At 30.0% G+C, this 144,179-nt stretch overlaps 13 protein-coding genes and 1 non-coding gene across 17 annotated transcripts; 8 read left to right on the plus strand and 6 right to left on the minus strand.

The window, feature by feature from the left end:
* The first annotated feature begins 226 nt into the window (after window positions 1–226).
* Window positions 227–4,239, plus strand: LOC137806205 (uncharacterized protein At1g66480-like). Its single transcript, XM_068606198.1, has 2 exons — window positions 227–859; window positions 3,918–4,239. Exons 1-2 carry the CDS (start codon window positions 350–352, stop codon window positions 3,975–3,977), a joined length of 570 nt encoding a protein of 189 aa, XP_068462299.1. The 5' UTR covers window positions 227–349; the 3' UTR covers window positions 3,978–4,239.
* Window positions 4,240–6,466: 2,227 nt separating this feature from the next.
* On the minus strand, window positions 6,467–14,603 carry LOC137806206 (quinolinate phosphoribosyltransferase [decarboxylating] 1a). 2 transcript variants are annotated; one of them, XM_068606199.1, is made up of 11 exons: window positions 14,241–14,603; window positions 14,086–14,127; window positions 12,603–12,745; window positions 12,247–12,380; window positions 12,098–12,161; window positions 11,902–11,984; window positions 9,478–9,561; window positions 9,228–9,380; window positions 8,318–8,494; window positions 7,788–7,855; window positions 6,467–6,820 (listed from the first exon to the last, which is right to left on the minus strand). In XM_068606199.1, exons 1-11 carry the CDS (start codon window positions 14,315–14,317, stop codon window positions 6,724–6,726), a joined length of 1,122 nt encoding a protein of 373 aa, XP_068462300.1. In that variant the 5' UTR covers window positions 14,318–14,603; the 3' UTR covers window positions 6,467–6,723. The 2 variants fall into 2 exon arrangements, with proteins under 2 accessions (XP_068462300.1, XP_068462301.1); XM_068606200.1 differs by lacking the exons at window positions 14,086–14,127; window positions 14,241–14,603 and adding an exon at window positions 13,509–13,529.
* A 2,802-nt stretch (window positions 14,604–17,405) lies between these two features.
* On the plus strand, window positions 17,406–19,462 carry LOC137806207 (MLP-like protein 43). Its single transcript, XM_068606201.1, has 2 exons — window positions 17,406–17,701; window positions 18,938–19,462. The coding sequence occupies exons 1-2, from the start codon at window positions 17,515–17,517 to the stop codon at window positions 19,213–19,215; spliced, it is 465 nt and encodes a 154-aa protein (XP_068462302.1). The 5' UTR covers window positions 17,406–17,514; the 3' UTR covers window positions 19,216–19,462.
* Window positions 19,463–24,686: 5,224 nt separating this feature from the next.
* Window positions 24,687–25,007, plus strand: LOC137808823 (glycine-rich protein 3-like). Its single transcript, XM_068610103.1, has one exon. It carries the CDS (start codon window positions 24,687–24,689, stop codon window positions 25,005–25,007), a length of 321 nt encoding a protein of 106 aa, XP_068466204.1.
* Window positions 25,008–29,991: 4,984 nt separating this feature from the next.
* LOC137806208 (uncharacterized) lies at window positions 29,992–33,216 on the minus strand. 2 transcript variants are annotated; one of them, XM_068606202.1, is made up of 4 exons: window positions 33,066–33,216; window positions 31,961–32,248; window positions 31,015–31,281; window positions 29,992–30,638 (listed from the first exon to the last, which is right to left on the minus strand). In XM_068606202.1, exons 2-4 carry the CDS (start codon window positions 32,201–32,203, stop codon window positions 30,231–30,233), a joined length of 918 nt encoding a protein of 305 aa, XP_068462303.1. In that variant the 5' UTR covers window positions 32,204–32,248; window positions 33,066–33,216; the 3' UTR covers window positions 29,992–30,230. The 2 variants fall into 2 exon arrangements, with proteins under 2 accessions (XP_068462303.1, XP_068462304.1); XM_068606203.1 differs by having other exon boundaries at window positions 31,961–32,269; window positions 33,066–33,118.
* A 1,801-nt stretch (window positions 33,217–35,017) lies between these two features.
* Window positions 35,018–42,303, plus strand: LOC137806209 (uncharacterized). The gene is made up of 8 exons (XM_068606204.1): window positions 35,018–35,491; window positions 36,980–37,104; window positions 39,749–39,786; window positions 40,257–40,367; window positions 40,457–40,536; window positions 41,449–41,485; window positions 41,713–41,754; window positions 41,843–42,303. Exons 1-8 carry the CDS (start codon window positions 35,246–35,248, stop codon window positions 41,932–41,934), a joined length of 771 nt encoding a protein of 256 aa, XP_068462305.1. The 5' UTR covers window positions 35,018–35,245; the 3' UTR covers window positions 41,935–42,303.
* An 8,595-nt stretch (window positions 42,304–50,898) lies between these two features.
* LOC137806210 (proline-rich receptor-like protein kinase PERK9) lies at window positions 50,899–56,069 on the plus strand. Of its 2 annotated transcripts, XM_068606206.1 has the most exons (9): window positions 51,076–51,930; window positions 51,964–52,656; window positions 52,876–53,286; window positions 53,371–53,457; window positions 54,300–54,370; window positions 54,455–54,531; window positions 54,648–54,795; window positions 55,324–55,485; window positions 55,592–56,069. In XM_068606206.1, the coding sequence occupies exons 1-9, from the start codon at window positions 51,582–51,584 to the stop codon at window positions 55,769–55,771; spliced, it is 2,178 nt and encodes a 725-aa protein (XP_068462307.1). In that variant the 5' UTR covers window positions 51,076–51,581; the 3' UTR covers window positions 55,772–56,069. The 2 variants fall into 2 exon arrangements, with proteins under 2 accessions (XP_068462306.1, XP_068462307.1); XM_068606205.1 differs by having other exon boundaries at window positions 50,899–52,656.
* Window positions 56,070–57,959: 1,890 nt separating this feature from the next.
* On the minus strand, window positions 57,960–60,585 carry LOC137806211 (CRS2-associated factor 2, mitochondrial). The gene is made up of 5 exons (XM_068606207.1): window positions 60,023–60,585; window positions 58,905–59,032; window positions 58,590–58,815; window positions 58,353–58,480; window positions 57,960–58,237 (listed from the first exon to the last, which is right to left on the minus strand). Exons 1-5 carry the CDS (start codon window positions 60,513–60,515, stop codon window positions 58,121–58,123), a joined length of 1,092 nt encoding a protein of 363 aa, XP_068462308.1. The 5' UTR covers window positions 60,516–60,585; the 3' UTR covers window positions 57,960–58,120.
* Window positions 60,586–60,635: 50 nt separating this feature from the next.
* TRNAM-CAU (transfer RNA methionine (anticodon CAU)) lies at window positions 60,636–60,707 on the plus strand. The gene has a single exon. It is a non-coding gene; the product is annotated as a tRNA-Met (tRNA).
* A 1,599-nt stretch (window positions 60,708–62,306) lies between these two features.
* LOC137806212 (putative phospholipid-transporting ATPase 9) lies at window positions 62,307–70,486 on the minus strand. Its single transcript, XM_068606208.1, has 11 exons — window positions 68,888–70,486; window positions 66,878–68,202; window positions 66,142–66,252; window positions 65,771–66,047; window positions 65,596–65,684; window positions 65,402–65,510; window positions 64,742–64,954; window positions 64,486–64,611; window positions 64,289–64,387; window positions 63,702–63,893; window positions 62,307–63,274 (listed from the first exon to the last, which is right to left on the minus strand). Exons 1-11 carry the CDS (start codon window positions 69,278–69,280, stop codon window positions 62,642–62,644), a joined length of 3,567 nt encoding a protein of 1,188 aa, XP_068462309.1. The 5' UTR covers window positions 69,281–70,486; the 3' UTR covers window positions 62,307–62,641.
* A 22,032-nt stretch (window positions 70,487–92,518) lies between these two features.
* On the plus strand, window positions 92,519–101,684 carry LOC137806213 (tRNA(adenine(34)) deaminase, chloroplastic). The gene is made up of 5 exons (XM_068606209.1): window positions 92,519–92,791; window positions 93,854–97,555; window positions 97,636–97,723; window positions 99,677–99,804; window positions 101,175–101,684. Exons 2-5 carry the CDS (start codon window positions 94,083–94,085, stop codon window positions 101,440–101,442), a joined length of 3,957 nt encoding a protein of 1,318 aa, XP_068462310.1. The 5' UTR covers window positions 92,519–92,791; window positions 93,854–94,082; the 3' UTR covers window positions 101,443–101,684.
* A 54-nt stretch (window positions 101,685–101,738) lies between these two features.
* LOC137806214 (lysine-rich arabinogalactan protein 19) lies at window positions 101,739–103,330 on the plus strand. The gene is made up of 2 exons (XM_068606210.1): window positions 101,739–102,938; window positions 103,055–103,330. Exons 1-2 carry the CDS (start codon window positions 102,252–102,254, stop codon window positions 103,151–103,153), a joined length of 786 nt encoding a protein of 261 aa, XP_068462311.1. The 5' UTR covers window positions 101,739–102,251; the 3' UTR covers window positions 103,154–103,330.
* Window positions 103,331–105,272: 1,942 nt separating this feature from the next.
* Window positions 105,273–108,757, minus strand: LOC137806216 (uncharacterized). The gene is made up of 4 exons (XM_068606211.1): window positions 108,575–108,757; window positions 108,390–108,510; window positions 107,508–107,636; window positions 105,273–105,513 (listed from the first exon to the last, which is right to left on the minus strand). The coding sequence occupies exons 1-4, from the start codon at window positions 108,682–108,684 to the stop codon at window positions 105,406–105,408; spliced, it is 468 nt and encodes a 155-aa protein (XP_068462312.1). The 5' UTR covers window positions 108,685–108,757; the 3' UTR covers window positions 105,273–105,405.
* A 3,213-nt stretch (window positions 108,758–111,970) lies between these two features.
* LOC137806217 (phosphate transporter PHO1 homolog 1) lies at window positions 111,971–118,442 on the minus strand. The gene is made up of 14 exons (XM_068606212.1): window positions 117,683–118,442; window positions 117,276–117,576; window positions 116,267–116,678; window positions 116,106–116,154; window positions 115,935–116,006; window positions 115,505–115,634; window positions 114,728–114,848; window positions 114,391–114,640; window positions 114,199–114,303; window positions 113,996–114,040; window positions 113,752–113,904; window positions 113,141–113,419; window positions 112,596–112,732; window positions 111,971–112,277 (listed from the first exon to the last, which is right to left on the minus strand). Exons 1-14 carry the CDS (start codon window positions 117,902–117,904, stop codon window positions 112,187–112,189), a joined length of 2,367 nt encoding a protein of 788 aa, XP_068462313.1. The 5' UTR covers window positions 117,905–118,442; the 3' UTR covers window positions 111,971–112,186.
* Between the last annotated feature and the right edge of the window lie 25,737 nt (window positions 118,443–144,179).

The following is a 144,179-nucleotide window of genomic DNA, read 5'->3' on the forward strand; positions in this document are numbered from 1 at the left end:
TATATAAATTAATAATATTTTTGTTTTTAAAATTAATTTTTATTTAATGATTTTGTAGTATTGTGTCTCATGAATAATATATATTGTTTATTGATAATTTTTTTAAAAATATTTAATATGAAAGATGTAGATAATTGAGTGTAAAATTACAGTGTAACAACCATATATTATTATTAATTTATGGATTATGATAAGATTTTCAAAGAGTGCCTTATTTTATTGACCAAACATGGCATAAATCCACAACCACCCACAAACACAACCACCACCTCCCACATCTGTGACTCTTCTTCCACTACCCCCATTGTTATCATCTTCACCACCATCAACCTCATTTCATAACATTCCAATGGGGAATGCCTTGGGTGGAAAGAAGACCACCAAGGTCATGAAGATCGACGGCCAAACCTTCAAGTTCAAGACTCCGATCAGAGTCGCCGACGTCCTCAAGGACCACCCGGGGCTGGTGCTGCTGGAATCCGAGGCGGTCAAGCACTACGGCGTGAGGGCCAAGCCGCTGGAGGTCCACAGGGAGTTGGCGCCCAAGAGGCTCTACTTTCTGGTGGAGCTGCCGCGCGAGGCGACGGTGGCGCCGCGGAGGGTGCGGTCGGTGATCAACATGAGCGCCAAGGACAGGCTGGAGAGCCTGGTGCTGGCGCGGAGGTCTGCGTCCGACCTCACCATCATGAAGGGCCAGGGGATGGAAGGGGCGGAGAAGGGCGGAGTGCGGCTGAGGATGAGGGTGGCGAAGGCGGAGGTGGAGAGGGTGATGCGCGGCTGCGAAACGGAGGCCGAGGCGGCGGAGAAGATCGTTGGACTCTGCATGGCCAAAACCGGCGGGGCTTCAAAACCACGTCAGGTATCTTCATGCAAGTAAAATGTAATTTTTATTTTTTTTAACTTAATATCAACGAAATTCAAATAATAATAATAATTTATTATTATATAAAAAATATAAGGATTAAATCAAAACCAAATATTATACCACCAATTTATTCATTCTGATAAAAAAATTACCACCAAACTATTTGGATTTTTAATGATAGACTTTACCATGCAAGAATATATTTTTAAATGCATTAATTCTTGATTCTCTTTTATACTGCATATTTTCTGTAAACTTTTATTTGTGTATTATTAATTAATATTAATATTAATATAAGCCTTGTGGAAAAAAAATAACCCCTTAAAATATGTGTAGCATCATTACCACTGCTTAATCATTCAATTCTATCTGTATTCTTGAACAAATTAATTTTTTAATGAACTTAAATTGGTTTTTTTTTTATCATAACCCAATTTTGTATTTGATTTCTGATTAAAGAAATTGATAAATTTTTATTTTGTTTTTCTCATTAAAGCATGCTCAAATTTCCCTCATTTTTAATGGTTAAAATTTTGTCTGAACAAAATATATATAAGCACTTTTTATATTATTTAAATTTATATGATATACATAAGTATTTATTAGGATAATGTGTTTACGAACTGTTTTCAATAATTTTTTTACTAGATAACTTATAATTTACATCGAAAGAATACAAAAAAGTTTTAGAGAAATAAATTTTTGCATTTATTTTAGAAAATGGAGTTGAATAACAGAATTCGACCTAATGACGTTTTAGTCAATAGTTGTAGTAGAATTGATTATGTGAACAAGTTGACGTAGCTATATTATTATAAACGGAAAATTTGTTGTTTTTATTTGTTTTATAAATCATTATTGGTGGTCAAATGGTCAATGATTTATAGAAAATTTGTAAAAGGGACAAACTATAAGACGTTTTGTTAATCATTTATGTATGTTTTGCACAAAACAAAATTTATTAATATTTAATCATTTTTAATTATTTTAAACAGTAGTGTTTTTATATTCGAATTTGACCATGAATTGATGCAGTAGTTAGATGTATTAAAGTGATACAAGTTGTATATGGTAATGACTATAGTACTTACTTACAAAGTATTGACCACATTTTCTTATCAATTTCTCACACCACCATTCATTTTATAAACATACAATGCTTAACATTATATACGACTTTTGAACATTTTTAGCTATTCAAATAATATTTTCATTAATATTTTTTTAGTATTAAATTTTTTCATCCATCTCCCCCTCATGTCTAACGTTATTTTATTATCAATAGTTAAATTTATAATAATAAAAAATTATGAAATAGAAACCAATTTTAAAAAAATAAATTAAAAATAAAAGATCATATAATTTGAAAAATCTAAATATCCATTATATTATCAATTGTTGAATTTACACTAAAAATTTAGACATAAAAGATCATATAACATGAAAAATCTAAATATCTAATAGTGACGCGATAAATTTAAATTTTGATCATGTATATTTTTAGAAACTTTAATATAATATTAAAATAATAAAATTTAATCTTAATTCAATATTATAAAATTAATTTATTAAAGTGAAGTTTATATTAAAATTATTAATAAACAAAAAATAATAATTAATTATTATATTAATTAAATATATACTATTTTAGAGACTAAAAAATTTATTAGTATTTAAATTAGAACCTAAATAATTGGTAGATAAAACATTGAAAACTAATTAGATATAAATTTAGAAACTATTTATCAATAATAAAAATTAATTTAGATATCAATAATTGTTTAAATAATTTTTTTTAGTATTATCCTTATTACATTATAAGAAAATAAACTATTTTAGATATAGTAATTTTTTAATCTTTTAAATAATATTTAATTGGGAGATTCTTAAAACTTTTTTAAACTATTTGATAAATTTCAATCTTCACCTCCTATATGTGTAATATATTGAATTTACATCATAAATCAAAGAGCAATGACATAGATACTAAACAAACATTGAACAATTGTAAGAGAAGAGAAGAACCATATTCCTTTGCATTCGCATTCATATAGTTGACGACAAGCAAAACAGAATGGATAAGGAAAGAACAGCATTTGAGGCATAGAAAAACTCATATCAAAATGGTTAAGTGCCATGTCCTTTTCAAGTTGTTGGGTCTGCACAAAATAAAGATTCTTCCACACATATTATACATAATCTTTGCTTTAATAAACACAAACTTGCATGGTGATCATCATTGTTTATGCATTCATCATTGGTTGCCAAAATCAAACTATTCTCTACACCTTTCTATTCTATGCATTCATCAATATGTTTAATGTCCTCTAAATAATGCAAAGAGGTTTTTTTAAAAAGTTACACTCCATATTACGATCATGCGACTTACAAGTAGTAAATATAGAGTCAAATAATTTGTATTACAGATGATGTTTAATGTTTGAATTATGAAGAAGATGATTTTCTTGTTCTTTCATTGAGTCTTTCTCTGTTGTGTCAATCAAAAGGATCTAATTTTGATTGACTTTATTTTTACCTTATATGTTTGTTGTTACCATTACAAGAAAATCATTAAATAGAAATTTATTTTAGAGACAAAAAATAATTAGATGTTATAGTGACTAAATTAGAGATCATTTTAAAGACAACAAATTATTGATTTCTAAACTAGTTTCTAAATTGGTATCTAATTAGTTAATAGAAACTAATTTAGAAACCAATAATTTTTTTAGTCTTTAAAATGGACTCTAATTTAGTCACTATAGCAACTAATTATTTTTGTCTCTAAAATTGATTTCTATTTAATGATTTTCTTGTAGTGTAGACAAATAAAATGTGTGAAAGAAGTTGATAGGTTTATGATTATTTTGGATGGACAATTCTATAGTCACATTTTTATACAGATGACTATTTGTAGATAAATTAGGGTATCTTGAATACCCTTTTATTTATTTATATATTTTTTTTACTAATATTTTTTATTTTTAATATCAACATGATTAGAAGAGTTTGTACCCATAAATTAATGGGTTTGGATTATGAATTGTTGCAGAAAAGGGTGAGTTTTATGCCAATAAGTGAAGGAGGGAGTTCCATAGCAGTGGCTTCTTGACCAGTAATTTTACAAGAACTAGCCTTCAAATTTATCTCACCAGATGAATGAATGAGCTTCATGGTGCTTTATTAGTTAAATATAATTAATTAAGAGTGATGTTTTTTTACATTTTCTTGCTATATATTTTTATCACAAACTGTTGCAATAATTATATATGGGTGTTTTCTTATATTAGTTTCATTGAACAGTAAATTAAAATGCTGTTCATACCTTTCTAGTTGTGAATATATATGTGCTTTCAATAACATTTCTTCTTAAATTATTGTGTGTATTGTTCAAGTGTATAAAGAAAGAGACATCATCAATAACTCTAACTTTTTATGTTATATATATGTGAAAATTAAATTATTCTAATATTTGATCATGTTATTATAAATTTAATAGAATTAATTTTTATTACAAAGTGGACTTTAAGCTAAGACTCTAATCTCTAGTGTGTGACTATATATTTTGGATGGTCCGATAACGGCCCGATAGCGGGTGGCACGATAGGCCCAACACAAACACTCGCTAGGATAGACTCGAAATGACTCTGATACCATATTACGAAGTGGACTTTAAGCCTAACTCAACCCCATAAAACCGGCTCAATGGGGTGAGGTTTGCACCCACTTATATACAATAAAAGGCTCTAATCTCTAGTCGATGTAGGATCTCCAACAGTTTTGAAGATAGAAAAAAAATTATGTAATAATTTTTGTACAAATTTTTTATATTTTCCTTCAATTAATTACTGTTTACTACGAGAAATATAAAAGAAGAATAAATATATCATGTAAGAATTTGTTTAAGAGATAAACCATTAAAAATTCTTGTTGTATATTTCAAGTAAATGAACTAGAGCACTCCAAATATTTATTTATATAGGTTTATAATAATTTTTACTAATAAAAAATAAAGTTAAAACAACTATTATAACTTTTTTTTTAAATGATAAATGAAACTTTATGCATTAATCGGAACATATAAAAATACACATTAACTTTAACTGTAAGAATACATATTAGTCAAACAACAATAAAATGTCATTTTTTTTTCACGTGCTCACAAACTATATATTAATTCCAATTTGAATAAGAATAATTAATTTTTTTTAAATGATTTTAATATAATATATTATAAGATTATGATATTAAAACCGTGTATTGTAGGAGTGTTGACTTAGTTTTTCTTGGTTGTTTTTGTTCTTTTAACTTTGACTGATACAAATATTTATTAAAAGTGTATTTAAAATATTGTTAATACAGACAAACTTTAAATCATTTTTTTATTTACTTTAAAATTTTCAAGTTAAATATACGTTAATATTTGTTTTTAAAATTCCCAATACCAAATCTATTTAATACTGGGAAATATTAATTTGACTTGATAATAAAAATACAAAAAAGTTCACCTAACTATTATCATATATGAATTAATATCAACTTGTCACATTTAAAAAAATTATACTTTATCTATATAACCAAGCACAAGAAATTTACAAAATCCTTAATCCACTCATCCAAATTAAAAACATAGCTTATTATTTGTCATGCTATTGCTTATAAATACATGCTAAACCTAAAGCCTAATACTCAAAACACTTAAAATTTTTAATTACATAGTTCATGTCATTCATAATATTTATTTCTTCTTTTATTATAACAACTATAGTTGAAGTATTTTCAAAGTATTCCATAAAACTAATCTTCCTTTGCAATTTAATTACATTTAGAAAATTTTCACTTTTCTTTCACTTCTCTCACAAACTCAATATAACTTATTAAGTGAAGCAATAGATTAGATTGCAAAACTTTTTTAACTGTAATTATTGTATTTACTCATTTTACTTTGTTTGTGTTAAAAATTCAAAACAGAATCGAAATCCTACACTAAATAAAGATGGACAAAATAAATGATATATAAGAAAATATACACAAACCTTTTATCTTAAGTTTAAGGTTATAAATAATATAATAATCTCTTATATGGTTAATTTATGATCCATTAATACTGATTTTCTCTCTAGTGTCTCTTTCTAAAAAATTCAATAAAATTTGAGTTTGCATTTACTTATATACTATGAAATGTCCTTATCTCTAAAAGAGTTGGAATCTCCAACACACACCACGCCGAGAATCTCCAACTCGTGTGTAAGACTATATATTTATGGATGATCTGATAGTCACTCGCTAGCGGATGACGATCAACAAACTCTCGCTAGAATAAATTCTAAATGACTCTGATACCATATTAAGAAGTTCAACTCAACCTTACACAAACGACTTATAAAATAGGGTTTGTATCTACTTCTATATTATAAAATGTTTTTATCTCTAATTGATGTGAGATCTCCAACAATATATACTAGGTATATGATCTTTTATTCGAGTAGATAATATTTATTGAAAATACAAGTACAATGATGCTTTGTCATTTCTAATATATTTAGATTTAAGTATAAGGCATAGGAATGACATGGTTGGAGATTTCAGGTCATGATACGATTTGATCATGCAGTAAATACGAAAATTACTCTATTTTTCTGTATTAGTCTTCTGAAACATGTTTCTATGGTATAAGCTAAGCTATCTTCAATTAACACAAATGTTTTCAGGACAAAAACCACTGATATGTTGTTTATTTGAGAAGCAATTAAAAAGTCAGAAAATAGGTAAGAAAAACTGATAAAGTAGATAGATGCAGCAGAGTGAGAAACAGCTAAAAGAAAGCATACATGTATTAAGAGATAGATAACATATAATCAAGCTCGTCCAGTGCGCCTTCCAACTTTGAGTGCTAATTCGGTATCTATTTTGAGAGAGATGTCTAGTGCTTTCACTGAATGAGTCAACGAACCACTGCCACAAAACATGTCATCAAGCATGGTAATATTGTTCAAGATTGTAATTTATAAAAACAGGATATTTTTTGAGGCATTGGATAAGATTCACTACAAAAAAATTATGAAATAGAAACCAAAATAATTAGTTGCAATAGTAACTAAATTAGAGACCATTTTAGAAACTAAACAAAATTTTGGTATCTAATTAGCAAACAAGGTTTTAGAGACCAAATTTAGAAACTAAATAATTGGTAATTAAGACATTGGTTGCTAATTAGATACCAATTTAGAAACTACTTAACAATAATAGAAACTAATTTAGAAACCAATTTTTTTGTTTAGTTTCTAAAATGGTCTCTAATTTAGTTACTATTGCAACTAATTATTTTGGTCTCTAAAAATTAGTTTCTATTTCATGATTTTCTTGTAGTAATTGCTGAAGAGTTGAACACCATGTATTATTTATATGGAAAATGATGTTTTGACCACTCAGGAAGTTGTATACAACTCTCGATGGGATGAGTTTAGAAATAAATATATATAATAAAGGATAAATTTATAATTAAATGATATGAAAAAATATTAAAATAATAGTATTGAGAGTTTGAATGTGGTTGTATAAAAATTGTGAGTTGTCAATGTATTATTACCTTATTTATATTAAGCTTAGATATCATGATCTTCAAGTATAAATTTTTTTCAGTCTGGATAAATGGGTCAATCTTGTTTTGATCTAAGGCTAACCTGCTTACTAGAAAATAATAGTTCAGATGTGAAGTAAAAAAACTCATTAACAGAATCAATTAATTTAGATTGGTTTAGACAGTCTTGTTCATCAGATCAACTTGTGAACATTTCAATCTGAAACATCACTACTTGATTGAGACACAACTTCCAAAAACAGAATACATCTAAATGAGGTAAATGGGTTATAATACCAGATACTATGAAATGATGTGGAACTACCAAACTTAGAAGTTTACCTAGAAATGTAGGTCACTCCACTTTGCCCGATTCTATGTACAGTGTCTAGTGTGACATTTCCTGATGCCTGACATCACAAAAATGAAACTAGAAATTAGCAACTAAAGTTATCCTCGTTCAAATTTATGGTATCCACAAAATACCTGAGATTCTGAAATTATTAAGTAGCCCAAATTAATAACGATCCCAATAATGCAAGAAAAGCTAATTGGTCCAAGTAAAAATGGAGTATGACTTAGCAGGCACAACATCTTTTCACTGTGTGAATCCATAAAAAAATTGCCTCAAAGTGTAAACACATAATTTTGTATTTACATATCACTTAGCATATTTCGATATACCTCTTTAAATTATTAGACAATTGAGTAAACATGCTTGTTTATAAAGAAATTGACAGAAGCAAAAAGAAAATGGTAGTAATAAAAAAGTATATAAAATCAGTATCAAAATATTGTGCATCGTTAATTGTAAGAAATAACCCAAAATATACTACTGTAAAGATTAACTGAGAACATTTAGTCGTGAATACCTCAGTCTCATATCTCCCATTGATCAACTGCACAGCTTCTTTAAGCATAGATATGTCCACATCCCCATTGGGTAGAGGTACAACCATATTGTCCAACATTATTCGAGTCAAAGAAGTCTTTGTTTGGGATGAATAATGTAACACTTCTTCCACTTCCTCAAGAGTCCTGGTCTCAACCTGGAAAAAACACAAAAACCTTGAAACACAAATGGGAAACCACCGAAGTTACTTCATCTGTTACAACCTTCACATTGATTTCGACATCTCTTTTTTTTTCTTTCACAAACCCTCAAAGTGTTAACAATGGAAGAGATTATCAGAGTAAATGCAGAATAAATTTGGATAAGAGAAGGTATGGTATATTATCATAAGAGAATGTTTAACAATCAAACAAATTCACTCTATACAAAATGAACCCCGAGAATTGTTTTTGTAGGCTACAAAAAGTGCTCACACTTACTCAACATGTACCAAATTATTCATCGTCTCATGTTTTCAGAACCAATTTATTTTAATTTAAAAAAGCAATAAATGATAATAAGGAACCCATCAGAAGGTAACCCATCAAATAGAAACTTCTTAAATTCTAATAAATCCCCATGTATTTCCTTTTATCCGTGTTTTTTTGTTTTCAGTGTAATAAAGAGGGATTTTTCCTTTCGTAATGAATTATCTCCATTATTACTTATCAGTAATGTATGTTCCCATCATCTTGTTTCTGCATCAACAAATAATTTGTTACAGAAATAGTTATTAATTTGTCCTATAGCACATCACAACAACTGCTAATAAGTCAGTTGGAACCTGGCAGGCAAAACAATTTTCAAGAACTTTCTAAGTTGAGATAAGAACAATAGACTCAGAAATGGAAAAGGAAAAGAAATGAGTAAAACAATGAAGAGAACACTACCTCAACCTCCATTTGAAGACTATTTTGCTCCAGATACAGGTCAACGGCTTTAAGGGCACCTGTAACACCTCCAGCTGCTGATATATGATTATCCTTTATCATCACCATATCAAACAAACCCATCCTATGATTCCGACCTCCACCTATTAATACCTATAAAAGCAAATGTTTCTAGCTTACTGAGTAAACTTCATGCTTAAAAGTATAAATTATTAATAATAATTGTAAGGAAGTGATCCAAAGTCCAGACCGCCCACTTATCCACTAAACGTAAAGCTGGAGCAGTTTTTCTAGTCTCCAGCATATATGCAGGGTATGCTGCATTTGCCATTGCCTGTGGAAAAACACAAAATCTGTAATGTATTACTGGGCCAGTAAGATGTAACATATTAACATATTTTATATTCAATATGAATTCATAAGTCAACTTATTTTCCATAGTTGTGACAATAATGTTTTCAATACATTTACAAAAAAACAGCCATATTATCAACAATATGTGGAATTGTTAGCCTTCATTCAGACAATATGAGTAACTAGATACAGAATATAGGGTGCAAAGGCAAACATGGCAAGGAGCGTGGAAGAAAGGAATGAGGCTGGGACAAGAGGATAAAAGGAAAGTATGGGAGTGGAGAGTGCATACAAAAAATTGTGCAAAGGGATGTGTTGAGTGTGATTGACCATTTGTAAGGCTGGAATTCCCTCAGGGAGTCTCTTTTCTTAAGGATGGAATTACAAGCCATCCAACATTCCCTTCTGATGTTAAGAGAACTCCAAATCGGTGATAGGAAGGCTTCAACTACACTAAGAATTCTAGGCTAAACTAGAGAAACATAAATGAATTAAAAGAGGTGGCTTTATTTCTTCTTACCTAGAGTCCAATGAGGTTTGCTAGGTGACTTTGCCTTCACAATGTAAGAATGCCCAATAATTTTAGTATTTCCCTTGTCTTTGTAAATGAGGCCTTTGTAAAGAACATTCTTAATATACTTTAGGACCCGTACAACTGCATCTACATCCCAATGATCTTGACAAGGAGAGTTTAAAAACTGATTAACTACATTCACTGCAAATGCAATGTTAGGACAAGTCGTAATAAGGTAATTCAGCTCACCAACTAACCATTTGTATCCCCCAGGGTCAAAATATGGTTTTCCTTGGTCCAATACAAGTTTGACACTCGAATCCATTGGTGTCAAACATCCTTGTTTCTTCTAGAATGTCCAAAGCATAATTTCTATAAGATATGACCAAGTCATCCTTGGACTGTGCAACTTCTATATTAAGGAAATACCTCAATGTCCAAGGTCTTTTGTCTAGAATTGTTGATCCAGAAATTGTTTTAGTTGGACAATACCCTCCTTATCACTACCTGTAACAACAATGTTGTCCACACATACAATGAGATAGATACCCTTGGTGAGAATAATGGTAAAATAGAGAATGATCAATATTATTTGTATCATTCTAAACTACTGAATGAAAATTTGAAACTGCCAAAACAACGCAAGAGGTGATTGTTTGAGGCTACACAGACACTGAACAACAAATCAAGGAGATTGCTCCGTGAAGACTTCCTCATCAAGATCACATTATAGAAATGCATTCTTGATGTCACTAAAACAAAGTCCAATGACAAGTAATTGTAATTGACAAGAGAAGAAAAATAGATGTAATTTTAGCAATAGGAGAGAAAATGTCAATATAATCTTGTTCATATATTTGTGTGTATCCTTTGGCAATCAAATGAACTTTATAGCAATCAATTTCACCATCGGAACCTATTTTAAGAGCATATAACTACCGACACCCAACAACTTATTTGTCAGCTAGAAGAGGAACTAACTCCCAAGTACCACTATTTTGGAGGGAACACATCTCATTAATCATTATTTGTCACCATTTTAACAGGTTTTTCGTGAATAGGGAGTGAGACACTGGGATTGAATGGCATGCAGTCCCACCTCCATCTCTCAAAGCCTTGCCACATGCTGAAACCAAGACAACCATTGTGCCCACAATAGCCGTTTTCATGGAAAGCAACAGAGTCACAATCACGGATCCAAGGATTTAAACAATGCAATAGCTCCATAGTGCCACTATAGTGGTTATGTAATAGGTTTGAAATAATATATTAATAAAAAATATATATTTGCAATACCATTCAAGATAACTATGCTCCCAAAACAGCTAATCAAATTTTCTGAGTAATTATTCCTATGCGTTTATGTTCCCAGAATGGGTAGGACTCATCTCCAACAAGTGAAAGGCTTGTTTCATCTCATAAGGTTCTGGACTATTAGTTTTAATTAAGCTACAATCAACCAAGTGCCACACTATACATGCAGCATTGTGCAAGAACCTATTCCATTGAACACTAGCAGTAGCAGTGGCATGGTATTAACAAATATGCTCTAAACAGAATAGCGACAAACCCAAGTAAATCATCTTCAGAAATATATCCAATTCAGCCATTTTGTAATTAAGATGCAATATTATCTACACTTCCAATGATTGATATCAAATATTTTCATTTCAATAGCCTACAGACCTTTAACAGAATATAGTGTTAGCTAACTAAGTTCAATATTTATCTTAATCAGTTAGGTAGTAGCAAGCACAATACAGAATAGTTAACAAAAGAAAAAGGATAAAGTAAACAACAGATTACCTTAGTTAGAGTTGCAATACCACTCATCCTCTGCATAAAGTTTAGTACTACTCTTTCAGCTACAACAATGTTGTGTGCCCGTCCTGTCCACAACATACTGAGAATCAATAGAAGCCGTTCATGAATTAATTAGAAATGAATAATGTTTTTTATTCCACTTGCTTTTGCAATTTTGATTTCCTAATAATTATCTCACCGTGAACTTTTCCAAACTGTAGCCCTTTATGGACAAAATCTCCATCATTTCTACACCACTCCACCTGATATTTGCAAGTAATCCTCAATGATTCAGCCAAGAACCAACCATGCATATAATGACTGACGTTCTGTGTAATGCTTCCATACCTTCAAAGAAGGGTCAACCTCATGAAATATCATCTCTGCAAGTGCTATTCCAGCAATGATGCCATCCTCCTTTGCCAAAAAATAAGCTTCCACTTCCATGTCAAATGGAATGGTAGCCTTGCATGTTACATCACCTACAATTGAAACAATACAGAAACCATGAGTGCATTATATCTACCAAATAAAAGTTTGCATATCAGTATCATTTATTTGCACAAGCCCAACAGCATGGAAGAATTTACATTTGCTTATAATAATCAGTGAACATTAACAATTCAACTGGTGATTTATAGATTTAAAACTCAGTAAGAAACATGGCACCTAGTGAAAGAAAAGAAACATGAACAGGAATAAACCTCGATCCCCAGCATCTTCTGCAAGTGCTAACTTGATAATGCCCTTCAAATCGTAAGTTGGGTGCTCAGGAGGCTTTATGGCAAAGGACTCGTATGATATCCTAGAGCTTGTGACTTCAGTTGCAGACATTTTAACAACCGTCCTGTAATTGTACATGATTTAAAACAAATTGATCAGAAAATACATAATGTGTATAAAGTGGCACATGAAAATACTACCATCCACGATGATCAACAAACACACTCTTTAGTGAGTTTTCATGAATTTAAGAACTGTTTGGTTTAGATAAATAGTTTCATTAATGTCTTATTGAACAAGTACTTCTTATCTAACCACTTAGGTATAAGTTGTTTTTATCATCAAACGGGGAATAGGGCTAAACTATGTTTATATTAGTTGTAAGCTGTTTTCATAAGCTAACAATTGGGGTTAAGGGCTTATTAAAATAAGTTGAAAACAACTTATTAACATATCATAAGTTATCCCACACTTACATAAGTACTTGTGTCAAGTCAAAATAAGTCCTTATAAGTTGTAAATAAGCTGTTTCAAATGGAGCCTTAATCAATTACATATGAAACTGATTATTTAATTCCAATTGTCAGAACTTATGCTCAAACAGAGCCAATTAAGCCATACTAACCATGCGTATGTTGCCATTCACAAACTAAAAATAGAAGCAAAGTCAAGCATGAACCATATATATCACCAAATAACACGAGCAAGATAATCGTTTGACTTTAATTTGAAAAGTGTCATTGTTATCCTTACTTTTTGGAATTCTCGAGCAATCATAAACCCACAAACACTTATAATCACAAACAAATCAAGTCTGAGCAATGTGAAAAAAAACTATCTATATGATCAACGTGATGAATACATCCTCCAAGATATAAGAGACTCACCCAAAAAATGGTCGGGGCAACAAAACTAGTCAAGCCCTTTAGTGAGAATGAATAACCCAGAAACTCAGAGAAAAGGGAGAAAAAATTATACCAGAGATAGCTCTTAAAAACACAAGCAACAGATATTTATAATGAAAAACATAGATTCTAAAACCACCAAAGACGAGTCAAGAACAACAAGTAAACTAAAATATCTACGTTTTTTAGGATAAAATCTAAATAAAATTACAAAGAATTTTTAAATATAATCAAATAGACATATCAACATTTTGAAATATCAACAACATACCCAACACTTCTCTCTATATACCCTATTCCAGAATTATAACCACTATCACAAGTGCCTTTTCACAAAGGACAAACAATATTCAATAATAAAGAGGGTATGGCTGTTTGAAAAAAAATAGGAAAAAAATTAAAATTAGCTTAATTTATAAAAGTTCTTACCTCTAGTTTCTATAAAATTTACTTTTAATTTATTCATAAGCTATTTTCAGTCAAAGGAGAATTTTATTTTTCTTATTTATTCTAGGAAAAGTCCTTATGTATATTTCCAAAAAAAAAAAAAGCACTTTACCTGAGTTTTGAATTTGATTGCGGTGGAAGTTTAAGTGGGAGGCTGCAACAAATAACCAAAATACGTAAAAAATGTGAGAATTTCTTACAAAAATTCGGAAGCAATGAAATGAAACGGCGGCGTTTTGTTGCGGGACAAGGAAGAAGAAGAAAGACCTTAGTGCAGGTGCAAACGCTGCGGTGTGAAACGCGATTTGTAGTGGAAACCCTTGAACGCCGCAGCTTACAGCCATGTGAAAACGCGATTCGAGGGTATTTTTCTCTCTTCAACTTCAATTACTCATCATGAATTGCGAAAATTGAGTAGTGTTTGTTGCACCATTATACACAAAAGTGTGTGCATTTTAGCATCAACTTTTCTATTGGGACCTCTTTTCCACAAAGACCATGAAAGCAAGTTGAAATTTTATTCCGATTCTGAAATGGAAAAGATCATTCTTTGCGTGACTAAGCTACTCTTCTGTGAAGGGGTTTATGCATACTCTGTTCTGGGATGCTGGCGATTTTTTTTTTCTTTTACTTTGCTGATAAAAAAATAAAATAAATTTTATGATATTATATTAATAATAAAATATAAATAATTGGTAGGTAAATTCTTAATAGTTAAATAGATATTAATATAAAAATTATTTATTAATAATAAAAATTAATAACTTTTTTAATATTTAAAATAATATTTAATTTAATTGATATATTAATTAATTTTATTTTTTAAAAAATTGTTTTTATTTAATAATTCTATTAAATAAGGTATTTATTTTTTCATCTTTTTGTCGAACTTTTTTTTCCTTTTGTTCTATTAATATTTGAGTTTGAGCATTTTTTTTTTTTTTGTGGGTCTTGTTTTTAAATGTTTTCCTTCATTTTAGCATGATGGGAAAGAAAGCTTGAGTGTGTGAGAGAGGTATTAATTACATAAGAGAGCGGTAAGAAAATAGAGCTATATGCTTTAACATATTATTCCAAAACTAAGAAAGTTTTACATTGTTTAAGTCTTTATAAACACATTCTCCTTTTATTTCATAGAAAATAAATCAAAATAAAATTATTAGACCGAGTGTGAAAATAATTTGAATGTATTGATTTCATTCTAACTATTATCTTTCAAAACAGCTATATCATGAGAAGAAGAAGAAAAATCTATAATGTATAAGTACGAAGATATGAAGTGTGTGCAAAATTATTAATAATAAATTCATTTAGAATTAGGGTTTTATTGGTTGTACATTTTTGTTTAACACAAACAAAATTTGTGTTAGCATGTGTAAAGGTTCATATATCTCTTTATAAAGAATCTCAATGTAATGAATTTTTTATCAAATTAATGTACAAGAGTGATTAAGAAATGAACTTTAAGTATAACTCAATTTCATAAAATCAATTTATGAGATAAAATTTGTATCCACTTATAACGAATGAAATGTTTTAATCTTTAATTGATGTGAGATCTCTAACATCTCCTCACTCCAAGAGTGACAGCTCGTACGTGAGACAATATATTATTGGTGGTCTGATAACGACTCACGAATGACACAATAAACCCAACAAACTCTTGTTATGATAGATTTTAAATGACTCTAATACCATAACTTTGAACATATTATTTAGATAGGAATAGGAATGAAAAAATACTGGAGGACTATTATAGTTTTAGATATATAGAGAAATTATATATGGGAAGAAAATAAGTTAGAATCAATTAGTTGTTATTTATTAGTACACTAAAATTTAAGCACTTTGATTAATATAATTTTACATAGGATAATAAGAACTAGTATTTTTAACCGTGAAACGTGCGTGATTTATTTTTAAAATATAATATTTTTATAATATAAATTTAATTTGATAAAAAAATATTTTAAAAATTAAATAAATTATTTTCACCTCGTCATAAAAATAAATATTCTTATAAGAACTAAAATGTCCTTGTAAGATCAATAATATTTTATCAACATTAATCAAAAATTTATCTATCAATATTACTTTATAGTGTTGATGTCAGTTATTTTTTTATTATTAAAATTAATGAGACTAATTTTCAGAAGTATAGTAAAAAATATTTAGTTAGCTATATAGATCAAAACTATTTTTCAGTAAATATTTATTAAAATTTTCTTAATCAATATTAATAAAATTATTTTTCGGTCGATGTCAATCCGATTTTTTTAGTAAAGATTTGTATTAGTTATTTTTTTTCATGTATATTGCTTTGAAGCAGTAATTTTTGTATCTGATTTTTTTATACTTGTTAGTCATTAAAATACTCTATTTAAATAAAAATAAATAAAAAATAATTAAATTTAAATTTCAATATCTAAACAAAAAAATTAAAAGTTAAATAAATTTAATTCAAATTCAATATGTTTAGGCCAATATTTTCATTATAATTTTAATCATTTATCATCTTATCAAATTTCTTTACTTGTATAGGTTTATTTCCTTATAAAAGTCATTTGAGTGTCGTAGAAGAACACATCAAATTGTTGGGTCAGTGAGCTATAATAGTACTCTCTGAAATTTTTTTTTTTTTTCTGGTTGAATAATTGATGCATATAGCTATTATTATTTATTATTTCCCCCTATTGTGCTACATCTATCAATAAATCTTCAGCTCAAAATATGAAAAAAAAAAACTAAAATTCATATCTCATGATACAAGAAAAACGTTTTGTAATCAATAAATAGTATGAAAGAAAAAAAAATTATCACCAAAAAAATAAATAAAATAAAATAAAATGAGACATTTTAGAAATGTTGTAACCCTTATAGAGACACTTCAGGAGTGTCCAAACACTTATACAGAAAGTAGTCATCAAGATCAATCTGTCTCATACCTAATCTCCAAACATACTTCAGACCTTGCAAACCACCAAACCAATCCTCAAATGAAAGACATGATAACCCACATTAACCGAAATCATCATCTACTTTATCCAGATCCTTATAACCAGTCTTTAGTCAAAACAATACCCACAAATCATTCCCTAATACAACCAAATCCAAAAACCTATGTAAGCAAAAAAACCTATGTAAGCAAATATTTGGTCCAAGAACAGTTCTCACATTTTGAGGCCAGTTTTCTGTATATGTTTCAATCAACCATTTTGACCTTTTATAATCAGTTTTATTAGTCGTTTTCAATGCCAAAATGTTGAGCAATCAAAAGTAAAAATATCAAGAAATATTAATAATATATCTCCACCATAATTTCATGGTTATTTTATTTATCAATTTCTTAAGGTAAGACAATAATGGTTAATAAAATTATTGCTCTGTATAAGATGCACGCAATCTGCATAATTCATTTTAGTCAAACAAACATTCTATTTAAGCAAAGTGTTTTCCTTCTTAGGATTTAGGTTATAATTTGAGTTATTGTTTTTGTTTTAAACCCTAAATTTTAAATCCTAAATTTAGAACGTGTAGAAAGATGAGTCTAAGTGGGAAAGTAGAAGGTGAAGTAGAGATTCAAGCATCTGCAGATAAGTTTTTCCACATCTTTCGAAAGAAACTTCACCATGTTCCTAATATCTCCTCTGAAAGGATACATGCAGCTAAAGTTCATGAAGGTGACTGGGAAAATGTTGGTTCTGTAAAACATTGGGATATTACCATAGGTAAGGTTCTTGTTACGTTTCAACTTCTGTTTAAAAATTCAATTAACTAAAGTCAATACTACAAGAAAATTAGTAAATAGCAACTAAAGTTAGAAACAAAAAATAATTAGTCACTATATTAACTAGATTAAATATTATTTTAGAGACTAAAAAGTTACTAGTATCTAAAGTAATTTTTATTATTAGTAAAGATTTATAAATTGATATCTAAATAAGTCACCAAAATTTTAGCTACTAATATTTTAGATTATAAATTAGTCTCTAAAAGATGAATATAGACTAATTTATAATACAAAGAAGTAAGTAGCTAAAATTTAGTAGTTAATGATTAGATATTAATTTAAAAACTATTTTATAAATTTTATTAATACTAGAAACTATTTTAAATAACAATATTTTTATTTAATGATTTTCTTGTACTACATACAAATTATTTTAAATTTATTTTAAGGAGTTGATTCTATATTTAAATATTTTAAAATCAATCCAATTAATAACTTGATATTTATGACATACTTGTATGGATTTTTAAAAATCTAAAATTTGTGTTCACACTAAGATTTTGACATAGAAATCTTTCTATTGGTTTTTATGAGTTTTTTTTTTCATTGAAATAACTTATAGTGTGTTCGAACAGGAAATTTTGAAAGGATAATTCATTTATGTTGTTTTTTGTAATCGTATTGCTTAAAATTAGATAATTTTAAATTCTACTTAGAAAGTTAGAATTTGAAATTTTTTATAATCTCAAATTCCTGTTTTGATCTTGGTAGTACTTTGTTTGATTTTGGTTAAGGTGTGTACATCACTATTATTTTGGTTAAGATATCTAATCATTAGTTACAAAGGTTTTAGTTACTTACTACTTTATATTTTAAATTAGTCTCTATTAGTCTTTTAGAGACCAATTTAAAATTTAAATATTAGTTGTTAAAACTTAGGTAACTAATTTAGATACAAATTTAGAAACCATTTTATAAATTTTTATTAATAATAGAAATCACTTTAGATATGAATAATTTTTTATTTTCTAAATTAATATCTGATTTAGTTAATACGGTGACTAATTATTTTTTGTCTCTAAATTTAATTACTATTTAATGATTTTATCATTAGTCAAGTTAATTAATTAATTAATTGAAACACTCATCTTTTGCTGCAATGGCTTTTACATACATGTGTATAACTTCATTTGCATTTTTTGTGATAAAAAAAAAAATTTATGGAACGATGTAGAAGGGAAGAAGACAAGTGTGAAGGAGAAAATTGAAGCTATAGACGATGATAACAGGATCCTAACATACAGCCTCTTTGATGGGGAAATCAGTGAGAGTTACAAGAGTTTTAAGGGCACACTGCAAGTAATTGACAAGGAGAATAATGGGGGAATTGTGAAATGGACCTTTGAATATGAAAAACTCTCAGAGAATATCACTGCTGCATCTCCTGAATCATACTTGGAGTTTGCTTCTGTGGTCACCAAAGATATTGATGATCATCTTCTCAAGGAATAACACCAGAAAGAAGAAGGCACATGTGGTGATGAAGTGGCTTTGGCTTGCTAGTTTTAATGCTTATTAAGTATTAATAAGTTGGGTATGTGATAATGCTATATATGCTTCTCATTGTGGATGCTTGCACTATTTTATGCATGTCAACTTAATGATTGTATGCATAGTTCATTTGTGGTACTTTTAGGGTTTGGTTGTTGTTCTTGTAAAATATATGTTTTAAATATAAATATGAGAATAATTGAGTGAAGATATTGAATATTGTATTTTTATTATTTCAAAGGTCAACTTTTCCTTTACTTTCTTTCCAAAAAAAATTATTGGTCAAGATCTGTCCACAAATATACGAAACAAGTATTGATTCTTCATAACAAATCCTTTTAATGTCAAGTTGGCATCTTATATCTTAAGTTACATTTGGATTTTGGATTTATAAATGTCAGAGATGTTCAAGAAATGAATCAAACTTAAGTTTGGATTCTAGGAAAAATTTGCATCATATAATCTTAAAAAAAAAAACAAAGTATTTGAAGGCACTAGAAAGAAGAGAGTTTAAGGACATAAAGAGATTTTATTTTGCATGATAACATGATCAAATGTACAACACAAAAAAATTCCAAGAACCAACATTATAACTCAATATAAGAGCAAAATGAAAAATTCACCAATAAAAGGAGGGAAAAAGTCTAAGAGATAAAAGAGAAATAGTAGATACATCCCTATTGACCACCTATGTTAATCATGTTATCAAGATTTTGTGAGGGACAACTAAGAAATGAAATTTAAGTATAACTAAATCTCACAAAATTGGCCTAGTAAAGTGAGGTTTGCACTCACTTTTATAATATAATTTGACCTTATCTAAGACATGACATCTCTAATATATTCTCTCATGTCGAGGAGTGGACATCTTGAATGTAGGACTAAGGGGAACCCGATAGTGGATGAAACAATAGGCCCAACAAACATGACTAGGTAAGCTCTGATACCAGCTTATTAAGAAAGTGACTTTAACCCTAGTTCAACTTTATAAAATCAACTTATAAGGTGAGGTTTGCACCCACTTATATATTGTAATTTAGCCTTACCTCTAGTCAATGTTGGTTGCTCAACATTATTAAGAAAGTGAAATTTAAGTCTAACTCAATCCTACAAAATAACTAATAAGTGGAAATATTGTCACATGTTGCTTCAATGATAAAGATACCAACATAACATTATATGTTCTTGCAATAACCTATCTCATATCATGTATAGTCATCCACTTGTCTACACTAACCTAAAAAGATAATTGATTGTAATCATATCATTGTAAAAACAAAAAACATAAAGTTAAACACTTACACAATACTTACCATTAATATATCATCAACGAGTAATAATATTTTTAGTTGGCTTACCCATTTGTAATCTCCCAACATCGCTTGCAACTCAAATACACACACAATTCCTGGTTACACCTAGTATACAAACCACGTCTTATCATCCCTTCTTAACATCTTTCTATGATAAAGAACACATGTATTATTTAGTTGACACTTTTGACTACAAACACATAATATGACTTTATGTGATGAAGGTAACTCCAAGAGAGGATATAATCTCACAAGGTTATTTTGCAACATGAAGAATACAAATGTTAAGCACAACCCAAAAAAAATAATAACACTGGGCCATTGTGCGTTTCTAAGATTTACAAACTTTGATGATTTGAACTCTTGATCTTGAGTCTTTATATAATCTTTGACATATATAATGCTCTATGTAATCTTTAGATACAGTCTTCTTCTTCTTGATAACATAATCTCTTTTCTCTTGCACGATATTTGTTCCATTTTTCCTTAAAAGACTGGTTCAAAGCTAAGAAATGAAGGTTACACTTCCTTATGAATGTTGCAAGGCTAAACATAAAAACAATGCACGAATATATTCTCAAATAAAGCAGAATAAATAATTTAAGAAATATTCTTGCGCATTTTCTCACAACTAATTGTTTCTTAATGTGAAAAATTGAATGCTGATGAAATTCTTAGTTTCCTTATATAAAAACTTAGCACTTTTATGTTCAGTGCAAATATGATGATCTTAAATTCTTTATAAATATTTATGCATAAAATCATTTATGCTCTTAACAACCTCTTGCGACTTTTTATTACAATTATACTTATAAGAACTTAGATCGTTAGCTTAGAACTTATGTCCTTTTTTTATAGTTTGATGAAATTTTAACTTACATAGAACACACATTAGAAGGTCCATAACTTAAAAGTATAGTATGTATAAGGCATGGTCATATTTGTTGTCATAAAAAAAATCACAAAGAAATGGTCTAGTAGTTTTAGATAAGTGTAGATTGTCCGAATCTTAATAGTATCTGGATAAGTAATTTCACATAGCTTATTTGTGCACGCCTTAACAAATGTTTCCTTATATGCAATTACCCTTACATCTTTGATCATCAATTAAGAAAGTTTGTTCTTCATCTTCTCTACCTTAATCCATATTTTGTTTTGAACTTTACCTTGTTAATGTTTACTTTATGTTTGTCCAAGACATATTATTGATCATTCATAAAATTTGATTCCTCAAATAATAAGTTGAAACATCTGATTTATAAGAGACATATATTAAGAATGATTCTACTAGATAGAATTAATGAAAGTCGTGTTGCCTACTAAGATGGTTGAATATTAAGAAAGTCGTATTTTAAGATGGTTAAATATTATGATAATTACAAAATTTTAACTTTACATTTAAACCTACATTCTAAGCTTCTAAGTATATAGGAGTCACCTAACTTTTTCAATATATTCATGAATTTCATCAACATAAAATAATATTTTCCCCAACCCCAAAACCATTTGGTTAAAAATCAGAATATTGTAGAGGAAAAGATTCAGTTTGAACCTTTCCCTTAAAAAAAATTAAAAGTTTGATGTATTGGAATTTTATAAGTGTTTTTTATGAATAAACTTATTTTGTAAGTACTAGTTTTTATTTTTAATTATGCAATATGTGTATTTTTAATATTAATGTTTATCAACTGGTACTTTTAATAGTTTGTGTACTTTATATGATTGTTATCATCTTACACTCATTCACAACTATTCTATGTGGTCGAGACCATCTCAGCCTCATACATAATCTAGAACAACTCCAAATCAAATATCAGATTAACGCTTATTAAAGTAATAACCTTAAATCAAATCAATCATGATAAACAATCATACATCTCTATTAACACAAGATTAAGGATCATGTCCATACTGATCTAGGCTCATCCATAAAAAATATCATTCTAACTCTATAAATAGGTTGAAGTTGGGACATGTAAGATTACATTTAGTAACTTTTTTCTCTCAACTACCCTAAGACTGACTTTAATATCGAAGTATCTTTTGCAAGTACGTACTCTCATACCCGAAACATTCATCATACCTTGGACAACAAAACTCCATGAACTACTTAGTTGTGCACGAGAAGAAGATCTACTTAGTCTTTGTAAGAATAGTTTTTTGTTCTTTACGTTTAGAATTTACATTGCATTTGTTACCTCTCACATTGAGTTTATAACTAATTAATTTGTTCAATGATTATTTAAAAATCGACTTCAATGATATCATTTAAGTTTTTCTATTTGGAATTGTGTTAGGTTTAATTGCAATAGTTTTGGTTGGACTACTTGTAATTGTATATTTACAATAGCGATAAGATGATGAGTTAGATATAATTAATTAATGTCTTTTCTTTGTTTTCTATCCCTTGTTCTTTTTATAAAAGGAATGAAACAAATTTTTCAAAATAATTGAATTAGAGATGTAAAATCAAAATAAAAATGAATCAATGTCTACTATATTTAATAATGGGGTTCGATTCTTGCTACCTGCTTATATTCTCTATTTATTCTATTTAATTAAATTTCTCTTTTTACTTCTAAAATAATGTAGAATTCTTAATGAATTTGGCAATTGTTTATTTTCGTTTTCTAATTTAATTTTAGTTATATATTGATTAATTTGGATATTTTGTTTAATTATATATATATATGTAATATTTCTATCTTTTATTACAAACAAATGGATACCAATTCTCACTCACCCATTTTTTATCTTCTATATACGTGTGCGTGGAGCCACACATAACCGGTTAGCCGGTTTAACCGGTACAGAACCGGTCTAAAGGGGTGGACCAGATTGTATCCGTTTTCTGTTTCAAATGATCAGACCGGAAAGTCCGCTCCGGTTTAATCGTTAAAACTCGGTTCTAAACCAGAACCCAAACTTAATTCAGGGTGAGGAATATTTGTTTCAGAGAGATAAAAAATATATATTATTATAAGTTTATGAATTATTAAGATTATGACTTTTTAAATAATTCTATATATATATATACATGATATATATAGTCTTTAAAAATATAAATTGGTATGAATTTAATATATAAAATTATTTTGGTACGTTTAACAATATCACGTAACTTAATAATTTAGGTCAAGAGTAATTTAAGTATATTTTTTATTATTATTATGTGTCTTTTAAATTTAATTAATATTTTTGATGCGGTGATTGATTTAATAATATTATTTTAAAAAAATTTAAGATAGAAGCATGGACACCTTGAAAAGTAGAATTTTTTTCTAAAGACAAATTATATCGAAAGAAAGAAAGTCATTACTTAAAATTCAAAGTCAAAAACAATTTAAATACATCATTCTTCTTTACTCATCCTATGCGTTCATATCTTAATAGACTTAAGATCAATATAAAAAAAATCATGAAATAGAAACCAATTTTAAAGATAAAAAATAATTAGTTGCTATACTGACTAAATTAAAGATTATTTTAGAGACTAAAAAAATTTTGGTTTCTAAAATAGTTTCTATTATTGTTAAATGGTTTCTAAATTGATATCTAATTAGCAACTAAGGTTTTTGCTACCAATTATTTAGATTCTAAATTTGGTAGCCAAAACCTTTGTTGTTAATTAGACACCATCTTAGAAACAATTTAACAATTATTTTTGTCTCTGAAAATTGATTTCTATTTCATGATTTTCTTGTAGTGGATTACAACATAATTTCTGAATTTTTTATTTATATTAAAATTAAATATTATTTTTAGTGTTTCCAAAAATTAAATTGCGACTGATATACCATTTCCAAAAAATACGAGCATTAATAAATAAATAAAATACCAATCTCGTGCAAACATATCAGAAAACCCAGTAAGGTAAGAAAAGAGAGGAAAAATTTAACAGAGAAGAACAGTTTTCAGAATTCTGGGAAATTAGAAAAGGATGATTGGTATTATTATTGTACAAATTGGGATGAGAAATTAAAGGAAGAAGAAGGAAGCATTAATTTGAAACAATAAAATAAAATTATTTGAGCATTAATTATTATTACCTTAATCCATCAATAATTGTTGTACACATATGAATCTGAACTAATTTCTTGACCTAATCACCAAAACACCATGATGCTGCACAAAATCACCAAAAGTGGGAAGAACACAGCCAAATTTTTTGGACTAGCTCCATTGAAATCCTCATCCACTGGATACAAGTTCCCTGGTGGACCAGTCATGTACAAGTATGCTGATGATGGTGGTGGAGGGCAATATGTTGAGGGAGGTTTCTTGGGTGAAGGTGGTGGTGGAGATGGATACAAGATCGGTGGCGGCGACGATGGCGGCGGCGGCGATAAATACTCTATTATTGGTGGTGGTGGTGATAAATACTCTATTATTGGTGGTGGTGGTGATAAATACTCTACTATTGGTGGTGGTGGAGTGTAACCACCCTCACATGGTGAGCACTTCTCATTATTACCATTATCATCAAGCTTCCTTGATTCCTCACCCTTGATGGGAGTGGTGAGAAAAGCAAGCACAAGGATGAAAGTGAAGATCTTTGATGGTTTAGTTTGATGGGTTTTTGTGGCCATAGTGTGGGTTGGTTTTGATTGGAATTGGGGTGGTGGCTTTGAATTATGGGGTTTTTTGTGTGGGATTGTTGTAGGGCATTGGATTTTGAAGAGAGGAATGTGCATGGGAAGTGTAAAACTATGGGTGAAGGAGGTTTTTAGGTTATGGGAATGATAATTAATTTGGTTTTCCAAGGATGGAAAAGTTGGGTGGCACTTGCTATTATGGTCCTTTGGAGTAGGAGGGACTCTTATCATGTGGAATCTAATCTCCCACTAGCATGTGGAAATTAATGTATGCAATGGGTTCCACCATGGATACAAGTCCACAAAACCTCTATAATTAATTAACAATAATCAAATCCACTTTGGGTGGTTGAGTTTTGCCACATGAGTTGGGTTTAATCTTTATATTTTCATCCATTAATTCATATCTCCCCTTTACATAATTTTATTTGTAAAGACACCTCAATGGCATTTATAATTTAAAAACAAAGTATGTGTGATATAATCACTACCAGAAAATCATTAAATAAAAATTAATTTTAAAAACCAAAAATAATTAGTTATTATTTGAGTAAATTAGAAACCATTTTATAAACTAAAAGAGTTATTGATATCTAAATTAGTTTCTATTATTAATAAAAAAATTATAAAATAATTTCTAAATTAGTACTTAACATTTAGTTACCAATGTTTTAGCTACTTACTATTTTATATTATACATTAGTCTCTATTAGTCTTTTAAAGATCAATTTAGAATATAAAATATTAGGAACTAAAAGTTAAGTAGCTAATTTAGATACAAATTTATAGACTATTTTATAAATTTTTATCAATAATATAAACCACTTTAGATACTAATAATTTTTTAGTCTTTAAATTAATCTTTCATTTAGTTAATATAGTGACTAATTATTTTTTGTCTCTAAATTTAGTTACTATTTATTGATTTTCTCGTAGTGAATAGAAAATTATAAAAAAAAATTAACTGGGTAAAAAAAAAAGTTGTGCAAAATCAAAACTTTGCTTATTAAATATTATAACTTTTTTTGCTATCTAGATGCAAACTTTTGAATCAAAGTAGACATAGGAAGAGGTATCTCTAAAGTGTGAGGCTTGAGAAGATGATAAAGTAACTCTTTTTTTTTCTTTTTTCTGTTTATTCTATTTTGTGAAGCTTCTTTAGCTTCACATGGCAAATCTTCTTTGATAGGTATTCGATATGCATGTGGCCACATGATTTTGGGATCAAATGATATTAGACTATCATTGACCATTCTATATATTATATATAAAATTCAAGAACTTTCCATTTCATTCCAAAATTCGTTGCATATTCAATGGCACAAGTGATGATTATTCAAGTTTATTTTCAAAATTCAATAAATGTTGAAATAAAAAGAGAAAATTCATAAAATGGTATAACTTCAAATTATATATGGTTAATAAATGAACTTAAAGAGAATTGTGGTAAGATAATGATAAGTTTTGTTTATGGAAATTGAACTCTCTTCATGTTTCAAAGGTGTTTCAACTTTTGAATTGTATTTAAAATAACATTATTAGGAATAATTAGTAAATTATTTCATTGACCTTAACAATATTATTTATGTATTTGATGTTGAAATTTAATTTGTCTATAGAAATGGAAAATATGTTTAAAAACAAATTTTTCTTATATTGTAGTTCTTGACTTGACTTGTGTTTGAGTGGGACTAAAAGTTTCACTTTCTAAGAAATTGAGACAAAAAAATTATTTATATATATCTTTCTTTCTTAATTATAAATATATCTTTTAAAAATAAATTTGTCTTCAAATTAATATAGTCTACATATGTATCGTTTTTGTTAACATATGAGTTTTGGTCTAGCTCTCCCATATTTTTGTATTTTTTTTTAATAATACTTTTTTCATGTGATGACAAATGATTGTTGTTACTTTAGGTGTCAGTCTAGCCTAGCTGAGATGTCAAGTAGCATAGTGATGCCTAACATGAAAGTTTTTTATAAAAAAAAAATTAAATGATTCTTCACACATAATAATTCACTCCATCTAAATGACTTCTAATAAAAAAGTTTATAAATTTCATAAATTATAAACTATTAATAATGGGAGGTTTTATGTAAAAGACTTATTCAATCGCTAAAAATAAATAAAAACAAGTTAGAAAAAAAGAAGAAGTTAGTTTCACTAAAATTGTTCGACCAAACTTTTAAAGCAAGATTGAATTAAATACTTGGTATGAATAAAATTAAAATAATTTTGAATTTAATAAAAAAATATAAAATTTGATGTTGTAATTTTGAGCTAGGATAAGTTTTTAGCAAAGACATGATATGTGGTCCACATGCATGCATTTGGTTCATGTCGACATAATTGACCTTATTATTGTTTTTATATTTGAAGAAAGAGAGATTGTAGGACTCATCCTTTGCTATGTCTATTTTTGCTACCCCAATCAATAAGGGCATTATGTCCTTATTATATACTCTTAAAGCTTTATGACTCATCAAATTCCACTTGCGTATTACGTTTTCCAATTCTCATTATCTTTACCACTTCATGGGATCTACTTATAATTATAACCCTTCTTTATCCTTCTATATTATAAATGAAATTTTATAGAATATTCATATTATTTCTTAATGTTTTTCTGTCATTTAGTTTATGACACTACAATAGAATTTTAGAATGATATGATTATTCATCTACCCTTAAGATTTTTTTTAAAACTACCATAAAAAAAATTATGCACTATCTTTACATACTATCTTATTATCATTCTATTGTTATTTTTTTAAAAATTTAGCACACAAAGATAAGATACTATGTGTTCTTACAAAGTACTATTGTAGGGATGGAGTGTTCCTCACTTGTTATGTGTTTTAGTTTTCAGTCTTATCGTTCTTTCAGTCTTCTCTGTAAGAGTATTTGCGATGAAACTTTGACGCTTAAGTCAATTTTAAGGATAAGAGTGTCAAAGATTTTATAGGATTAGAGTTTCATTACCTTTTTTTGGAGGCTAACCTCTTATTTATAAATATGATTTTAGTTTTAGGACGTTATGTACTAATACAACCCAACTGAGTTTAATTTACCTATTAATCATAATTTGAATGATTGTGTGATACCTACTTAATGACATTGCTGATTAATCTTAAATGTAAACGGGATGGCTAAGAAGTTAGTTGGTGGAGTGTTTACGTGTATGTGAGTGTTCAACCTCCAGTAGTATACTATGTAATTATAGTTTGAGAGTTATATTTGTAAAAGCAAAATACATTTTTATAGAAAACTATTGAATGTTTATAGTTCTATGTAACTTACAATTGTATCATTTGGAGTTTCTCTAAATATATTATTTTTTCAGATTTAAAATTGATTTTCTTAAAATATTTAGATAGGGTAAATTAAGACAAGAAGACTAAAAATATTAATTAAGATTATTATGAAAGTTTGAGAAGATGAGAGGAATATGCTTGGCAGAGAAGCAAACAGAAGGGAACAAAGTTGATACAATAAAAGAGTAATTTGAAAGGGAAACACCACCGTCCCATTTTTTTTAGCATCTTCATGGACTCCACTTTTTGTCTCATCTTCTGCTACAAACTTTAAGAAATACCAATGGAAGCTTCATTTGATTTTGCTCCTTCTTCTATCCTAAAAGTTAACACTAAAACTCATAAAATAATATCACCTACATATTAATATAGTAAAGAACTTTATCGTGTAGTAATACTTCTTTCCTTATATGATCAATATTTTTCTCTATAAATATGTTAGTGCCTTACCATATTAAAGGCCACAACTTTTTTGATAAAATAAGTAGGTTTAATTTTTTTTTTAATAAAACTTTTTTGATAAATATGTTAGTGCCTTAACATATAACATTTAATCAAAATATATGATGTTGGTCTTTTGTTTTATCAGATAATTATATAAACCTCTAATAAAGTAGATGAGAAAGAATCTTTTAAGAGGAACGACATAACCTTGAACTTATCGAGACCTTGAATAATTTGGATGATTTGTCCAGATGGTCTGTTAAGTCCCTAGGAGGTCTATTGAGACACTAGATAGTTTGTTTATCAAAAAATCATGTGTGGAGTTTATGTTTTTATGTTTTGATGATAACAAAAGCTGATTGAATGGTTTACTTGTATCTTGATTGTTCTAACAATGTTTTATACTGCTACAATTTTTAATATACTCTCTAAACATCTATAACATACATGTGTTTATAATAGACGTTCTAATAAAAATGATTGATTGGATAACAAAATTTAGATTAAATATCTTATTGAATAATATGTTTTATCTTTGATTTAAATTATCTAACAATGTTTAGTGAAAATTACAATATATAATACCATATGTGATTATCAATTTCATATGTGATTGGATTGTAGGATGGTCTTTGAGTAACGAATCCAAAATAGGAGCATGTCAATCTCAACACCTACAACAATCATCTTCGAATATACATAAGCATTATCTTGGAAAGCCTTACCTACAAACGGATTGTGTTATCATGATCAATTTGTATGATGGATTGAAGATTTTAGGGATCAATCTGGGTGCTAATTAAAGTTAGTTAATGACACTTAATAATTTTTGACAACTTTCTTTATAGAAGATGCTAAGAATTTTTAGCAATTTCTAAAGAAAATATTTGCTTTAGAAAAATAATTTAAAATATTTTTTGAAATATTCTAAAAAGTCACTCAAAAGAAATATTTAATTTCAACCCATTTTTTTAAAAAAATCTTTTACAAATACTATTTCTATTCTGCATAACAAAAATGGGAAGAAGAATGAACCCAACAACTCCGTAACAGAGAATAATCACGAATAACCAAATTAGATGTTAATTAGATGATGAAAATATCTAAATTCAATTATTAAACAAAAGCATGAATAGAACAAATACATACACAGCACATAAACTTCAGTTCATATAAACCCTAAATGCAGGAAAGGGTAATCCACTAAAACCAGGATGATACAACGCATACAGAGATCCATTAAACTTGAGAGAAGATAGCTGAAAGAGAGCAAAACTGGATGCTCTGGAGTCTAGGGAAAAATTATTTAATAGTCATCTGCATCATTGTCATCTTCATAATCTCCATAATCTTCGTCTTCATCATCTTCGTCTTCATCTTCTGATTCCAAGTAATACCTAACATGTTCATCTGATTCTAGTCCCAAGTAATTCCTCATCTCCATGGCCTCATCTGATCCTGATAGAAAGTAATTTTTAAGGACTTCCCGGTAATCAGCAGGGTCGTGCCACCATGTTGGGGTATTCAGAATGGTCTCCTCCAACCAAAACTCGCAGTCATCTTCCTCTTCTTTCGGTGCCGTCAGGGTATTGTAGACCAGACCACATTGATACATGGCATTCTTCAGTCGAACACTCTGACTTCCACCGAATATATACCTGATATAGTCTCTAGCTAGCTTTGTGAGTTCCTCCCCAGTGATAATATAAATGTACTGCAAAAAGTATGTGTAAGAAATGAGGAATGGCGTATGTCCTATTAACTTCTAATCATTTTTCATGTCCAATGTGACTCTATACCATCAAAAGTTTGCATATGGACATCTTTTACAAACTTAAAAGCCTCCTACACTCTCATGTACTTCTGCAATTAGCTACTTCTATCATTATTTTACATCATACACTAGTACAACTCGGAAGACTTCTTTCATTAATAATACACACAATTATTATGTTACTTCCACCTAAACGTCACCTTCCCGTTTTCATAATCTTAATTTTCACACACAATAAAAACAAATACTTCAGAATTGAGCTAAATGAAAAAAAAAACTTATTTGTGCACACATGACACATCAAAAGAGAGAGTACCAGAAATATAAAGCCAAGGGTAGCTAGAAACACTTGGAGATTTTCTTTCCACATCTCAGCAAGGCTTTCATCCTCTGAATCACCAGAGCCATCAGGACTACCACCACCCCTACCACTGTTGCCGCCTCCTCCTCCTGGTGGTTTCACTTCCCCGCCACCACCACCACTGTATTCACCCTTTTCAATTTGCCGCCGTAACACATCCTCTATTGAATTTTGCCCCTTAAATTTTCCTATAGCTTTCTCAATAGATTTCCATGGGGAATTCTGATTACATTTATAATGTCAGTAAAATGTAGGAATATCCCAACACACACACATATATATAACTAAAAGAGTAGTTCTCTTTCCTTTCACACAGATTCATGATAGACAAAATTAATGACAATTCTTGTGCTTCAGAGGCATTGAAAAGAAAAGAGTTGCTTCTAGTCTATTTTTATTCTAAATGTTTGGTCTACTGCTAAAATATTACTGCGAAAACACAGCCTTCTGCAGCTTAGCTTCATCATTTCCTAACACAATTCTTTAACTAAAATAGAAAATATGTATATATAACTAAAAGAGTAGTTCTCTCCCATTTCCCACAGATTCACCATGATAGACAAAATTAATGACAATTTTGTACTTCAGAGGCATTGAAAAGAAAAGGGTTACTTCTCGTCTATTCTATTTAACTGTTTGGTCTACTGCTAAAAATATTTCTTAAAAAACACAGCTTCCTGCAGCTTAGCTTCGTCATTTCCTAACATAATTCTTTAACTAAAATAGCAACTTGCAGTAACTTGATCGGAGATTTTTCTTCGTCAAAAAGATCACATACCCCAAATCATTGATTACACTCCATTTCATTAGGGTACTATATGCATGTTTACATTAAACCTTAACATGTTATGACATTCTAACAACAACAAACTAAAGCAAAAGTCAAAATAATATGCAATACCTCATCATCATTTCCCATCATCCCTTTTTCACCAGCTAAGCAAATATGGAGAGGTTTCCGAGATTGTGAAATAGGCCAACATTTCAAGCCAAACGATTGTCTTGCTCTTACGGTGAGTAGAGCACAAGAGCAAGGACCAAAACTGTTTGGTAAACCATATGGTTTTGAATGAAGCTTGTGCAACCGAGATATATTTTTCCCAGAAATCCCAGGCTGGCATGCAGTAACTTGTGCAATGTTCATTTTTGTCAAACAGCTCAGCTACCCCCGAGTTTCAAACATTACACTCTAGCATTTCACATAATCAAGCTTCAATTCAAATTGGTTAAGTCGAAACTTTTTAAACAGTAGCTACCACACTACTAAAAATGCAACAAGAGACATAATGACACGTCTCCAGCATAATTTTCTTCAAAAATTTGCAAAACAAAACACTGCCACCTTCAACAACAACTTAACCAAAACCTCACAGAAAAAAGAGAGAGAAAATAGTCATTACATAACAGCCCCTTCCCCCCAAATAAGACCCAGAAAACAATTAACATCAAATAGGTTTGAAATGAGTTTAGAATGCATATAAAATCAAGCCAAAATTGAAAAATAAATCCCTTCCACCAACACGTTTGCTTTTCATGACGTGAATATTGAAACAAAATCCCCAAGTGTAAGCTCATAGACACTAGCATTTCACATAATCAGACTTCAATTCAAATTGCTTCTGTCAGTTTTTAGAAAACTAGCTACCACGCCACTAAACATGCAACAAGAGACACAATGACATATCTCCAGCATCATTTTCTTCAATAATTTATAAAAAATGAGTTCAAATCGAAAAAAATAAGTCCCTTCCACTAACATTTTCTTTTCATGATGTGATTATTAAAACGAAACAAAATCCCGAAGTGAAACATGTGGAGCTAGTTCTCTGAGAAATGAATAAGATATGCAACATTGAAACAAGCGTGTTTAGCACCAACAATCAAAATTCTTAAACCCCAAAAACAACATCAACTCAACACAACTATTTCCCTACAAAAAGCACATAAATGGAAGAACAGAGGATTTCGAAGGAAACGTGTGTTGAAGGAACGAAAGAAACCGTTACCTCTGTAGCGAATTATCCGATGGCGCTCACTGCTCGCTTTGTTCTTCTCGTCTCATCCACTGATACTAGAGAACGCAGTGTCGTTTGGAGAAGGTGAGTGACGTCGTTTTTCAATGGGCCAAAGGAAAAAAATATTACCCATTTAGATCATAGGTATTTCTTCCTGCACCCCTACATTTTACTTCCTGCACCTCTACATTCTTTGAAATACCAGAATTATTCTTGATAATTTTGGGTGATTCCAGAATGGAAAATGCTCCCTGCACCATGTCAATTCCAAGATGCACCCAACTTCTTATTGAAAAATGACAAAAATATCCCTTCAAAATGACAGAAATAACCTTAAATAAAAGAAGGTGTAAATAAAAATTACTTCAAAAACCTTTTATCTGAAAATATTTTGGATTTAGATATCCATAACACATTTTTGAATTCTGGATATTTTTATCCAGATTTTTTTTTAATTATTTTCCAGATTTTTTTATCCATAATGTATTTTTTATTTTTGAATTATATTTACTATTCTGGATTTTTAAATTTGGAATAAGGGTAATTTTGAAAATTTAGAAAAATGATAAGGTGGAGTTTAGAATTGATATGGTGCAAGAAAAAATTGTCTTCTAGAATAGGACTTATGTAAGTAAAAGGTGTTTAAGTAAAGTGTGTTTCTGAAATAGAAAATTCGAAAAACAAAAGATTATTATGAAATATTTTTTTTGGAATATATTTTTTTAATTTTTAGAATGATAAATCCGTAATTCATAATATGTTTTGGAAAGTATATTATGAAAATATTCCAGAAAAAGTAATTTGGAAATCATTTTTAAGAAGGATAAAATGATATTTTCCAAATAATTGAGGTGCAGGCAGCCATTTGTTGGGGTGCAGGCTTTGTGGAAGTTACCTTTTGAAACCCCGAAAGTTCTTCTTGCAACCCCTACAAGTATGTAAAAGATGAAATTGCCCCTCCGCTCTCTCTCTTGCTGTTCTTGTTCCTTGTGCTCACTCCAAACAGTTAAATAAAATGAAATAAAATAAATTTAAAAAACATAAAAAAGATAAAAGTTTAAAAGGGATTAAATTAAAAAAATGTTTTATTTAGTTTAATTTAAAACATATAAAAATATTTTATTAAATATATATTAAAATATTAGTAAAAGTAATTTGATTAAATAAAAAATGCTTTTAACTAATTTAAAAATCTTCAAAAAATTAAATAAAAACATTTATCTTAAATATTTACAATAAATAATAAATAATTTTATAAATATTATTTTTTAATAAAAAATAAAAAGTCATTATGTAACCACTCTCTTCTACTCCTCCTAATTTTCTCTCCCTCAGACCCATCTTTTCCCCACCTGAGTCAACATAAAGATAAATATTATTATAGATAAACATAAATATATTCATTAATATATTTTAAATCGTATTAATTTTTTAAATTGTAAATTATATGTAAATTGATTAATTTTTTAGTTTTTAATTATTTATTTGTAAAATTAATAAATTTATATATGTTTTCATATAATAAAAAATAATAAAGATGCGCGCCCAGCGAGGATCAATATAAAGAAATTTTCTGTTTGGTGTATATATTAATGTAGAGTATATATAGTTATGAATATAATAGATCAAGTTACATAAAATAATAATAAATATATTTGATTTAATATATCTAAAATTTAAATACATCGAAATATAAAGTATTAATTTATTGAAATAAAATAATATCATCAAAAATTGTAAATTGTGTTTTAAATGGTACAAGTTAGGTAACATAAACTCTAATATGCACACGAATAAAAAATACAGAAAAAAATTATATTTTATATATATATAAATAAATTGATAATAAAGATTTATATATAAATATATTTTAATTTTTTTTATAACATAATTATTTTTATAACAAGTTTAAAATGATTTATTTTTTATTTTTATAATAATATGGTGAAGTCATGTTCAAACAATTTCCACCATTCACGACTTAACCCCAATACATAGCTTCATCGTTAACCAACCATCGCAAACCAACATCACACGACTCGGCCACCAAACCAAACACACTCAAAAAACATTGTCCCACAAAGATCAAAACGCTTCATTTCCTCTCTCTCACTTCATTCGACAACATCAAATTTTACAAAACATTTTTTTCCTTAAAAACAACGAAACAAATGGCGATTCATTATTCACCCACTCCCCGTTGTTGCGTTCCAGCGCTGCATCGCGCTTCGCTCTCTCGCTCGCTTCTCGCGCCATCGATCTTCTTCCGCACTCCCACCCTCAGGCTCGTCTCGGTTCGGTCCCAGGCCTCAGGCTCGGATGCCGTCGGTTCGGCCAAGAAACACTCTCATGCTGCAGTTGGGTTATCATCTTCTTCGTCGGTGATTGATTTTCTCACTCTCTGTCACCGCCTTAAGGTACCTTACAAATGCCACAAGAACAATCACTTAATTTTTCCTGTGGAATTTGTGTTTCATTGGTTCTATCTTCTGTTGCATGTGTGATCTTGGACTTCCCGTTTTACCCCCTTTTATGGAAAAGAATAAAAAAACTATGGTTTTTGTGATCTTATGTATGATGTCATTTCTTTATGTTGCGTCGGTTGGGTAGGTTTGTGAGTGTCACCTGCCCTTTTGTTTTCTGTTAACATTGTTTTATAATGTCGAATGAACACTTTCAAATGGCCCCTTGTACTGGAAATGGTGAAAGTAAGAAAGTGTTCCCTTTTTGTGTTGGTTAAGGAAACGCATGCTTGTGTGGTTGAAGGTGTGTGCATCTTTTATTGGTAGTACCATTGCATGAGAAGGGTTCTTGGGGAATTGGCTGTTTTCTTTGTTGTTGATAGTTTGTGGCTACTTTCAAATTATACTATTGGGTTGGTTTGTAACAGTGAGGGTTGAAAAGGCTGATGGTAAAGAAGCCTTAGAAATTGAATGTATTTCTAATAGATATTCAGTTCGATCTTATTAACGTTAAAATGAAATTTACTTAGGGGAAGAACACTAGATGCATTTGTAGTAAAGCTGACAAGGATTTAACTCTTCTAATGGATGTGTAAAGTGAGAAAGTAAGAATGTGTTTATCATTGATATAAAGTGAGTTTAGTTGAGATACTTCAATTTAAATCAAGAATATATTCACTTTGTTAGGACTCACTCTCTGAGATTGCCAAACTGTAGTGAGAATAACAATTACTCCTCCTTCTCTCAAGAATAGGTCACTGGAATATCTATTTCTCCGAGTATCAAGAATTTCAAAGACCAATGTAAACACGTTCATCCCCAAAAGGAGCACTCTCTTTTTCTACATTGGAATTTCCAGTTTACACAGTCAAAAACTTCCTACCCTGTTCATGTTGAAACCAGGGCACCTATATGAAGGGAAATACATTTCTTTAACAAATGTAACAGAAGCATAAAAAAACTCCAACTAATAATAACAGGTATAAAAAAATGTTTCTGTCCTTTATTTAATCCTTTCTTTCTCCTATAATAAACCTTTAAACTGTAAAGGTTTATTATGTACCAGGGATCCAGCACTCTTACTCTCGTATTTTCAGTTACCAGTTTTTTTTATTTCTCTGTTAGTAGCCACTAAGATTTACTCCACCGCTGTCATTCTTATTCTTCTAAGCATAGACCCTCTTATTGGAGGTTTACTATCGGTACATTTTTTTATGAAAACACATAAACTAAAATAGAGTCATTATCGTCAGTAACATATTCTTTCCCATGTCATTTTCATATGCTGAAACAATATACCTGTCATAAATGTGCACACTTTGACTTAGGAAGCTTAAGATTTTTCTTTTTTGTACTATACATTTGTATCCTAGTATTTTTTAGATTTTTTATACTGAAAAAAAGTAATATGGTCTCTCTCTGTCATATATATATGCCTTGTAGACCACAAAAAGGAAAGGATGGGTTAATCATGGGATAAAAGGTGCTGAATCGATTGCTGATCATATGTACCGCATGGCTTTAATGGCGTTGATTGCTGGTGATGTTCCAGGATTGAATAGAGAAAGGTTTACATTGAAATTCTCAATATATACATACTTGTGTGATGCTCATTTCTGTTTTGTTGTTGGTTTGTTGTTTTGTTTTATTATGAGATGCATGCTTAGATTCCATGGTTGAAGCTGTGAAAGTAGGGTACATTGCTTTAGTATTGTCTTTGGTTGGATATTGAAATCACTTAGCTTGGAACATGTGTTCCATTTGATGAATGTTGAAAGGTTTCAATGAATTGTGTCTTCTATTAAGTAGTCGTGGCCTTTATGTTTTACATTATTTCCTTTCTATCCCATGCTTTGTTATATTCGGTTTGGTTTACTTTATTGGCCTTTTTGATAAATCTTTAGAATGTCCTTGAAGACTAAAGGGTAAATTATATGGGTTCTTGCATTCATTCAATGTTTGGAACAATGTTGTGAAACTCAAGGATCCTGGGAGGATTGGAAAGGGGATACAGAATAATACTATTGTGTCATGATTCTCTAAATCTTCCAACATTAAATCAATGCAGTGGGCTGCACAAGGTGTCCAAAATAACTTTCGTCTCTTTTGCATTAACAATTCTCCACTGCCTTGTAATTTGCTGCATTATCGGTTACAATTTGGATGACATTCTGTTATCCAACCTCCTCAACAACATCATCCATCATCCTGCATTTTTTTTTTCAGTTGTTTTGCATATGTTAGAAATGTCAATATACTTCAAAAAGACATCCCCATTTGGACTATTTACCACAAAATATTATAGTCCTCCTATCAGTTCATCCATATGTCATTATTGTGCACCCATTTTTCTTCCAAAATAGGTTATGTACTTCCAAGATCAGATTGGTCTTTTCAACTTGTTGCTTCAAATATTTCACCCTAATTTCATGGTATGATGGTGGCTTAAATACGACACCATGTTTTGCAACCAACTCAAGCATCCTCTTGAACTCTTCTACATTAAATGGAATAACATTGTTTAAAAAAATAGAGCAATTTCTTGACACGCATCCTTCCTATCACTTTTTTTGAAAATGACATTGGTAGTAGTATGAACACCCCTTTTCTTGAAAATACTTGACAACTCCTCACTCTCTTCTTGACTTAGTCTTTTTCTAACTCACCTATGCTACTATACTATCCCATAAAGCCTTCTCTAGCTATTGATTTTTTTAATCAAATTTTGTTGTGCACAGAAACCACATCCAACATTAATTTTTTAACATCTTTAAGAACGGCTATACATGCTCCAACATCCTTTGAAGTCCTTGCTAGATGATGCTTAAATCCCACCGGTTAATACTATCTCACAATAGTTATATTTCACATTTCTTGCTTTCCCGTCAATAGAAACATAATGACTCCATGCTAGATCAGTCCTTGCTCCAATTCCACTTCCTCTTCTAGGAGCATAACCTAAACCACTTGACACCACTTTTTTTCCCTTCAAATTCTAAATAAATTGAGCAACCAGCAAAACAACCAAAGGAACCGACCGACAAACACTACAACAAAAGGAATAGAGCGGCAAGCAAAACAGAAGCAAGAAGGATAATAGAAGTGATCGCCTCGGACTGCGAAGGCAACAAGCTTCAGGAACTGCAAAGGCAACAAGCTTCGGGAACTGCAAAGGCAGCGAGCGTCGGGGACTACGAAGGTGGTGACCATCGATGAGTGCTGCAGTGTCGACGATGGTCGTGACTCATGAAGGCTCTACGTATGCCTCGTGGGTCTTCTTCGTTTTTTATTTGCAATTGCAACCCTAGCAGAAAAAAGGTAATGAGTGTTGAACCTTTTCTAGGTTGAGTCGGATTTTTTTAATCAATAATGGGCCATCAAATCCTAGCATCAGAAGACGAGAAGGATCGACACAACCCACAATCCCCCGATTCAGCAAGCGTCATCGCATACTCGCTCCGATTCAGCGCAGCATGGGATCCACCCTCCATATTAGCTTGGTTCCTCTTCCATACTCGCAGAATCATGCGAGTTTGCAATTTTAACGACATTGGTTTTGAACAATGTACTAACTATTAAGTTTTCAGTGTTAGCTTGTTTTATGGCTTAAGTTGCAAATCCTGCAATAGATCATTTTTACCACTTTGAACCAGCCTTTCTTAGAAAGAATAACCTAAAATAAGAAACAATTTGTGCTGCTAGAGATATTGACTTAAGCTAGGGCCATACCATTCTACTGTTTTGCTGTTTTATTTCTCCTCTTTTAAAAAAAATAAAATCTCGCGTTAAATCATGGCTGGACAATGAATTTCCCTTTTCAAAGTTCCTGTTCAAGCTTGACCCCTCTAATCCATTTGCAAAGCTGCTAGGTAATTTGTTGTTGTCACAGATTAGTGAGATATTTCTCTTTCTATGAGATCTGTAATTTGTACTCAGTTCAGTCTAGACAGCTTACGCAAATGTAAGCTATACACTCTCGTTATAACCCAAAATAATAGATTGTTTTTCCCTTGTGAATATTATCTGTCTAATTGTGTAATAGTATGAGCAAGTATATTTTTTTCTCACCTCACTGATTTTGGTCCAAAACTTTCTTATCTTTGTAGATTTATTTTTGTTGTAGTAAGATTCCTTTTATTTATATTTATTATTAGATTTGCTTTAGGTTATCCCCTTGAGTTTCTCTTTAAACTCTTTTTTCCTGCTGTACAGATGTATTAAAATAGCACTCGTGCATGATATTGCAGAAGGTATCTTTCTCGTTTCCTCTGATTGAAATGTTGCTGTATTTCCTTATGTTAAATCTTAGTGGAAAATTTTACATTGGATGAATTGCTCAAGAAGTGAAAACTGTCAAAACAACTTCTACTTTATTTTTAAAAGCTCTTATTTTGAGCTTTAATTTTAAAGTAATTTTTAAGCTGGAAAAGAAAGTGGACCAAACATAGCCTGATAAACATTTGAAAAAAGGTATTGCATTTCATTTTCAGCTGTATTACATATTTCATTATAATATGTAAAATAAAAAGGATTCAATTAAAGTACGTTGGATTATTTGACTTTGTTATATGAACTTTTAATTAGTTGTATGTGATTGTGATTACTGAACACATTGTTTTTCTTCAAGTATACATAGGAATTCGTTAAGGTATCAAGTCTTCTTTGATACATTGGTGATTTATAATTTATTGAAGTTTGACTTTGGTTTTGCATTCAACAGCTATTGTAGGAGATATAACACCTTCTGATGGTGTGCCCAAGGCTGAAAAGAGCAGAAGGGAGCAGGAAGCTTTGAACAAAATGTGTGAACTTCTTGGTGGAGGGATGAGAGGTTTCATAAATTATTTTTCTTGAATTTTTTTACTGAGATTCCAAATTTGACCTCAAATTTACTGAAGGTCACTTTTTGTCTTATTGCAGCTGAAGAGATTAAAGAACTTTGGGCAGAGTATGAAAACAATTCTTCTTTAGAGGCCAATCTTGTGAAGGATTTTGACAAGGTACAAATGTGCTCCCTAGTATGAAAACTGTTTTTATCAGTTTTCTCATAATGGCATGTCCTTTATATCAAATCATCAGAAACTGCCTTCAATATACAAGTGCACACCACCCAATGCTCACCTAGGATCCCAATAATATTTTTCCATAGGAATTTAGCTGTCTTACTCTTCCACTGCAAGAATAAGTGGCTTAATGTTTGTTTCTGTGCTATATCAGATAAGGCTGAGAGAAAGGAATATGAGGCCTATAAATTCAATTTAGTCGAAGTAAAAGACTAACACTTAGATTCAAAGTACAATGTAATGAATCCCATGTATTGTTAGAGTATGTTAGTGTATAGTTAGTTAATCTTTTAGTAATAAATTTTCATGTTCCATTTTTCCTCCTCCTCTGGGCATCAACAATCCATATCAACTCTAATGCACCACCAAGTTCAAATCCTATGATGTACACCCATCAAGTTTCCAAAGCTTACATTATAACAATCAGTTGTTTTTTTTCTTAAATCCAACAGAATTTACCAAATAAATAACATTTAGATTTGTCTATGGTTGGAGACTAGGACAGATAGTATGTTCCACACATAAAGAAAAGATCTTGATTCTCTGAATACCGGCTATACAAAATTAATTGCAGAGAATTAAAAAACTATATATATTCAGTTGGTACAGTTTTGGCAAAAAATATTGCACAGACATGACATGGCACATGACCTCTACATGCCAATTTTTTTTTTTATAATTAAGGGAAACGTGAAAGTTGTTATATATAAGGAGTTTAAAACTTTTAGTAACAAATTTAGGCAAAAAAATATCATAGTTAAAGTATAAATTGCATTGCCTTTTATGCTTTCATGACACTGCAGTTCATTTCTAATTGTATTTTTGTCCTTTTCCTAACATTCTGATCAGGTTGAACTGATTCTACAAGCATTGGAGTATGAAATAGGTACGTTATAAATAGATATATTGCATGTGGCCGTTGAATTCCTACTGTGACACCACTTTAAGTTTGGAATTCTTGAGACAGTTGAATTCCTCCAGCTCTTTTATGTTGAATGAGTTGATAATTGATAGTTCTTCCCAAAGTGAATGGTACTTTAGCTTTTGGTACATACTCTTCATCATGATACGCCTTGGAATGCCAGTATCTCAAATTTTATATATCTTGTGCAGAACATGGAAAAGTGTTGGATGAATTTTTCCTTTCAACTGCAGGTAGAGTTGAAACTCTAGCTATAAATGAAATGCTCATAAATTTTATTTGAACCTTTGTCAATCACTTCATCTTTTACCTGGTCTTCAGGGAAGTTTCAAACTGAAATAGGAAAAAGTTGGGCTGCTGAGATCATCTCAAGAAGAAAATCAATATCAGCAAAAAGGGCTAAGTTGATATAGAGCTGAGTGATTATGGTTGGCCAGATTAACAGAAAAGGTAAGTTAAACCAGAACCAATAAGCATAATTTTTTGCAGAACCGGTTCTGGAATTTTAACATAATTTATGGTGACATCTATCTGTTGTCCCTGCCTGATAAGTTCTTTTTTTTGAACTTGGAATCATTTTATCTTTCTTGGTGACACATTTAATCTTAGTTTTTCTCTTCATTCTTTCTTTTTGTCAACATTGGTAGTGTAAATTAATATCAAATATTTAGGCAAGTATTGAACACTTTTTGTAATTTGTCTAAAGTAGTTGGAAGTTGTATGTAATGATTATTAGTGATGTTTTAGAAGTCAAATTGAATATGAATCTTTTCTTAATCAAATAGTCAGGCACTGAATAATTAATTAAATTTTAGTTTGAGCAAATAATGACAACAATGTTTTCTATGGAAGCTAAAATAATTATGTTTTAATTACACACATTGATGTAATTTACACAGTTTTTTTAGTGAAGGTGAGAAAAAGGGATTCATTAAAATTTGTTATTACTATAGATTAAAGATTACAAATTAGTGAGTTTTAACTATTAGTAGAAAGAAATTTAGAAAAAAGGTCTATTTTACTAAAAGCTTATTTTGTAATATAATTTCAGGTTGTTTCATATTTTTAAAATAATTGGAAATTGGAAATTCTCGAGTCGATTGGGCCCTAACCAATGTCGAGCCGAGCGGGCTCGAGCCGTGGTCGAGTCATCTGGACCCAAGCCATTGTCGAGTCGTTCGGGCCCAGACCAATGTCGAGTCTCCCGGGCAAGCGTCGATGTCAAGCCGAACGAGCCCGAGCCGATGTCGAGTGGAGCAAGCCTGGGTCTATGTTGAGTCGATTGGGCCTTGGCCAATGTCGAGCCGAGCGGGCCCGGGTCGATGTCAAGACGAGCGGGTTCGGGTCGATGTCGAGTAGAGCGGGTCCGAGTTGATGTCAAGTCGATTGGGTCTTGGCCGATGTCGAGCCGAACGAGCCCGAACCGATGTCGAGCGAAGTGGGCCTTGATCTATGTCGAGTCGTGTGGGCCCTGACCAATGTCGAGTCATCTGGGCCCAAGTCATTGTCGAGTCGTCCGGGCCTAGATCGATGTCGAGTCGTTCGGGTTCAGGTTAATGTCGAGTCGTTCGGGCCTGGGCTGATGTCGAGTCGATTGGGTCTGGACCGATGTCGAGTTGAGCAAGCATGGGTCTATGTCGAGTCGATTGGGCCCTGGCTATTGTCGAGTCATCTGGGCCTAGGCCATTGTCGAGTCGTCCGAGCCCAGACCAAATGTCAAATCGATCGGGCCTGAGCCAATGTCGAGTCTCCCGGCCAAGGGCCGATGTCGAGTGGAGCAAGCCTGGGTCTATGTCGAGTCGAGCGGGCTCAAGCCGATGTCGAGTCATCCGGGCCCAGGCCATTATCGAGTCGTCCGGGCCCGGGTCGATGTCGTGCCGACCTTGAGTTGATTGGGCTTGGACCGATGTCGAGTCGATTGGCCCGGACCGATGTCAAGTCGTCCAGGCTCGAGCAGATGTCGAGTAGAGCGAGCCCGGGTCGATGTTGAGTCGATTGGACCCTAGCTAATGTCGAGTTAAGTGGGTCCTGGCTAATGTAGAGTTGAGTGGGCTGTTAAGTCGAGCGGGCTCGAGTCGATGTCGAGTTGTCCGGGTTCAATCGACTCGACATCTGCCCGGGCTCAATCGACTCGATATCGGCCCGGGCTTGGGAAACTCGACATTGACCCGAGCCCGTTTGGCTTGACATCAACCCGGGCTTTCTCACCTCGACATTGGCCTGGCCTGTTTGGCTCAACTCGAAATCAGCCCGGGCTTGCTCGACTCGAGTTCGGCTCGGGAATGCTCGGTTCGGGCGCGCTCGGCTTGAAATCAGCCCGGGCCCGATATGGGTCCGGGACTGCTCGATTAGACATCGACCTGGGCCCGCTCGGCTGGATTGTCTTGGCTTAACTTGGATCGGGTCAAGTCAAAATTCATCCCAAAAGCAATTTAGATAATCCAAAACTGTATCTAATCCATATCCAATTAAATGGATTGAATTTGAATTTTAAAAATATGGATTTGGATTTGAAATAAATCCGTTTAAATAAATTAAAACTAATATGGATAATTATGAATTTGATTTTTCAATTTGGATTTTTTTTTCACCTTAAGCACAATCATGTCCAAAACACATTAAGAAAATGGGGTCCCAGAATTATTTGATTGGTTCTCTTTAAGTAAAATTTTGAATTTATAAAAAATATTATTAAATTAGGAGAAGAGGTTCACTAAAAATAATCAATTTATTTTCTCAATGAACATTAGTTATTATTATTAAGAGAGTCAAATAAAAAATACTAAATATCAATAATATGGTTAAAAAAATTAATTAATGACAGTGGAAAATGATTACCATCTTTGCTTGAATCATACTGCCCAATCCAATTTGTATTTAGAATGTGATGTTGCTTTTCATAAAACTTTATTTACTTTTTGTCCCATTATATCACTTTGGTGACTTATGATTAATAGAAACAAATATGTTATAATCATATGCCCAAATAGTATTTTATGCATAACCATGACCCATCAAATCTTCAGTACTGCAAAAGACATGAAAAGAAATATGTCATTTCTAATATAGTCAAAAGAAAATTTAGTCAATAATTTAAAAAATAAAAAATAAAGTAACCAATGAGAAATTTGCATTTGGCAGAAAATTTAGTCAATAAGAGCATTACTTTTTAAAAATAAAGGAACCAATGAAAATTTTGAGTAGTTGCAAAGATTTTAGAGTGAAATATAGTAAATGCTGATTTATGTAGTTGCTTTTTGTAAAAGTTTATTTAGACTACAATATAATTTAATTGTATATAATTAATTTTTTTACTACAATATAACTTTAATATATTTAATTATTTTAATTTTATATAATAAAAAATCATATATATGTATATATATATATATATATATATATAAACATTGATATTGATGTTATTGACATTTCAGAGTTGAGAAAATTAATTGAAAAAGGTTTGTACATAATTAATTTTTTTACTACAGTATAATCTTAATACAATATATAATAAATCATATATTTAAATATTTTAGTTTTATAATATATATATATATATATATATATATATATATAAATTAATATTGATGTTATTGACATTTCAAGATTGAAGAAATTAATTGAAAAAGGTTTTACTGAAAGTTATAAAAATATATAACCTTTTATAATTAATTTCTTCAACCTCAACAATTAATAGCATCAATATCAATGTTATTAACTCTTTTATTCTTTTACATAATTTTATCATATTTTTCATCTAATTTTGTAATCATATATACTGATGTAAAAGTAAAAGGAATAAAAGAAAGAATCTTATAATTATTTTATCAAAGAACAAATATAACATTTAAAAAAAAAACCTTCAATAACCTTAGGAGACAATAATAAATAAGATTTTTCATGAATCACCGACACTTAGATGAAGAAGGAAAATGGCATCTAAAACTCTCACTCTAAAGGTTAATGAAGAGAACTTTAATTGCAGAGAACAATGGCTTTCTCAGGTGTCCATTGAAAAAGGAAAAAGAAGATGAAAAGATAAGAGAATAATTTGTATTTTTAATTTAGAACTATGAATCATCTTCAACAAACAAAATCACCTTCAACTGGATTTTGTTTTTCCAATAAATATTATCATACAATGGAAACAGATATTAGTGTTCATTTTTTATAATTCTTATAGTGAAATATAGGATCAATTTTAGTTAAACTTAAAAGAAATAAATAAATTTTTAAATAATCACTTATTTAAGAAATAGATAAAGTTTACTTAAAAAATAAAAATAAGCAGACTAGACATATATATAAAATGAAATGAACTTTTTTTTATTTAAAAGAGAAAAAAATCATCGGTTGTAGGTAGGCACAAGTTGTTGTATTCTTATTATATATATATATATATATATATATATATATATATATGTATATATATTTATTTATTTTTTTTTTTTTTTTTTTTTTTTTTTAAAGCTTTTATTTTTAAAACCTTTATTACAAAGTTGTTTTCTTATTATATAATTTGCATTTTTAATGATTAGTGGAAAACTAGATTGATACACAGTTAATCTATTTAATTAGAACAAATTTAATGTTATTTACTAAAATGATTAATTTCCTTAATTTTACAAGTGAATTAATTAATTACTGCTAAGCAAGTAGAGTGACTCGTAAGCTGACTTTGCCAGATAATTAACTTAATTTAAAAATTGTAAAAATAGAAAATATTAAAAAACAAAATATGAAATTAAATTCCAACAAAATATTAATTTATAATAAAATAAATAATTTAAGAACAAAATGAAAATAAAAATTTCAAAAGAAATTATAAAAAAAATTAAAATAATTTTTTTTGTGTATTCATCCACTATTCGATTGAATATGGTATTTCATGTTAAAAATACAATCAAACACATAAAAATAGAGATGAAAAAAAAATCAAACAAACATTTTATACTATTAAGGCATGTAATTTATGAATGACATTTTAATATATATTGCATTTTATTTTTTTATTTGGATATAGTATTTTAATGACCATCAAATAGAATAATTATCATTAAGTAATACCAAATAAAAAAAATCATCAAATAATTACTAACGAAGAAAATGTAGTTGACATCCATAAAAAATAGTGTCATCAATATTGGTCAAAAAACTACCTAAGAAATAATCTTGACTTATATCAACAAAAAAATAATTTCAATGTGTCAACTGAAATATAAACATCTACTGAAAAATTCTAAATTACATCAATAAAAAGATAATGTCATTAACATCAATAAAAAAACTTTGGTGGCATAAAAAAAATAACTTTGTCTATATTAGTCGAGAAAACCTTGATTAGTGTTGGTCGAAAAATAATCCCAATGTACATTATGATAAATATTAATAAAAAAAATCCTGATTGACATCGGTGGAAAGTAATCTTAGATAAAATTTGAAATTATCTAAATAAATGTTGTTATAATTTTCAAAAATTTCAATTTCTCTTTAAATATTTTATCATGAAACATTTCAATTTTTATAAAAATAAATTACTCTTTAAAGAAACTTTCATCTAAACACACTATTAAAATATTTTTTAAATAAGTTGCAAAAATAACTTTGATACTCTATTTGGTAACTTTATACTTAATAGTGATTGATGGAACAAACATTAATAATCTATTGGATTATAATAACATCGAAAAGAAGTACATTTAAGAGTTTTATTTAATTATTCTAAATATATAACAATACTTTTTTTTCTATTATCTGTGGACCAAATAAGACGTAGTTTTTTTCCACTAAAAGCTACCAAGTGTTTGAAGAAATTTCCTAAACATAAAATGAAGGAAATAGAAAAGCAGAAGAAGTAAGAAAGTAAAAGAAACGCAACTTTGAAAGAGACTAAAAAAAGGAAAAAAAAAAGCTAAAAAGTGGGACAAATTTGAAGGTTTGGAATGAGTGTTAAGAAGGTGTTGATCCAAAATCTTACCTTAAATTAAAGGATTTTGGTGTGTGAGAGGATATTTGATGATCACGGGTAGGCAAAGAAAGAAGGTTTGATGGAGAAGGTGGTCCACATGTCCACTTGCATTCATCATCTAACAATCATTACTTTCTAATTCAACCAAATCTAGGTTTTGCACTTTCATAACCAATAATCACTTTTGCTTCACTAAAAAGATCTTCCACCTCAAAATAATTATACATTCTTATTTATTAATAAATATTAAGAAGTACAAAGTTTAATTTAATCTTTTTAAAATCGACTTTAAGTTGAGGTTTGTAGTTGTACCGATTGGTACCGGACGATTCAGTCTCGGATCTGATGACCGATCGATCAAGTAAAAAATCACCTTAAGGCATGCAATAAATGATACTAACGATAGTTACAATAGTACTTAGTGAGTCACATTCATATCCTGAAATATGTGAGAAATATCTCCGACAAATCAGCTAAATACTATGAATTGATCTTATATCTAGCAGATATGAGATATGCAACCCCCTCACGTCCAGTCCAAGCAACTCATGCGTGAGACTATATATTTATATGTAATCAGATATCGGTATGATAGAAGGTGATACGATAAACTCAACAAACTCTTGTTATGAGAGACTCTAAATAACTCTAATATCATCTTAAGAAATGGACTTTAAGTCTATCTCAGACTCAGCAAACTCTTGGTCAGATAGACTTTAAATGACTCGAGTACCATATTAAAAAGTGAACTTTAAGCCTAACTTAACCTTACAAAACCGACATGTAAGGTGAAATTTGCATTCACCTATATACTATTGACCTTATTTTTAGTCGATGTGAAATTTTTAACATTTAATTAACATTTATTTAAAATTACACAAGGATATTCTACTTTGTCACTATATATAAGATATTGTTTTGAAAATTTGTTTATATTTTTAGAAACTTTTTAAAAATGTTTGATACATTAATCATTTCAAATTATTATTAGACTTTTATTACTTTATAATAAATACTATAAATTAACAAAATAAAGTCATGTTTTCTCTCATGAAGTCTAGAAAAGAGGACTAACATATAGTATAGTCATTTAGATTAATTAAGTAAAAACAGTGAGATATATAAGTTTCCATAACTTTTAACAATGATATAAAAAATACAAAAATTGTTAACAAATTTAATATATTACTAGTTAAATTGATAAATATAAGTTAGTTAAGAAAGACTACTCTTTTAATTGCTAATTTGATTTATAAATTCCAATAATCAACCTACAACAGCAATTTTCTTAACCAACAAAATGATCATGAAACAAAACTCACTCATGAATTCTGCAATAACATAGAAAAACAAGAACAAGAACATAAAAAAAAAAACAAGAAGAAAAGTAAGAGTTTACTATGTTATGTTTTTTTTTTTTTGTCTTTTGCATTCACTAATTAATAATGTGAACATGTTCACGTTATTCTAATATTTTATTCTTAATCTCATGCATGTCCAAGTTCAATATTAAATCCCCACTTTGCTAAATAATACTATAAAATGGTTCAATTTCATAAAATAATCTGTCTACGAAACTAAAGCTGGAGATTATCCACTAAAAAATTAAGTCAAGAACCAAAAGGTCATTAGTAATGACAAATTAAATTAATTAATGTTATTATTGATGATGTGATCTAGTTATTGTTAATTATATATTTTTATCTACTACTTGTTCAAGTATCAAATCACATTTTTTTACACATAGAAAAATGTTGCAAACATAAGAAATAGTATCAAACCTTGCGACATGGATTTCAAAGACAAAAGTAATAATTAAGGGGTAATTTTTTTATATATAAAAATCATGTTAGATATTATATAATCGTATAAAACTAAAAAAAAAATGAGAGATTAAATCAAATTTATTAAAAAAATATATTTTTTTCCTTAAAACATATAATTAGATACTAATTTAAAAATTATTTATTAATAATAAAAAATAATTTAAAAATCAATAATTTTTTTAATTTTTAAAATTAATTTTTATTTAATAATTTTTTTAAGGTATCACAAATTAATTACTTAAAAAACGACTTTTTATTATTTTATTATCGAGGGAGTAAAAGGTACTATAAATATTTTTTTTTTATTAAATTTGGTGTGACCATTTTCTTATAAAGCTACAATGTATAATAACTAATTTAATATATAATTATATTTCTAGGATGTTTTTATATTAAGTTGTAAAATTCAGTGATCAATATGAAATTAAGTTGTATAGATATAATTATTATCTTTTTATATATTTAAAGACATAACCAAAATTTTATTTATTTTTTAAATTAAATTATAATTGATTCACATCATTTATCTACTAATGGCATGAAGTTATGATAAAAATGTAAAAAATGGAAAGTTTTATAAAGCTGACAATTCTATTAACGGCGCCGCTACGTCGTGGCCTATTTTATTTATTATTTGCTATAATAATATTATAATTTAATGTCAAAGTTGGAACACAATTCTGAATTCCATCTATAAAAAAAATAAAATTGAACAGTATTTACGTTATTGAGACAAATTAAAATGAAAAATGTTACTTCTTCTAATATATAAATAGACAAATTCAAATATAATTTTTTAATCTTTTCAGACTAATTTTCATTTTTAATTAGAGGTCTCATCACATCAATTTAAAATAATCATAAATACAGTTATTTTATTACACCGTTTACTTCAACCGTGAAAACGATTTTAATTGAGAAATATAAATAAGATTTGAGTTTCGTATTTTTTTTTTTAAATTATCTTGTTAAGAACACATTTTATGTTGTGAGGAAACTTAACACATAAATTTTGAAGATAAAGGTTTGTTTTTGGATAAAGAGAATGAACCTTTTAATTCCAAGACGTGTTTAACCTGAATTAAAATTGTAAAATTGTGTCAATGTGAACTACAATGCGTCAAAGTAATTTAACACAATTTACTAATTTTATTAATTTTTTAAAGCTTTATTTATTTTAATAATTAAAAAATTAAATCATAATAGTTAAAATTTCTTGTACTTTGGCAGCGGTGATGATATAAAACTCAGATACGTCTCTTAAATGGTATATGCGTGCGTAAAACTATATATTATGGGTTAGCGGCTCAATAGAGTGTGTCACGATAGACCCAACACAAACACTGGTTAGGAAAATCTCGAAATGATTCTTATACCATATTATGAAGTGAACTTTAAGCCTAACTCAATCCCACAAAACCGGTTCATGAGATTGAAGTTTGCCCCACTTTATATAATAAAGACTATAATCTCTAATCGATGTGAGATCACCAACCTATCTATAAATATATCGATATTGATTGTAATGGGAAAAATGATTGAAAAAAGAACATATATTAATGTGGTGTTGAGGTTATAAAAGAAGAGAATTGTGAGGTAGCATTCAGGGGAGTTGCTGTCACGTGGGTTTTGGATTTGCGACCCCACACCACAACACAGATCGTCTAACCGTGTTCCTGACCCCATGGAAGCCTAGCCTATGCAGACACGACACAGATAAACTTAACACACCCTCAATTCAAACATCTTCTCCTATGTTGAATTTTTCATCAATGTTTATTGCCTTCAACTCACAACACGAAAACGCGTTCAAGATTTCTTAGGCACTGTTCTAACAAGGCGGAGAAAGAAAAGGTATTTGAGGTTTTAGGGAGGACCCTTTTGCTTCTTCTTTCTCCTAGTGCTGCTTTGGGTGCTCCCACCATGTCAGCAAAATCTGACAACAAAAGAATCTTCGTAGATTGTGGGGAACAAAAGTGCCATAAATAACCATATTGTTGACATTGAAGAAGGAATATTGAGTGTTATGAACCTCCCATGTGATGCAGAGATTGGCACTGTTCTGTGATCTGGGTTTTGTTCTGTGACAAGATTTTGAGGTGTGACACTTGAGACATTGGTTTTGGTTGTTAAAGTTTGGTGATAATTGCTTGCATTCATCCAAAGCTTTCATCTTTGCTTGGGCTCTAAGAATTTTGGTTGTTATTATTGTTATTATGGGATCTAAAGTTTAGAACTTTGCTTTGTGTTGAGATTGAGACGTCACATGTCGGCAGCGTCGCCGTCGCCGGCGGCATCCACGGCTTCGCCACCGTCACAGACGCCATCCTCCTCCAACACTGGTCCCTCACCCTCCAACACCACCACTCCTCCTCCGCAACAAACCCCTTCTTCCACTTCTCCGCCACAACAACCTGCTTCTCCGCCGCCTTCTCCGCCATCTTCTCCGCCGTCATCGCCGCCCAGTTCTTCACCTCCCCCCGTGTCTGGAACAACCCCTCCTTCAGTACCTCCACCATCACCACCGCCATCTCCGCCGCCAGCTCCGGATGCACCGCCACCGGTGACACCGAGCTCTCCATCTCCACCGCCACCGGTGACACCGAGCTCTCCATCTCCACCGCCACCGGTGACACCGAGCTCTCCACCTCCACCCCCACCATCAGCACCAATTCCATCAAGAAGCCCTCCTTCACCGCCACCACCATCAAACCCTCCTAATAACACATCTCCACCACCGTTACCACCACCCCCACAACCATCACCATCAGCGCCACCACCTAACAACACCCCACCACCACCGCCGCGGGGAAATTCACCACCTCCTCCGGCCACCACGCCGCCACCAGCCTCGCCACCACGAAATTCACCGCCTGCTCCGGCTGCACCGCCCCCCAGTAACTCAACTAGGTCGCCGCCGCCGGTAAATTCGCCTCCACCAGCAGCGCATGCGCCGCCACCCAGGTCATCGGCGCCGCCAGCACCTGAACCCTCCAACCCTCCTTCTAGCATTAGTCCTCCTCCCACACCAAGTTCCTCACCACCTCCACCTTCAAATTCTACGCCAAGCTCATCACCTCCATCACCACCTTCACTTACTCCATTGGCCCCGCCACCGCCACCATCGCCCCCATCCCCGCCTCCCAATGCGACATCAGACTCAACCCCTGGTGGAGATGGAATTGGCACTGCTGGTGTAGTGGCTATTAGTGTGGTGGGTGGATTTCTGCTTCTTGGCTTCATCGGTGTTCTTATGTGGTGCATGAGGAGGCAAAAGAGAAAGATTCCTGTGAATGGTGGTTATGTTATGCCATCCACTCTGGCCTCATCTCCTGAATCAGGTAAATTCACTCTTGTTATGTGGCTTGAACCAGTTTATTGTTCGTTCATATTGTTTGTATATCAACTAAAGATTAGAACATTTCATGAGGTTGAATTAGATTTAAAGTCCACTTCTTAATACATATGCTAGATTGGTTGAACCATTTCGTAATCTAAGAAGGTTAAACCTTAGCCGATTTGTTGGCATTAAATTCATTGAAGTGTGTGACTTTGTCCAGATTCATCCTTTTTCAAGACACACTCCTCAGCTCCTCTTGTACAAAGTGGCTCTGGCAGTGATGTTGTGTACACACCATCTGATCCTGGTGGACTAGGCCACTCAAGATCATGGTTTTCATACGAAGAACTAATCAAGGCCACAAATGGTTTCTCAAGTCAAAATCTTTTGGGTGAGGGGGGATTTGGTTGTGTGTATAAAGGACAGCTTCCTGATGGAAGAGAGATAGCAGTGAAAGAACTGAAGATTGGTGGAGGTCAGGGAGAGAGAGAATTCAAAGCTGAAGTGGAAATTATCAGTCGTATACATCATCGCCATTTGGTTTCTTTAGTGGGATACTGCATTGAAGACAACAGAAGACTACTTGTCTATGACTTCGTTTCTAACGATACCCTTTACTTCCATCTACATGGTAAACTCCATCTTTCTGATAAAGGAATGATTCAGTTCAGTTTGATGATTATCTTAGATTGTTAACTGAAATTGTAATTTGCAGGGGAAAGCCAGCCTGTGCTAGAATGGGCAAACCGTGTTAAAATTGCAGCTGGTGCAGCCCGAGGACTAGCTTATCTGCATGAAGACTGTAATTATCAATCCTTTTTTTTTTCCTTGTCTGCACATAAATGCTTATCACTCCACTTTCTTTTTGCAAATTTTAATTTTTGGAATTGGCTTAACTCTAGTCCGGAATTTGAATGAATGTGAATTGATGAGGGTGATAGAAAACGTTTTAGCGTAGACAGTAGATGTACTTTGGGAGCTAGGAGAGTGGACATCATGCATAAACTTTTCCTGACAAAGAAGGGTCTTATTATTCAACAAACACATGTTTTGGAGAGAAAAATAAAAAATAAAAGTGAATTAACTTCTCCATAAAATAAAGTTAATTTATATATAAACTAAATTTTAGAAGTCATTTCGTAGTAAATCTCTTTAGTAATAATTGACAAAAGGGGGAACCACATAACCAAATATAGGGGTTTTTAGTCATAAATTTATCATAAACAAGATTGGACAAAATTATGAAGCTCGGACACACTTCTTAACTGGTTTGTTCCTGTGTCCGACACTTATTGGATACTGACCCGCGTACGATACGAATCGGTGAAGTGTCCAATCAAATAGATAATTTTTTGGATATTTTACAATTCTAACACAATTTTAAAAAGGACAAATACAATTAATTTCTATAAACTCATAGTGTCGTGTCCAGTGTATCCGTGCTACATAAAATAGGACAGCCGAGTTAGTTAATATGCTGTGAACCTAAAATCCAGTCAAATATGGATAATTTTATGACTTGTATCAATTTTAGAACTCAATGGCATCAACTGATGCAGGTAGCTGACTCATCTAGTAGGATATGGTTAGAGATGTTGTATTATTATTTATTATTAATCCTGTTGAATGTCATTCACATTTCAGGCAACCCTCGGATCATTCACAGGGATATCAAGTCTTCAAACATTCTTTTAGATTTCAATTATGAAGCTAAGGTATCTGTTATACTCCTTATTCAAAGTTTGATAGTTTGTTCTATTATGTCCATCCAAATCTTATACTCTAATTTGTAATGTTAGGTCTCAGATTTTGGGCTAGCCAAATTAGCTCTTGATGCAAACACACATATTACCACCCGTGTCATGGGAACTTTTGGGTGAGCATTCGTTACTATGTCTCCAAACTTCTCTTTTCTTTTTCACTATTTCATTTTCCATTCAGACTATTCAGAGCAAAATCCTGTATTAACATTGATTTCCACCCTCTTGTAAGGTATGTTGCCCCTGAATATGCTTCAAGTGGCAAATTGACTGAGAAGTCTGATGTATATTCTTTCGGAGTTGTGCTTTTGGAGCTAATTACTGGACGGAAGCCTGTAGATGTATCCCAACCTTTGGGAGATGAAAGCCTGGTTGAATGGGTATACAAAGATGCCTTTTTTTCTAGTGTTGCTATCTTTTTTCGAATCTTGAGAAGCCCAATATTTTAGACTCTATTAAAACATATGGGATTAAAGTCTATTTCTTGATTTTGTTTTTCTTCCCTTTTGAAATTGTATCATTTATCATAGTAACTGAAGTATGATAAGGATGAAAAAATGTTTACTGTTTTGCAAGCCTTGTAGAATAGCCGTGGTTGCAACCAAGCTAAAAGACTGGAACTTTTTGGTTTTGAGTTTAGCATGCATAATTTAGTTCACAACTTTGTATCTGAAACTTTCAGGGTCCTTCATAATTTAACAAGATTATGACTTTTTTGCCTTCAATCTTGCTGAAGAAAGATGAAGAACAATGCCTCTGGATATTGCTTGGCTATTATGATTCTACTTGGGTCAATAGTTGCATGCATGCATGAAAGCATAAGATTGTATAGTTTAATAGCCAGAACCTGTCTAAACTTGTAAAAGTCAAACATATTCACTTAAAGATGCCACTACTTTATTTTTCAGGCTCGGCCTTTACTGAGTCAGGCAATCGATACTGAGGAATTCAATACTTTGGCAGATCCAAGGCTGGAAAAGAATTATATTGAGAGTGAATTGTATTGCATGATTGAGGTTGCTGCAGCTTGTGTGCGGCATTCAGCTTCAAAGAGACCTCGCATGGGACAGGTAAATATTGGATATTGGAAAAGCAGCAAAATGTTCTTTTGGATCATATCAACAAGCAAAAGCACAAACTACTGACATGGTTTTCCTGAACTGTTGTGTTTCATAGGTTGTTAGAGCTTTTGATAGCTTAGGAGGTTCTGATCTAACCAATGGAATGCAACTTGGGGAAAGTGAGGTGTTTGACTCTGCACAACAATCTGAAGAAATAAGATTATTTCGGAGGATGGCATTTGGTAGTCAAAATTACAGCACAGACTTCTTTAGCCGTGCTAGTATGAATCCATGAAAAGGCACTGTGTACATTCTGGTTGAGTTTTTGTTGGTTGCAGATATGGCTAAGCTAAGGTGCATTCTTGCTTTTGATTGTGAAATTGACAGCTTCTGGTTAATATCCTCATTCTTGTGCCTGAATTTCATCATTCTTTTCATTAGCTGGTTTTTTTGGCAGCAATTTTGCTTTTGTAATTAGAATTTGTAAAAAGTAACCTTCTACAGCACTCACCATGACAAAGATTAACATATTTGTTGATTTGTTATGTAATAATGATAGAGTAGATGTGTGACTCTTTTTTGTGTGTCTTAAACATGTTCTTATGAATTTCTAATAGGAGGGCAAAAAGCTTTTTTGTTTTTTGCATCATGAGACTGAAAGGTGGGAGGGAATGGACTTTGTTGTGACATTGCACTGATAATAAGTGACAATTTTATGAATGTTTGTGCAAATGTTGTTTTATCAACACCATATTTTATTATGTTGGAATCAGAACTCAAATCTTACTCATTCAATTCTCACTTGGTGCTGGTTGATGAGGCCATAATTTCTTGCTTCATGGCAAAGTCTTTGTTTCAGGGTTGGGTCAAAGCTCACAGATCTGTTTCAAGTTTTAGATCTTGTAATCATTTAAAGCATAAAATTGGATGATGAGATGTTAGATTTTTCTTTATCTCTTCTGTCTATGTTAGCTTTGAATGCAAGAAATGTTGCCTTATTTTTTGTTTGCAGATAATTATAGTTAAAACAATTCCCTTCACTTTATTATTAAAAAATAAATTTTAAGTTTAATTTAACCTTATAAAATCGATTTATAAGACAAGATTTACATTTATTTTATATTAAATTTTTTTTTTAAAGTTTAACTTATGTTATGAGTTTTTGTTTATAATGAAATTCATACATTTTTATTTTATTTTATTTTTCTTGAAAGCTTGTTATGATATGTCCATAATTATTTTAAAGAGAAAACATCATTAGATATAAACAATTAGATAAACGATATATTTAAATTAATTTCCTTGTTTTGTCTATTTAATTAATAATCAAACAAGCCACATACCTTAATTTATCAATTTAACTCAATGTCATCATTATTGAGCACATAGTTATGTTTTCAAAATTTTCATTGGAGAAAAGGCTCATTGCACTGTTATTGTAACAAGAGGCAAACTCATCACTAGCTTTAAAAGAATATTTTTAATTCTCTCTTTTTAATGCTAAATGAAGACTCTTAAAAGACTAAGACAAAATTAAATAAAAATATTAATTTAATTATGAAAATATAATACAATAATAATCAAGGCATAATGATATGAAAGAGTGAAAAATAAAAATGTAGATTTTTTTTAATTTTTTGTGTGATTAATATACAAATTATGTAAGTCATAAACATGATAAGCTATAAATTTTTCTGGATTTTATTGGCCCAAAGAGAGTCTCATTAGAAAAAGAAAAGTAATCAATTTCATACTCCTTTATTGTTGAAAATCTCTCGAAAGTAAGAGATAATGATAGGAAAATACTATTTCTTGATTTGATGAAGTATAACTTTAGAAGACTTTGTAGATGGCTTTTTGTGGGAATTTTGATTTATTTTATTTTCACTTACTTATTATCCTTTGGAATTATCTTCACCTATAAATAAAAACTCTTCTCTTGTCGTTTGTCTTAGGTTAGGATTTCATTAGGGTAAAAGTCAAAGTAGTATAATTAGAAGGATGCTTATTCTTCTCCCTTCTTCTATTTCTTCCTTGTTTAGTAATTTTATTCCTTTTGTTGGATATTTTTATGTCTTTGTTTTCACATAGAGATAATTTTCTCGACACGGTTGTAAAGAAAACAATTTTATGTATTTTGTTACTTTTCTTCTTAAAGGTCGAGATCCACATGAATTGATGGGGCTTTATTTACATTGTTATACATTTTAATTATATTACAACTTAGGTGTTTGTAAAGTTATGATAGTTTTTTCATAATTTTTTTTTTTTATGTAATCTGAAAGTCAAAAATATATTCTAAATTACACAATAAAAAACTATGTAAAAAATAACTTTTAGATTATGTAATTTAGAAAAAAAATTATGTGAAATATGACTTATGGGTTGTATAATCTAAAAGTCAAAATTGTTTTTCAATTACATAATTTAGAAGTTTTTAAAATAAAAAAAATAGGAAGAACTTTTGCAAGATGATTTGGGGATTCAGTTCTAAACAGTGCATTTTTCCCCTGCAGATGGACTTGAGCATTCAATTATTATGTGATGAATACAAATGTGACTGACAAACAAACTCATTCTAAACCAAGTCATTTAGTCAAATAAATGGGGCCTTACATACTGTAATTTCAAATAACAATGAAGATCAACTTTGTATTACTTGCTGACATTGTGACTCTGAAGGTTGCTCTTCACTCAAATTTCCTCTCCAGAGGATTATCTGCTCATCCTTAAACAAGATAGGGACACATGGCACTAAATCCTGCAGTAGCAGGAACCCCATTCAAATCTCAAGCACCACATGCACTTTTTATCTTCTAACATAAAGACAAAAAAAAACAGTGAATTTTATCATGATTATAGAGAATTAGACATACCCTTAGCTTCACTCCAATCTTTTTGCAGTCACTGGTTCCCACATGAGTACAGTCCAGTCTCACCACCTCCTGAGTCTTAAAAGCCTCCCTCACCCTCTCCACCACATTCACATACACACCATTTCTAGCTGAATATTGAAATCAGATATTACTATATTAGCATATGTACCAATCCAATACTACTTTAAGCTTGATTATAACCAAAAAGCAAGCTTTGGTGCCCAATGATTCACTTACTGAGTTTAATGAGAGGATCTGAGTTCAATCCGTTGTTTCTAATTTCTCTTGTTTCCTCATATGTCAAACCCTCTGTCACATTCTTCACAAGTCTAGGATATATTGGTGCATAAGGCTTCCACAGCATGAGAGGAATAACTGGACGGTTCTTGGGATCATAATTCCGCCCTCTGTACAGAAGCAGTATATTAATGTTGCGGTAGATAACTTTCCCACAAGACTTGTCCTGTGGACACAGCAACACACATCAGGGGAAAAGAAATGCATTAAGAATGATGAATCCTCTGAAAGTGCAGAACAAACAGTAATGTTGACCTCAAGGTGGAAGCAAACATTGTCCATGTCAAGAGTTGGCACACCCAAGCACTTAATCCTCACAGCTTCAGCCTTCTTCCAGTGGTTATGGATGTCATCCAACATGTTGTGAGTGACTCCACCCTTTCCTAGAACAACAACACAAACATCATTAGCTAATTACACAACAACTCATCGATTTGTATAAACAAATTATCTTCTCTGAATGCTCTTTAGATAGAACAGTGAAGAGTTATAACTCAGAGGTAGTGTTTGACCTACCTTTCTATGTATAAAAACTGGTTAAAGTTGAAGTTGAAACAAAGAACTTCAAAAGTTTTGATAAGTATATTTGTAGAGAAGTTCTTCCTTCAGTTCGTCAACTTCTTCCTATTCTTTCTTCTACAGTCCTTCATTGTCACTCAAACCCAATAACCCAACGCTTGTGCAACCACAAATCTGGCATACCTATTAAAAACTACCACAAATCGAATATTAAGTTTATATCTGAATTTTATGTTCACTGCTTTGTCATTCATTACAGATTTGCATGTGTATTTGCATCACAACTTGTACCAAAAACACTTAGCCTTTAATAAAACAACAGCTAAATACCATGTTTTTCTAGCATAAAACATAAAAATATATAATTTAATGTCAAATTGATTTTTGAACCTTCTCAACTTAGTGTTTCAAAGAATATGATTGAACTTCAGATTGATCCTTAAACATTAAAATTTAACCACAAAATAATCTCATGAAACTGAACATGTTAAGTGTCCCACTTTGCTTCAAGAAACTGAATCAAATTTTTCGTTCTTTCACAGCAAAAAATGTCACCAGTGTACGTATTTAGGGAACAAAAAACCTACAACATTAGAAATTTTGTGATTTTTCAAACCATCTTATGTATAATTATTTAAAAGAATAAAGTTCTAATTAATTGACAGAATTATAAGTAAACTCATTTCAGTGATTTTACACAAGCATCTCCAGTACAGTGTTAACCCAGAAGTATAAATAACAGGAACAACCATAAAAAAATGATAACAAAATAAAAACAAAAACATTTTTTTTTTTTTTTTACTTTAGTTTTTCCTCGTGAAAAATTGAAAATAGTTGAGAAAATTAAGCAAAACCTAAATTGATTTGCCTGGCACAGTCACTGTGACGGTAGCGTTCGACGAGCTCTGCCACCTCATCTTCAGTGAGCGGCGCTCCGAGAACCCGGTTTCGCTCCTCCTCTACCCTCTTCCAGTCCGGTTCACTCCGAACCGGAGCAATAACGCCGGTCCATGTCCGGTCGAGCCGACCAGGCCCAAACGGGGAAAATTTGGGCGATTCGCGAAAGCTTATGGGCCCAACGGAAGGGTGGGTTTCCGAGTAAGAGTAACTGAAGTCGAATGGGAGGTTCGATTGAAAAGGCAATTTTGGGGGTCCGTTTTTCTTCGGAGCTCCGTTTTTTTTGGTAGCTCCGTTTTCGGAATCCTTGTTTTTCTTGTTTGCTTTGAGGGGTTTCGGAGAAGGGGAAAACGGCGGGTCGTATAGGTCATCGGAAATGAAATGGCTGAGGAATCGACGCTCATGCAGTGGCAAACGACAGATGGAGAACGAAACGATGCCGTTCCGCATACCGCGAGGTTGAAGAAGGTGTCGCTCAATCAGTGCCAACAACGTCCAATTATAACATTGAATTTTAAAAAATAATAAATTAATATAAATTAAAAAAGAAAACTAAAATATACATCAGTTATCAGAGTGGCGCAGCGGAAGCGTGGTGGGCCCATAACCCACAGGTCCCTGGATCGAAACCAGGCTCTGATATATTTTGAGATTTTTTTGATAATTTTTTTTTAAAGGTTTGATTTAAAAATTTAATTGGCACTAATTTGTGATTAACATAAATATATTATAAAGTCTTATATTTTATTTCTTTTCTATTCTAGCTAGCATATACATATGTTTTATTCTCAGACTACATATTTATAAGAGAGAAATAAGTACAGTTAGGAAAAAAAATGCTTGGCCTATATTTTAAATGGGTAAAATACTTGTTTTCGAAAATGTAAGTTACAAATAAATAAAAATAATCTTAATTGTTAGGCGAGTGATTTGGTATATAATTTTTAATATATGTATATATATTTTAAAAAAATGGTTTTTATTTATTTCTAAAATTATAATTATTATATTGTGGACTAAACATGTTAGGCCAAATTTGGACCATGTTAATTTATGGGTTTTTTCTTCCTTCACTTCCATTGTTGATTTGTGCATCTATAGATTAAAGATTATGGGAGTGCAATTAGTAATTATGAGGGTACAAAAAGAACAATTATGAGGGTACAAGAAGAAAAAGCCTAATTTTGGTCTCTAATAATTTCAACCTAACCAAATCTATTTACAGACTATTCATATCAGCTCATCAAATCAGATGTAACTTCCCTATATATAATTTAATAAAAAAACATAAATAAAAAAAAAAGAATATATTTATTTATACATATACATTTACAAAAGAAAATCTAAACTTTTACCCTGAGTTTACAAAACTAATAAACTGGTATAATAAGAAAGTATCTCAAAACATTAGTAAAAGAGCTCTATACAATAAAGAGTTAACCTTTTAAAAAGAAAAAGAGTAATCTTCCTTTTCTTTTTCCTTAAAACCTTACTCTCAAATATACCCTTTATGCTTTTAGGAAAGAAATGAGAATAAGAAGCAGATGGAAGTGTCATGAGTAAACAATTTGGAAGAAATCTTTTCAAAGGAAAGTAGAAATGTGCAGAACATACTGAGCTTGGAGGTGTAATTCAGTCAAAAGTAGTGGGAAATGATGCTGTTTGGGATGTCCATGCATGTTTGGTTATATTTCTTAATTTCTTCATGATATGACATGCATCTTAATGTAAAAATTGAGATTAATATCAATTTGAATATACATCTCACTATATATAACTATTCCAAATTAATTCTATCAAAGACAGTTATAATAGAATCTAAAACAAACAAGCAGGTAATCTATATGGTCTTGCAGATTAAGAGTTTTGATTATGTTGATGCAAAGAAGAACAGTGTTGCTGAACGAATAAAGTGGGAGCATGAAATTATTCAATGGATTTCTAAGAACTAAAGAGGGTTAAAAGAGTTTGGAGAAAAAACAAGTGGAAGGAATTTAGCTGTTATGATTCTGATCATAAAAAATTCAAATAGTTCAGGCCACAATTCTGATCATACTTCTAGTTTGAGGCTTCCCAAAAACTAGAGATACAAAGGTGAGTAGCAGCACTTCACACATTTCATTTCTCAATTATTTCCAAAAGATGAAGAAAACAGAAATGAAGAAAAACAAGGAGTAATGAAGGCATTTCTAAGATGATAGGTGCAACAGAAGAATTACTGAAAAGGAATGAAGGAACTGATTTCTACAATATGAAGCTATGCTATATAATCATACAAAGAATTCAAGCTGTACACGGTAACTAACTGCTACAATCTATGATACAAAAAGCAGACTATAAATTAACACTTACACCTCAAATGGCCAAAAAAATAGGTATACGTTTTATTCATCTGTCAAATTTGACAGCCAAATGATGGTTTGGTTATGTGAATGAACCATGGCATTACCAAGGAAGTAGATGTAAGCAACATTGCTTTCTGGTTGAGAGGAGCCGGTAACTCTATGCACAATAAAGCTGGTAAACTCTAACTATGCATCATCATTTGACTGTTGAAACAAATATGTCAACATATATTATCTATGGTTAGTTGAACTGTCTTTGAAGTCATTATCCTTTGCCGCTAAGCGAGCGGTTGAACCGACAGTTGTTGGCCGCAATGATCCTTGCCGCAACATGGCCATGAATTCAGGATCATTTGTCTTTCCATCATGCCTTATCCATTGTACCATTTCGTGATACATTGGAAAGAACCTCATTTGTATTGCTGAGTAAGAGAAGTATGGGATAAGTGTTGAGATCACAACAAGCAATGTCACAATCCAAAAGGAAGGCGAAGGAGCAAGAGTTTCAACGAAGACTTTGTAAGCATTTCCTGAAATGCTGGGAGACATTGCTCCATATGCCAGGAGGAAAAGGTACCAGATAGCAATGGAACCCCAGATGAAAATATGTTGAATCAAGGTGAAGTAATTTATAGCAACAGCCATTTGCAAGTTCACAACCCAAACCACACAAGTATACATTGTTGCTCCAAGTATATCCCTGCCAGCAGTTCTTCCCTTCTCATCAAAGGCTTGAATCTCCATTGCCTTTGTGCAGAAAAAGAAAATTAATATGGCACTAACAAAGCCATTAAGCATCCAGCTGAAAATTCGCCGCCAGCTAAAGAGAAGATTTTGCACGCCTTCTTGATATAACATAGGAAACTGCCATGTGAAATGCAAACAACATGGAATGAGCATCAGAGATGTAAACTAAGAGCCCAAATGCAGTAAATCAATGCATACTGAGTTTTACTTTGGATACAGCCAAAAGGGGGCTTATTTAAGTTGTATAATACAAAGGTGACTTTTTTATTTTAACATTATTGCTACCCTTTGCAATGTGCATCCTAAGTCATCATATTAATATCATGATGCAACTGAAGCCACTAGAAAAGGGTAAAAACTAAAAACCAAATAGGTCTAATGTGGATGTAATCATATGATATTGCAATGTTTTGTTATCTTTTTTGTATGGTGGATTCTCTCTACTCTTCCATCACTCAACTCACTATTTTACGAAGGAAAAATTTCATTTCAAAATCATCATGAGAAGAGAAACACAATTTCATGTCCTGAACTGTAAGCTTACCCTCAGACAGTACCGAGCAGACACATCCTGGTCAAAGACCCCAAGAGCAATCACAGGAAGTGACGAAAAGAAGACATTATAGACTGACAAAAACCAGTCATTGTATGCAGGTTGCCCAGAGAATGATGCATACACCTCATATAAGAATAGAGTAAAGCCAAATGTGATGTTTTTGTAGAAGAAATAGCATATCTGTCAGAAGAAGAATGAAACAAGTTAATACAAGTACCAAAGGTTTCAGATTATCTTTTATGGTCTATGGGTCAGTTGGCAACTCGTAAAACTGGTTTAATGGTTTAGGATTGCTTAAGATAATCTAGTCATAAATTTAGGTTATTTTTGTCAAATTTCATCTCAAAACCAAGTGGTATTTATCGACCTTTCGACGAATGAGTGGTTCCAAGAATAATTTAACAAAAACCTATGGAAGATTCAAAATTGGCTTCCCTAAGAACCATTATCAAATATAGGTACCAAACACCATATATTTTTAAAAAGTAGCCACTATACTTAAAGAGGCTGTTTCCAAGTTTCCAAAAATCCCCAAGATCAATAGAATGTTGAGAAGTGGATATAAGTGCCTATACCATTGATGAGATCCTTCGGTAACACCAATGTCCATGTACAAGAAGTAACCTTTCCAAATAACGGAACTGTGCAATTGCAATATCACTAGACATAACCGCCTGGGAGGAACAATAATAACAGAAGGATTTAAAAAAGTGTAAGAAAACAAAATCCATTAAAGAACAAAACACAAATAGTTAATCAGTTTGGTGAGTACCTGCATTCCTTCAACGCCACTGATTCCAATCCCTATATCTGCTTCTTGAAGCATTCCCACATCATTAGCTCCATCACCAATAGCTAATGTAGTTTTACCAGTACCAGATTTTACCAATCTAGTGACCTTTAATAGAGGGGAACCAATAAATAAAACATTACTTTTGCTTGCTAACCAGAATCATTATCAGAATTGAAACAAGAATGAGGGCATGATATCAAATAGAGAGGAAGAAATAGAATAGATTAAAACATACCAGTGCCTTCTGCTTTGGTGAGGAACGGCAGCAGATAACAGATGCACAACGAACTGCAAGGTCCAGAAACATGTTCTTCATATTATCCTCTAGAGCATAAGCAAGTGATTTTCCATCAATAATTAGAGCAAATGCTTGCTGAGAGGTTCCTTTGGAGGCAGTAAGCTGCTGAGAAGCTTCAGATATTTGATGGCGGACATTTTCTCTACAAGCCTAATACATGAATCAGTATAAAAATATCAGAACCTCAATTTCTAACTCTGGTTTAATTAACAAGCTTACACGTCAAGCAATTCCTTCACTTTCAACATATTACACAGGCAAGGAACAGTTTTAATGTGTGAAAACAAAAGGAAAGAAACAGAATGCAGGCATCATCATCCTTGCATCCTTGCATCCTTGCATCAACAATGCCAAGAAAATGCAGTTATTGTAATTAGTATTAGTATCACTCTGTCAAGATGCTTTGTTTGCAAGACTAGAATGGATGAGTTCATGAAATATAAATTCAAATCATCATCTGTGTAAAGCACAATACAATGAATGCATCAACTGTCCATGTAAGAAGGCGTTATTGGTATATTATAATAAAATAATAACTTCTTTAAAATGCAAACTACATCATCACAAATAAAAACTCAAGATTGAAATTTATATTACCTTAGCAATAGCCACCTTGTCTCCGGCCTTCTCCAATGCTTGAATTTCTGGAGTTTCCAATTGGATTACAATTTGTTTCATTCCTTGTCTAAGTAAACTACAAGCAAAACTGAAATGTACATTGATGTCATACATCTTGAGAAAAATTCTCATTCTGAAGCAAATGTTAAAAGGGAATAATCAGTATATTATACCCAATATTGATGGCAGTCTCCATTTTATCCCCAGTCAAAACCCAGATCTTAATTCCAGCTTGGGCAAGCTTGTCAATGCAATCAGGAACCTATAAAAGAATATGAGAAGCATCATTTCAAGTTCGGTTTCAATTGTCATATATTTGTATGTAACCATTTCTTTTTCCTTACTCACCCCATTTTGGAGCTTGTCCTCTACAGCAGTGGCACCAAGAAGGATTAGATTCCTTTCTATCTTATCTGATATTTCTTCAATCTGTGTTTCCCGATCTTCACTAACTGAACTTTTTGCTTGAGAAAATTTATTATCAAACTCCTTGTATTGGTTTTCATCAAGTTCACGATATGCCAGAATTAGAGTCCTTAGACCTGCATCAGCATATTCATGCACATGTTCCAAGGTTTTCTCCTCAAACTCCCTCCCATCCTTGGAAAGCCTCTCAAACATGACACTGCATGAAAATAAGAAAAAAGGTGGGTCAAAAGGGTTAAATGCACCAGTAAGAACTCCAATATACTGTGGTCACAGGTTAGTTTATCACAAACCTGTCAGCACCTTTACAGAGTAACAAAATTCTCCCTTCTTCATCTTTCACAATCACTGACATTCGCTTCCTTGAGCTATTGAATTCTAAAACATTGAGAAGCTTGTATGTCCTGAAACACGAAATTAGTTAGTGTATATGTATATCTGAAGCATTGTGCATTACTTGGATTCCAAAGGGCAATAAACAATACCTGAATTAGGAATACTATACTACATTTTAAAAGTTATTTTAAAAATAACAAAGAGAATTTGTAATAATCAAAATACTCCTTATAAGGCTTGGAAAATCATCCACCCTCAAACTAGCTATTATGGATCATTTTAGGCCTAGCCCATTTTAAATTTTAACTAAAAGATTTATTTTCCTCCATCTATAGGTTGTAAAACAATATTAAAACATCTTTGGGGTCCACACAGATATAAAACACATAACTTCACCCATTGTCTACTTGGCCAGTCATTCTAGTTTAAAAGTATCAATATAAGACTCCACATCCCTGTGCAGCTATAACACTAATTTATTGACTAAGATTAGCCGCAGAAGTGAGAGTTTGCTATCTCCAAGTAATTTTTATTGCATTAGCTGTTGTTATTATTACAAGACAATAATATATAATTGCATCTGTCTTTTTCAGCGAAAATTCAATTTTAATCTTCTTATGTTCATTAGCACTGAAAAATGCAGCATTAAAAAACTGTAGCTACTAAAGAAACAAAGCAATTAATAAAACTGACCTTTCAATTTTTTCACCAGAAACTGGATCCAATTCATAGATTGATAAACTAGTCTGAGTCCTTTTATAGAATTCAAAACCAATTTCTCTCGCTGCAATCACAAATGCTGATTCATCTGGAGATTCAGTTTCATATGAAACATTTCCTGTATCTTCATCAACTTCTGGAAGGGCTGTATGGCAGATTGCCAATAACTGAAAAAAATTCTTAATAACATTTGCATTAGGCTCATTAAACCATTTTCCATTCATTATCCTTTCATCTGTAAAGTTAAATCCTTTGATGGGAGCCTTTCTGGCAGGAGAGCCCCTTGAATCATCAATCAAAGGAGAACCACTATCCATTGCCTTCTCAACCTCTGTAACACAACGGCCATAAGCTACCCCAGCAATGGAACATTTGATGAACTCCATTGAATTGCAGGTCAGAGTTCCAGTTTTATCAGAAAGTATTGTATCAACTTGGCCAAGTTCCTCATTCAAGTTTGAAGTACGGGCGTGGGCTGGTTTGTCTGCATCTTCATAGTACATATGGATATCTTGATTTATGAAGATGCTCTGAAGGACTTTGACAATTTCTATTGAAACATACAAAGAGATGGGAATGAAGAAACCATATAACATTAAGGCTGTCAAACAGTGAAGTATAGCAGCAGCTGGTGCTCTTTTAGGATCAAAGAAAATTGTAGAGTCATCTGGTCTTAGGTACCATCTTTTCATTACTCCATTGTCCAAGTCATCTTTAGTTGAAATGCCAAAGAAAATAGATCCAACAAATGCCATTAGAAACACAATACAAAACATGAAGTAGATAACCCTATCCATCTTCTTCTCAACCTTTGTTCTCTTTGAAGGGGCATCAGTGGAATTCTGAATGACCTTTGTGTCATGACCAGTGAAGATGACAGCTCCATATATATAGTCTGTGTTACGAAGTTTAGAGTCTCTCAGAAGAAGTTGCTGAGGAGAAAGAGGATACTGTTGTTCTTCATACTCCATGCTCCCAACAAATGAATATAAATTTGCATTTGGGTCTTCACATTTTACTGTTGCTTTAAAATCACCTAATTCAAAGTCCTCGTGTAAGGAAGAAGTTACTTCCAACCCTTGTTTTAACTTCAAATTTGTCTCCCCATCCAAGTTCATGGTCTCAACATAGCAGAATGCATCCTCATAACTGGAAGAAAGCAGTAGGAGGTCTGCAGGAAAGAATTCGTCCTTCAGTATCTTCACTATATGCCCCACCTTCAGATTCTTCCACTCAGTATATTCAAAACTTCCTTGCCCTGTATGCACTTTAACTCTTCTATTATTCACCTCCATGTCCTGCAGGATTCCACTAGCTAGATTATAAACTCCAACAATGCTGAACAATTAGCACTTTAGTTTTTCTTAATATAAATAACTAGCGTTCTACTACTTTAATCTCAAACAGATATTTAATTAAACAAATTGAAAATCAAAATCATATTAGCACAGACAACAGGACTTTAAATGTAGGAAAAGTTTTGGCAGGAAATTTTTTTAGATATTATTTTAGGACTTTCTGATTTTTTTAGCACACTGTAATTGTATAAAATTATTATGCGGTTTCAACTCCAGTGTTAAATTTAATCAGGGAGATAGCATTAACAACTATATCCTTTTCAAACAAGACACAGTAAGGATCTGAACAAAATAGCTAGAATTTTCCATAAACTAACTGACATTCCATAAAAGGAAACAGAGAATCATTTTATAAACTAGCAATCCCTCCACCTTTCAAGAAACAACAATTTTCTTTCAAAAATTACTGATATTCTTCAAGTCATGGGGTCTTTGCTATACCCTATAGAGTTTACAGATACTTTAAGTGATCCAAATCAAATTAAAAAAAAATAAAAATCAGAGTCGTTCCAAATCTACACAGTTGTTCTGCAGCGTGTAAGCCAAAAAGGTTCAAGAACATTACTTTCAATAAAATAAGCTCACAAGCCACTATGATGATAAAGTAGAAGACAGAATTTAGTACCTGCTGTTTCCTTCGCCAATCTTCAATGCCCTCTTTGATCATAGTTGCTCCAACAATAATAATCAGAGGAAGGATAGCACTGACAGCGGTATAAGGAGCAAGCTTTGTGAAGGCCAAGATGCCAGTTACCAAAAAATAGAAATTAGCCACCCTCCTAAACTGCTCAAAGAGTGACTTAGGCAAGAAAGTAACAAGATTATACTTTGTAGAGCTCACAGCATTATCAGCATAATTCCTTATCCCAGAGTCAAAGCTCTCTGGTTCATTGCAAAACACCACCCTGGAATACCCTCTTCCTCCTATCTGCGAATGATCCTCCTTGAGAGATTGTTTACCACATGCAAATGAATAGATTTTGCTAAGATGCAACTTCCTTCTCTTCCCACCCTTCATTCTTCTCCTCCCCAAGTCCACTATTCAATAACCAATATCCACAACAACAAAGAAGAAGAAAAACACCCTTAGAAAGAAGAGCTACTTGCTCCACCTCTAAACACCAACCACCAAAGACAACAACTACCAAAACTAACAACCTTCCAAGTCCTTGTCAAACTCAAACTCACTCTCGAATTTCCAAATATAATAAAAATAAAACCCTTCAATGCATCCTACCACAACCCCTCTTCAAGCACAACCACAATTCCAAACCCCAGATACTCAAAACCCCTCTACCCAATTAAGGGTCAACGAAACTGAAGAAAACAAATCAAACCAACAACCCCAAAAGTAAAGGAGAAAGGCTGATCACAGAAGAAGGAAAAAGACTATTACAAAAGCTGTTACCAAAATAACAGAAAGGTTCAGAGATGCTGCTAGAATATCTGTAGATAATGCTGAGGAAAAGCACCAAGTATACAATATATATATGCAGAAAACAGAGAACACCCAGAAACAAACACGTCAAAGGGTGCCCAGAAAACGGTCAAGGAATCAACTTAGCAAGAGAATGTTCAAGGAAGCCAAGGCCAACGACTAGAAATTCACCATGTTTGATAATCCTCTAAGGTGAAACATTCAGAAGAAGAAATAACACTGTGGTGGTGGTCGTGGAAATGTCAACAACAGCGTTGAACAAAGACTCTGATTGGATCTCACATTTCTCCGTGGACGCGCATTACCATTCAGAAGAATTCAAATTTGCGCCACTTTTCCACAGTGCCATGGCAAAACGGGGCATCCAAAGTTTCACGAAGGATGAAAAATTATAAATTACAATTTCAAAAAAGAAAAAAAAAGTTATAAAAATTTAAAGGAAGAAAGAGAGAAAGAGAAAGTTGTGTTGTTATGTGTTCTTCTCCATTTCGCGGGAAAGAAAGTTTAGAAGCTCGTCAATGGTGAGAGACACGTCTCTCTCCCTCTTTCTCTCTCCAGAGGAGAATTCACAGCTAATTAATGCATTGTTGAAGAAAATAAGAAGAAAAAGAAGTTGAAGAAGAAGAAGAAGAAGAAGAAGAAACAACTAAGTAAAAAACTATTTTTGTATAAATATTCAGAACTATGAGGTGTAATTGGAAATAATGATAATTTTGAAGAACACAGTTGCATATGCTAAATTCAATTTAGAATGTGAAATATTAAGATGGCACTAAAAATAAGAAACTTCACATTTGTAAAGAAAAAATCAATTTATAACATTTAATTTTTATTTTTAAATCAAGTTTTTCAATTTTCTTTTTTGGGAAATTTGATAAACAGCATAAAAAAGTGAATGAAAACAAAGCCTCTATTAAATGAATGGCATTTTAGACAGAAGATTAAGCTTAAATGCTGTAACTTTACAAAATCTTAATTACAGATATTATTTGTTTTTTTTAAAGCATTAAGCAATTTCTATGCACTACTTTTTAATTATAATAGAAAAATATTAAAACTTATGTGTCAGAATAACATTATTCTCATTAATATTAAATATATATTTATTTTTGTATATTCTTATATAGTTTTTTTAAGATACAATTAAAAATAAAATAGAAATGTAAAATATATATACTAAAAATTGTCCTTCATATACAAACATGTAACACTTTTGAAGTAATTACGTGACATATTAGTATAGGCTAAAATTGGTTATTTTTTTAAATTTGGTTCGTTTTTTTAAATTAGAAGATTAAATTAGTTGTGATTTACGTATATTTTAAAAAAATAAATACTCAATAAATGAATATAATAAAGTTGACATAATTATATAATTTTTCGTATTTAATTGTTAATGGTAAGGTGATAACCCTCTTAAGATAATTTTTTTTCCTCTTAAGGTAATAATAACTCATTCTTTTGCTTAGTCTTTTCTAAAAATGTTTATTTTATTTATTATAATTATTCATATATATATATATATATATAAAAGTTTATCATATTCAACTACTGTATGTATAGCTAAATTTTACAAAAAAAAATATTGGTTAATAATTTTCTTATGGTCTTCTTTTCCTCACAGGGGTAAATTATGAAATGCATAAAAATATATGTCAAAAAAATAATTAAATAAGGACTAATTTTAAAAATTAAAAATAATTAATCACTAATTAAAATTTTAATAATTAATTAAATAAAAATTTAAAAGCTATTAATTAATCATAAAAAATATTTTAAATATTAATAACATTTTTAATATTTAAAATAATATTAAATTTAGTTAATATAATTCATAAATTAGTTTTTATTTAATATTTTTATAGTATATTATTTATTTTCCTTATCTCTAAAATTCGACATCTGTAATTAAAAATTGAAAAAATATTTTACAGTTAAATTTTATTTTCTTATTTTATTTATAACAATTAATTATTTTTGTATGAAATTAATTTTCATAAATAAGTTCATAATTTTTTTATTTTTTAAACAAATGAAATTGATTTTTCAAATCACCTTTTTACCAAATACATCTAAATATAAATCTTATTTATATGGAAAAATAATCCATTATAAGCATTAACAAACAAGAAAAGGAATAAAATGCTTTTAGTTTGTCTTTACAAGATTATTTATGCATACATTAAAAACTTGATTAACATCGTTGATAATATCAAAATTACTCTTACTATTTATTATATCATTTATTGATTTTATATCATTTATTCAGAACTCAAAAAATCTCTAAGTGGATTCTCTCTCTCTCTCATAATATGCATGTCTATAAACTGATTAAAAATATACAACAAATATGGAAAATAATAATTTAAATTATATTCCATTTTCAAAATGGAAAACAAAAGGAAAAAGAAAATCCTCCTAAAGTGAATATATATATATATATACATATTTTTGCATATAGCACAAAATCATTTTGGGTAAAGTAAACTTTAAAGAATATTAGGAAAAATTAAAAAATATTAAAAAATAATAAGAGAACAAAGTATAATTAATTTAAATGAGTAATTGAGAAAAATAAATAAATTATAAATAAAAAAATGGGAAAATTTTGGTAATAAACGTGTTGGAATGAAAGTGCAAACAAGAAGATGAAAATGTGAAGAAATTTACGAATCGATAATTTTATCATTATTTTGAGGGTCGTTTGAGAATTTTCTAAGTTTGTATTTTCTTTTATTTCTTATGATTTTATCACTACGAATAATGTGTTTTCTAACGCGTTTTCTTGCAATTTTCTATAATTGTGCTGCTAAAAAAGAAGAATTTTATTAACAAAACCACTGTTTACTTTAAGAAAATTTGGGAAAATAAGATTTACTTGGTGAAGGTTTTTCTCTTTTAATTTAATAAAATAGGGAAAATAATTGGGTGGATAAGAAAAATTTGGCAAGTCAAATTACTAGATTTGGTCGTTTCAAAATAAAAGAAAATTTTGGCACATAAAATAGTATTTTTTTTATCTTTAGAAAAAGTAATACATTAATTTTTTATTATTGTTCCAATAATAATAGATTAGTACCTTATGTTAGAACTTTTGAGTATCTATAATGGTAATGAATTAGAAAAATGAATCACTTACCTCTCATTCCATGGAGTAGGTGTATTTATAGGAAGAAATACCCTACTCAATTTTATCCTCTCCTAATTTTTAAGGGGTTGTTAGGTTGTTAGTAATATATACTATTATTTATAAGTAATTTATTTATACATTTTTTTTAACAACTCAAATATTTACGGTGTACCTGGTAGATAGCATTTTAAAATATTATTTATAAACGCATAAAACCGATAAATACAAGATATTTACAAGTAGAAGTCTAATCAAACATTTATGATTTTACACATACACATATCGAACACAGGGTAAAACGAGGAGAAGTGCGTGCTCTTATGGTTTCTACACCGTTAAGATAAATAGTGTTAACCAGCTAAAATACACATACACATATCAGACACAAGTGTCTTTAATATTGTGTTCAGGCTGCCTCTGTGTACGTTGTGAGACAGTTGGAATTTTGTCAATATGAAGATCAAAGGATAAACACAGTTGCATTACATCTGTGAAGAAATAATATGGTACCATTTTTTTTTTGGATCAAAAGGGACCCACCTTTTTTACCCTTACCTGCAAAAGACAATATCTTATATATCTTAATTATCATTTTTTTTGTATTTTCAGAAAAAATAAGGTTAGAAAAAAATTTAAGACATGAAAAAAATAATTTCAAGCAACTCTAAATACACAAAGCATTAGAACATTCAAAAAATAAATGTTGAATAGATTACTCGTGTTTTTCACAAAACGTACACATAGAACAAATATGCAGACCTTTTCAAATAAATTTATTCTATTGAAATAAATTTTTTACATAAAAAAATTTGTAAAAGAAGACATTTTAGTTAACATATCACAACAAATCAATCTCCTTCAAATGTCAGTCATATAATAACAATATATATCACACATGAACTTATACAATCAAGGATATTCAACAAGCAGGATATCGACAAATGACTCATGGAAGACCTATAATAAGTATGTCCTACCAAAGACTAACATCTAATCCAATATAGTACCCAGATTTACAAGCGAATCCAAGAATCATGACATCCGAGTAAGTTCAATACAAGGTCGTGCATCTACATGTCAGTGTGCAAGAACTCATCTCTCATCGCATAATATCTTAGTTTCTATAGCTTAGATCATCATTGAAGTAAGGGGATATCTATTACAACACTGGAGTCAATACTCTAATACACAAATTAAATAATAGTTCACATACTACCCCAAATATCAGACCACAAATTCATGCAAATTCCATCAATCTTAGCAAGTATCACCATATAATGAATTATTTAAATAAAAACACAAAATCAATTAAATTTATAACTTAATATTCATTGCACATTTTAAATAAACATTCATATACAATTTCTATCTATTGCAAAGACAAGGAAAAAAAAAAATTTTTAACTTGAGTGAGAATAGACTCGTTTGAGTGAAAATATTTTAGCTTTAGTGAAATTTTGGGGTTGATTTTTAGTGTTGTTTTCGCTGGACTAAAAATTTCTTTACTTGAGCGAAAACATGACAAAAAATAAGGTTGAGTTGCAAGACTATTTTCGCTTGAGCAACTCGCTTGAACAAAAATATAAAAAAATCAACATCAATAAAATCAAATGTGTTTTCAAAGTTCTTCTAAAAAACATTCTAATAATACAACTTCAAAATAGTTCAAAATGATCCATCCAAATCATGACTTGTTCAAACTTTATCTTTCAAACATTTAAATTCAATCTTAATCATTAAAATTCATAAACTCATCTTAATTATTAAAATTCATAAACTCATCAAAACTCGGTTTAACAAACTATATACTTTATCATCCAGAATCCAATTATTAGATTAACTTCTTATCCATATCAATTATCCTAAAATTCTATAAAAAAAACATAAATAATTTTTTTTACGAAAAAATTCTAACTTAAAGAAGAGAATCCCTCAAAATTAAGAGACCCATTATGAGCTTAAATAAATATGAATTTACTTTTTGTTGAAAATTTGATTGAATATAATTAATACATGTCTCTTCACTCGATGAAGAAAAGAAGAGAAAAAAGGAAAATGAGAGAAAGCGGAAAAAGAGAAAAAAAAAAGTGGGACTACACTTTTTTTTATTATTTATTGTTTTGTAGGTAAAATATAAAATAACAATTTTGGGATTAGTTTTAAAATTTAAATAATAACATTTTGCTGTTGTATTTTAATAGTATAACAATGTTTTAACAGTATATTTAAAATTATTTTTATTAGAAAATAAATAATATTGTTTTATCAAATGTTTTTCTAAATACTTTTCAAATTCAGTTTGTAGCAAAATTTATTTTTACAAAAAAATATTTAAAAAGATAAATTAAAATAAAACTACAAATACGAAATATAAATAGAACTTGATAAACATAAAATGTCGCTTTAATGTTTTTTTTTTCTTTTTCCATAAATTGATTCTTAATCAAACCTTCCTTTTGTAGTTATTATCTTTTGCTCCATTTTTCTTTCTTGTGGTTTATTCCATACGTTGACACCTGGCAATTTTAATTGACTAAAACATAATTTTGTTCTTCAATTTTCTTATCACAAATTTTACTTCGATTTAGAAATAAAATAATTATTTTCTATATTAATCTTGGTTCAACCATCCAACTTAAAACATTAATCATGCATATTATATGTTGATTTTCACGTATACACTTTAATTAGCATCGTGCTACAATTATTTATTTATATTGTGTTATTAAAGTTATTTTAAAATTAATTTTCACATAAGTTTTAAATTTTTATAACAAAATAGAATTATCAAACAACAGAAATTACAACAGTTAAGTAAAATTACTAATTTTATAATTTTAACAGACTTAATATTTCAATCTTGAAAAAAATAAAAAAAGTAAATTATATATTTGGAAAAATAAGATATTGTATTTTATTTTTATTTTTATTTTTATGGTTTGTTGTCTATAATGAGATACGAGGAATCAAAACCTGAGAAGAGACAAAAGCAAAGTTAGAAAAAAGAGTTCAAAACGAAACAATGTTTTTTGTTTGTTGGTGAGACAACGACATGATACTCATTCATGTTTACTTATACTACTATTTTTTTTTTTTAATTTTTAATAGCAAGTTTTATTCAATAATTTAATCTATAATAGTAAACATCTAAATATAACATATCAATGATTTCTAACTATTAATAAAGATATTTCTATTTATACTTACTTTATAACAATTTTTAGTGTAACCAATTTTATTCTTATTAATATAATTTATTTTACTATTTTACTTTTTATATTTTGTAACTATTTTTTTTTAAAATTCAATTAACTACTTACAATAAAAAATATTAATTATAATAAAATTATTTATTTTATACTTATTTTTTATGAATGTATTTTTTTATAAATTTAAGAATATATTTTATTTTAATAATTATGATAAGAATGAAATTTTATTTTTTTTATCATAAAAAAATTAGAGACACTTGCTTTGAAGATACATATGTTATATTTATATTTTATTTTTTATTAAAAAATTATAACAATATATAAATATAATATTAGTTTTATTTTACTTTTAATTATATTTAAAAATTAAAGAAATAAAATAAAACTAACTATTCAAATATTAAAGGTGAATATCATCTAATTATTCATTGTTTTAAATAATAATAATAATTATTATTATTCTTAAAATATATAAAGATAAAGTTCCTTTTTGAATACCCAATTAAATTCTTGTTTTGTGCTAATTAACATATGAGTAACACTAATTTGTTAAGTAAGTAGTTGGTTAAGTATGTTGTCCTGGTCCTAGACAATAAGAAGGTGAGGTCCATGATGGAATTAGTACCTCATATGATAATCTCAAGATGAAACCAGCCTGAACAAAGTTTTAACAAAAATTACCTCGAATCGAAATCAGGAATTGAGAATAAGGTGTGATACCTCCCATGACGAGTATGGGGCGATCAAACCTTATAAACCATGGTCTCAACCACCATAAATTTTTTGTGTAATTTTCGTTAACGGATTATCACACTGTAAAATTTTTGGATATTGTTTCTTATTGTCCCATTTAATTATGAAAATTGATGCCTATAAATATAAAGAAAATCATAATAAAAAGAGATCGAATTTTGAACATTTATTGATGTATGTTTATATTACATACCCAAATAGATAACAAATAAGAAAAAAGAATCTAAGTAGAGATTCACAAATACTTGAAACAGATTCACAAACGGTGTCAATGTTTTTCCAAAACAATATAAGTGAAAAAGATTGAAGACAAACTAAGCTTATAAGATTAGATTTCTTAGTTTGTTCTTGTTTGGGTTTTGGGTAGGTTACATATTGGTTAGGCTTAAGGATATAATGTTTAAGTTATAGGCTAACATAGGTTGGGTATTGAAAATTTTGAATGAGTGTTGAAGATATTCTTGTAGGGAAAGTCTTGGAAGGGTTGATTAAGTTTGTGAAAGCTAGTGTAGGTACATGTGTAGATTTTGGTTAAGTGAAAAACACAAAAATAAACAAAACACAAAATAAGGGTGAACTATTATTTTTATTAAGTATGTAAAGAACAACATCAAAATATACTCAACCTCTCGTGACATGATATTTTTTTACATATATCTAGTAGATTATCATAGACGGTTCACTTGTGGCTTGATGTTAGAAATCTCCATTAACTCTTAGCATTTGATACATTTGACTGTATGACTCAAAATATCACTAAAATCTAGAATCTCATTGAATCTTTTAATCTAATGCTCACAATATGCCTCACAAACTCAATGGTACCTCCGTAGTTAATACCTAAATAACACAAGTAGTTATTACAATAGTATCACTCTAATAACTACTTACAAATATTACACGGACAACATAACAACATAAATTTAATATTTTCAATTTTCCAATCAATAAAACATTCAAAAAGCAACATAAATAACATATTCATATTAATTTTAAACAATTTTTTTATGGTCAAACACCTCAAACTTAACAAAACATGCAATTTAATGTACACAAACTAAATCACACACCATAGTTAAATTATTGTAGTTCAGAGTTTAGGGTTTAGAGTTTAGTTCGTTCTTACTTATTTTTCTTCTAACCCAGGGTTCCAACAATCAAACACAATGTAAAAAACAAAGTTAAAACAACACAAAAATGTATATTTCTATTGTATAATACTTAACCAAGTTAAAAAAGCATATCACAACTCATTTCAATTCCAAAAGTTTACATAAACATTATTAACATTTCCAAATCTCTTTCCACCTATATAAATTTCAATTTCATCATCATAGATTCTTGCTAATAATATTTATTATAGTATTTCTGAATCAAAATCAATCAATGTCATACCAATTCATTAACATGTATCTAATATAGTGTTATATCAAAAAAAAAAACTCCAAACTTTTTTTCATGTTCCACATACTTTTTAACTCAAAATAAACTGAACTAATTAAAAAAAATAAATCTTCATCTAAAGATTGTTTGTTTAATAAGTAATAACAATCTTAAGATTGAAAAGAATTGAAGTACAAATACACTTTAAAAAAACATAAGGAAACACCACATAAACAATTAAAACACTTATTAGAAGTTGACAAAGTTTAGAGAATAATTTTCTTAATTGAAACCTATAAGATCTTAAAATACTCACATATTGAGGCAAAAAGAGTAAAGAAAGGAAAACTTTAGAGTGAAGAGAAACTTACTTGGTATAAATCATTTTTACTCTACCAACTTTTCTTGGATACACAACTAGAAAATTATTAAATAGAAACTAATTCTAGAGACAAAAAATAAGTAGTTACTATATTGACTAAGTTAGATACTATTTTAAAAATTAGTTGATAATTTTTTATTAATAATAAAAACTACTTTAACTATCAATAATTTTGTAGTCTATAAAATAATGTATAATTTAGTCAATATAATTAATAATAATTATTTGTTTTAAAAAAAAAATTATTTAATGATTTTCTTGTAGTGATAGAACTGATTTATAGAAAAGATGAAAAACTTCTCCAAAATTTTAGAAAGAAGTTTGAAGAAAAAAAAATTGTCTTAGGAAAAGAAAAAAAGTTTCAAGAAATGAAATGAAAATGTAGAGGATCTCACATAAAATATAGGTAAAAAACAAAATAGAATAATATACGTAACAAAATAAAAATAATTTATTATATTGTTAAAAACTATGTAAGGATCCCGTATTGCTAGGGGACTAGACATTCTTCGAAGAATGCTAATTGCATTACAAAGTAGAAATAAGTTATAAAAATATAAATATTAAACTATATTAAAATAAAATATGCAATTTTAATTCCTAAATATTAAATTTGGTATTAGAAATCGTTTTATTTGAAATCTAAAAGCTTAAATTTTAAAATGTAATTAATTATAGAAGTCCAATACAATAAAACTCATTTCAGTCTCACAAACTTAAAATCCAAGGAGTAAAATCACGTTTTGATTTTCATTTTTAAAAGACTAAAAAAATAAAATTGAGGACTAAAATAAAAATTATTTCAAATTTTAGGGATTGATACATAATTAAACCTAAACATTATAAATAAGATTTTGAATTCATGAAATGAAAGCGATATTTTATTTGTAATTTTATGTGAGTGTCGTATTAATTAACCTAGAAGCTGGCACTATCTCATTCATAAATAGTTTGATTTGATAAGCACAAGAAAACTGCAACCAAAACTTGAATTATCTCTTTTATTAATTTTGAGAAGCAATGTCATGCACATATTATTGCATTATTATATTGTATTATTATATAGTATTATTATATAGTATAAGATAATGAATTGTTTTGACTTATGTCAGTGCATAATGGAATGATATTTTGTACCTTATTCGTATAATTTATTTTTATAAATTTCTTTCCCTGCACGTAACCCATAATAGACTTACCATTCACCAAACACACTTCTTCTTCATTTGTTTTCTTCTCAGCTGCCTGGTTTCGTTGGTACTTGCTGTGACAAAGTCAATACTCTCATTCATATCCCTTTCTAATTAATATAAATATATATATTCTCTGGTATTTAGCATGTTAGGTAGGGCATATTAATGTTATGAGTTTAAAGTCTAGGTGGAGATAGGGATATCTATTATATGACAAGGGTATTAAAGGAATTGCACTTAGAATGAAGTATGGTTGATTGTTACAATTTGTAGAATAATCTCATGTAATGAAACAGTTTTGTCAAAAATGGATTTTTGATTTGATTGTTTTTAAATAATTTTGAAGCACTTTTAAATTTGTTTTGTTTTTCGTATAAAAGGTATAGAGAATTTCTATCTGCTAAACAATTAACTTTTTTTCATTGGTTGGTACTGTCTTTCTTCGTTCCTTCTTTTCTAATTTTTTAGGTTTGATCGAACTCTGCTTCCTTTCTTTTCTTTCTTTCACTATCTTCGGTCAAACTTTGCTTTCTTCATTTGCTCTCGGTCGGGAGGACAACTGCAAGAGGTGTTTCGACCCTCTAGTAAGTGTTTGGTATTCAATGCAATAAATGCGTAATAATGATGTACATTTTCCTTGAAAGTTATGTTTATTTACATGGCTATGATGAGCCTTATTACTGTTGAGCTGAAATTAACATATGGATCGTGATTAAGAGTGTATTACCTAATTCTCTATACGACTTAGCCTAATTAATTATCTCTTGATCTTAATGCATTTTAAACATGTTGGTTGGTACTGGGTACCGAGATATCCGGGACTCGTTCGGTCTCGACCGGTACATTTTTAGAATTAAGAAAAATATTGTAAATTTGGTTTTTAATTTTTAAAAGCATAATCTTAATATTTTTTATAGTAATTGTTATTATTGTTATTGTACTCGTTGTAACCTAGAGAGGTTAAACCAAGAGTGATTAGTGTACTCGTTGTAACCTATAGAGGTTTGTCTACTTAGAATAACCTAGAGAGGTTGGCGTACTCGTAATCATTCATTTGATTCATGGAACCTCTTAAGTTGTATGCTTAAGGGAGAACTAGACGTATTTCGTGTGTTGAGGGTGAACCAATATAAATCTTGTTGTGTTGTTTGCTTGGCTTAATATTAGACGACCTAGTCTAGTCTGTTGCGAGAAAGAATCTACAAGATCTATTCAACCCCCCTGTTAGAGTCAGTTGTTCTAACAAGTATTGACATTGTTATATAGCTGATGGAAACCATCCAACGATAACACCATGGAGAAAAACTCTACACTTGAAGAGTAGAATATTAGGATTTTCTTCATTTTTCTTAATCTTGTAGATATTGTATACGTGTAGTTTCGCTTGTATTTGTTGTGAAATTTTGTAAAGACATATGTGGGCTTTATTTGGGCCTCCTTTTTTGACCTCAATTGGATGACCAAGAACATTAGGAAAACTCATCTTTTTGGCCAATCAATAGAGGAAAAGATAGTGTAGAGTAGAAGTACCACACCGAGTGGAATAGGAGAATTTTAGTGCAAAATGGGGCAATCCTTGTTTGGACATTTAGAGACTCGAAATTTGATTCTTTTGTAGTTGCATTTTGGCTTGTTTTTTAAGTCTCACATTCTTTTTAGCAAGGTGGGCAAGAGGGCCAAAACATCTATATATAGAGCTAATAACCTCTTGCAAAAATCACCTTTGAATGAATGAGAATTAATTTACTTATATGATTGTCTTCTTATTCTGTGGTCAAAATGGGAGTAATCTTCTCATTTTCTCCTTCATGGATCATTCCTTGAAGAGAGAAATACATGAGTAAATAAAAGAGAAAATATAAGAGAAAGGCAAAGATACTTCATTAATGTAAATTGTTTGATGTAAAGAAGCATAATCTGCAAGCATTCAAACATTGTTATATTAATATTAAAATCTTAAACATTCAAAAGCAATACATAAAAAAAACTAGCAAATCATATTTTTTTCTTTCGTCATTGCTTGCTTTCGATGATCCTCTTAAGTTAATTAGTGACGGAACAACTCTCATAAGAACTTATGCCTAAAATTAAATAAAATAATATAATCAATTTCGATCACCAACTACATATGTAAGATTTAACTAATGCCACTACTATAACAACCAAATTTTCATGAATGTGGCATCTAGATGCAATGAAAAAAGAGAAGTGTGTGCATTTGACCCTTAACATTTGCAAGTTCATGTTCCATTTTACAACTTTTTGTTCAATATTTTTGCTTTACTACTTGCATTTGATGAACCAAAGTTGACATCACTTAGTCTTCTCTTGGAGTGCTTAAAAGCAAGTATTGGAGAAGCTCCCAATAAAATTCCTTTAACTTGACTTGAATGATCTTTACAAAAATATGACACCAATGGAACCATTTGAAAAAAATACCTAGATGCAGTTTCTTGATTTTTTTGTAAAATAACTCATTAATTTTCTCATACATATAATTGGAACATAACTCAAATGTAATCACTTAAAGTAATAGTTTTGATGTTATGACTGGTCTAATATAAAAACGAACAACATAACAATAAATTTATATTTCAAACAATCTTCAGCAAGAAGATAAATAAAGCATTTTATACAACTACATCTAAAACAAGTATACTGTACTTGATGTAATTACCCTTCTAAATCTTCAATTATTCATTGCAAGTACTAACTCCACCAAAATTAAAGTCAAATAATACAATCAATAAATTTGAATATGAATAAAAATATAATGTTCATGTCATCTAAGGACATATATTAACACCTATTATAAAATTTACTTGGTCACTATCTATGATGAAGAACCATCTAAAAAATATCACATTGGATCCTTAACAATGTCTATAACTAAAAGAATTAAAGAAAAAGAGATATCCAAGAAGAATATTTTCCTCATTTGAAGTGTAGACTATTAAAATATCATTTTTCTCTTCTTATTATAGATAATTACATAAATGTAGTTTCTTTATAAATTTGTAGAATTTTTTGTAGAAATACATGTGAGTCTAATTGGATCTCGAATTGAACCTTGTTGGATCATCAACTTCCTAGAAACCCTATTCAAAATTCGACCATGTATATAGGAAGAAGCTACATTGACTTGAGAATCAATTTCATCTTTCATTTTAAAATTACCAAATTAAGATTCTTTAATTAAAATAAAAACTTTCTCAAATTACAATTAATAACATATTCTTTGCAGAAGATTTTCTTTTATCTTGCTACCCTATTATTATCCATGAAGATGAGTGAAAATTTTACAATTTTTTTGAAGAGAATAAAAGATTATTTTCTCACAAAATGCCTAACTAAACTGCAAGAGCTGACTTGAATAATTTGATACGTAAAAGATACGTAAGTCTCCGTATTAAAAACTATTAAGAAATATGACGTACTTAATGATTTTTTTTTATCAGCAACGTACTTAATGAATAATATGGTTTTTTAAATACACTCTATCATATATTACAAGTTTATTAAATTTTATAATAACTATTTTATAATTGTACTAATGATTTTTTTTTAGTGGACACTTGACAGGAATACCTTTTTTTACACTATTAATACGTATATTAACTGTAAGAAAAATAAAATTTAGATATTTAAAGAGAAGTTTAATTTTTTTTCTTTTTCTTTTAGCATGGTGAAATTAGTTCTGTCTTTAATATACAAAACATGAGTGAGAATAGGAGGAACTATAAAGAAGAAAAAGTCAAAGTGTACGAAATGCAAAGAAGTTGTCATCATATCAATCATTCACCATGATTGAGTTTCTTTATTCTCAAATTGTACATGTCTATAATCTTAATAAGAAAAATATATTTCCTATTATTATGTTAATAGAAATTAGTTTGAGGAATATCGTTAAATATAAGAGCTATAACAAAAGTTTAAATAAGAGTCTCAAGATAAACATCATATATTAATGACCTCAAAAGATTTATATATATATATATATATATAATATTAGGAAAAATATCAAAATTGATGACATAATATTTATGAGAAGTTTTTTTATTAAGAATTGATGTAGTTTGATGAACTCTAGAGATATTTTAAGTACTATTAAAGATTGATGATTTAGTTAAGATTCAAATTGTTTGATGGAGAAGTTATTGAAGTACAACTCCCATTCAAGTGTAATACACCAAGTATTTTCCAAGTGGATTTAAAAAAAATTAAAAAAAAAAGTAATTTTATCAAAGAATTTATAAAAACTAATGGTAAACATCACTATGCACTTTGATATATTCTCTAGGTTTTTTTTTGTGCCATCTTCTAATTTTTCCTTAATTTTTACTTGTTTTTCTTTGAATTCTTGAATTTTGTTATTTATATTATTTATAAAAAAAAATCTATTTCTAATTGTGCTTTTTCTTGATTTTAATTTTTTAGTCTTTTATTTTTGTTTTTTTTAGTGAATAAGTGTATTTTTAGATGTTACACTGCTAGATGCTACTTTATATAGGTTGTGGTATGTTACAAAATTGTTAAAGCTAAAAATAAACTTATTTTCAAACACTAAGGATAAGGTTTGGCAAATTTTCAGTCTATAAAAAGGATGTCTCAAACATGACCAATATCATATAAATATATAAAACTAAAGAAAACTGTAAAATTATTATTATTATTTATGAATTAATTTCTTTCAGTGATATGACATTAATATACTTTTAATGACTGAGTTTAAATAATTAAATAAATTTTCAAATTCGAGTTTTATGGATGAAAAAGCATTAAAAACATGCTCTAATGAAAATATCAATTAGGTTGTTAAAACATATAACTATTAATAAAATTAACCACGATGACAAAAAATTATTATATATATATTCCTGCAGCAAGGGGATAATAATTAAAGTGGATTAGTGATATTTGTAGCACACACTTTTTGGAACCACTTGATTAAAAAAATAAAGCATGCCCAAGTTAAGTAAATAAAATCTAATAAAATAATAAAATAATATATTTAATAGATAAGCAGTGTAAACTTACATAACTTTTTTGACTAAAATAATGTGATAGATTCTTGAATAAGAGAACTTGTAAGTGCATATCTTCCTTAACTTATAACTAGTATATATAGTTTTGTCTGTTTTATGTTGTTGTACATTTGTTTATTTTTCACATTTTGTTTAATTTAGGTAAATCATTAACAAAACATTTCTTACATGATGTTTTTTAGGGTTTTTTTTTCTGTTTAATTTTGAAAACTGGTGTTATTGTAGTGCTCATAATGATGGGCAGCAAGAAGATTGGAACACTCAAATTGGGACAAATTGGAAAACAAAAAGTTTAATCTTGTCTCTAACAGATTTCAATTTTTAATTGGACTATATTAATGAATTTAAATTCAACAACTTCAAATAATTCTAACAAAGTTGGATTAATATTTCTAAATTCAGCTACTTTATATTTTACAGTTGGTAATTATATAGTAATTTATATTTTAATTTATATTTTTTATTAATAATATATGTATATATTAAAAACTTATTGAACAGAAAATATTTTATATAATATGATATTATATTTATAATAAAATTATTTATTTTAAAATATATATTAAAAATTACCTTTTCTTCTTATAAAAAATAAAAAATAACGTAAAATTAAATTAATGTGGTTGGAGATAAACTTAAAAAAACATTAAATAGAAAATAATTTGAGATAAAAAATAATTAGTTATTGTATTAATTAAATTAAATATTATTTTTTAGATTAAAAAATTATTTAAAATAGTTTTTATATATATATAAATAAATAAATAGTTAATCGGATTAAGCTGCTTCAAAACTTAATTCGAATCACTATATATATATATATATATATATCATATTTTAGTGTTTAAACAACTAGAGTGAACTATATTATTGAATCTTATATTAGAAACACATACTAAAGAAGATTTAATTAATATTTTGTATAAGATATTATAAGTATATTTTACATGAGACTTTAACATATAAAGTTATTACAAAAACGATTTATTAAATATTTTTTAGTTTGCAAAATTTGGAGCACTATCTCTTTTTATCTTTTAATAAGAAAATTTCACTTTTTTAATCCTTATATTTCGTAAAACGTCATTTTTAATTCATGGTGCTGAACATAGTAAATTTGATAATGTGACAAATAATAATTTATTTAGTATTTATTACATGAATTTAATTAAATTAAATGGCATGATCTTTTAGAAAGTTTAAATATATTTATTTCTTCAAATTAGGTATATGTTTTTTTCTAATTGAAAATTGTCATCTTTTAAGTCTTCAAGTCTTTGGATCTTGTGAAATATTATTTTCAGAGTCTATGGATTAAATATTGTTAGTTACGTATCCTTTACACTATTTGAATTTTCAATCTAAGCAAAATTCTCAAAATACCAACCTTTTTTTTTCCAATATAATCCTATTGATGTTAATGCACTTTAAAATACATTTTTTTTCTGGTAGCGAGTGACCTGATAAGGCCAGTAAACATTTGTTAGGATAAACTTTAAAGGACTTTGATATCATATTACGAGATGGACTTTAAACCTAACTCAACCCATACAACCGGCTCATAAGATGAGGTTTGCACCCACTTATATACAATGAAATACTCTAATCTCTAGTCAATGTGAGATCTCCAACATATCTCAAGTACAATTATTGATCCTAACAATATTATCTCAACGAACTTAAAATCGAAACATTTTCACTTTCCAAAAGTATTTAAAGACATAATAACATAAATACTACCAAATTTTCTTTATAAAAAATAAATAATGTCACTTTTTATTAAAAATCTTAATAAAGAGAAAATTAAAGTAAAAGATGAACTTTTAATTATTTGAAAAAATTCATTTACAAAATGGCTAAAATATTATCCTTCTAAATAATTTGGAGTCAATAAAAAATTAATAATCTTTCAAAATATTAAATAGATTACCATTTTCCTAATCATTACTAACACCATCTAATTTTACGCGAAAAAAAAAATATTTTGCAGTCAAAATTTGAAAGAGTAAAAAATAAAATGTTTTAATTGTGGTACAAAACAACCAAGTCGAGAAATAATTTTTTTAATTATATTTTTATTATTTTACTCATTTATCGTAAATAAAAAATAAATGAAAGATAACAATTGACAGATATAATAATAAATAATAATAAGAACAGCAATAGTTAATAATAATAATAGGATGTATATGTAAATAAGATCTTAGATAACAATTTTTCGATGCTGATAGCAAATTTAATATAAATGATAATGATAATAACTTTTTTTGCATGTACAAAAGAAACAGAGGTACAAAAGGTTTTTGTTTAAAATAATATCCTATTTTTAATTTTCAAAACATGTTTCAAAATCTTATCTAATTTTTTCTTTACTTAAGATAATTTTTAAAATAAAATGAATAAAAAAGATGAAATGAAAAATTTGAGTTATTGAAAGTAAATAGTTCTTAACGTGTTATGTAACGGGATAGGTCAAAGACTCAAAAGAAAGAAAATTAAATGGTTAAATATTATTTATAATGTTATTTAATTCGTGCTTTAATTCTTTAAAAATAGATGATGGTATTTTAAGGTCATTATTACATTATTGGTATTTTTAGGCTATAAAAATGTTTTTTTTTTCCTATTTATTATCATAAATGAAGATTATTATATATGTTTATTTTTTTTAGTTTTTTTTTACAGTAATTCCGAGACAATTTTTGTTAGTTTTACCGTAGTTTAATTATTACTTTATTTATTATGGAATTAATGTACTCAGTCTTAAAGAATATAAATAGTTTAAAATTGATGAGTTGTTTTTTATTTTTATTTTATATATTTACTTTATCAATTATTTTATTGCACGAAAACTTTATAAAAAAAATTATTTTATTGAAAGTTTGGATTAATTTTTTAATTACTTTATTTTATTTACCATACTTGAATTTAAAATCTTATTTAATTCGAAAACGATTTACTTAGATTACCTGAAAGTAAGTTTTAATTTTTTATTTTAAAAAACTAGTGGTTCTAAACCAAAAATTAGTTCATCAAACACATTTTTAGTTCTTAAAAAAAAGAAGAGAAAACAAATTTGACCTAAATAATTGATATTTGTCTAGTCTCCATTTCTTGTTTACATTTTTCATAAGAAAGTTGGTTTTGAAAGGATTCACAAGTATATAAAATTGGTGTGAGAATCTGATAGTGGGTATGGTGGGACCTGTGACACTTTGATCATTTGTGTAGTTGCATTATGGTAATGATCATACCAATAAACTATCCAAATTAGATGTCACTATTATTAGGGTTCTAAGATTTGGCATTATTCTTTTGGTCTCACTCTTTTGATCTTATTCTTCATCATAAGAAATGGTGAGTGTTAATAAAGCCATTTCAAGAGGACCCCTTTTATGGGGTTTTTTCCATGATGCATGTAGAGGGTGAAAAATGGACAAAGTGTGTTATAAAAGAAAAAGGGAAGTACTAACCAAGATTTATAGGATACATGTTAAGAAATAAAATAAAAATTAGACTAAGTGATTATTTTGTTTATGTGCACATAATTTGATTTTGATTATTTTTTTATAAAAAGTATTTGTTCATATTTTGTTTTATAATTTGTTAGAGTAAAAGTTGAATATTCTATGATTTTGATTAATTGTTGGTAATATCTAAAGTATAAACACGATTATGTTTCATCTGCAAGATGATAGTTAAGTTCAACAACAAATCATTTGAAGATAAAAATGTTTTGTCTATTAGATGATACAACACTATGTAGTCTTATATTTATGTTTGACATGCATAATTGATGTTTAGACGATACACACATAGTCTAAGGTAACCTTATATCTTTCGAATATCTATATGCTTATTTTATGTTGCAGGAGATGTTTCTTACTTTCATCTGACAAGGAGTTTCGTTTGCAAGTACAATGGATAAACAAATAAAATTGTTTTTCTTCAACAATTCTTAGACTAGCATTGACAACTATAGAAAGACTATTTGCTTTGTATGATATGCACTTTAGACAAAGTCAACCAAAGACACATTGTCCAAGAAGAGATTAGTACATCGAACTTTTAGGAAGTTACGTAAAAGAATAAACAAGAATTTAGTGCTAAATGGAGTGCATTTAATGTATCCTCCATATTCAAGCTCATCGGACGAAAGGAAATTCGAAAGAGCTGAAGATGCTAAAAGGTTAGAAGCGTATTTACAACAACTACTTTCTTCAAAAAGCCTATATAAAAACAAAGATAGACCATGTTGCATTATGTTGAAACTCTGCAGAAATTTCTATGCGCATCAAAAGCTTCATAGACAACAATATTCGTGTTCTATTAACTAACTACAAGAGAGTGTACGAATATCATATAAATCAACAAACGATAATCCTCTCCAATGCTTGATTTGTTGATCACCACTTATATGTTTCATGTATCTTATAGTAGTAGTTGCTTGTCAAAGAATACGAGGGTTAGCCAAAAGTGACTATGGGTCTAAAGAATATTCATATTGTACTTCACAATATTATTATGCTTAGTGAAACTCAATTTATTGATTGAGAACTGCATGTAGTTAGCATGGTCACACAAACTAGTTAAAATACCTTGTCATATTTCATTTATCTATTTATACTGCATTTTATTATCATATGAACTAACTTTGGAAGAAAATTGATTTGTGAGAATACACGTCTAAAATTAGTTAAGATATAAAGTTGCGTCAATTATACTTTATCAGTTGCGTCAATCAAGATACATTGTACATGAAATATTAAACATACACATTATTCTAAAATGACTTACACACTTAGGATTTACAACAACATTAATGAAACAATAATTTGAAAGCAACTACCATATTCTCATGTACACATCTCAACGTTAAATTTGTCCACAATGATCCAAATTGCTACTCCACATGTCACATATTATTCATTTGCATATATTTAACAAACACAAAGTCAACCATAATTTCCTACTCACATTTTTATGGTACTCAAAGCACCCATTACCTACATGACTCCTTAGTCATGTAGGTGGTTCACCAACATGGGTAATCATCATGTACATAAAACCTTTTGGATATAGTGTATGACATAAGAGTCCCTTTGATTATAAAGTATAGTCAAAATTCTAGTATGAAGTAGAGAGTGTTGCCTGTGATCCTATTTCACCCAAGAAATTGTGTATGGAAATCCTTATGTAATCCAATTCACCACCCTCTTTTCCCATAAGTTTCCAGGAACCGTCTTTGTGTTAAGATAAACACAGTTTAAGATCTTATATTGGTGTACATCTCTTTAGACCGTCTAATGTCTAATGATATGTAATCCTTGTGTAAAGGTTTTGATGATAACAAAAACATTCTAATTGTCCTTAGATTCTTGGAGAAGAAAAACCTATAAAAAGATACAAGTTTTAATAAGAAATAACCAAATACCAAAAACAATGTAACATTTATCGTTTTTATTCCGTATAAGGACTTGAGTGAACAATTTTCTTTCAAGTGAAACTTCACCTTCGATCACATTAACAACCATATAAAAAAAACATGTTCCCATTCTCTAATAATTTACTCCAATATTCTTTATCTATTACAAAAGTGTAAAAAATTTAGTACATTATAATAAAACAATATAAAAATAATTCATTACCATTGATTATAAACAACTTATTTATTACTAATGGAGAATAACATGTAACCTAAAATTACCGCTCACCAAGTGTGAAATACTTGTTCCATAAGTATTTTTACAAAATTCTAATATATGTATTCTTCATTTGTTATTAATCAACTTCTAAATTTGATGTTCTTTATTAATGATTAAGAACTTTATATTAAATTATTTCCCAGTCAAAACACTCGCATTTATTCTTGAATAAAAAATATAATTTTTTATTCTAAAATATGTATGTAATGTCTTAAATTAACTTTTCTAAAATCATGAGTTTCAAAAAGAAAATTTCAACATCCCATAATTCAAAGACGATAAATCCTTGGCAATTGCTTCCTCCACAGTATGACTGCACCCAATTACAGAATAAAAGACAAAAATACCCTTAAAAAATTTGGGTACATAAAAAATTACATTCCAAACCTTTTTTTCCCGAACATAATAATCTTTTCCGGATAAATTTTTTTGAAATGTATTATTTTCAGTTTTGGATTTTTTTATCCCAAATGGGATTTTGATTTTTTGTTTCTGGATTTTTATATCCGAAACACAATAATCTCTTCCGGATCTACTTTTCTGGAATGTATTATTTTCAATTCTGGATTTTTATTTCCAGAATAAAGGGTATTTTTGGAATTTTAAAATTGTGTTCGGTGCAGGTTCAAAAGTGTTGGGTGCAAGAAGCAATTGCCTAAATCCTTTTAACTTTCTCACGTGACTGTTTCTTCCTGCACCTCCATAGGTTCTTCTGCCACCCCCATACACAACATGAAAATACCTTTTTAACCTTCTTGTGCCACCCCCATAAAATAGCTTCCGGATTATGTAATCCATATATGCATTTAAAAGAGACTTCCGGATTATGTAATCCGGAAGCTAAAAAAAACTTCCAGATTACATAATTCGGAAACTAATCATGCATCTGAAAAAAGAGTTCTGGATTATGTAATCCGGAAGTTAATTATGAATTTAAAAAAAGACTTCCAGATTACGTAATCTGGAATATTACAGAGGGGTATTTTTGGAAATATGAAAATGTATGGATGTGGGAGAAGAATATATGGAGGTGCAGGAAGAAACAGCCTTCTCACGTGTACTCTACAATTAACCACCACTCAACTCCCCTACCATTGGACAAGGGAGGTGCTATTTAGCTTCAATTCAAACTTGCAAGGGCAATGATGTCATTTCAAAATATATGACGATACAGATAGGAAAAATAGGGGTGCTTGAAGGAATTATGGTTGTTCAATGATTCTGTTCTATCTCAAAACAGCTGTGTTATGTTCCGTGGATTATTTCTTTCTTCACCCATAGTGGTGTACCCCAATGGTAACCTTCAAAAGATTAAACTCTCCCCTTTCCACCATCACCCTGTTATTTATTTGTTATGTTATGAATGAATTTATTTTTTATTTTTTTTTGGATTTTGTAATTTAGAAATATCATATCTTCTCTTATATATGTATAATCTTAGATGGATACAAGAAAAATATATTTTGAATTTTGTAATGTAGAAGTAAACAATAACTCTTGAACTATCAAATCTCAAAATTTTTTTTAATATAAAATAGAAATTTCTAATTACACAGACACAGGATATTGAAACGACACAGGATATTGAAACGATACGGACAGAAAAACATATATAATCTTTAAAATGTAGAATATAGAAATATATATATATATATATATTATAATTATGAATTATATAAATTAATAATAAAAGTTTATGTGTACAAGTATATTTCAAGTTATAAACACTTTTCTTATTATTGATTCAAAAGAATTTGTTTTTTACTTTTATAATTAAATAAAATTTTATATAAAAAATTTGAGTTTTTAAATTCTTTTAAGAAAAAAATTACTAAAAAACTATATTAGAATTATAAAAATCTAATAAATATTTTTTAAACTGGACACTTCACCAATACCTATCTTAAAAATATCAATGTCCAATACTTATGTGTAACACGAAGATAACATTTAAGATTATCCAAACATTATATTTTACTACATAATATAAAGTATTTTTTTTTCATAAACTAGAAGAGTAAAATGGGATTTTTACATTTAGTGGGTGGAGATGAGAATTATGGGGAAGAAAAAGAGATCCCGGATTCTGTGTGCTCTCAGGAACAATCCAAATCCAAGAGAAACTTCAAACCAGTTCCCTCACTCTCTTTTCTTGCTTTCCAATCTCATCTCGTTTCTCTCCCTTTCTTCATTCTCTCACTGACCCATCATGCAAATCCCACTTCTCATTAATCTTCTCTTCGTGGGTTGAGCCTAGGGATAACCGCACACCCCCATCGCTGTTCAAGGTCTCACCTTTCCCTCTCTTCCTCTTTTACACCACTTTTCTGCACTTTCCTTCTTTCCTTTTTGCTCTCTCGTTCTGCATTGACCCAACTGAACCCTTAAATTGTAGTGTGGGTGGTGGAAAAGTATGCAGGACAATGGTTGGTCTCATTACAATGAAACAAGATTCTAAATTTTTAAGTGCAGGACGATTGTTCTGTGTTGATGATGGTTTATTTACATGGGCAGAAGGTTGCGAGTGCTTGATTTGAGAATTTTGTTCGTTTTGTGAAACTGGGGCACTTAACTGCCGTGGAATTGTGTGAAGTATAGAGGGGTATCTGTGTGTTGGGTTGAAGTTTGTTGAGGAATCTGAGTGTCAAAGGATGAGTTTTCCGGGGATTTAGCTAATGAATGAACTTGTGTGGAAGTTGAGCATGAGTTTGTGGGATGCTTGCTTAATTTTACTGATGGGTTTATGTGAATTCTTTCTGTTTAGAGAAGTTCTGTGTAATATTGTATTGAGTATTTTTTTTTATTGTTGAGATAATATTATTACTGAATTTGTTTAATGTAGTGGAATGAGTGTTTGATGCGATGGTACAATTTGAGGAGCTTTGATTGTGTTAAGGATCTTTTTAAACACGTTTTCCGAGTTTATTGTATTTTTTCGTATAAAACATATGTGATGAATATCCATGAACTGCAAATTTGACGTTTTGGGATGCTAGTGCCTATAAAAACTGCCTTGTTGCTGAATGAAACTTTGTGGTGATCCTTCTTGTTTGCTTGACCTATTGGGACATTATCGTTGACTGACATGATTTGCATCAGTAATCTTTTGACGAAGTTAGTGCGTGCTTTTGGCTCATTCCATCTTGTTGTCCTCTACATAAAAGTATTAATAATACGGAATAGTGATATGTTACCTTTATGCTTCCCTTATTGAAAATACTGTTGTGTTGTTTTCTGTTACCATCTGTTCTGATGTTAAATTATCGTGTATACTGAGATAAGTTGGTTTGGATGTTGAATTTTGATCTGAGTCAGTGATTCTGATTTCACTGAACAATCTATTGGTACAGGTGTGGATATTAGGTCTTGTCTTTTCCAAAAGCATTTCACTATGTTGATTATTCTTGTCACAGCCTACTGCTATATCAGCACTTGACAGATCATGGCCTACTGCGTTTTGGCATTCAAATCTATGGCATCTTAGATGATTTCTCTACTTGTTTGAGCTCAATTGTAATCGAAAGAACCTACTCTCATCAAGATACACTCTCCCACCCTTGTGGGAAGACGTGTGCAACTATGTACAACGCATATGTTAGCCCAACAGTATATGCTGTTAGGTCTAAAGAAACATTCTCATTATCTTTCAATGGCTACTCAAATTTATGTTATGAAAGATTTGACAGAACCCCGTCATACTGTTTGTCATGCTGTGGTTGTTGTGATTGCTGTTCAGTTTCCACTTACAGAGTACCTGTACAGTCTTGTGTTGTAAATGGGTTGAGGCAATCTGCTCTTCTTCAATTGTCAGCAACTAGAAGGTTGATACTGGGTGGTGGAGATCGCTACCTTTCCCGGCTGCCAGCTTATGGTTTCCTCAGGGATTGTCAAGAGCTTAATTCTTCTGTCAATGAGAAAACTGTTCGCAATATTAGTAGACGAAGCATAAAGGGAAGATGTATTCGTGCTACCTCACAAAAGGGGAGAACATTTTCCCATTCATTTGGTTCTGATGATGTCGAAGCAGTTCTCAGCTTATTGAATGAGGAGGCAGAGAAGGAATCTGCCATTTGTAGCAAATGTAAAGATGTGTTTTCATCCAAAAGAATGGGAGCAGAGAAGGTAAGGAAAAATGTGAGGAGAGAGGGACATTTGAATTCAGGTGAGAAAGTAAAAACAGAGAAATCAGTAGATTTGAAGCAACGTCAGTCATCCACCATTGAATTGAGAAGAGAATATGACAAGCCCAGCAAAGAAAGGGAAGCGTTTGCAAAAAGTGAAAACCATAGGAAACGAAGAGATGTGTCTAGTTGTTCATCTTATTATTCTTTCTCATCAGGAGATTTGGGGAGTGAGCAGGAAGTTCAAGATGAAATTGGTTTGGAAGAATTGTCACTGGAATATGAGAAGGGTGAAGCAAATGGTGTAGAGGAACAAGTCAAGGAACAAGTCAAGGAAGAATTCGACAGGAAAGGGAATGACTCAAAGAAGCTGCTGGGTGTTTCAAATAAGGAAAAATTTGCATTTGGTGAGGATATTGATTGGAACCTAAGGAAGAAGTCTGAAAAGAAGATGACTCAGGGAACTCTGCGAAACACAGAATCCACAAAGGAACAACAGGATATGTATTTGAGTGGATTTAAAACACATGAATCCAGTCATAAAAGATCGTCAATTTCACAAAACCAAGTTAATAGCGAGGAAGATAAATCATCTTTTGTTGACTATTTGGATAAGAAAACAAACAAGTCATATCTTGAAACAGTAAATAAAAGAAAACATCAGTCCATAGATATACAAGAGTCTGATTGTAATGAAGTTGAGGCAAGTTTGTTATCACAAAAGGAATTCAGTGTCAGGGAAGGGAAGCTTGATATATCAGAAATACCGTTGAAAACAACTGGTGAACATGAAAAAATTGTTGGTTCAACTTCTACCACTGGAAAGGAAATTTTGAAATCAAAGAAGGCATTCAGTGGCAGGGATGGGAACCTTGCAATATCAGAAACACTTTTACAAGAAACAAATGATACCTATAAAAAGGCTGTTGGTTCTATTTCTACCACTCAAAAGGATTTGATAGATAGAAGTTCCCATAAATATACTGGAAATTTAAGAACTGAAGACTGTGAAGGGACCTCAAGTACTAAGATGAAGGGCATGGAAGTGAAAAATGTTTCGAGTTATGTTCATGGAGTAGAGGAGCAGCAACACCGAAAAGGAGAGAAGATCATTACACAAGCTAATGTTGAAGATACATCTATCCTGAAGTCTAGAACTAGATTAAAGAACATGGGTGAAAATTTGAACATAAGCTCTGATTCAAGGGGTACATGGCTTCAAACAGATAAAAGGACAACTCAGAGTTTCCAACACAGGAAAGGATCTGAACTTGTCAGCGCTTTATCAGAAGGCTATGCCAGTGATGAAAAGCAAGTTTCAAGTTCTCAAAAAGGTTATGAGAAGGTGAGATTCATTCCAAAAAGTAAACCAACATCAGTTGTTAGAACTCAAGAAAGTTCTAGCCAAACTGATGAAAGGATTGCAAATTTTGAATTGACCAGAGCTGACCAAAGATCTTGCAACCTATCAATTTCTGATGAAACCACCTCAAGAGAGGAGTCCAGCTTGCAGGGATCATTGCATTTGGTTTCTGGGTATGGAAAACATGTTATGTTAACTGCAGGTGAAGAAAGGAGCTCTGCAACAATGTTGATCCCTTCCTCTTCAGAAGTCGGTGGAGGCTCAGCACATGTTGAACTCACTGCAGGAATTGCAAGCCCAAATGTCTTCCTTGAAACTTCAATGAGTGGATCTTCTGCTTTGTATGATAATTCAGGAAGGAGTTCTGCTTTGCATCCAGATGCTCTTGGTTCAGCTAATCTTTCAGAGAAATCATCTAGGCAGTTTGTTGATGAGTTTGCTGAGAGGATCGAGCAAGAAGTAACAACTTCCAAAGCACAAGAGATGGAAGTTACAGGAACAAAGTTGACACTTGAAGTTGGTGGTAATCAGATCTACAGCTTGAGGCAACAAGGCACTAAAAATGATGTTCAGTCAAAGGAGCACGATACTAGTGGTTCCTCTGGGTTTCCTGGGACCAAAGGTCCTTCTGATGAGATGTGGAATGTCACTGAACCATCTATTGAACAAGGTCTAGTAGCCAAAGAAACAGAGATCAGCAAAGAAACCGGGAAAGCTATTGTTTCTAAAAGTGGGAGGTCCTTATGGGGTATAATTTCAGATGTTGTTCGATTACGTTGGGGTTCACGGTCTGGTTCTTCCACATCAGCTGGAAGATCAGCTGAGAGAAACTCACCAAACAAGTCTGAAAGTGACACATGGTTTTCTGGGCAGGATCATGAGGAAACCACTAAAACTAATGTCAGAGACGAAACAAGTGTACTACCTCAAGCCATGATTTCTGATAAAATAAAACCAGGTAGACATTATGCCCAAAGCAAGGGAGAGGTGTATGACAATAAACTGAAGGACACAGGAAAACATCTTGAAATTGGATCGCCATCAGTGAATACATTGGAAAGTGGATCAGTGTCAGTAGGTGGATCAATGTCAGTAGGTGCCTCTTATACTTCTGGAGAGGAAAATGCTAGTTGGACCGAAGATAATAAAGATTTGAAAGCCACTACTTCTGGCACACAAAACGTGGAATTACCAATTTCAATACCTGCGAGAGGGCCTCCTGTTGCTGGAGAAATTGTAAGCATTGGTGGATCTGACATGTCTGGAGGAGCTCAGTTGGTGGTGCCAATCAAGGATTTTGTTGCTCCTTTGCAGTCTGAATTGTCTGGCTCAGAGAGAAAAGATGGTGAGTTAAAGCAAAGGAAGCTTCAACGGAACAAGCAAGTCATAAGGGATAGGTTTGATGACTGGGAAGAAGCCTATGAACAAGAACTTGAACAGCGTAGAATAGATGAAATGTTCATGAAGGAAGCACTTTTGGAAGCTAAGAAGGCTGCTGATACATGGGAGGTCCCTGTTGGTGCTGTTCTTGTCCAGCATGGGAAAATTATTGCTCGAGGGTGCAACTTGTAAGTGTTGTGATATTAATATTACTTCATTTTTTTGTAATTGCCTTGGTTTTAATTTTATATCTAAATATCCGTTTCAGAGTGGAAGAATTACGCGACTCCACTGCCCATGCAGAGATGATTTGTATACGAGAAGCTTCAAACCTTCTTCGGACATGGAGACTATCTGTAAGTTTTCCTTGTAGGACATTTATATTTATTGTGATACTACAGCCAAAGTTTCATATTCATTTTCTTTTGTTTCTGTATGATTTAAGCTCATATCATACGACTATTTTGTCATGTGAAAATATTCCACCACTTTTATGTTAAAGACATCTATTGCAGGCAGCAGCAGATCTATAATATTTACTTTCACAGAACAAGCAAGTTGCCATTACAAGATATTTATAAATTTAAATTAAAAATAAATTAAATTGTACATATTTTATTATTAAGAATAATAATTTTATTATATAAAATAGGAATGAATTAAAGAGATGAGATTTTAAAAATTGATAAAGACATGGGAGATCTATCAAGAAAATTAAACATCGTCCAAAAATAAGGTTTATTTGCATACATGCAATGGTGGATATAATTATTGAAACATCCAATTAAGAGTATATATTAACAAGATGAAGTTATGTTTAAAGAAGGTGAAGTTATTGAAAGAAATTGAGAAAATAATATTGGGATCAGAGACTACTTTATAATCTGTCACTCCCTAACTCCCTAGTACATTTTTTATCTGATTGAGAATTCTGAAAACCCTGTTGTGGTGAATTTTTATTAAAAGAGAAGAAATTCATTAATAAAAATGAGGAATACAAAGATAAGAGGTTAGGATATCCTCCATAAGAAAACTACAACAGGACAAAAATTTAAAAGAACCAGCCAAACAGAGCTCAAGAAAATCAGTGCACAGTGGTGGGCCAATCTATAAGGAAATCTGAAATGCCAACCCCTTAAAAGTGCCAGTGAGCCAAACACCAAAGAAAAGCCCAATTTTGATTGCTTTATATCTATTGCTATTTAATTCAGTCTACAAAGAAGTGAACTTTAAGCCTAATTCAACCTTATAAAACTGGTTTATAAAGTGAGATTTACACCCATTTATATACTATGAAATATCTTCATCTTTAATCGATGTGAGATCTCCGACACAGTCTATATTATTAAATAATGTCAAAATATAATTCTCTTCTAACAATACTGAGAAAGAGTTTGTGACTTAATTGCATGTTTAATCACCTAAAACATTATTTAGTACAGGGGAATTGAAGTGAAAAAGTAAATGATTTTTGTTTTTATACTTGCCTGTGGTCCTAATAGATGAATCATTTCCCTTCTTTCAATTCTTCCTGATCAAACATTGCTTGATAGTAGTAATTTAGTCCTCCTTGTGCAATGTTTGATGTCTATTAGTTCTAGTATTTACACAACTTGATAAATTAGTTTAAGGACAAAATTTTCCCATTTTCAGGACACCACACTCCCTAACTCCCTAGTACTTTTATCTAATTAATGATTGAGAATTCTGAAAACCTTGTTGTGGTGATTTTTTATTAAAAGAGAAGAAATTCATTAATAAAAATGAGGAGTACAAAGATAGGAGGTTAGGATATCCTCCATAAGAAAACTACAACAGGACAAAAATTAAAAAGAACCAGCCAAACAGGGATTAAGAAAATCGGTGCACAGTGGTGGGCCAATCTATAAGGAAATCTGAAATGCCAACCCCTTAAAAGTGCCAGTGAGCCAAACACCAAAGAAAAGCCCAATTTTGATTGCTTCATATCTTTTTCTGTTTAATTTAGTCAATATCAATGAATAATGTCACAAAAAATAATGCTCTTCTAACAATACAGAGAAAGATTTTGTGACTTTAATAGCACGTTTAATCACCTAAAGCATTATTTAGTATAGGGGAATTGAAGTGAAAAAAGTAAATGATTTTTGTTTTTAGACATGCCTGTGGCCCTAATAGATGAATCATTTCCCTCCTTTCAATTCTTCCTGATCAAATACTGCTTGGAAGTAGTAATTTAGTCTTCCTTGTGCAATGTTTGATGTCTATTAGTTCTGGTATTTTACATAACTTGATAAATTAGTTTAAGGATAAAATTTTCCCATTTTCAGGACACCACACTTTATGTAACGCTTGAGCCATGTCCTATGTGTGCTGGTGCTATCCTTCAGGCAAGAATAGACTCTCTTGTGTGGGGTGCTCCCAATAAGCTTCTTGGAGCTGATGGTAGCTGGATTAGGTATGAAGCCAACGTGCTTTTTTTATTGCTTATAAAGTTATACTTATGTTACAAGGAAGGCTTTATGGTTTAATAATGTTTCATCAATTTTACCTAAATTTGGCTGAATTGGTATTAATGCACATTTATTTTACCGTTAGTTACCTTTAGTTTGTTATCTTTAGTTAAATTGGCTGAGACATAAGAAAAGTGATTGGAAAAAGAGGGATTGCACACATACAAAATGTCACTATAATAAGAATAGTACCACAATACTCTCAATCATAAAGCATATCATACATTTGATATTTAACAACTAGATGGTTACTGTTAATTTTTTTATGTCAAATTCCATACTTTTTTTATCTAGACATCATTAATGAGTATGAAACATGTGTTTTACTCAGAGAAAAAGTAAATGCAATGATAGCTATGTTTTTAAAATCAGACAGTTCATTGAACCAGTCAAGGCACTGATTCAATGGTTCAACTGTGATTAATTGGTTTTCATAAAATTATCATAATTATTAAATATTTAAACAATGGATAGAATAATATTAAGAATATAATATCATAATTCTATGATGCTAAAAATTAAAATGAAACAAATTATAGGTTCTTAACATTTAAAATAAAAATAAAATAAAATATGTTATCGTACTTAACTTGAAATTTCAATATTATTCATCATATTTGGTAATAATAACAAGATTATTGTATAATAAAAAGAAAAAAAAGAAATATATTAGGTTATTTTAATTTTTTTGATAAGAAAAGAAGTCTTAATGGTGTATTATTAAATATTTAATATTTACCTGGTTTAAACCAGTTTTTGATTGATTTTTTTCTGGTTCTTTTACCAGTACTTCTTCACATCAGTTTTCTGGTTTATTTGAACCGGTTACTTGATGATTCACTAACATGATTTTTAAAACAGAAACAAATAGTGTGTAAAGATTTTTTGCGAACTTTCATTTAATCATAAATTGTGTGATTAGTTTATTGACTTTTATAGTATCTATCTTAAAATTTGTATGAAGGACAGATTATCATGTGTGATTAGTCTATTGATTTTTGTAGTAACTAGTCTATCAGCATGGCTGAAAATATAAAAACTTTTATGATGATAGTGTATGTTTGTTAAACTCTTTTACTTATGTTATATAGATGTCATTTCTGAATCCAACCCTGTTCTTAGCATTTCATGGGAATTTCTTCTAATTTACCTTTCCAGAAACTTAATAAGTTGCCTTTCTTCAAATGTACTGGGATTACTACTTATGCAGGCAGGGTTTAGTGAAAATTTTCTTGAAAGCTCTGCACATGAAATGTTCTTGAAAGCACAGTACATCAAATATTACTTATAGCTCCTTGTTGAACCTTTTTTGCAGGCTTTTCCCTGATGGAGGAGAACATGCATCAGAACCAAGAAATGTGCCACCTGCCCCAGTTCATCCATTCCATCCAAAGATGAAAATAAGAAGAGGGGTCTTAGCCACCGAGTGTGCAGATGCAATGCAGCAATTCTTTCATCTAAGAAGGAAAACGAAGAAAGTGGAAGCCTCAAAGGACCCTTCTCGCCTTCCTGTTTCTCACCACCACCCTTCCAAGATAATCAGCAAGATACATGACGTTTTCCACATAATGTTCTGTTTATAAGAAAATCTGATACACATTTTCCCATGTTTTAAATGAGCTGCAAATTTTTTTAGACTTGAATGAATGGTCATTGTGAAAAGTACAATGTTCAATTTATCTTAGAGTATTCAACCATTTAAGCTGGCATGAACAATAATTTCAGACGTTGCCAAGCCACTGTTGTCAACTTTAATTTGAAGTAATGACTTCAAACGCTTAAGATGATGACTAGAATGTAATGATATATTAAAGCCTGTCTGTCACTGTCTCCATTCATTTATTTTGAAAGGGTTGTGATTGGGTGAATATTTGAGATCACTTGCAAGAAACATAGAGATAGAGTATGTACAACGATTAGACTGCTGATAAAACATCACAATCTATGTGAAATTCTAACCATCAAGTATTAACAGAAAGTGATGGAGACAAGGTACTTGCATATAGGTATGCTTAGAAAATAGTTGGTGAAATTATATTCTCATTAGCATGAAACTTTTTATTCATTCCATCACTCCTTCTCCATCAACCTCATCTTTTGTCTATGAGAACCTAGACGCAAGTTAGGTCATACCATAATATTAACTTTGAATGGTGAGGCTGTGATAGAAGTCTAAATGACTAGGACTTAGGATTTCAAGGGTCCCTCTTGATGCAAGGGAAGCTAACTTGGTAGATGATTAATGTATAAATGATGTCATAGTCACATGAAGGCTACATCCTTCCTTCCACAGATCGTCCACACCATACGTTTCAACCTAGCCTTCACCATAGCTCATATATAAGATGCAAACTCTCTTCATTCTCAACCACATAACAACATTCAACATACAATGGCTGTAGTGTTCTGGACATTGGCTTTAGTATGCCTCTGCTTCCAGCTACCTTCCAATGCCCAAGCACCTGCAACCCTGCCCCCAGTTCAGTTGCCACCTGCAACCCCAGCTGCAACATCTCCCTCTTCTAGCACGCCACCGGTGGTAACACAACCACCAACAGTGGTGGCATCCCCTCCCACCGTAAGCACGCCGCCAGCGACATCCCCGCCACCTCCAATTGTAGCTCCCGTGACACCACCAGCTCCCAAGGTTGCACCAGCTTCAACTCCCACAGCCCCACCACCCCCAACTCCACCAAAAGCATCTCCTGTCTCACCTCCCACATCACCACCCCCACTACCGCCACCACCAGTTGCTACACCACCACCAAAGATAGCCCCAACACCAGCCATAACACCCCCAGCTCCTGCACCAGTAAGTGCAACACCAGCACCTGCACCTTCAAAGTCAGCACCAACTCCGTCTCCTGTTCCTCCACCACCAACACTGGCACCAACACCAGTAGTAGAGGTACCAGCACCGGCACCATCATCCCATAAACACAGAAGGCACAGGCACAGGCACAGGAGACATCAAGCACCAGCTCCAGCACCAACAATTATCCGCAAAAGTCCCCCAGCACCACCTGATTCCACAGCAGAATCAGACACAACACCAGCACCATCACCAAGTCTGAATCTGGTAATATTTTGTCTAGTGAATACCAAATTACAAATCATATATGGATATTTGCCATATTTACCAATGTGTCTCATCATTATCACACTTTTGATCATATTTTTTTTCTCCTTTCACAGAATGCTTCTCCATCAAAGCACCAGCAAGGGAGAAATATATGGGCAACAGCTGGACTTGCAGTTGCTGTTTTGCTGGCTGTCACCGGCTACAGCTGCTAGCAGTCTCATGGTGACCAAGGATTCACTTTAATGAGTTATTTGGTTTGCAAAATATAAAATTTTTAATGTGCATAGATCTAAATAATGAGAATCTATACCTATGATTCTTATCTTTTTTTTGTTGTGATCTTTGCTCAGAACTATTAATGAATATGCATTTTTGAATTATTGAAATAATCAGGAAATGTCAAACAAAATGTCTCTAGTCTTATAACATCAAACTCGATCAGTTTCTGAGTCTGTTTATTTTCTCCCCAATGTTATACTCAGACGTCCAAGAATTTCAACTAATTTGTATATCCTGCACATTTTTTTCATGAGAAAAAACAATAAATAAATATAGATTACTTAAAGAGTGATCAAACTCTTATACAAAGAATTAAGAAGAGGGATGACACCTTATAGTAAGGTGAAATGTCAATTACTAACACAAAATAAGAATTTGCATAGCAAAATTTTAGAAAATATGCCTATAAAGAATAAAGTAAAGCATGAGAAAATAATATGGCCATCATCAAAATGAAAAGCATACTCAGGAACACAAGATTAGAAGGTAGCCACAGAAAAAGGGCTGCTAGGCTAAGAACATGAACATGAATGAACTTTTAACACCTGCATATATCCAATACATCGGTCATTTCAAAAGTTATTTGAACTTTCAGAACAAGCTCACACGCAGCAATGCAATCCACTAACTTCCTTTGTATGAACCAAACTCAAATCCAGAAGAAATACTATTATAAAATTATTAAATATGAACCAATTTTAGAGATAAAATAATTAGTTGTTATATTAACTAAATTAGATATTATTTTATATACTAAAATAAATTATTGATATCTAAACTAATTTTCATCATTAATAAATAATTTTTAAATTAGTATCTAACTAGCTACCAAGATTTTAATTACCAATTATTTAGATTCTAAAGTTGGTAGCTAAAACATTAATAACTAGTTAAATATTAATTTAAAAATTATTTATCAATAATAGAAATTAATTTAAATATCAATAATTTTTTTAGTTTCTAAGATAATATCTAATTTAATTAATATAACAATTAATTATTTTTAGTAAATTTATTTCTCTTTTAAGATTTTTATGCTGAAAATTTACTTTTCTTCTCTTCAAGCAAAAATAAAATTGATATTCCATTTTAATATTTATAGAATAAAGATATGGTGCAAACTGGTGGAGGGTAGATGTGCCAACAAAGATAGTTTAAACCAATATTTGGACGAACTTTTTAATAAGCACTTTTAGAAAAAAATTTAAATAAAATAAATCCATAAGATAAAATTATCTTATTCATAAACTAAAATTAACTTGTTCATAAGCTAATTTGTAAATTTGTTTTCATATTAACGTATCAAAATATAGATTTTCAAACTTATGTACAAGTTAATTTTAATGTATGGACGAACTTATTTTACTTTTATCTATTTATTGTCTTTTTTTAATTATTTATGAATAAATTTGTTGAAAAAACATTTTAATTAAAATAAACTATTTTACGTGAAAAAATAATTCTTGATGATTATTATACTTACATTAATATGAACAATTTTATTTTTAATTAAATATATAAATATAAAATTCATTCTAACATTTTTTTTTTATCTACGCTTTTTAACTTCTTACAATCCGGAAAACTCTCAATTTAATAACTTTGATGATTAAGATTTCACTAATAAGTATTAATAAACAACAAATGTGAAGGGAAATTAAAAGAAAAGGAAGAACCTTAAGTAAAAAGAGAGAAAATGGCCTCCTAGCAGCTACATTCTTTAAAAATCTTTTTAAAGCCTCAAAACTTATTTTACTTTTATCTATTTATTGGCTTTTTTTATGAATATTTTTTTTAAATCAACATTTTAAACTATCTTAGGTAAAAAAAAATGAATTCTTGATGATATTATAATTACATCAATATAAACAATTTTATTTTCAATTAAACACACACACACACACATATATATATATAATACTCTTCACTTAACAATAACTTTGATGACAAAGTGTGAAAGAAAAATTAAAAGGAACAGAGAGATTAGCTATTACTGTTTTGTTAGCTGTAACTGGCTACAGCTGCTGCTGGCAATCTCATAGTAACCATGGATTCGTTTTAATGAGGAATTTTGTTTGCAAAATATAAAATTATTTCAGGTGCACAGATATGAATAATGAGAATCTATAACTATGATTCTTTCCTTTAATCAGCCCAAATGTCTCTACTTTTTTAGGTTATTACATCAAACTCGGTCACTTTCTGAGTCGATGTTTATTTTCTCCCGAAAGTCATACTCTGTGATAAGTCCAAGGTTATCAACTAATTTGTGATGCCGTAGACATCCTGCACACTAGTAAGATGAAATTTAAATTATTTACATAGAATAAGTGTTCTCATAATATTAATTTTACAAAATATCCATATAGAGAGTGAGAAAATAAAATAAGGTTTCCAAAACCAAAAAAGCATACTTAGCAACGCAAGATTAAAAGGTAACCACATTACTGGCCGCAACACCATGGACACAAATTAACTTTAACACTTGCATTCATGATTCAATGCATTAGGCATTCCATAAGTTATTAAATTTTCAGAACAAGCACGAAATCCAGTTATTTCCCTTGTATGATCAGCACAAACACAAATTGCAAAAATGGCTGGGAAATTTATTTTATTGTAGCAAAAATTGGTGTTCCACGTTAATAATTTACAGAATAAAGATATGATCTGTATTAATATGCCAAATACGCATAAACGTGGAGTTCATATGGCACGTAGCTAAAAGCGGAGTTGGAGCTTGGCAATGCAGTTGATCTTCTTGCAGCTGAGAGAGATGCTGGAATTGAACGAAGTTGATTCCCCCGTATTGGACAGAAAGAACCTTCTATAAGGATGTGAGAGAAAGCCCTCAAGTTGAGTAAGAGAAGTTAAAGTTTCAAACCAGTAAAGTCTGTTAGTGGAAGAGTTAACTCAGATTTGTTAATCAATTATTTCTTTTGGAAACAACCAAAAAAAGGGTTGCTTGTAGTGGTGGGCAAGGCAGGTATGTCATAAAGGGGAAGCTTTCAAGCGGGGGAGCTGGGCTGTGAAACTCAATCTCCATAATCAAAGACAAGGAAATCAACTTCACTAGATGGTGATCTACTTGATTCTTTCTTTCACCTACTGGTGGTTAGTCTTGCCCAGGGAACAATGCGCCTCCATCTATAGACCTTGAAATAATGGCAGTTAGTTGCTCTCAGTGACCAAGTCTCAAAACAGATTCCCAATTCCATCTTTAGTGACTGCAGGCAAGACTCCTGCCTGCGGTCACTAAAGATGAAGTCACTAAAGAGAGACCGGTGCAGGAGACTTGACAAGATGCCTGACTTCAAGGGAGTTAAGCCAACTATTATCTAGAGGAGACGAGAAGAGAACTGACCGATAGGAAGGGATAGAGATAGGTGTCAACAATTCCATTGCTAGGCTTTCGAGCAACAGAAAATATCAAGATTGAACTTATTAACAGAAAGGACCAATTGACTGAAATGGATGGGAAAATCAAGAAGCCAGCACTAGAACGAGTTCAACTGCTTGACCACCGGGATAGTCTTCCGCTGACTTCGTGTACGAGGAATTAACGGAAGAAACAAATTGCAACTCAATTCTTTGTGACATTGAGGTTGAGGAGCAATCCGTGATAAAAAGCAGAAGATGAAGCAACTCTTTATCAATCTCCTAGCTTGGAAATGAACTCTGCATCAAGCATTCTATTGCAAGTGTTCAAATCTCTATGAATTCTCTCACATTATGCAGATATTAAAACGCAACTTCGAGAACTATATTCAACCTTAGCTTCTAGAAGAGGATAATTGTAGAACTCGTGTTCTTGTGAAGGACTTTGTCTAGGCTACTACGTTGTAAGTGGTCATGGACCAGGGCTACTTTGATCCTTCACATAACCATCCTTGAAGATGAACCTAATTATTTCTTGTGCCTTAATCAGCCTTGCAAATTTCGTGATAAAAGGATTTCTTGTACACTCAATCCTTGCACAACATGTCTTATGAAATAAATCTTCTTCAAAAGTTATGTTTGGGACAATGCCTTATGATATCATACTAAGGTTGCACAACATGTCTTTTCCCCCTCCCTTGTCGGGAGATCCCTGTCCCCAATCCCACACTTAATCATCTAAAGAAGACCAATCATGAGGCATAAACATATAAAAAAATTTAATCAAATTGAACAATGGCGAACCGTGAAAACAGTATTAAAAGAAAAAAAGAGAATGCCAACACCTTTTAGACAATAAATGTTAAAATCATTATAAATGTTCACAAAGACTCGAGAAATAATAGATACCTGAACAAAAACAGCACCCCTTTCATACGCTAGCCGGTTCACAAGCCTCTTTGTTCTTTCCCCACATACGCCACATGTAAACTGTACAAGCAAACTTCTTCTTGGAAGATTCAAGTCAATAGTAGCACCCTGCAAATGCAATGCATATGTATCAATATCAAAAGCTATAGAAAGAAATTAATATTTGGGAGGAAGATCATCCAACATGATCTCTACCATCGAGAAAGATACAATCAAAACCGCATGTCCATAACAACTAATCAAAAAATAAGTTTGCCTTCAGAATATCATTATGGAGGAAACTAAAAGCTACTCTTTTTATTTTAGATTTACAACTACATAATGAAGTGATAGACAGTCAATAACAAGAATGAGCCATACCCTGGTAGATGGGAAAAATTAATTGAGACACATAGAAAATATTTAAGGTTAGAAAACAGAGTTAAAACAAGATCACATTTTTGTAATAATTATTTAAACACAAATTTAACAAAATATAACCAAAAATAGTCAAAATACAACCTCAGGCAGAAAATTCCAAAAACCAAAAACCATACAAGTAACTCGTTTTCTCTTCCTTTTTTATGAGTTTAATTTACATGCACTTTCAAGGTAATAAATCTTTACAGAGACATTAAATAAGAATCATCCCATCGTTATATTATATTTAAGAATAGGATAACATAGTAAAATGTGCAAATGTTATCAGATATATATGAAGCAAGTTCTATACTTACTACGGATATATATTAAATTCTTTGTTAATTTATAACAAAATATCACTTACTAAAACTATTTTATTAAAATAACTTTACCAAGAAAAATGTAATTATTTGAGGACAAATTAATAATAATATTGATATAATAAAATAACTCACTGACCGCTTCAGAATTGGGTGATTCTGGTTCTGGGGCAGTTTCAGAATCATCACCAATCAACCCATGTACTCTAAACACTCGACGAGCAAGCGATGGTGCTGCCACTGTTGCACAAAATCTTGACCTAAAGAAAAATGTTAGGGTTCAAATTGAAAAGAAAGAAAAGGGGTTTTGAATAGAAATCTAACCTGAAGAGGGTATTAGAAGGATTGAAGCAGAGAGAATGAACATGCTTAGGGGTTTTGAGAGAGAGAGGAGGGACGAACACAGTGCCACAGTACAGTGCGCTTGCCGCCATTGATCATTCGTTTGTATGAAACAACTCTCACGGAGTGAGTTTGTGAAAAATAGACGATGATGCAGTGATTTTTGAACTCTATTATCTTCATTTTGCTTTTATTTTAAATTTTAAATTCCATTTTATATATTTTTTAAATAATAATGCTTGAATTTTTTTTATATTATCATTAAAATTATTAATTGGAAATATAATTTGTGTTCAAAAATATTATTTTCGTTATAAATTTTAATCAAATAACAATAATAAACATTTATTTTTGAGTTTCAAACTTTCATGTTTTTAAATTAAAAAAATATTTTCAAAATACACAGGGAAATACAAAATATATAAAAGGGTTTGTTTTAAATATTATTAAATAAAAGTTGTTCGAATTATGAAGTTAGGAGTTTTATGAAAAAATAATGTAATTTAGATGTCGTTAGTTTCTAAGGTAATAGTTGTAATATGATTTAATTAAATTTTATTTTTATGGTAAGGGATGAAAATGTTGTAATTGGATATAAAAATATTAATACTTATATGTTTTGTTGTACACGTTTAATCAAAATAACTTAGGTTCTTTGATATTTTTGCTAACCATTTTTTTTATGGTGCTTAAATAATAAAGTTTTAAAATGATCATTTTCAAACATACTTTTATTAGATCAGGTTTTCTTAAATATTTTTATTAAAAACTCATTAAAAAAAATAAAAAAATTAGAACAAGTTTGATGTGGTTTCAAACTTTATCGCTAAATTTTCATTATAGTTGATTATTTTAGGAATGGGTACGAATACAATAAACAAAGAATCAAACTTTATAACTCATTCTATTTTCATGAATCATAGAAAAAATAAAGAAAAGGATAAAAACTTTGTATTTTTCTTTTAGAAGGTTCTTCTTTGACAAACATTGTCTCTTAAGCTCCCTCTTTAATATAACCTCATTTTTTTTATTGTGAAATATATGTAGACAATATCATTTTTATTATTAATGATGAAAATTTCTTGCTAAGTTAATGTAGAATGAGTTTAACTAAAATACGAGGAGTATATTGAATTTTTTTTAGGATTTCAAATAAAAATAAATGAAATATGATATCTACATTCATTAAATAAAATATGTAAAAGAACTTAAGAAGAAGTTTATGTCAGATGATAAAGAAATTAAGACATCCATGCATTCAACGACCTCATTAGATCTAATCGAAGATTCAAAGTAAGTAAACTATGTCATTTATTATTATATGATTGATTCACTCTTTCTAATCTAACCTCTTAACACTAGATAAACAAATTTTTTATTATCTCATTTGAATGACTAGCCTCAATGCTTTAATTGAATATAAATGAAATATGGATAAATATAATTTCACTTTATTATCGATGGTGTGATCATTTAATATTTTTTTTAACTTTTTAATATATTATTGATTTTTCTTGTTACTATGTAGACACGGTCAATAAATGGAGACAATTTCACATTAGATAGATCACCATTAACCTTTTTAATACATTTATAATAGGGTAATTATTGACATTTTTGGTTCCTAATAGTTTTTCTACAATTTCTTTTCCAATATTTTTTTGTTCTTTTTTTTTGAACATGAAACCAAATATTTAAGATAATTTAAGAATTATTCTTATTAGAGATAACTAAAAAAAAAACTAGTGGGAATGAAAAGCAAAATCCAATTATTACCAAAGAAAAAGAAACTTTTTTTAACACTTAAAACAAAATGTGGAATAATAGATAGATTCCCATTTCACTTGGGAGTGGATTCACTTAATTCAAAATGCACTTGAAAAAAATAAAAGAATGGATAAACCCTAATTCAGTGTATGATATAGCTTTGGTGGGTTCTTGATTACACTGTGGATGATGACAACACTGAAACATTGGTACACTTCATGTAAAATATTTGGACCAATTGTACGAGGTTAAGATCTATTCCTATCTTTAAACCCTTATCCTCTTCAACTTTTATGCCCTCTTAACAAACAACACAATTACAAAATCCAACCAATAGGGTTTCTAAACACTTGTGCTACTATTGTATAAACCACTTTCACATTTTGATGCTTAATTGGTTCACATAGCTACTTGTACTTATTTATAAAACATTCAACACTTTGATTATAGGTATTCCTCCATAGTTTAAGTACAATGTATAATCTTTTTTCTTCTTCTTCATAATAACTGAAAATTATAGAATTTTATAATAATTATTTTAAAAATAATGTTTACAATTACTTTTAATCATTGAGAATTAATATAAAAGCTTGGCACAAATAATGTATCAACATTAATTGGTTCTTTTATTGAATGGACATTTGCAAAGTTATTTTCAGAAGAATAAAGTTTTTTTGATACTTAAAAAACAACCACTCTATAACTGTTTTTTTAATAAAATATTATTTTATAATAAAATAATAATTTTTATAATTGTTAAGTAAATGAAACTAGTATAAAGATATATATATTTTTTTAAATAATATGAATGAACACTATTTTTTTATTGAATATTTTTTGTTTGAACCTAACTCAACTCTTATGTCCGTTTGTTTTCAAGTAAAGAAAGGAGAGTGTTTACTCTGCAGGAAGAAAACACATAATTAAGAAAATAAAATGTTAAAAATTACAAAAAATAGAAATGTTTTCACTTTTATAATTGACTCTATTACACTCAAATTATTATACATTTTTATGTAAACTAAAATTACAATCTAAGCACAAAAAATATAAACAAAATTATAAAAATAATAATTATTAAAAAATAATAAAATTAATCATATTATAAATATAATAGATTATATATTATATTTCAATTAAAGGAAATAATATTTTAATTAAAAATAATTATAATCTAAAAAAATAATCAAATTAATTTTTTAATAATTTTTAAATATAAGAATAATTTTGTAAATTTATATTTTTATCAATTAAAACAAAATACAATTTCAATCACATGAATCAGATCACTCACAAATTTTCATAAACTTTATCTACACTTCTCACTCTTCTATTTACCCTAATCTAAGCAACCCCACTTTCTTTACACTTTCTCTTCAAATTATCTCAAATCCATTTTTTCAAATCTAGTGTCTAATCCAAACAAAATATTAATGTTATTAAGGAGATTGATTAGAGCTTGGTGAATTCAAAATCATTCAATCATATTCCTAAAGCATATTAAACCTTAACAAATTTATTGGAGGACATGCTTTTTTGCTTTCCCTCTTTAATTGTAAATTATGCATAATGTGGGATGATAATAAGGGGTCTAAAAAGTACATGACAAAGTGGAACAACACTTTTTCATTAATTTTCTATTTCATGTTATTGAAAAATTGTATATATATATATAGAATTGAGGATGATATCAGGCAAATAAAGCAAATGAGATAATCAAGTTGATCAATATTACATCAACTTGAAGAAAGACAACGAATCTTCTCCTTGAAATACTTGTCTGGAAGCATCCCCTACCCTCGAATAAATCACCCAATGACTTTATTATTAATCTTCATCATCAACTTCATGAAAAGGAAATGGTACTATCTTCACTGCTCTAAACTTGCCAGCATTATTTAGATGCTCATTCTCCAATCTGCACCAACAAAATATTATTTATTATATATGTTTTTCTGCAAAGTTCATATCACTGATAGACAGTTTGTAATGCTAAAACAAATCTTGTATTAAACTTGATCTTAGATTTAGCTGAGATGTAAAGTTACGAAGTGATATCTAACATAAAAGTTTTTATAAAAAAAAAAACTTTTCTGAGAATGTTTTTGATCATCCTATTTTTGGCAGAAGGACTAATTTTGACAGAAGTTTGAGAAACATAGCTCATAGCAGACAAAATTTATGCATGCATGTTGTGTCAGGAGTGAAAATAAATGCATGTTAACTCATTATTTACCTGAAGAAATTCCATAGCCCCCGTCTAATAACTTCAAGAGATGCTAAAAATAAGCATGTAACTCGATAATCAACATTTTCAAAACTTGAATGAAGGACAGTTTGCAACCAAGCAAGCCTCAGAATAAGATTTAACCCCTGCATAAATTGCCAAAGTTTTTCATGGTCAATGTCTGAAAGTGGAGGGCCCATGTTTGTAAATCTGAAAGGAAATAATAATTTGCTCCTATAATGTGTGGTTTTAGTATCAGGAGAAATATAACCATCTTTTGTTATTTTTTTGTCCTTTTTTGATTTAGATTTGGAATCTCACTTTAATTTGTGTAATGGCCTTATCAGCATTTCTTTTGAGAATATGTTTATTCTCCACTTTGTGACTTTCTATTATCATGAAAAACTAATAGTATGGTTTTTGTTTTTTTTTTGGTTTAGACTATGATAATTAGCAAGTTTGTCTAATTTTGATTATGAAGGTAGCTTTTGGGTGCCAATGGGCCACACTACAGGGTCCTAAGTGAATTAGAGAGAGAGGGGCCTGACATGTACCATTGACAAGTAGTAAATGGCTTTTCTGTGAAGCATTAATTCATTCCTTAACCATGGATTCTTGGAATTCATTTGAAGCAAACCCCAGTCTTTTACAAAGTCCCAGTACAATTGGTACATAGTTGCTGCACTTGACATGATCACCAGAACACACAGCCATACTACACTCCCATCTTTCTCATAAGCCACTTTGGCACCTGCTGCTAACATTGCTGATACATATTTCCCTAGATTCACTAGGTGGCTTGTCTGCCCTTCATCAAACCATCTCCTAGCACACTGCAAAAGATCAGTTAGAACACATCAGTTCTGCAAAAGATTGGATATCATAACATGCTTCAAGGGAAGAAAACGACAAATGTTTTAAAGTAAATTGCAGTATCAGTCCTTGAGGGCTTCTGAGATTTCCATGAGCCTTGTTTTTTAATGTTTTTTTTTATAAAAGTTTTCAGGTTAAGTATCAGTAACTTCACATTTTAGTTATGCCGATATCTGGGATAACAGGGATATATATGGATGTAATGTATTTTGAACAATGAAAAGGGTAATGTAAAAACTTTGCAGAAACTTAAGAAATGTTGATATAACTTACTGAATATATTTTATTTTACCTGCATAGCTCTCCAATAATAGGGGAGAAATGACACTGCATAAGCTAGATCTCTATAGTGTTTTGTCCTCATGCAATATCCATAGTCCTGAGTTTTATAGCTACCAGTTATATAGTAACATGCCACGTACTCAAGGCTCCTGAGCATTGGCACCTACAAAACAATGATACAATTCTCAAAATGAATATTACATTTTCCCCTTAGAGTAAGCTATTCATTAATGGTGAGAAAAAATGTTCACTACCTGACTACAAAGTTGATCAGCCATGAAAAAATCCAGCATGACAACCTAAAAAGAGGAGAGAAGCAGGTGAGGTTATCTCCACAATAATAATTGTTTTTGCTCAATTTTTCCATTGAAATTCTTTTCACTTTTTGGACAACTAGTGCTACTGTGTGTTGTGCCTGATGACATGACTCTACAACGATGATAGTGGGAAACACTACCTTGTAAAGGGGTGACAAAATTATGTTTCTTATCACACAAAGGAAACGGTAACGGCTTGATCGGTATATGATGTTGAAGGGGCACACTAGTATTAATAAGAAGCCCTGCACGTGCAGTAACAATGTAAATTTTTCAGCTGAGATTACACAAGTATTAGACTGAATGTGACAATATTTGATAAACATATTTACCAGAAGAAGAAGTCCTGGAATGTCTTGTACTTTGGCATATGAATACCCTTTTGTGAGTAGAGTCAAATGAAGAAAGGTAACACCAATCACAACACTCATTGCCATGGTGCAAATTAAGAATATATCTCTATACTTGAGTTCCTTGGTAGGAGCCAGCTCAAAAATGAAGCTGTAGTTTATACGAGTTTTTCTCCATGCAAGAATGTTGCAACCGTAAAGAAAGAAATGTAGGAACACAAGGCTGAACATGCTGCAAAGACATGACACAACTTATTGATGTGATAATACTGTGCAAATTTGAATTAAGTCTTTTGGTGTAGGAACCAAGCTTACTTACCTAAGCACAGGGTAGACAGTTTCCATGTACACTGAATTTTGATGTGGTCTATACAAACCAGTCACATGAGCCATTATAGCATATCCCGCAAGAAGTGCCAAGAAGCATCCAGTAAATAGCCCTGATTTTATTTGAAATATAATCTCTAATGAGTTATGTTTGAAGTAACTTTCTATATAATCTGCATTCTTTAGAGTAAAAAATGTTTGACAATTTTGTATCGATTCACCCCTCGAATTAACCTAGAATTGATTATTAAGAACATGATTTTTTTTTTTAATGAAAGTTAAGCATCACTATGAAATTGACATCTCAATTAAACTTACACCCCAAATTTTAACTATCATCTGCTATACAGGTTTAGGTTTGCAAAAACAAGGAAATGATGAAACAGATGTTACTGTGCTTCTGTACTATAATTGCACTAAAGGAAGGTATCATCTTGTTAGTGAAACCCCACATAAGCACCATTGGGATGCTTCCCTTATATGTTTAGATGGGCTTTTCAAGTTTCATTCTTCTTAAGGTTATCTATGGTTTAAATATGATATATAGAGTAGAATGGGACCTGTACTTCCCATCCACCAAAGAGTGGACCAGTTACTGCCATTCCTTTTGTGAACCTAGTGGCTTAAAAGGTTCCATGTTGTGGTTTTTTTAGATACCAATGGTCACAAAGCAAACAAGCCTAAAGATCTCCACCAAAATGATTGATAAGCAAAAGTCACAAAAATGGTGCAAATAAAATAGACCAATACTTGGCTGAGAGCAACTCACCAATGAAGAAAGTTACAGCATGTGATTCTTTGCGTTGGCTTGGTCTAAGGTATTTCATGGCCTTTCTTCGGTTTTCCTCAGCAAAATTTTTGATGAACAGTTCCTCAACCTCGTCTGCTAACTTCACCACCTGTCATTTCCCAGAGTAATAAGCAAACAAAGCAAAGCTAGTTCAAAAAGTTAAAGAAACCCTTGTGCAAGTGACAGACAGCCATATCTAATTTTTATTTTGCATGACTCAAGATCACCTAGTGGTGCACAAATGAAACAGGATTATTGGCCACTTGAGATTGTCGGTGCAAGCATAATAACTTGTGGCCAAACTCTTGACATGATTTGATATGGTATTGTACATATTTTTATCATTCTTGATTTGATAGAACTTAGATATTTTACAAGGAAGCAGTTTTAGTTTATGCCTGAGATTTACCTTGTCTGAGCTATTGAAATAGGAACTCTCAACCACTTTGAGATAAATGGGAAGAATCTGTTTTTCTGTGACCTGAAAAACCACAAAGAAATGTTTTGTACTTTTTATTTACACTACTTAGTTGAAAACTCCATTTGTAACATCAACTTTGAAGCCTCTAATTCACTTTACCTTATCAAACTTCTTCAGAATCTTTATAAATGCAAGCATGTTCAAGTTCCTGAAAATTGGACAAAACATAAGATTGTTCGTATTAAATGCTATACATCTGTTATGTGTATCAAACAAACAAGTCTAAAGGTGACCTTAGAAACTTGTGACTATATTTTTACCTGTAAACTTTGAGATATCCTAGGCCTTTGTAGAGTTCGATGAAACCTCCTTTGATCATCTTTTCAGCATGGTGCAAATTAGTCTTGTTGAGGTGGATGTTTCCACCTTCTGGACCACATTTCTTTGAAGACTGGTTAAGCAAATCTTCCCTGAGAAGGTAGCTTATGGCTGAAAAGGTTCTGGATGGTGTGCTCAAGGGAATGTTTATCCTCAGATTCTTCCCTTGGCAGTTGATGACACGGCCAGAAAGTGTTCTGAATTTACCATCTTCTCTTTTCAATTGCATAGACTTGGCAAGTTCTTCTGCACCAGGGGAATCTGAAAATGGAGCCTCAATTTTCTCCAATTCATCTGTGCTTGTAGTGTCCTGGAATTCTTCTTGCAGTGGTCGGCTCCTAACAGAGTCCTCCTCTGTTTCCAAGGAACAGAGTTTTAGATACACATAATAATTACTCATCACTTCTCATACTTTGTTTCATGTAAAAAATAGGAAAAAATGTTTAACCAGTCGTTATCATGACAATTTTGTTTGTATTTTATGCTCATTTAGTTTGGTTAGTTAGAAAAGTTGTTTTATAGCCTACATGTTTCTTCAATCAATATTTATTTTGGAGAAATTCGTGAACATGTTATTCAGAGCTGAAAAATAAATGTGTTGTCATATCATCCAGTGCTGCTAGTTGTTACGAATAACATAGATAAAAAAGTAACATGGGTGGATGATTTTCCTAAACAAATATTGATTGAAAACTTGGAAAAATATGAAATGAGAGAATTATTAGCATTTTTTCTTAACAATAAAAGTTAAGTGATTCACTTGGGATAAAGATTTCAAGTTGAAATGCATATGTAGTTTTACATGTGTGCTAACATCCTTCAAGGCAATACTATCCAATATGCTAGTTGAAAGAAAATACTTGGAATGAAATAAACTTGTGAATAGATATTCATGTTGAGGACATTGAATTATGTAATATCTAAAGTAAAAAGATAAGGTTAGTTGTGTACCATTAGAGAATGTGCTTGAGATAGATTGATCTTCCTTGGAGCCATGGGAAGAGCCTGCTTTGCTCTGCTGCTCCTTGAATGTGGATTTGAGCACAAGGAGGATTTCCATTTGTTTTTTCAAGGAATCCCCTCTATCCATGAACTCTTTCTCCTTGGTTCTATAGAACATGTTGACCTTGTTTAGTTGCTGGTCCAGACATGCAAAAAATTCTTTGGTAGCATCAGTGTCAGAAAATTGCTCTAGCAGTTCTGTCTCATACATGTCCCCATTAAATGATGATGAGGCAAGTTTCCTATGGACCTGAAAAAGACCAAAAGAAAGAGAAAAAGAACTCATGAATAAACCAAATAAACACATGAATATAGAAAAACTTTGTTTCTTGTGTCTTAGGAGAAAGATAGATTACTTGAATTGGTCCATGCTCTCTATGCTGGTGGCCAAAAGGAGAGTAGTTTCTTAGTGATGAAAATATGTACTTAGGTAGAGAAGTACTAGTGTTGGGTGTGTTGTTGGTGTTATTAAAGAGATGGAGTTTTTTGAGGTCCTTCTTGAGTTGCCAATAATCCACAAAGGCCTCTTTCCATTCTGGAATGAGTTGCCCCTCAAACTGCTTTGAGAACTTCACCATCTTCTTTGTTTGTTCTTTGAAAAACCTTAGAAGGAAGAAGTAGAGTCTATAGCTCTAGATGATGAGTGTTGTTGCCTTGTGAGTGCTTAATGGAAACCCAAAATGACATAATATATGGGGTTGGAAAAGGTATTTTGATTGATGTTGTGGTACTGATGCTCTTGAGCACATTCTATAATATACTTAGATCCTATGCTTCTCCACTTGAGGATTTGGCATGTACAATGGCATGCTTCACCGGAAAGTAACCAAACCACCACGGGTTAGGATCACTTCTCGGCCAATATGTCTTCATGAGGATTTTGAAAAGGGTGTGAATTTAAAGTGGTTCTGTCTCAGTAGGGACAAATTAGACTATTCAGAATACACAAAGATAGATAGATAGATAGAGGATGACCATGCTTTTTCAATATTTCATAAAGTTTGCCACAATAATTCACTAGCAAAAATCATTTTGTGCAGTTGTTGTTGTTGCTGTTATTAATATACCAACAATCTAAGGACATTTCTGCTTTTTGATATGGATTGTATTTAGTGTGATTCTCCAGTAAGTTAAGTCAAGAATTTGTTCAATTGTTAAAAAGCAAAACACATTGGCTAAATTATTTGCTAGCACACAAAGGTGCCCTCTAATTAGCCCAACCTGATTTCCACTAATTCAGGATAACTAAAAGCTTTTCACAACTTCTCCACTTTCATTAAGCAACCCCTTTTGTTTCACTCATCACTTTAAAAGCATCACAGTTTCAATTTCGTCAAGTTTTGGCAATTCAGTTCTGATGAGTGGCAGTGACAAGTCAATTTTGTACCACAACAAACCATGGGGGAGAGAACATGACCACCTCTTGCTTCCCTATTTCCGTGCCAAAAAGAATATCTGCAAAATATATGGAAAAAGTAGCATACTGAAATTTTATAACTCCAACACGTATTTGCACACTCCTAGTGCCAACTCTTCACTCTTTCTTTACATTATTACAGGTATAGATTAGGTAAGCTCCAACACTTCATGTTGGAATCTTTGTACAAGGGAATTAGTAGATAAGGCTCACTTTAATACGCGGTTTTGGCATGGAATAATTCCTCCATACTGCATGTCCAATGTACTTTGGATAAGCAGCATATAATGGTGTCATGACATCTAATAAGGCTGTTAATATATTTGCCATACTAGTATCTCTTGCTAATAACAATGCTGAATTCTGTGTTCTATTCTTTGGTTCTTACCCCACTAGCTACCCAACTTGTAAACATGGCAACACCTTCCATGAAAAGCTACAAAAACTGTAACATGTAACCTTTTCACTTCAGACTCATACTGAATTGGATTTTACTGAGTGCAAACCTCACCTAATAAGCCGGGTTTATAAGATTGAGTTAAGTTTAAAGTCCACTACTTAATATGGTATTAGAGAGATTCATTTAGAGTCTATCCTGATGAGAATTTATTGGTCTTATCAGGTCACCTACTATCGGACGTTATTAGACAATCTGTTTTACACAGTCACGCACGAGTTAGCAAGCTCAGCGTAAGGGGTTTGATCGAAAGAACAAACAAATGTGCCATCTTTTTCAGTTTTCTACCAAGACATGGATTGCAAAATCAACATTATAATTGTGGAGAACTGACAGCGCCCTAAGATGGGTGGCTCAAAGATACGCTATTTTTAGGTTTTCTTTTTCTTTTTCCATTTGGGACCCTCTCATGCATGAAAAGATATTTGCACACTACAATACAGAAAAGAAAAAGGAATGCTATCAATATTGTTTTTTAACACTTTGCAGAAATAATACAAAGGATAATCAAGTAGGTTCCTAAGGATGAATTAAACAATCTGACTAACATACACAGTTAAGGAAAAATCGAACAACTCAAGCATCATTCACCCCTACAATAAATATTCTTTCTCCTCTTGACATGTGACAGAACTTTGTACCATCTCAGTTAAAAATAGCAGGATTTATGTGCATAGGGTGTAAATAACAGCTTCAATAGTAAAATAGTTAAAGAAAAAAAAGTGGAAGTGTCCAATGACAGAGGAGCCAGTAACAAGCACCCAATTTACATGGTGTAACAAAAATAGTAACCCACATTAGGAAACTATAAAAGGCTATAACTCCTGATATAAGATCAATTTTCATGCACAAGTTGATTAAGTAGAAGATGTTAACCACATATATTAACTTTTCTCCTGTTATAGGAAAATGGTCTAATGCAAATAAGAGAAATCTATTAGACTCGGACATGCCTTTTAAATGGTGTGTCTATATCGGACACTAACACTCGTAGGACACGTATCGATGAAGTATCTAATTCAAAAGATATTTGTTGGATTTCTGACAATTCTAGCACGGTTCTAACACAATTTTAAAAAGGAGAAATACATTAATTTTCTAAACACTCAAACTTAATATATAATTTTTTATTATGATTATAAAAGTAATAAACAAATCCTTTTGAATCAGCCATGAGAAACACATTTCCTGCTACAAAAAAAATAAAATTAAGTGCACATAAATATTTATTATCAATTTGTATAATTCATAATTATATAACATATAGATCCGTGTCCATGTATCCTACATTTTAGAGATTATATGTATCTCTGTATCCATGTCCGTGTCATGTCAGTGTCTCTGTTATATGAAGAGAAACATTCATTTCCACATGAAAAAGATAAAGACATGTGAGGGTTCAGGCGTGTGGCACCAATGACAGGCCATGAAAATGATGGTCTGATTAGGATAGCATACAACATTTGGTGCGCCCTATAGAGGCTCTACCCAGACAATCAGTGTGTTCATTCATATACATCATTACTTACATTATCGTGTTACCACATACTACGTTTTTTTTTTTCACACAACACCATGCATTTGACCCTACATGCCTTTTGATCTTCACCAACGTGGGCCAGTCACCAAATAGTGCTATGTTCTTGTGTTCGTTGCATAATTCTACACACGCGGGTATGGAGTATCTAAGTGATAATAATGGAGGAGATTATAGAGAGAGTATTGTATATTATTAGAAGAGAATGTTTCACCATCACAACAACTTCACAATTCACTCTTAAATTCCTAATACTCCTCCTTGAGATGTTTGCATAATACTATGAAAATAAGTCAAGTATAAAAAAGAAATGATTGAATTGTGTATTAAAACTTTTTTGCATCGTAGAGTTGTGCCAAGATTTCATGTGACCGACAATCGGTCAAAAGTGTTTACAAAAGCTTATCGTGTTGATAACTTTCTTTCTTTTCTTAGTTGTAGATTTTATAACATGCAATTTAAAACAAGTTTAAGAAAATAGAATTTATGCTGTAAATTTTTATATTGGTTTGTCCATAATAGTAGACTATGTTTAATTCTTGATTAACTTGGTTGAGTTTTACTAAGCATATTAATGGTGTTGTTTGGACCTCTGCCACTTTTGACTAAAACAACCCAAGTATTATTTGATGACACAACCACTCCCGACTAAAAGGACTGAAACTAAATAATACACTACAAGAAATAATAATATTAGTCTCCCAAAAAACCCACACAAAAAGTAAAAGGGAGACACTAAATGATACTTAGAGTGAGTTTAGTGTCCCATTAAGTTGACACTAATCCAAAGATTGGTAATGAATTAGTGGAGACTATGGGGGACACAACTATTTTTTTTTTTATGATTTTAGTGTCCGTTTAAAACCTCTTTGTCCACACTATAATTAATATTTAATTTTGTGTCTCAATTATGTAGGATTTAGGGACACTAATAATGTCCTTTACTTGGCCCTCACTTTTTTTGGCAGCTAATTACAACTTTTCTTGTAGTGATACAAAGAAACTTAAGAAAGCTTATCATTGAATAAGAATTTAATTCAAGAGGATCACATAAGTGTGAAAGTTTGCTTTCAAGAGATGAAAAAAATATTAAATCAACAACACAAGACATTATAGAAGAAAAGTAGGCGGCGGAAAAGAAAAGAGAGATAAAATCAATACAACTACACAAATACTCTTCTAGGTATTATGAGTTCTTGATCATTTTCTTCTATATCATTCATGCAGTATTATTTATGATTTGTATTGATAACTTTCTTTTAGTAGAAGTTTTTAAGCATAATCTACTTAGAATAAGTCAATTCTATGATAGTGGATATAATGTTTCTTTTAGGAAACACCTATGTGTAGTAAAAATGACAACACTACTACATTTCCCGTCAAGAGACAAGGAAACTTGTACAAAATAGATCCTTTTGAGCTATCTGGCCAAACAATCATTTCCTTAACATCTTTTTAGGAAGAGCATTAGGTTTGGCATAGGAAAAAGGCCATGCACATTTCAGATTAATCTTAAAGTTGCAAAAGCTAAACCTAGTAAGAAGAGAGTTGTTTATTATTTCATTCAAAGATTATATTCTTTGATAAGCATGTATCAAAGGTAAGCAAGTGAAAACATCTTTTCCCTGTTAAAAATGTTGTTTATTCTGAAAGACCTCTTAAGGTGATGCATATAGATTTTTTTGGTCTTACAAGAACTACATGTGTTAGGCCAAATTGTATGGCCTTGTCATATTAGATGATTACACTAGATGAACATGAATTAAATTCCTTATCCACATTGATGAAGTCTTTGAGGCCTTGCAAAAACTATATAAAAGGATTGAAGGTCAAGAACAAAAGAAAGGAAAGCCAAACAATTCAAGTGATCTTGCTGAAAATAAGAGCTATAGTGAAGGTGTAATCTAGCTATTAAAATGTCTAGTCTATTGGGTTGAGTGCTAAATCATTGTAATTCTTGTTTCTCTTCTTGCTTATCTTGTTGTATAGTTTTGTTGCATCCAATTTTTGAATAATTTTTCATTTCACTTATAATTTCATTCTCCTTTTAAGTCTTAAAAGAATTTAAAGAAAGTATTTTTTTTTTAAAAAAAATTAAAAAACCAATTCACCACCCCCTTCTTAGTTTAATCAAGTTATTCTCTTTTCCTAATAATGTACTCATTGTAGGCCAAAAGTGATAGTAAGAATACTTGTAAATATTTGACTGTTTTGAAAAATCTGTCTTTGACATTAGAGGATTGGATGTAACTCAGGTTAGGAGTGAACTTGTATAAAACAATGTGTTCAAACAAGGCCGAGAATATATCGACAACCAAAGCAAATGCCTCTTAAACATAGATTTTGCAGACAATCCATACGTAATGTAAAACTAATGCATTAATTAATTATGATATTTGTGCTAATCTAAACTTATAAACACGAGGACCCAACACACCTCTATAAATAGGTTGACTAACGTCAAACCAAGATATGCATTTAATAACATTTATTACCCTCAACCACCGAATACCGAGTAATGATTTGAGCGTCGGAGAACCTTTTGCAAATACCTCCACTTTAATCGAAGATCGAAAATTGAAGACCGTTAATAGTCGACATCAAAAGGACCGAAGAGTATACACACAACAACGAAGACGTAATTTTCCCGACCTTCAGTGAGACCAGAAGAACTTAAGACAATTTATGATAACTACAATAAACATAACCAATAGACATAGATCGACCAAATGACCTTCTCCAAGTTTTGTCTAGAGAAATGACCAAAATCAAGTAAAAAAACACGAAAAAAAGTATGTATTCTCATCAAACAATAAAATAAAGAAGTGAAAAAAAAAGGTTGGTAGAAAGAACCCGACCCCTTCCGGATTTGGAGGAGGGTTCTCACACAAAGAAGATACCCTTATCTTGATGATTGTCTATTCCAATTATTTGAATAACTTGAGCAAACCTTTAGCGAGTGTAGCATTGCTGCTCTTAAAATAATATATGTAAAAAATAATGGTTGAATTCAACATATTTATTGAAAAATTGGATTAATTAACTTATTTCAACATCTTGGCTTATGCATATATTTACATTCACTGGGATAAAAATTAATTTTATAGACAAAAAATAATTAATTGCTATAGTAACATTTTAAAAATTAAAAGAAAAATTAGTTTCTAAATTAGTTTCTATTATTGTTAAATGGTTTCTAAATTGGTATTTAATTAGCTACCAAAGTTTTAACTATCAATTATTTAGTTTCTAATTTTGGTAACAAAAATCTTGGTTGCTAATTATATAGCAATTTAAAAACCATTTAACAATAATTGAAACTAATTTAGAAATGAAAACTTTTTTAGTCTCTAAAATGGTTTCTAATCTAGTCACTATAACAACTAATTATTTTTTGTCTCTAAAAAATGGTTTCTATTTCATGATTTTCTTGTAACGAATAATCTCGATATCAGTGACGAAGTTGTGTAATACTTGGTGTAGAATGATTATGTTTAGACGAGATGAAATGCTAAAGAAACCTAGATGTATCTTAGGTGGTGAGGTTTTCTTAATTTTTGTATAAGAGTTGAAACATTTCTGAATCATCTTCTTTTAATTTATTTATTGCAGATAAAAATGATACTTACCCATATTATTTTTTAATACCTATTAAATCAAAGTTAATTTATATATGGTATGAAAGTTTGGCAAGAGAAAAAGGGAAGAGATTATGTAAATTGATGAGTTCCACCGATTCAATGAATTGTCACATATATTCGATGCTTCCATGACCTATATTTCGTCACCTCTGAATAAATCCCATCTGGTATTTTAGAATATGATGCCACAATAAATACCTATTATGTAGTCCTGCATTTTCATTTCTTTTCAAAATTCAAAACAATAATTTCTGCATTAGAAGTACAAACTTAACTCATACATGCATGTGACCAATTATACTAGAAATTTCTTAGAATATGATTCGTTTCATTGTTGTTCAATTAATAACTCAAAAAAAATTATTAATAAACCGAGAATTCTTGAAAAAAGATTCATTGAAAGAGTATCCTATTAACCAATTTACTTCAACACAAATTAATCTTGAGTGAATTTTATTTTGATGCAGAAGCTTAAAGTGTAGAGATTTCATGTTTCTATTATTGATGATGATAGAAGTGTTAAGATGTTAATCTTATATTTGAGGTTGGATTTAAGGTGTAATTTATGGTTTAAATATGTTGTGTTTTAGTCTTATTTGATGTATCAACTTCTGTTTTAATAGATTAAAAGGTGTTTGGATATGTTAAAATGTTATTATTAGGTTCGTAAAGAAGAACATTTTATAATGGATTAAAAACATGAATTAATACATTAAAATCACTTAAATGTTTCAAAGATTGATGGTTTTAATTGTTTTAATAAATTAAAACGAAATTTTAATTGATTGAAATTATTTAAAAATTGAGTTTAATATATTAAAGTGCATTTTAATGAACTAAAACTTTGCAGGAAGGTCTCAATTTTTTTGTTTTAATAGATTAAAAGGAATTTTAATTTGTTAAAATACACAACTTTGTATAAGAGTTATCTCAATTAATCTTTAAACAATCAATTTGAAAAAAAGTTCTAAATCATTTTAAACATTGAGGTAATCTTTATTATATATATATATATATATATAAATATGTTTCTAGTGTTACTTTATTGAATCGATGGTTCTATATCATTAATAAATAAGAATTACTTTAATGGTGGTTCAACCCTTATACAAAATTACACCATAACCATCTTCTAACTAGAATTGCCTATCATATTAACAAAAGCACTAACCATACTAAAAAAACCTAAAATACATTAAGATACCATCCTCATACACACCAAAGGTTCCAAAAACAAATTAGAATAAGAAAACGAAACAGAACGAGATTTTACATAAATCCAAGACCAAACATGTACTTGCACCATTGCGAACACTTCTGACACATCAGTCACTCCCCTTTTGAAGATGATAAAATTCTTATGGTTTCAAATTTCACTCACTACCTCAACCCAAATTGTATCTCACACATCATTAACCAAATCTGAAGACTGGTTCATCCTGAACTGAACAAAGTTTGACATAGGATCATTGTGAGACACGAACGACACTCCAAGCCACTCAAAGCATAAACTCCAAACACGCCAAGCAAAACTACAAATGAAAAACAAATGGCGATAAGACTTTTCCTCCTTCCCACACAGACAACACAATGAATTTTCAACCACCACCCCTCGTATTTCCAAATTGACCCTTGTTGAAATGATATTGTTTATTTTATAATCTTTTAGGTGTATTTGACATTGACTAGGATTGTCAAGGTGTTGTTTGGAATAGGATTTCACAAGTGGTGGTAGAAAATCTTGTTGTATGTGTTGTATTTTCATGTTTTATTGATAGGTTATTGCAAAACTTTAAAATATAGTCAATTGGTGTGAGTGAATAAACGATAATTGGTAGCGGAACTTAACATGGAGAAGGAATTGTTTCTAGTTAGACGTAGGACAACTTAACATTTTGGTAAGTAGGATCTTAACTATATAACTTTCTAGATATAAACATGACCACTACAAGTGGAAAAGTGTTGACTCAAACATGTATTTAGCGAGTTATGCTTACAAGCTTTTGCAAGATTGCATCACTGGGGAAGGGGGTTTCTTCAGCTCTTCCACAACCTCTGTCCACCATCTTGAGTTTCCACAACCCGAAGTCGTTCTCTCTAAAAAAAATCTAGAGTCATTTATTTACCTTCTTGACTTTCTTTTCTTGTCATCACACACGGTACATAACAAAACAAGAGAAATAAGAACAAGATTGAAAAAAACATTTTAAGATAACCTACACCATAGACGATGGTTTTGTATATAATTATCGCATATAATTATCTAATAAACTACAGTTATGTAACTATCGTTTATAATTCAAAACTACAAACAAGATATGCGTAAACTACGACTCTAAAATCTTTAAAAACTATTATCTAAAGACAATTTTTACCGTATTGTACTTCAAAGATTCCCCAACGTGAGTTACAACAACGTTCTTACCCCGTTATATCATTACTAACCACAAATTATAGCATAATTCATCATTAATTTTTTCACTCTTTGTTTCCTGTAGACATACCATATCAGATTATTCCATCTGTATTTTTTTTAATTGTTTTTTTAATCCCCATCTCTCTTATATTTATGCTAATTATCCTCATTCTTGAGAAATCGTATCTTCCAAAGACTCAAATATATTGAGAATGATGTTATCTTCTCCTACAAAAGTGAATTCCATAATCTAGCCACCTCCCTAGACCCTGCTGAGTTCGTGTTCAAACGAATTTTCCCTGTTGGAGAGTCTAGTAGGCAAGGAAACACACCAATAGAAGGAATCACATTATAGCTAGGTTAGACGCTCTGCAAATTAGTAGTTTAACCTGTATTAAAAAAAAAAACATTATCTTTTCTGAAGAATATACGTGTCTGATTTGAAAGAAAGAGTAGTAAATTTTTATACATTATGCGAAAGTGATATTTGCTGATTAATTTATACAAATTTTCTCACATTTTTGTCTCCTTTGTTGTGGATAAGATTTGAAGTGAAGTTGCTATGATTTCATTATCTAATCCAACAGACATGAATGTTGATGCTTAAGTACCTGGGCATATACCCATTTCTTAAATGCCACAAATGTTCTGTTCATATATGACTTACATTTGCACAACACTACATTACAAGTATATGCTCTATTCTTTGCATGTGACACACTATTATATTAATTAATTTTTCCCTTAGTGTTCAAATAATGCCTACCATGAGGTTCTGATTCCCACACAGATGTTAGAAACCATTGAATTCTAGGGAGAATACATAAATGGACATGTTGATGGTGACGTTTAACGTGAAATATAACTACATAACCTAATAAATAATGGGTTGTTTAATTTAATGTATGTTAGAAAATATAACCCTAAGTTTCTATAAATTTAAAAAGCTTGTTATTTATGCACATGGTATATCACTTCATAATTTATTATTGCCCTTGAGGATTTTGATTCGATTGACGTGTGATGAATCAAAATAGAAATTTATCACAAAGATAGATAAAACAAATGATGTAGAGGATTCTTAGGAGCACTACCAAATCATCTTCTACCTACCATTATGTCACAATGAGATCTACTCTAAAGCAATAGTTAAATTAAGTGTATGTTTAATCTCTATATTCCCACCAAGAAATTTGTATAGAAGCATAAAGATAGACATGTTTATAAATCATGTGAATATGATGTATTTTTTTTTTTTAAAAGACTACATGTACTTAAGAAATTAGTACAAATGTATAAAATTATATTATGAAATTTTTATAATATTGTTTTATTATTGTGGAAAAATCAGATCTAAAATTTTTCATACTTTTTGTAAAGATAATGTTTATGCTGACAAGCTTGTTAATTTAGATTTTATTAATAGAGATAAGTTTTATTGATATAATAGACTTTCAACTAGTTTATTCTTAAAATTCTTTATTAATAGAATGATTTTCTTAGATTATTTTTTATGGATTTTGGCCTATTCTTCCATATTTGCTTGTATTTCTTTTATTTTTATTTTTTTAAAATAATATCATTTTCATGTGGTGATAGATGATTATTGAAATCTGAAGTGTCAGCCTAACTGAGATGTTAAATTTTATAATAATACCTAACACGATAGCCTTTTGTAAAAAAAAAACAACTATTTTTGTTGTTGTTGAATAGGTGAGATATTGTCAATTTAATCTTTAAAATGATAAAAAAATTTGATATAATTTCTTAACATAAAAAAATTTAAATTGTTTTCTAGAATATTATAATCTATTGACTAGTTGCTAATTTTATTGTTAAATTATTTCTTAAAATATTAATAATAAAATACTTTTTCAAGATTTAACAATAAGACATAATTGTAACACTTTTTCACGCTTTTAAAAATTAAAATAAATGTTTATTTTTTTTCAAAAACTAAACTAAGGTACCTCGCAGAACATATATACTTAAAGACTAAATTGAAGATTTATTCTTTTACACTTTGATATAACAATTTTACATTAGTACTAGTTTTACAAATTTTATGTTGTGATCAAAATAGCAATGTTTCATTGCTTCAAAGTATATGTCCTTTTTAAATCTTAATGAATATTTGAAACTTTATTTTGTTATTGGCAATTTGGTTTTGCATCCCATAACTTTTTTTTTTTTACATCCTATATTTTTCAAATTATGTATTCCATTTTTCTTGCTTTTTTTTCCATTGGTTTTGTTATTACTCACTGGTTTGGCTAGGACATTAAGAAACTCGTTTATTGGTATTTTTTTTAGTGTTTTTTTTTTCTTCATAATGTGCCATCCGAAAGTTTTCTAAATTAAGCAATTTGAAGGACTTTAGAATTGGACAATATATAAGTGAATATTTGAACATGTAATTCATAATTTTTAAATAATATTTTGTATTACACAATCCAGAATATAATGATATATATTTTTTTCATGCATTTATAATAATTTTATTATACATTGAAATACTTTTAATATGCTTTATTTTTCAGTTTTAAAATTATTTTCTGTTAGTTGTAATAAATTAAATTCAATGTATATAATTGTTTTAAATTTAGATTTTCAACTAATATGCACTTACTTTTTTTACCATAAATATTTTGTAAATATTATTTGGTTAGTTCCACTTGCATTGGATTCTACCTTTTCAGGGTTTTAAAATACACATATGATTTGCTAGATTTGGATATTTAGCTATTTTATATGAATTTAGGAAGTTAAGCCAAATTAGCTAAATTTTTGTATAAAGTTCATGGGTTTGAATTTCTTAATTTTAGCTTGGAATTTTGTAATATGGGTTTATGGCCTAATTAAACTTTATAATTTATGTGTATAACTAATTAGAGAACTAATATATAGACTAAAGGGGTTCTAATTAGGCATACTAAATTTTTTAGTTTTAGAAATTATTTTTTCCTCTTTTTTTTTTTTTGAATTCAAAATGAAGGGAGGTTATTTATAGTTCATGATAGCTTTTCTCCTCTACTCCAAAAGATGTGGGATTAAAATTTAAATTGGGAGACACCTTTGAAGTTTCCATGAAAATTTCATGCCTTTGAAAGGCTTTTTAAAATAATGTTTGATTTTTACTTAGAACCCTTCTCTTCTAGCTTTTCCTAGTGTCTTTTCTATTCTGAATGGACCTATCTTGAGTCAAGTGGAAGTCAAAACCCAATTATATCTCTAAATCCTAAAAAACTTTAAAACAAATTTCTACACGTAAACAATTTTTACAAGACTAAGAAGAAGATATTTCTAATATTTTACTCTCTAAATTAGTAGCTTACTCCTTCAAACTTCATCATCTTCTATCCTCTAGACCTTGTGGTTGGATGGTTTGTCATATCTTAAGAAGGATTTTTCTTTCGATATGAATGATTCTCAATGACAACAGTCGTTGTTGTTCTTTTCCTCAGGAATCAAATACGAAAAGCAAACACCAAGCAATAGCAAAATAAATTGTATATTTACAAGTAAATAAAGAAGTAATACTTTGAAGGCAAAGGTGAAATAAAAATGTACTTTTATATTCATGTGAATTTTATCGTAAGAAGTCACATTTCATTAGAAACATATTTATGTATCAATCTTGATTTTTCTATTTTATGTTTTCACCATTGCTTTGTTTTATGAAACAACAAAAAGGACTTTACATTAGTAGAAAATAAATAAAGAAAAATAACTTTAAAGGAAAAGGTAAAATAACAATAAACTTTTATGCTCATATAAAGACACCTCGAATAATTATACTAAGACACATTTATTTATCAATCTTCTGTTTTATTATTTTATGTTTTTCGTCACTTTGTTTTTGCGATTGTTCTGTGTTGTGAAAAAACAAAACAAAAAAAATATACATTGTTGTTGATTAACTACTATACTTTCATTATATAACACCCTGGAAAGGATTTGTGCATAACATAATTAATAACGTATGTGAATAATAAAATTTACAAAAAAAAAATATCTACATTACATAATATTTGTTACTCATTGATGTCCTCGAATCAACGTATAAAACCAAACCAAAAGCTAATCCATATAACTATACAAATAGGTTTACAAAGGGAAAATAATTGAAAGATCTTTATAAAAGGGTAATTAATTAAGCAATTTACAAGTTGCATGAAACTCAAAAGTTGATTCATTTTATAATCTATAATTTATTGAACTTGTTCATTTGAAATTTGCAAAACTATATGAGATAACTCAATGAGTGGTAAAATAACTATATCAACACTTGAGAAGGTAAAGACAAAAATGTAAATGGAAGAATATTAAAAACATGAAAGTAATTGTAGAATGCAAACTAAAGATAAGAGAAATGTAACAAAAACAATGAATTAAAATTGTTAGAAAGTCTAGTTTGCCGTAGATCATCTAGTCTGCAATTACTGGTTAGATGTCTAATAGAAGATGGTTCATCATAACTATCCGGAAAAAAAATTATTAATAAAAGAATGTAACTGAAAACAAATTAATAAGAAAAAAATTAAACAAATACACAAAGTAAAGAATTAAGCAACTAAAGTTACATATATTTAAACATTTAGAAAGTAAAATCAAGAAAAAAAAATATAATAATCAAAATTTCAGGTTTTATAAAATATACGAACTAAAATTATGATTGAAAATTCCATTATCCATATCCACTTTTCTTCTTCTTGTAAGTTCTTATTTTTTTATTAAAAAATATACTAGACAAGAATTCTTCCCCTAGTAATATAATAATAGTAGCTACTCTTTAATATAATAATAATAATAATAATAATAATAATAATAATAATAATAATAATAATAAATAATAATAAATGGATAAAGAGATTTAGATAGTGGATTTACCTTTTTGGTTTTTCTGCATTTACGTACACCAAATAGGTTGTGATCATAGATGATTGAGGTATAGCTTTTGCTAGTTATATTATAGGTATTTACTAGTTTCAATTAAAGTAGAAGATCACAAGAAAAATCAAACATATTAAAAGAAAAAGCTACACACCTTAATCTTTTTCAACACGACTCTTCATTTTATTTAACACCATTTGTTACTTCACATGTTAAAAGAGTTAGGCAGAGAGCATTTCTGAAAATTCCCCTTTATTTATGTTTTAATATATTGTCCAATAAAATCATGACTCTTGTGATCACCAAAGTAAAAAGATAATGTGTTGCATCAATTGAATGTTTCAGTAAATATAATATTTTTGTTTACCACTAATAAAATCTATTTATGATTCCAAATAATTAGTTGCAATAGTAACTAAATTAGAGACCGTTTTAGAAACTAAAAAGAAATTTGGTTTCTAAATTAGTTTCTATTATTTTCTATTATTGTTAAATAGTTTCTAAATTGGTATCTAATTAGCAACCAAGGTTTTAGAGACCAAATTTAGAAACTAAATAATTGGTATCTAAAACCTTAGTTGCTAATTAGATACCAATTTAAAAACTATTTAACAATAATAGAAAATAATAGAAACTAATTTAGAAACCAATTTTTTTTTAGTTTCTAAAATGGTCTCTATTTTAGTTTATATTGTAACTAATTATTTTGGTCTCTAAAAATTGGTTTCTATTTCATGATTTTCTTGTAGTGTATCATTTGTTTTGTTCTCTATCTCCATTTCTAGAAGAGGGGGTTAAAAACTAAAATGGCTCTATAATTTTTTTAGTAATAAACAAAGCTGGTATATTTGGAAGATTAGAAACAAAGTCATAATATTTTATATTCTTAATTTTTTTTTTCATTTTCATAAAATATATTTTTTTTTCATCATTATTTTAGTTTGTTTTCAATATATATAATTAAAAATACGTCATAATTCCATTATATTATGACAAAAATATGGTTAAATAACAATATATATCAATCATACACAAATTATGAGAACCTTAAAAGGTTAGAAGGATATTGATGAACTCGAGAAGGTGAGGAGAACTCAAAAATCCATGAAAGATAAGATATCAATGGTGGAAGTAAAGGAAAAAATCCATGGTGACTTCGACATTCAACAAAAATCGAAGAACAAATTGTAAGAAATGGATTAAGGCAAAATATGGAAGGAGAACATCTCACCTCAAAGAATAAATGTATGGAGATTCATCACTTGAGAAAACTTCTCAGAATAAGAACCAAAGCAAGAGAAGAGAGTTCTTGAAACTCTCAAATATGAACTCAAAGATATTTCTATTCAATATTCAAGTGTGGTTTTACAAAAAACCAAAGTCTCCTTATATAGGCAAGGTATCTCAATCAAGAAAATTAAGTTAACTTTGTTAATCTAAGATATTACGATTCAACCTCAAATTCGTTGAGATAACATCATCAGGGTCAATTACATATTCGAGGTATTGTCCACTTTAGAGCTTGAAGTTCCGTCAACAGTTTTGTTCTTAAAAAACATCTTGGGAGATTAAAAGAGAAAAAAGTATATAAAATATCTTTGATATTGACTCTTAAGCGATGTAGTACTATTAAACGTATCAGAACAATTTGTCTTGTTGTCTCATTTTTTATATTTTTAACAAACTCTTCTTCGTCTTTATTTATATTAAAAAATATATAGATTATAATCTAGTATAATCTATAAGCACATACGTAACTAAAGATTACAACTAAAGATGGTCAATAATCTTATGAAAACTTTAATCTATATAAATAATTAGTTATATATATATAATTAGTTAATTAAAAAGATGCCATCCTTCCATTATCATGATATATCAATGATACACGAAGCATACGTAACTGATTATAATCTATAAATTTGTATCCAACCAAAGATTTTCAAATCTTATAAAAAAATTCATTATTTTTATATATTATTTGGTAGATGCATAAAAGACCATACGCAAATCTTTATATACCAAGATAACGCAAATGTCGAATGTATAAGCACATGCACAATGTTCAAAACTGTAAATCTGAGACTCGTAATTCATCTTACAAAAAACTTTACAATCTTACACTGAAATACGAGTTTTGCAAGATAGGAACAACACTCTTTACTAATCATAATGATTTCTCAAAAACGAAAGAGACAACCTAAGAATGATGATCGGATTTGATACCATTTGTTTTGTTGGGGTTGTTCACAGTATTACATGTTCTTAATTTCTTTAAAGCAAAATCATAAATGCAAAAGGCCTAAAAGCACTGAATCAATCATCTTATTAGAATGTCAATGTTCAACAAATTAATGGATTCCTTTGATTTGGAATGAACTGTAGTTCATGCAGAGAATAGATGGTACAAATCAAATTACTGGATTCCTTTGATGATACTTGTGATGCTGAGACAGTAAAGAATATTGGTTGAACAATTGATTCATTTTCTTCGGTCATGCTTCGTTTCTTCCCTTCTTTGCTCTAATCTCTCAAATTTCGATTCTCAGTCAGGAATACACCTGTAAAAGATACTTCAAGACTTAAATAAGTGTTCAGGTTCAATATTCGTTTTGCTTTGGTTATTGGACCCATTTATAATATATTAATGAACCATTTTACTATTGGACCTAAATTAAAGTGTGTATGCTATAATTAACCCTCATATTACCTAATTGTTAAAGCTATTAAATTCATATAAATAAATTTTACGTTTACAGTATATATAATTAATTTATTAAATTATTAGATAACTTGATATTTATTCTATACAAATGTAAATAGTTTTAATATAATATGTGACCCATTTTAATGTAAATGTTCCTTGTGTTTAGGAAAAGCATGGGAAAAGACTGATGATGAGAGTGCAAAATAAGAGTTGTTCCTGTCGCATACTAGGTTGAAGAATAAACTTTTATTTTTTTGGTTCTTAAGAAAGAATCCCAATCCCCTTTCAAGATTTTGAGCATTAAGATGTCTATTAGGGCATCTAGCATTTTGGATTTAATTAGTTTATTCTAATTCCCTTTGTCTTCCCAAATAAACTACATTATGACACAAATGGTTGCAAGGTTTTTTGGTATATGATATCATCAAATATCTCATTTATATACTTTTTTTCCCTTTAGTTCAACTAAAAACGTAAAAGATTGGTTCATGGATGCAAAATTTACACTACGTGTGTATTCTATACATCTTTGAAAATCTATATGCCACTTGCATATATGATATTTGTTTTTCTCCCCCACACCCCATATTTGGAGTTAGGGATGAAGTATAAAACCAATTTGTCATTTTATACTAGAATCATAATAATTTGTCAATTCTTAAGATAATATCAGAGTCATTTAAAATTTATCTTAACAAGAGTTTGTTAAATTATCACTTGCTATCGAGTTATTGGACCATCCACAAATATATAGTCTCACACACAAATTGGAGGGTCTCGGCGTGAGGGAAATATATTGAAAATCTCACACCAACGAGAGATAAAGACATTCATAGTATATAAGTCATCTTATGAATCAATTTTATAAGGTTGGGTTAGATTTAAAGTCTACTCCTTAAAAATTTGAAAATTCCTCTCATTTTATACATAATATTGTTTTTTTATAAAAAAATAATTTATTAGAAAGATATAAACAAAAAATATATGTATCATATGTATGTCATTAGGTATAACAAATACAAGTAGTATTTAAAACTTAATCATATTAAGACATACATTTATGTATATAAAAAGAACATAGGTTTTTTTTTCAAATTTTGTCCCTAGCTTATGTCTGTATGAGCGTAATGTACATATTTACTTGTTCGGATATCCCATTCTTATTCTAAGGACCAAACTAAGGGAGAAAAAGGGTAGGTCATAGCTCCCCAAATTTTAATTTATTATATATATATATATATATATATATATATATTTTGTATAGTATGTTACTTGTCCAACTTTTTTTTACTAAAAGAGAACTCGTGTTACATTATAGAGAGTGTCTTTTGGGCTTTCAAACCTTGCATTGACATGTTTAACTATTGCAAGCTCATCGTCCAAGTTGATGAATATAATGTAACTTTCTTGATTCTAGTTGTTCAAGATGACAACCGTAACATATTTCATTTGACTTTTTGCAATTGTTTAAGAAAAAGTAAAGGAAGCCATGATATGATTATTTCAACTTTTGCATGCATATGTCACACCCTAGTCAAATGTATATCTCATAACTAAGGTTTTGTTTTTTTTGGACAAAGAAAAGCAAAATTTCTCTGTGCACATAAAATCCAAAAATTAAAACAATAAACTATAATAAAACACAAAAATAAAAAAAATTATATTCTAAACTTTATTAGTAGAGTTGCGAAGAAAGTTATATATATATATATATATATATATATATATATATAATTTTATATATATATATATAATTAATTAGTTATAATTTATTTTTTATCTTTTTTATTTTAAATACAATTTTTTTTTAATTTTTATTTAAAGTAGAATTACAACTTTAATAGTGTATAATAATTTAGTATATTGAACTATTTTATATATATCCTTTTAGTATTGAATTCTTAATAATATTATATTTTTATAAAAAATTATTTAATTTATATTTAAAATAATGCGAGAACAAGTCTTATTACGATTATAAAGTGGACTTTAAGCCTAACTCAACCCCATAAAACCGGCTCATAGGATTGAGGTTTGCACCCACTTATATACAATGAAATGTCCTAATCTCTAGTCGATGTGGGATCTCCAACACACACTCCTCACGCCGAGACTGCCAACTCGTGCGTGGGACTATATATTATGGGTGGTCCGATAGCGGGTGGCACGATAGGCCCAACAAACGCTCGCTAGGATAAGCTCGAAATGGCTCTGATACCATATTAAAAAATGGACTTTAAGCCTAACTCAAATCTCTAGTCGATGTGGGATCTCCAACAAGTCTAGGTGTAACTATAGAGATATGAGTTATCTTATGGGACTAGATGGAATCTAGTCCTAGACACATATTTCATACACACTAGTCTCAAACACAAATTTCATACATAAAAATAAGAATAAGAATAAATATAAATTTTTATTTTGTGATTGAAAATAAGTATAATTGAAACTCACAACTACAGCCACATGATTATCCCTACTTAACATTACTATGATTGAAATAACATAAACATGTTCATAGTTACAAATGAATAGAAAGGGTCATACGAAAAAGGTAATAAATAGATAAAAGAAAAAAAGTTGTAGAAAGAAGAAAAGATCATAGAAAGATATAAAAATTGGAAAATAACATATAGCTTTCCATAGAATGTAATGATATATGAGAATTTCTGTAAATGTTTCAAGTGAGTTAAAGTTTACAATTTGTTCTATTTATATAAAAACAATATACGTCTTATGTTACCTATATTCCCCATATTCTCATATTGATTAAGTGTTCTTCTAGGGTTTTTTACTTCATGAAATGTGTTTGTACATGCCAGCAATTGCTTTTTTTAGTACTTGTTGGTGATCACCTTAAACAAACTTTTTGTTGCAACTTATCTTTTTCAATACAATAAACCTCTATAGTTTTATTAGAAACAAATTCTCCTACTCATATAATTGGCTATGTTCGAGCCAATATTCAAATAGCTACAATAACATACAAATAAGACATTTTAAGAATATTTAACTCATTGCATTCTTGTCCCATAAAAAATATATCAAATATTGATATTTTGACAATCTTTCACTATATTACAATTAAAAAGAAGAATAATAATTTTTTTTAAATAAATCAAAAACTTTAAGAGAAGACGATCAGGAAGCCTACTATGCCAAATTTTATTTTATTGTCTATGAAACCTAATTTAGCAAGAAGAGACAAGTTCAAATTAAATACACACTACAAGAAAAACATGAAATAGAAACCAATTTTATAAACAAAAAAAAAATTAGTTGTTACAGTAACTAAATTATAAACCATTTTATAAACTTAAAAAAAATTGTTTCTAAATTAATTTCTATTATTGTTAAATGGTTTCTAAATTGATATCTAGTTAGCAACTAAGGTTGTAACTACCAATTGTATTGACTAAATCACACTTGTAAACTGATGTTTTTTTAATATATAATTGTCAAAGTAACATTTTTCATCAAATTCAGATTTTGTAGAGACAAGTTATTTTTTTTTATATAAAAATTCTCATGTTAAGCATCACTATGAAAACTGACATCTCATTTAGACTGACACCCCAGATCTCATCAATCTTCTGCACAAAATACAAACCACGTGGATGGACTAGACCAAAATGCATAAAAGAAACAGTTATATAAAACTATACATAGATAACCTATACTAATTATGGAAAAAGAAAACTTTAAGAGAAGACGATCAGGAAGCCTACTATGCCAAATTTTATTTTATTGTCTATGAAACCTAATTTAGCAAGAAGAGACAAGTTCAAATTAAATACACACTACAAGAAAAACATGAAATAGAAACCAATTTTATAAACAAAAAAAAATTAGTTGTTACAGTAACTAAATTATAAACCATTTTATAAACTTAAAAAAAATTGTTTCTAAATTAATTTCTATTATTGTTAAATGGTTTCTAAATTGATATCTAATTAGCAACCAAGGTTTTAACTACCAATTATTTAGTTTCTAAATTTGGTAGCAAAAATCTTGGTTGCTAACTAGATACCAATTTAGAAATCATTTAACAATAATAAAAACTAATTTAGAAACAAAAAATTTGTTTAGTCTCTAATTTAGTCACTATAACAGCTAATTATTTGTTGTCACTAAAAATTAGTTTTTATTTCATGATTTTCTTGTAGTGACATCCATTTTCATCATTTATTAGATTAAGGTAAATGCTAATCATTATACTGTTTTTAAAAAAATATAATTCACATATAAATTTTTTTAAAAAAAGCTTAAGACATAATCAATATTATCCCTTGAAGATGATGGAGGGGTCTTGTAGAGGATATTTACTGTAATAAAGGAAGTCAAGTAACGCCAATTTGAATGAAATAATGTGTTGGTGGCAATGGCAATGCATGTATAGCTGTTGGCCACTATCAAAAACTTTATATTCAATGTATCACAATATTTTATATTAAGCTACCAAACACCAAATCATATTTCAATCACATTTCTTTCCCAAAAAGTATAAGTAAATTAAATCTCACTCCACAACAACAATGCCATCACCTTTTCTAGCTACGTACTAAGAAAAATAAAAAAAGTAGGTTTAATTGCACCACCATTAATTCGTATATGATGAAAGAAAATCTATATGAAAATGACTAATCTTTTCCATGCCACTTTCCTATTAGTAATATTCTCATTAAACACGTCATTTTTCTCAAATCTTGCCATGCATGCACACACCTTTTGTTTAGCCTCACGTCCTCCCAATTATAACAACGTGATTATATATATTAATAAGGTGTATTAAAATGGATCATTTAGAAGTAAAGGAATAGGGTTATTTTCTCAAAATGAAAAAAGTAGATGTTGAACATTTGTGTCACAACTCAAAGTTTGGGTTTATGCTAAATCACAATTCTCATAATCAGATTGATATATATTTTGAAAATTAATGATATTAATGAAAGAAATATAAGATTAATGAAGTTTGACAATTTGTAGGAGTTTGACATTGGTGGAGCAGTTGTGTGTTTTGTAGACATGTATTTGAGAGTAGATATTTATTTAATTTAGAAGTTTGTTTCTTGAATGTAGAGAAATCTAGTTATGTTTTTTTTTATAAGTGTTGAGGTATTTTGAAATTTTTATTTTTTTCTGATAAAATAAAGTTTGACAAACTTGATAGAGACTTTGTGATTACTAAAATTGATAGTGTCTGAAGTGTTCGCTTCGGTGTAAGTAAAGGTATGGTCTTGGATTTATGCAAAGTCTCGTTCTGCTTATTTCCCTTATTCTAGTTGGGTTTTAAATCCTCTGGCTTGTATGAGGTTTATTCATTAATTGGTTAGTGTTGGTATGATTATCCCTTTGCTAATTTGGTAGGCGTTCTAATAGGAGATTGGTGTCAAGTATTTCTGTATAAGGGTTGGACCACCCCTGAAGTGGTCCCTATTTATTTATTTATTTTTTATTGCTGATAAAAAAAAAGTTGAAATCCGAAAGAGTTATTAAATGAAATAGTTATCAAGTATTGAAACATATTAGTTACATAACTTTTACTTTAATCTCATCCATTGTGATTTCATTTATGTTATTCCTTTACACTTTTGATTCTCTTATTCTTAATAAAATGAATAAAATCATATATATGTTTACATTAAAAAAAAAAATGTGTTTCTTATCGTTATTAAGTTGTGATCAATTGATTTGTATAAATGTGAGTAGAGTAATAATCTGTTTACAATCAGATTTTATACTATACTACTAAAATATTTGTTTAACTGGTAAAAAAAATTAAATAAAAAAAAAATTGAAAGAAGAAACTATCAGTCATCTTTTGAGAATCCATGATAGTATATTTAAGCGACAAATTAATTTTATTGTCATTTAAAAACACTCATTTATATATTATTTGTCAACTAAAGTGTTTGCAATCACCCTAATCACCAAACAAGAAAGTAAGGAGAGAACATCTTAAACAAAAGAGTAACTAGAAAAAAAATAAAAAATTTATCTTATAAGAATATTACTTAAAAAAATTTATATTTTGCACATTATACAATTTTATTCTTATTTTTCTTGATCATATTATATATACACACGGGTATATTCATCTCATATCTAAACACAAGGTATAAACTTTTGGATCAACAACATCTTATAGCACTACAAGAAAATCATGAAATAAAAATTAATTTTTAGAGACCAAAATAATTAGTTGCAATAGTAACTAAATTAGAGACCATTTTAGAAACTAAAAAAAAAAATTGGTTTCTAAATTAGTTTCTATTATTGTTAAATAGTTTCTAAATTGGTATTTATTTAGCTATCAAGGTTTTAAGTATCAATTATTTAGATTCTAAATTTGGTAGCAAAAATCTTGGTTGCTAATTAGATACCAATTTAAAAACCATTTAACAATAATAAAAACTAATTTAGAATCCAAAAATTTATTTAGTTCTTAAAATGGTCTTTAATTTAGTTAATTATTTTTTGCCTCTAAAATTGGTTTTTATTTCATATTTTTTTTTATAATGAAGTATATTCTTAAATTATTTAGAAGTCAATGTGAAACATAATTTAAATTCATATTCATCTTTTAATCTTCCAACACCATCTTTTAATCTTCCAACACCAGAAAAATTATTAAAATAGCCACAAAAAGAGAATTTGTTAAAACATCTGTTTGAGTAAAATTAATTTGAAAATAATCATATTGTAAAGGATAAAAAACTAAAGAAAAATAAACACTTAGATTTTACCCTTTATTTTTTTATTTTGTTGAGGTGATACCCATCTTCTCAGATACAGCTAGGTATGAAAAACTTTTTTTATTGCAGCATATATATGATGATTTTGGAGTTGCTTTTGTACTTGTTGGCACTACACAGTCCAAGAATCTTTTTGACTGAAACCTAATGTTTCATTTCCTCTTCATATCCATCGTCTATTAATTATTAAAAATAAAATAAAAATAACTTTATGCTTGAAAAGCTAGTAGCAAGTGTTGGATGATTGATTTACACTTTCACAAAACTCAAACTTTGGCTTTGCACAAAAGTGTCAACTATCTTTTTATAGATAGCAACACTTTGGCCCATTACAAACTTCTCTCATCAAAGTTTAAATATATATGCATTATTACATTTGGTTGTTGCATAATTTGCCTTGTTATTTGGTTCATTATGGGTTTTCTCTTTAGGGTTGTTCATTGGACATGTATTCCACATTCACATACTATGGTCTTTAGGTAAAATAATGAATCATTACATTGTATAAGTTAAAATTATTTTATAAAATAAAAATATTAGTATTTAAAATAATTTTTTTATTAATAAAAACTTATAATATAAATAGAGATTAACTTCTTAATGACTAATGATCATAAAAAAAATTATTTATTAAGAGATCATTTTTTTAAGTCTCTAATTAAGATATAATTAGAAACAATTTTTATATTATTTATTAATGTTAATCTACTTCACATACTAGTTTTGTTCGATAAAAAAAAAATACTAAATCAATAAATTATTCTCGTGAATATATATTATTCATTTTATGATAATTAGAAGAAGATTACTCCAACGTATGACATTATGACATTTAAAACAAGAAGACAAGTTTTTAGCTAAATCAATGATCTTATTCATTCAAAAGGTGAATGATGTAAGGCTACAAGGACGATAATGGTCTTATTTATGGAAACATAAACTCATAACACTTCATAGAGCTAAGGAATGTGGGACTAACATGAGTGAAAAGTGTTGTCACCTAGGTTACTTCAACCCTCAAAATTAGCACCTAATTTTTCCTTCTTCCACATGTTGTGGGACTTCATGCTTCCTGTTTTTCTCCCATTGTGTTGTTTGAATTTCTCTTCTTTGTTTTTAGGGTTTTTGGAAAAAAATTCTAACTCAAATCAAGGTTCAACTAAGGCCTAAAGGAAATTCACTTATGCATCTACAAAATCCTACAAAGGATACAAGAGAAAATGCACAAATGTAATTTGTACAAGACTAAAAAGAAAAAAGAAAATCTTAACATTCTACTCTTCAAGTGTAGAGTCTTCTTCAATGAGATTTCATCTTCTTCTATCTTTTTAATCACTGGTTTTGTGAATGAGTGATTTTCATTATACCTTCCCTCTTAAGATTTATCTTCATATACTAATAGTGTTCATTGACTTTTGTTATTTGTTTTATTATTTTCCTCCAAAGTCAAATATCTATTTACATAAAACAACAATCAAAAGTTGAATAAATTTCTTTATTAAAAGAAAGTTAATACAAGTGTGTCTAAAGAAAAGAGTGAAGAAATAGTGTCCTTTATCATTTTTGCAAGAGTTTTTACGTGAAAAAACTACTGGTCATTGTTTTGTATCGCAACAAGGGTCATGACGAAACAAAAAACATTGTAAAAAACTACTAAAAAAAATCATTAAATAGCAACCAAATTTAGAAACAAAAATAATTAGTTAATATATTGACTAAATTAGATACTATTTTAGATACTAAAAAATTATTCGTATCTAAAGTGATTTTTATCATTAATAAAAAAACTTATAAATTGGTATCTAAATTAGCTACCAAAGTTTCAACTACTAATATTTTATATTCTACATTAGTCTCTAAAAGACTAATTTAGAATATAAAGTATTAAGTAGCTAAAACATTGGTATCTAATAGTTTGATACCAATTTATAAATTATTTTATAAATTTTTATTAATAATATAAACTACTTTAAATACCAATAACAGTTTTAGTTTATAAAATGGTCAATAATTTAGTTAAATGGTAACTAAAATTAGTTTCCATTTAATGATTTTCTTCTATTGAACAAAGAAGTCGCAACCATAATTTATTACAGGAAACTATGGAAAAAACAAAAGAAATTGTCTATGAAACCGAATTTAGGATCTGGAAGTCACTTATGTGTAGAAAATGTATTAATACCCTACAACGTCCATTCTAAGACGGTATCTTTAATTAAATGTGAAAAATAAAATATGAAAAATTAAATTTGGTTTTTCAAATATTTATTTTCCTATAAAATTGAACAAAAATGCATGTGAAAATAAAGAAAAAAATTTTAATTTTTTTTATTTGACCAGACAAAGATTTACCTTATTCCTTTGTATTTTTATTCAAAATAAAAAATCAAGAATTACGTAATTCTTTCAAAATTTGTTTGTGTAAATTTTTAATTTTTGAAATTTACAATATTTTTTAAGATTTTCCACTTTTATAATTCACGTGGATTAAAGTATAAAATTATGCATGTGGCCATATTTAATATTTTTATAAATCATACAATAAATAAAGATAGTGTAAACTATTTATTGATACTACAAATTTTTGCATAACTTATTAATGAGAAAATATATTTTTAAAATTTTTATTCGAGAAAAGATACCGAGAAAAGGATGATCCGTAGGTTCATACAAATACTTAAATGATTATTTTTTCGAAAAATCATATGAATATCTAAAATTATTTAAGAGTGTAAACTACATAAAATTATTTTATTTATTTTTTATATAAAAAAACACGTTTCAAATAATACACTAGGTATAAGACAACGCTGTGGTCCTACAAATATTTAAACAATAATTTAATATAGCATAACATAAATAAGGAACCGGTGCCAAAGTTTTTTTTAACAAAAAAAAATTGTGTGTGACCCTACAAAAAAGAATAATATTAAAGGAAAATATATTTTGATGTTCATATGAATATTATTACAAAATTATAAAAATTAAAAATAAAAAATAATAAAGTTAAAAAAACAGATAAAAAGCCGA

The sequence above is a fragment of the Phaseolus vulgaris genome, chromosome 3 (genome assembly GCF_000499845.2).
Source record: "Phaseolus vulgaris cultivar G19833 chromosome 3, P. vulgaris v2.0, whole genome shotgun sequence".
In the NCBI taxonomy this organism is placed as follows: domain Eukaryota; kingdom Viridiplantae; phylum Streptophyta; class Magnoliopsida; order Fabales; family Fabaceae; genus Phaseolus; species Phaseolus vulgaris.

Coding starts and splice junctions, on each gene's coding strand:
- LOC137806216 (XM_068606211.1), bottom strand. CDS start 108,684: ATGGCGGCAAGCGCACTGTACTGTGGCACTGTGTTCGTCCCTCCTCTC. Junction 108,511..108,574: donor CCTTCTAATACCCTCTTCAG/GTTAGATTTCTA, acceptor ATTTTTCTTTAG/GTCAAGATTTTGTGCAACAG. Junction 105,514..107,507: donor GGGGTGCTGTTTTTGTTCAG/GTATCTATTATT, acceptor TCATCTTACTAG/TGTGCAGGATGTCTACGGCA.
- LOC137806205 (XM_068606198.1), top strand. CDS start 350: ATGGGGAATGCCTTGGGTGGAAAGAAGACCACCAAGGTCATGAAGATC. Junction 860..3,917: donor GGGCTTCAAAACCACGTCAG/GTATCTTCATGC, acceptor GAATTGTTGCAG/AAAAGGGTGAGTTTTATGCC.
- LOC137806209 (XM_068606204.1), top strand. CDS start 35,246: ATGGCGATTCATTATTCACCCACTCCCCGTTGTTGCGTTCCAGCGCTG. Junction 39,787..40,256: donor CGTGCATGATATTGCAGAAG/GTATCTTTCTCG, acceptor TGCATTCAACAG/CTATTGTAGGAGATATAACA. Junction 40,537..41,448: donor TTGTGAAGGATTTTGACAAG/GTACAAATGTGC, acceptor CATTCTGATCAG/GTTGAACTGATTCTACAAGC.
- LOC137806217 (XM_068606212.1), bottom strand. CDS start 117,904: ATGGTGAAGTTCTCAAAGCAGTTTGAGGGGCAACTCATTCCAGAATGG. Junction 116,679..117,275: donor CTCAAGCACATTCTCTAATG/GTACACAACTAA, acceptor CCTTGGAAACAG/AGGAGGACTCTGTTAGGAGC. Junction 114,304..114,390: donor TTCCAGGACTTCTTCTTCTG/GTAAATATGTTT, acceptor CTGCACGTGCAG/GGCTTCTTATTAATACTAGT.
- LOC137806212 (XM_068606208.1), bottom strand. CDS start 69,280: ATGAAGGGTGGGAAGAGAAGGAAGTTGCATCTTAGCAAAATCTATTCA. Junction 66,253..66,877: donor TCTGGTGAAAAAATTGAAAG/GTCAGTTTTATT, acceptor TTCGTGTTTCAG/GACATACAAGCTTCTCAATG. Junction 64,612..64,741: donor CACCAAAGCAGAAGGCACTG/GTATGTTTTAAT, acceptor CCTCTATTAAAG/GTCACTAGATTGGTAAAATC.
- LOC137808823 (XM_068610103.1), top strand. CDS start 24,687: ATGATGCTGCACAAAATCACCAAAAGTGGGAAGAACACAGCCAAATTT.
- LOC137806208 (XM_068606202.1), bottom strand. CDS start 32,203: ATGAACATTGCACAAGTTACTGCATGCCAGCCTGGGATTTCTGGGAAA. Junction 31,282..31,960: donor TGATGGGAAATGATGATGAG/GTATTGCATATT, acceptor AAATGTAATCAG/AATTCCCCATGGAAATCTAT. Junction 30,639..31,014: donor CCCTTGGCTTTATATTTCTG/GTACTCTCTCTT, acceptor TACTTTTTGCAG/TACATTTATATTATCACTGG.
- LOC137806213 (XM_068606209.1), top strand. CDS start 94,083: ATGTACAACGCATATGTTAGCCCAACAGTATATGCTGTTAGGTCTAAA. Junction 97,556..97,635: donor ATTGCTCGAGGGTGCAACTT/GTAAGTGTTGTG, acceptor TATCCGTTTCAG/AGTGGAAGAATTACGCGACT. Junction 99,805..101,174: donor GCTGATGGTAGCTGGATTAG/GTATGAAGCCAA, acceptor CCTTTTTTGCAG/GCTTTTCCCTGATGGAGGAG.
- LOC137806206 (XM_068606199.1), bottom strand. CDS start 14,317: ATGGCTGTAAGCTGCGGCGTTCAAGGGTTTCCACTACAAATCGCGTTT. Junction 14,128..14,240: donor GCGTTTGCACCTGCACTAAG/GTCTTTCTTCTT, acceptor TATTTGTTGCAG/CCTCCCACTTAAACTTCCAC. Junction 6,821..7,787: donor GGAGTGACCTACATTTCTAG/GTAAACTTCTAA, acceptor GTTTTGTGGCAG/TGGTTCGTTGACTCATTCAG.
- LOC137806214 (XM_068606210.1), top strand. CDS start 102,252: ATGGCTGTAGTGTTCTGGACATTGGCTTTAGTATGCCTCTGCTTCCAG. Junction 102,939..103,054: donor CATCACCAAGTCTGAATCTG/GTAATATTTTGT, acceptor CTCCTTTCACAG/AATGCTTCTCCATCAAAGCA.
- LOC137806211 (XM_068606207.1), bottom strand. CDS start 60,515: ATGCGGAACGGCATCGTTTCGTTCTCCATCTGTCGTTTGCCACTGCAT. Junction 59,033..60,022: donor TGCCAGGCAAATCAATTTAG/GTTTTGCTTAAT, acceptor TTGTTGTTCTAG/GAAAGGGTGGAGTCACTCAC. Junction 58,481..58,589: donor AGATCCTCTCATTAAACTCA/GTAAGTGAATCA, acceptor TTCAATATTCAG/CTAGAAATGGTGTGTATGTG.
- LOC137806210 (XM_068606205.1), top strand. CDS start 51,582: ATGTCGGCAGCGTCGCCGTCGCCGGCGGCATCCACGGCTTCGCCACCG. Junction 53,458..54,299: donor AGCTTATCTGCATGAAGACT/GTAATTATCAAT, acceptor TTCACATTTCAG/GCAACCCTCGGATCATTCAC. Junction 54,371..54,454: donor ATTTCAATTATGAAGCTAAG/GTATCTGTTATA, acceptor TTGTAATGTTAG/GTCTCAGATTTTGGGCTAGC.
- LOC137806207 (XM_068606201.1), top strand. CDS start 17,515: ATGAGTCTAAGTGGGAAAGTAGAAGGTGAAGTAGAGATTCAAGCATCT. Junction 17,702..18,937: donor ACATTGGGATATTACCATAG/GTAAGGTTCTTG, acceptor GGAACGATGTAG/AAGGGAAGAAGACAAGTGTG.